The 144179-nt window shown below is 37.2% G+C and overlaps 6 protein-coding genes and 2 long non-coding RNA genes across 15 annotated transcripts; 4 read left to right on the top strand and 4 right to left on the bottom strand.

Annotated features, from left to right (window-relative positions):
• Window positions 1-45075: 45075 nt before the first annotated feature.
• On the top strand, window positions 45076-63161 carry TMED10 (transmembrane p24 trafficking protein 10). Its single transcript, XM_032231702.1, has 5 exons — window positions 45076-45372; window positions 50041-50161; window positions 56294-56367; window positions 60115-60241; window positions 62791-63161. Exons 1-5 carry the CDS (start codon window positions 45133-45135, stop codon window positions 62910-62912), a joined length of 684 nt encoding a protein of 227 aa, XP_032087593.1. The 5' UTR covers window positions 45076-45132; the 3' UTR covers window positions 62913-63161.
• Window positions 52422-56287, bottom strand: LOC116518376. Its single transcript, XR_004256546.1, has 2 exons — window positions 54481-56287; window positions 52422-52582 (listed from the first exon to the last, which is right to left on the bottom strand). It is a non-coding gene; the product is annotated as an uncharacterized LOC116518376 (long non-coding RNA).
• LOC116518379 lies at window positions 58041-67239 on the bottom strand. The gene is made up of 2 exons (XR_004256547.1): window positions 67164-67239; window positions 58041-58631 (listed from the first exon to the last, which is right to left on the bottom strand). It is a non-coding gene; the product is annotated as an uncharacterized LOC116518379 (long non-coding RNA).
• Window positions 67240-67597: 358 nt separating this feature from the next.
• Window positions 67598-103435, top strand: NEK9 (NIMA related kinase 9). The gene is made up of 22 exons (XM_032231691.1): window positions 67598-67889; window positions 73823-74000; window positions 74664-74719; window positions 76154-76224; window positions 79208-79313; window positions 80195-80326; window positions 80735-80845; window positions 82360-82424; window positions 85145-85195; window positions 86733-86925; window positions 88488-88632; window positions 89126-89326; window positions 89516-89562; window positions 91444-91599; window positions 91920-92028; window positions 94454-94615; window positions 95145-95315; window positions 95493-95555; window positions 97701-97891; window positions 99103-99267; window positions 99960-100169; window positions 101386-103435. The coding sequence occupies exons 1-22, from the start codon at window positions 67701-67703 to the stop codon at window positions 101506-101508; spliced, it is 2895 nt and encodes a 964-aa protein (XP_032087582.1). The 5' UTR covers window positions 67598-67700; the 3' UTR covers window positions 101509-103435.
• A 2391-nt stretch (window positions 103436-105826) lies between these two features.
• ZC2HC1C (zinc finger C2HC-type containing 1C) lies at window positions 105827-112332 on the bottom strand. Its single transcript, XM_032237653.1, has 3 exons — window positions 112269-112332; window positions 108501-109790; window positions 105827-107330 (listed from the first exon to the last, which is right to left on the bottom strand). Exons 2-3 carry the CDS (start codon window positions 109770-109772, stop codon window positions 107022-107024), a joined length of 1581 nt encoding a protein of 526 aa, XP_032093544.1. The 5' UTR covers window positions 109773-109790; window positions 112269-112332; the 3' UTR covers window positions 105827-107021.
• Window positions 112333-112500: 168 nt separating this feature from the next.
• On the top strand, window positions 112501-114323 carry ACYP1 (acylphosphatase 1). Of its 4 annotated transcripts, none has more exons than XM_032237632.1 (3): window positions 112501-112616; window positions 113016-113111; window positions 113964-114323. In XM_032237632.1, exons 2-3 carry the CDS (start codon window positions 113028-113030, stop codon window positions 114177-114179), a joined length of 300 nt encoding a protein of 99 aa, XP_032093523.1. In that variant the 5' UTR covers window positions 112501-112616; window positions 113016-113027; the 3' UTR covers window positions 114180-114323. The 4 variants fall into 4 exon arrangements, with proteins under 4 accessions (XP_032093523.1, XP_032093533.1, XP_032093515.1 ...); XM_032237624.1 differs by lacking the exon at window positions 112501-112616 and adding an exon at window positions 112676-112870; XM_032237642.1 differs by lacking the exons at window positions 112501-112616; window positions 113016-113111 and adding an exon at window positions 112670-112961.
• Window positions 114324-115940: 1617 nt separating this feature from the next.
• Window positions 115941-138860, top strand: MLH3 (mutL homolog 3). 5 transcript variants are annotated; one of them, XM_032231619.1, is made up of 14 exons: window positions 115941-116298; window positions 117045-120296; window positions 122243-122341; window positions 123258-123328; window positions 126572-126676; window positions 126893-126965; window positions 127625-127696; window positions 128419-128527; window positions 128854-129013; window positions 129426-129449; window positions 130354-130432; window positions 131535-131686; window positions 133925-134035; window positions 138820-138860. In XM_032231619.1, exons 2-13 carry the CDS (start codon window positions 117116-117118, stop codon window positions 134027-134029), a joined length of 4230 nt encoding a protein of 1409 aa, XP_032087510.1. In that variant the 5' UTR covers window positions 115941-116298; window positions 117045-117115; the 3' UTR covers window positions 134030-134035; window positions 138820-138860. The 5 variants fall into 5 exon arrangements, with proteins under 5 accessions (XP_032087510.1, XP_032087518.1, XP_032087501.1 ...); XM_032231627.1 differs by lacking the exon at window positions 138820-138860 and adding an exon at window positions 134654-135018; XM_032231610.1 differs by lacking the exon at window positions 138820-138860 and having other exon boundaries at window positions 133925-135018.
• Window positions 134881-143515, bottom strand: EIF2B2 (eukaryotic translation initiation factor 2B subunit beta). Its single transcript, XM_032231656.1, has 8 exons — window positions 143274-143515; window positions 140704-140824; window positions 140118-140266; window positions 137893-138056; window positions 137477-137572; window positions 136894-137031; window positions 136158-136224; window positions 134881-135137 (listed from the first exon to the last, which is right to left on the bottom strand). Exons 1-8 carry the CDS (start codon window positions 143437-143439, stop codon window positions 134980-134982), a joined length of 1059 nt encoding a protein of 352 aa, XP_032087547.1. The 5' UTR covers window positions 143440-143515; the 3' UTR covers window positions 134881-134979.
• Between the last annotated feature and the right edge of the window lie 664 nt (window positions 143516-144179).

Genomic DNA, 144179 nt, shown 5'->3' with positions numbered 1-144179 from the left:
GATACATTATAGAGAAGCACAACTTATGGGAAATTGATATTTAGAATTCTCTCCTGTGCATTTAAAAAAAATATCCAACATTACGAAGTTATCCATACCTATCAGAATACTATGCATCTTAAACTAAATACTTATGCTGAAAGCAGACTTTACAGTAGGCTTATCCTATTCAATAATAGACCTGATTGAATTATTTGATCTCAAAACTCAGCTGATGCTTGGACATGATGGGATTGTTTTGCTTTGGTCAGTAAAATTGGTATTTGATTAAAATATTGTAATCTCATTCTCTAGTGTGCAAAGAATTGGGAATGTACACAATAGTACATATGAAAGCTTATATTATAGTGTAGGAAGTTATCACCCAGTCCTCTCCCAGAAAAATGAAATATCCTAGGAAATATTGAAAAGGAAGAATATTTCTCTGGATGTGAAAAAGAAACATGTTTTAAAAGACAGAATAGCTGCCTGCAGCTTCCTGCCCATCCCCCTTTGTCAATGAGCCATTAGTGAGCTAGTCTGACAACCAATCAAAACACAAGTTCAAGATCAAAGGCCAGAGAGGGCATAAAACCAGGGACTCAGCTTCTCTTCCCCCCCTTTTTAAATTCTTTGTTTTAAATTCTTGTTTGTACCCCCCTTCCCTGGTTGAGTTGTAAGCCGCCCTGAGTCCCCTTCGGGGGGGGGGGAAGGGCGGCATATAAATAAAATCAATCAATCAATCAATCAAATCCTTCTCTTCTCCACCAATATTGAAGCATGTGATCACTTTTTCTATTCAGGACTCAAGCCATGTGGTCCTGTCCACCATTAAAATCATCTTTCCAAGCAGCCTCCATGTCTCCAGTGTCTTTTTCCCCACTTGGAGCCGAATCCAGAAGGACATTTCTTCCAACAATAGAAAGCAATTTATTTCAAATTAAGATGCCTATTAATCAGTGCAGAATCTTTGGGATACAATGAAGGCCTACACTAGAGGCTTGATAATAGATTATACAAGGAAAAGAAACATTAAGAAAAGACAAGCTTTAAAACATTAGAAGATGACTACAAGAGACTTGAAAAAGACCTACAGAAATTTCCACAAAAAAGGATATTAAATTAAAAATGGACACAATTAAACATAAAATGGAGTTAATGGAAAAAGAGGAATTAGCACAAAAAAATTAGAGGTGCTAAACAGAACTACTTTGAAGATGCAAATAAACCAGGTAGATGGTTAGTGTATAAACTGAAAAAAGAGAGAGAATCAAGAAAAATAATGCAACTAATAATAGATGATCAAGGGCAAATTTGCCATGGAAATAGAGAAAAGAAAAAGATTATACAATATTATTATGGAAAAATGTATGAACAAGAGAATGTAGATGAGGAAAGAGTTAAACAATACTTGCAGAAAACGAATTTACCCCAAATATCTAAAGAAATTGAAGTGATGCTAGAAGGGAATATAACGATGATGGAGTTAACTGAAGCACTTAAAAAACAAAATAATGGAAAGGCTTCAGGTTCCAAGGACTGTCAGTGGAATTCTATAAGACATTACAGGAATCATTGCGTCTTCCATTGCTAGAAGTTATGAATGAAGTCATATGAAAGATGAGGTTACCCAAAGCGTGGTCAGAAGCATACATTACATGTCAAAGGAGGAAGCTGACCTACAATAAATTAAGAACTATAGACCTATTTCCCTGCTAAATTCATAATTTTTGCTTCGATATTGGCGGAAAGACTTAAAAGATATTTAAATAACTTTATTCATCCTTATCAAAATGGATTTCTGCCAAAGAGACAAATTAAAGATAATATGAGAATAATTCTGGACACTTTAGAAAATTACGAGGCACATCCTGAAAAACAAATGGCCTTGATATTTCTAGATGCACAGAAAGCCTTTGACAACGTGAATTGGTGATTTGTGTTATTACAGTTGGAGCAGATGGACTTCGGTAAGAAATTTATTCAAGTCATAAAAGCTAGATATCATAAATAAACAGCAAAGGTAATGGAAATGGTAAACTGACAGAATCTATTGATATAAGGAAAGGAACAAGACAAGGCTGCCCACTGTCACCTCTGTTGTTTGTGCTATTAGAAGTCTTAAATAGAAATATTAGAGAAGAAAAAGATATAAAAGGAATGAAGATTAAAAAGGAAGAATACAAACTGCAAGCATTCGCAGATGACCTGGTTTTCATTTTAAAGGACCCATCAGAAAGAGCACTCAAATTGATATAAAAGATAGAGGAATACGTAAAAGTAGCAGGCTTGAAAGTAAACAAAGATAAAATAAAGATTTTGATAAAGAATATGTTAGTAAGACAAAAGGAAGAATTGGCGGAAGCTCTGAAGATACAGGTCACGAATAAGGTTAAGTATTTGGGGATATACAGTATTTGACAGCAAGATGCATTACACATAAAGAAAATAATTATCATAAACTTAAACAACAGATTGTGACAGACCTGGCGAAATGTGAAAAGTTACAATTATCACTAATAGGGAGAATATCAACAATCAAGATGAATATATTACCTAGGATTTTATACTTGTTCCAGACAATTCCAATTATATTAGGGAAAGACTACTTTGATGGTCTAAATAAAATAGTGTTAAAGTATATTTGGCAGGGGAAAAAAGCAAGAATAAAATTAAAACTGTTACAAGATGCTAGAACAAGAGGAGGATTTGGTCTGCCAAATTGGGAGTTATACTACCAGGCAATAAGTTTGATGTGGACTAAGGAATGGATAACTCTAAGAAATTCTAGATTATTGACATTAGAAGGACGTGATTTGTTGTTGGGATGGCATGCTTTCTTATGGTACAAGGGAACTAAAACACAGAGGTATTTCAGAAGACATTATATATGTGAGGCTTTGTTATTAAACTGATTAAAAAGCATCATTATTTAAAAATTTCAGTCTGGTTATCAACTATTGAAGCATTTTCATATCCAATAACATATAAAAATGAACTAACAGTTAGATATGGTGAAATATTGAATGCAAAGGGTGAACTTAAATCTATGCAAGAAGTGGAAGAACAAGGTATAAGGATGAATTGGTTTTCATATGTGCAAATACATTCTAGATATGCTAAAGATGTTAAAATAGAAGGTTTTTATGACAAATTGACTGATTTAGATAAAATCCTGACAGGCACTGATGAAAAGACAATTAAAAAACGATATGGATACTTACTAGACGTTAAGCTAGAGAGGAAAAACAAGTTAAAGAAACAAAGATTGCTTAGGGGGAAAACTTTGGACATGGGATTGATTTAGAGAAATGGCAAAAATTGTGGTCTCAAAATTATAAAATGACTATGTCAACAGCATATAAAGAAAATTTGTATAAGATGTTTTACAGGTGGCACCTACCCCTGACGAGAATAGCAAGAATGTTCAAGAATAAATCCGAAAAAATGTTGGAAATGTCATCAGATACCAGGTTCATATTACCATATGTGGTGGATGTATGCTGAAGCTAAAAGATACTGGACTAAAATTCATACATGGTTGGAAAAAATGACAGAAAAACATATAGACTTTAAACCAGAGATATTTTTATTGGGGATTGTACCGAAAATATATAGTAGAGAATTGAAATATTTGATTGTAAATGTGTTAACAGCAGCTAGAATTGTATTTGCAGAAAATTGGAAAAATGAGAAAATACTTACGCAGGAGGAAGTTATTCAGAAAATAATGGAATGTGCCTAAGTGAGCAAATTGATGTTTGAAATTAGAGAACAGGAAGATAAACAATTTTATAAGATATGGGACTTATTTTATCAATGGTTAGACAAAAAATATGGAAATGAAATCCTACAGAATTTAACAATACAAGAATAATGGAATGATACAGAATATAATATAAAGATGTACTATTACTGGATGGATTTAGGATGATGTAATGAAATGCCATAATATAAATTTATTCAAAATTTAGAATATCTCACATAAAATGAAGTAATAATAGTTATAGTCAAATAAATGTTTAACAATGATAATAATTGTATGTATGTATGTATGTATATATCTATATATCTATATATCTATATGTGTGTATATCTATATCTATATCTATATCTATATCTATATCTATATCTATATCTATATCTATCTATATCTATATCTATATCTATATCTATATCGATCTATCATCTATCTATCGATCTATCATCTTCCCCCCCCCCTCTCTCTCTCTCTCTCTCTCTCTCTCTCTCTCTCTCTCTATATATATATATATATATATATATATATATATATATATATATACATACATACATACATACATACATACATACATACACATACATACATACATACATACACACACACACACACAGCAGATTGATAATATGAGATTCTATATAAATTGTAAGTGAAGACTATAGAGAGGATGCACAAAAGTTTTGTAACCAATCGACACACTGTATGTAACTGGAAGATGGTTTTTATGTTTTATGATTGTCTGTGTTTGTTTGTTTTAAAAAAATTCTTTAAAAAAAGATGCCTATTAAAGTAAAAGTTGGCTGGTGATTTGAAACAATACACTCAAATATTATTCTGCCTTGATACCCACTTTAAAGCAATGAATACAGATAGAGTAGCAATAAGCATTAACTTTTCAGTGTTTAAGAAGTTGCTTTCCTAGTTGGACTAAGAAAGAAAATATTTCTATTCACAATGATATGTCCAAATTTATATCTCATAGAAGAATTACATTTTCAGGCCTTTTTGAAATATATTCCTAGCTAGAAGCTTTCTGGATACATGGCCACTTCATTTTAGATGCAAATATTGTGGAGTTGTGTTTTCCTCATAACACTGGTGAACTCATAGATATATATTACATCTGTGTACAACAAGCAAAAAAAGAAGTATTAGTATTATATTGTCAAATGAAAAAGAATACTGCAACTGTGAGCTGCACCCATATTTGCTTCTTGAAGCATTGCAAACACTCAAATATATGATCTTTTAGTATAGATTAGCAAGTGTTTCCTACTGGAAATAATACAAGGTCTAGTCTACTGTGTTTGCTAAATACAATAGGAGACTTGCCTTGGTACACAGACCAAACAGAATTGCTAGATAATAAATGTGATGAAGAAAATAAAAGTTGTGGAGTTGGAGTAACATACAGGCTTTGGATATAATGGTATTCCTTGGTCCAGAATGAAGGTAACTGCTCTGATGGCTGAGACATGCACATTCCTTTTTGTTTCCAATATTGGAGAGTGGACATACAAGATATGCAAACTTGATGCTTCCCAAATCTCTAGCTGAATTTTAGTCCAGGAAAAATTAGGCATGAGCATACATAAATCTATTATTCTTCTTTTACTGCCACTTGAACATGATTTATAAGCCTGTAGTTGATAAATGTTACCTCCTGCATTAATATCAAACAATAAAGTGGAACTATGATCTCTAGTCATTTAGGCGTTGCAATGGATAGATTAATATGATAAAACTTGTTTCAAAGTGTTTGCAGAAGATACAGACACCAAAAGTCACGAAGTTGTTAAAATTATGTCTACATTAATCTGTGGCTTGGCCTGGAAGCTCTCCAGAATCAGATTGTCTTTACAGAACAATCTAGATGCATGACATGATACAAAATTAAGATTGATAATGAAGGTAGAGATGATGAGTAAAGGCTTTAAGAACATAGGTTTCCATATAAAAATGTCACTCATTAGTAATATACATGTTTCAATATACAAACGTTACTCATTAGTAGTACAAATATTTCAGTTGTTCACCAATTCTTAGCCATTACTTAGGAGTAAAGTAACCTCTGTGGGTTGCAGGTTAGCAAGCCCACATTCGAGATCTGAGTGCTGCTGTGGGACTGGGTGAGTTCTTGTCCTTCGCTCCTCCTTCTGCTGGGACAAGACAGGAACCCCCAGCTGGGCATCCCCCCAAGTAACAGTGATGTCACTGGCTAATCCTTTCAACCCAGAAGCACCTCATTATCAATTACATCACGGTGCTTCTGACACAAGTGTGATGCCAGTCATTACTTATTGGTTTTGTAATTTTAAAGTGCATTTAGCATACGTCTGAATTATTAACTCACTGTTCACAATCAGAGGAATCAATTATCAACATAGTTGGGAAATAAAGCAAAACCATGTTTGGTAAAACCAGTTTTGGAAAGCTGGATTGGGCAATTTCTAGACTTGGAGACAAGTACAGGTCTCAACATGCCTGTCATATGGCTAGAAAATGAGATATTTTTACTTATCCATGTTCCAGAAAAAGAGAATCCAATGAAGATAATTGCCCGAGAATCCCACAAATCCTAATCACACTTGTCATGGGATTAATTTAAAGTAGTTACTAATTTATTTTGCCTTTGTAGACCTTTTTCCTTTTGTAGTAAATCTGAAGTTTTCAAACTCTCAAAAACATTTCAAAACTGAGTGGAAACCTTTAGAACAATTCAGTTTTATCATGCTCCTACACTACCGTTTTGCTTTTTCAGTATGTTCCTAATCTAGGAAATAAATAATATGCAAAGAAATTTCCAAGACTTTTATTGATTCATCAGATTAATTTGGCATGTCTTCCCACCAAGTGGAAATTAGTAAAGACTAAACTTTGCCTTAATATTTTCTAGCAAAGACTGAGAATATATGGCTCTCCTGTATCCATAATTGCATAGTGTCGGTCACATGACACTCATCCACAGTAGAAAAGCAGGATGTGGGCAGTCAAATTACAGTTAATACACTTCCTTATTACAGTAGGCAAGGAAAACTGAAGTGTGTGTTTACAGGTGACAGTCGTTCTATGCCAAACCTGTAGCTGTGGCAAACTTTATCACATAAAGGTCTGTTGAAACAAGCTCTGTGTAAAGATGTATATCTATCACTGTCATAGTAAGTAGCTTCCAACATATACTTCTAAAATTTATCAGGACATTTAACATAAAGTATTATGAGAGAATGACATACTGATTTTTGCATTGCTTTATATTAGGAGGTGCTTACATATTATAGTATTGGTAAGCCTTGATTTATGAACATTTGTTTAATGGCAGTTCAAAGTTACAACAGCATTGGGAAAAGTGATCTCAAAGTTACGACCATCACAAAAAGTATACACACTATACTAGGTCCAATTATGACAGAATTACTTTTACTGCTTTGTGCATTGCTTTACTTTATGAGTTCTTACATATTGTAGTACAGATAATCCTTGATTTATGAACATCTTTCTCATTTCTGTACCCTAAATATGTTTCTACCATTTCCATGATCTTTTCATAGATGGTATGCATCACCAGTAGTAAACTTGAAATACAAAAATCAGGAAGCAGTGAAATTAGATTACTTAAATAAATTAAAGCTGCAAATGTAACCCCACAGAACGTAAACAGAAAAAGTTGGATTGGATTCATGCTTATACTGTTAATCACATAACATCACTCATCAGGATTAATCAAAAACACAAGAGTTCAATGATAGTCTCAAACCACTATTCAAAGGCATTCAACATACTTTATAGCATCAGCATTGTTCATTGCTCAATGTTCCACTATTTGGAAATCCTTATCTCATAACGGAAAAATCTATCCAACTTCTCTTGATATAGTTGCAGCACTGTAAGTATGGAATCCCTGTTACTTACTAACATACTTTCTAGTTACTTCAATTTGGTTTATAAAAGAATAGACATTTCTGAATCAGCAAATCATTTTTAAGTATGTGTCACTGATAGGAACAGTAAAACTATAAATATAAGAAGTTGGACAAGTTCAAACTTTAAATTTTATGTCCTTTTTATGTCCCAATCTCCTTTTTAAAGCAGTGATATTAGATTTCTTATGTTGAAACTTTTCACTCTCTTCTTGGCTCAGTGTCTGAACCTTCTCATTGGAAAGCCAGCTGAGTGACCTGCAGAAATTGTACTAATTCTGCTTTATTCTCCATTCCTTGTAAACATTTTTGAAATACCAATAAAACAGGAAGGTCTTTACCTTCCATTATTAAAATACATAGCTTGTACACTTGTACTTGGATATTGTTTATACATAACCCAAGTCCTGGGTAGGTTTTGATCAAGTACATAGTAAATTTTGGGAAAGCATACATCTGTTTTTAATCTGATATACTATTAGCCTAATACAATACAATAGCTCTGTCCACACATAGGACATAGGAATATTTTAAGAATGAGCATAAAGACAGAGATAAAGACAACTTCTGTTCAAAATAAAAAGAAACAGATTGGAATGCAAGATACTGGCAGACTATGTAAACTGCTTAGAGAGGGCTATAGAGCACTATGGAACAGTGTATTAATCTAAGTGCTATTATGTAGCAGTGGTGGGATTCAATTTTTTTTTTACTACCGGTTCTGTGAGTGTGACTTGATGGGCATGGCTTGATGGGCATGGCAGGGGAAGAATACTGTAAAATCTCCATTCCCACCCCACTCCGGGGGAAGGTTACTGCAAAATCCCCATTCGCTCCCGATCAGCTCAGACTCGGGAGGCAGAGAATAGATGGGGGCGGGCTAGTCAGAGGTGATATTTACCGGTTCTCCGAAGTACTCAAAATTTCAGCTACTGGTTCTCCAGAACTGGTCAGAACCTACTGAATACTACCACTGCTATGTAGATAGTAAGTTATTTATTCTATCACATTTAGAATGGTTACCCACTCTATAAGACTCTGGGCATCTTAAAATGTTATTTATAAGGATAGATGTTATATCTGTAATAAAAGAGATATCCTTTGTCAGTTTGAATTATTCCCTGTAATGTTAATACTATTTGAATTCTGGAGACTCTTTTCAAGTCTGTACACTATTATTACATGAATATCAGCTGTATTCTTATTCTGATCTACTTTCCACAATCACATGATTTATAGTTTATACAGTAGTGCAAGAACCTGTGCTGGATTTATATTTAATATCAGCACATCCAAACTTTCTATTTAGCTAACTCAGCCTACTTTGTAGATAACAGAAATTACAGAATGAGGATATTTTGTAATTGCTTTGATTAGAAAAGTGAGCAAGCCATGAAATGCTAAAAATGTAGAATAGAAGCTTTTCTCATTTGGAATGAGTATATTTCATACTCATAATGAGTATAGAATATGATATAAGTGAACAAGATGAGAAGAATTTTGTCCATTCAGAAGTAAGTAGATTTATTCTTGGTTGTTTAAGCCTCAACATTCACACTGATTATTCCTAATACAGAATATAGAATTACATAACCTGCCAATCACCAATTGTATCCTTATAGTGTTTATTTCCTGTTTATTGGTTGTTCTTACAGATTACATTTAAAAAAATAAGCTCAATTATATGTTCCAATAATCCAAGTCTCGCACGCAAGGAAAGACGACAAACTTGCTGTGCAAGTTCACCTCCCTAACTGGCATCTAATCCTGGGAAAGCAGCCCAAGGCTCCACCTTTCCAGAGTGCTTACATGGGACTAAACTCTACTTTTACTCCACAAGAAAAAGAAAGCAATATGGAGATAAGGTTAGGAAAGGATTTTCCATGGTCAAGTAGCAATGATAGAGAAATATAGCAGTTGTCCTCAATATTTATTTACTTCTTTTAAAAAACAACAATATTTATTTCCTTGTTTTAAAAAACAACAAAACCAGAAAAAATATAAATGCTGATATTATTTGGCTGTGTCTCAACCCCTTTTCAAGCAAAGGGTATTTCCTCCTTTAGCTACGCAGCTGTGGTGCTAGTCATTAGCAAGTTTGCACTTGCTAATACTGGCCGTGTGTCTGTTGACAATCACTAACGATCTGACTTACTGATTCTAAATTCCCTTGCAAATAACTGTAAATCCACAGTTGAACAATTTTCTCTTAACTATGCCAAGTTTATATGATTTTGAAGAGAGAACTGGACACATTAATGGATAACTGAGCTTATCAGTGGGTATTGAAAATGCTTCCAGAGGAACAGGCAAGCTATAGGAAATAGCAATCTATTAACCACTGCTCCATTTTTGCTAACTTCCTGAATGTATCTGTTTGGCCACTGTGGAATAGGTGTACATGTGCATTTATGAACAAAAACATGTACATCTGCCGTATTTGAGACTTCCTCCATAGCATTCTCTTTAAAGGACATTCCATCTGAACATCATCTATTTCTGTCTTTTTCTGCCTCAATCACTGATCTAGGTTCAAGGCTAGGTTGTTCCACCTGTTCAGACTTGAGCGAAATGCTCCCCTCCCTCTAACCTGGATCGGCCAATCCCGTTTCTGTTGCTGAGGCTTGGCTGTTTAACAGGCCGTTGCTCTGGAGACGAGCATTCAAAAACAGACTGACGTCAACGTGTAGCATCCACGGGAGTGAATCTCGCAACGTCACCATTCTTTCGCCCTTCCCCTTCAGCTATCACTGGCAACGTCAATCGCGGAGGGAAGGGAAAGGGGGAGGCCCCGGTTGCCATAGCAGCGCCGGGAAGTAGGGTTCGGTTGCCAAAGCAGCGAAGAAGGTAGGGCTCGGTTACCATGACAGAAAGAAAGACTGTTTTGTTTTGGGGTGGAACTGTAATTAGCGCAGGCTTAGGGCAGCGAGCGGTGTTCCAGGTATAGAGGTTTCATACAGAGTGGAAAAAGACTTGATTGCTAAGCTCTCGGGCTGGGGTTTCAAATTGACGCCCCAGAAATAGCCTTGGAAATAGGGGGGGTGATGGGAATTGTGACGTTTCCTTCCAGGCGTTTGAATAGTATCTTCTCCCATTTTTGGAATATGTGCAATTTGCACATATCTGCTGCGGGAGGAGGCGGACTGTTTTATATATATCCCCCCCCCCCCCCCCAGAGGAACCTGAGGAAACCCACAGGCGTGCGCAGAAAAGGGAAATCCATGTCTGACGTATTAAAATAAACACCTCAGGCGAATTAACTCAATTTTGCCCTTTGTTAAGGCAACGCAAAAGATTGGGAGCTTTTTTTTTTCTTTTTTTTTATTTCCAAAATAAAGAAGCAGAATTTTAACCAAGAGAGGGGAATGTGTAAAATAGTCTGTGATCAAGAGTTTACATAATAGCCCTTTGTATGAGGAAAAAAATATTGGTGTTGATTAAAAAAAAAACTAACAGATTTTATTTCATATTTGTTTCATTTAAATTGACCCGTATGTGTTAGTCCATTACCATGAATGATTCAAAAGGCAGGTCAACAAGGACAAGTGTTATTAAATTATCCTTTAAAAATGCTGAATATACATTGCTTGTGGGTCTTTACACAACATTTCCTTTTTGTGATACATGCAAACTTGCATAGAGCAATTTTAGAACTCTTGAAGGAAAAGCCACAAGTGTTTTTTTATTTAAAATCAGTAACCTAATTAGAGATTTATTAATTGTTCAAATAGTATAGTTAGTTACTCTTTTCCTGGCCTTGGGGGTATATTGAAAATTTTTGAGTTTGGAAAATCCTGATTCAGTTATTGTTAGAGCTATTTTAAAGTCAACAGATAATTACCAATTCCTCGATAAAAGAATAAAATACTAGTTTCTAAGCATATGTCAAATGCAGTACTCAGACTGAATAATACTTAATGGGCCAATTAATATTAACTCAGAGCCAGTTTGGCATAGGTAGTCCTTGACTTACAACAGTTCATCTAATGAACAGTTCATCGTTTGAAGTTACAATAATACAGAAAAAAAGTGACTTACAACCATTTTTCACACTTATGACTTACATCCCCATGGTCCCATGATCCAAATTCAGATGCTTGGTAATAGACTCATATTTGCAGTGTCCCAGGATCATGTGATCACCTTTTGTGACCTTCTGACAAGCAAAGTCAATGGGGAAATCAGATTCATTTAACAATTATATTACTAATTTAACACTGCAATGATTCACTTAACTGTGGCAAGAAAGGTCGTAAACTGGGGCAAAAATCACTTAACAACTGTCTCACTTAGCAACAGAGATTTTGGGCTCAATTGTAGTCGTAAGTTGAGGACTACCTATATAGAGGTTTAAGCACCAGGCTAGAAACTGGGAGTTCATGAATTGTAGTCCACCAGAAACATGAAGGCAGTTGAATAACTTTGGGCAAGTCACTCTCTCTCAGCCACAGGAATAAGGAAATAAGAAACCATTTCCAAAAATTTTGCTAAGAAAACTGCCGGAACTTCTCTAACAGAAATCTATGTATGTATGTGTATACATATATCGATGAAACTCAAAAAATTAGAATATCATGCAAATGTTCATTTATTTCAGTAACGCAACTTAAAAGGTGAAACTAATATATGAGATAGACTCATTACATGCAAAGCAAGATAGTTCAAGCCATGATTTGTCATAATTGTGATGATCATGGCTTACAGCTCATGAAAACCCCAAATCCACAATCTCATAAAATTAGAATATTACATGCAATCAATAAAACAAGGATTGTACATAGAAGAATATCGGACCTCTGAAAAGTATAAGCATGCAAATGTACTCAGTACTTGGTTTGGGCCCCTTTTGCAGCAATTACTGCATCAATGAAGCGTGGCATAGAAGCTATCAGCCTGTGGCAATGTTGAGGTGTTATGGAACACCAGGATGCTTCAATAGCGGCCTTCAGCTCTTCTGCATTGTTCGGTCTCATGTCTCTCATCTTTCTCTTGGCAATGCCCCATAGATTCTCTATGGGGTTCAGGTCAGGCGGGTTTGATGGCCAATCAAATACAGTAACCAGGTTTTGGTGCTTTGGGCAGTGAGGGCAGGTGGCAAGTCCTGCTGGAAAATGAAGTCAGCATCCCCATAAAGCTCGTCTGTGGAAGGAAGCATGAAGTGCTCCAAAATCTCCTGGTAAATGTCTGCGTTGACCCTGGACTTAATGAAGCACAGTGGATCAACACCAGCAGATGACATGGCTCCCCAAATCAACACAGACTGTGGAAACTTCACACTGGACTTCAAGCATCTTGCATTCTTCCTCTCCATTGTGCCTCCCCATTCTTCCTCCATACTCTGGGTCTTTGGTTTCCAAATGAGATGCAAAAGTTGCTCTCGTCAGAAAAGAGGACTTTGGACCACTGAGCAACAGACCAGGTCTGTTTTTCTTTAGCCCAGGTAAGACACTTCTGATGTTGTTGTTCAGGAGCGGCTTGACAAGAGGAATACGACATTTGAAGTCCATGTCCAGGATCCGTCTATGTGTGGTGGCTGACTCCAGCCTCGGTCCACTCCTTGTGAAAATCCCCAATACTTTTGAATGGACTTTTCCTGACAATCCTCTCCAAGCTGCAGTCATCCCTGCTGCTTGTGCACCTTTTTCTTCCACACTTTCCCCTTCCATATAACTTTCTATTAATGTGCTTTGATACAGCACTTTGGGAACATCCAACTTCTTTTGCAATTACCTTTTGAGGCTTTCGCTCCTTATGGAGGGTGTCAATGATGGTTTTCTGCACAACTGTCAAGTCAGCAGTCTTTCCCATGATTGTGATTCCTACTGAACCAGACTAAGAAACCATTTAAAGGCTCAGGAGCCCTTTGCAGGTGTTAAGGCTTAATTAGCTGATTAGCGTGGGACACTTTGAGCCTAGAATATTGCACCTTTTCACAATATTCTAATGTTCTGAGATTATGGATTTGGGTTTTTCATGAGCTGTAAGCCATAATCATCACAATTATGACAAATCATGGCTTGAGCTATCTTGCTTTGCATGTAATGAATCTATCTCATATATTAGTTTCACCTTTTAAGTTGCATTACTGAAATAAATGAACTTTTGCACAATATTCTAATTTTTCAAGTTTCACCTGTAAGTTGTCACATAAACTAAAATTAGGACAGCCAGAAAGCTATTGCCAGAAAGCAGCTAGGTATTTAAAAAATATGGGAAATGCATAACATTTTAAAGATCCTATACATCCTAAAATCAGAATTAAAAACAATATTAGAATTTTTAGTTACAGCATATGCTTATCTAGCTTTCTATGCTTTTTTTTCTCTCTACATTAGGTGAAACTATATACTTTTGCCAAACACTGTAAATTGAATCAACAATATAAACTTTCCTCATCTAGATTGTATGTAGACTATTTGTTCTGCTATGGAACACAGTGTTAAAAGTCATGAGGTTACTCTTTCTTCTATTATTATCTTGCTGAAATCACACACCATTTTGTTAACATTTCTTCCTTTGGAATAGCTATAATTTCAGACTCAATAAATTTCCGATCCCAAAATGCTTCAGAATGACATAACAAAAAGGGTAAATAAACATGTGGTAAATAATATTAATAAAAATTCAACTTCTGTATGTGTAGAGCTGAGTCATATTATTTTAATTGGAGCTGACATCACTATTCCTATCTTCTAGACATATAGGGAAGTTTCTTTAGACATGTTAGGGAACATCTAAGTGCAGGTAATTCCCCAGATGACATTATAAAGTAGTGTTACAATGGCACTGAAAAGTGACTTACGACCATTTTTTACACTTATGACCATTACACCATGGTCATATGATTTCCATTCAGATGCTTGACAACTGAGTCACATTTATGACCGTTGCAGCGTCCTGGGGTCATGTGATCATCTTTTGTGACCTTCTGACAAGTAAAGTCAATGGATTCACTTAACAGTTTTACTAATTTAACAACTGCAGTGATTCACTTAACAAATGTGGCAAGAAAAGTCGTAAAATGGGACCAACTCACTTAACAAATGTTTTACTTACCAATTGTGATCGTAACGCAAGGACTACCTGTATAGTATAGTGTAGTGTGGTGTGGTATGTGGTATGGTGTGGTATAGTATAGATGCCAACTTGTAAAGTGTTGCCATGACTACTATCAAGTGGCATAGAGGAGAATTCCATGCATACTTTTGGCTAGAGTCAGGTCTCATATTCAACTGACATGTAAATGCGCAGGTCCATAAACTGCTGTAGCATCTTGTTGGTGAATGTGAGTTATGGCCAAGGAAGAGGGGAGGGGACAAAGGGGTAAGGTTCAGACGCCATTAAATGTAAATCAGTTTTGGCTCCGCAGAGCCAAAAGTACACGCCAGAATGTTTATCCTAATAAATGAATAGATTTCTTTTGAACTTTGTCTCAAGGCTTGTAAATTAATTAGGTCATCTTCTGGGAGCTTCACAGTAGTGTGTAGTGTAGTATTAGTATTTTTATAATATAATATAATGTTTTAATTAATTGATTTTATATCTATGTTGCTTTTCCTCCTAATGATGCCCAGAACAGCGAGAAAGAAAAGAAAATATAAAGAAAATTGTAATATTACATGCTTTACTATAGGCATGTGTATCACATTCAACATTGGAATGGTTGTATACATCCTTGATTTTATTACTATGACATTTTAGTGCTTGATGTGCTCAAAATTTTGAAAATGTCATGAATGCTTAATTATTGAGAAAATGAACTGTTGTTGAAACAGATGATTCCTAAATCAGTCAAATGTTTTTCTAATTGCTGTACCATACAGTCTAAATCTTTTACTCGCTATCACTCTCATTTGAGTAATACAAAATAAATGGGAATAAATAGATAATTGATAAAAAAAGAATGAATTTGTAGACTTTGAAGTAATAGCCTTGCTGTAATTTAAATATTCTTTACAATTTATACCTTTTTGAACTCTACAAACATATTTTTCCAGGATAATGTAATTATTTGACTGTTTCATTGGTTGGAAATAATTGAAATAACTGATAATACATATATTTTCTGCTTGCGTTTTTTCTCTGGATGGGAAACAACCTGATGTCTCCAGAAATATATTGGATCCTATTGTTTTTATCCATAATTGGTCAGTGATATTGGGAATTATAATCCAAAACTTCTGAAAAATTATGTTATTTTCCTCTAAGCAAGAGATGATACATATTTCCATGCTACTGAATGCTTCATCTCAAGCTGACAAGCTAGTTTTAAATGATAGAAACAAGGCTTTTTCTTTCCTGTATATCAACTCAGTTAATTACTTGTTTTAGAACAATGATAAAACAAAAGTAGCCAACTGAGTTGATACACAGGCAAAAAAAGAAGATATTATTAGGCATCCTTAATTCAGGATCTAATGACTACATTCATGCAGATCTTTTGTCAGCATTATTACTTACAGTTTATCACTAAGTAAAATTTGCTACATACAACATTCCAAATTATTTGAGGAGCTTTGTGTGCTTTGAAACTTTCCTTATTTTTCTAGTATATGCCTTTCCCATAGGGCAAGGAGGTAACAGTCTATCAGCATATGAGTTTATTTGATATTGTGCAGGGTTCTAACATGTTGATCTTGCTCATTACTGGTTTAAGTATGTCCTGAAGCAGAGAAGGAGAAGTGATTTGGATGACGCACAATATCATTGTGCCTTCTTGTGTAATAGCCAGTCTTGTTTCTAAACTTGCCCAACTTTTGGCAAAATCCAAACAAAATTGAGTTTTTGCTAGTTCATCAAGGTCATAAGAGGGGTGGTGGTGAAATCAATTCTTGTATAGATATTTCTTCCCTGCTTTAATTTCTTTACTTATTATCCAAGTTTTCAAAGATATATATATCTTTTGAAAAATCATATATGCTTGTTACTTTTGTAAATATGCAAATGTTTTATTTTAATTTTGCTTTTTCATTCAATCCATATTTGCTAAGCTTCCTTACCCTCTCCTTCCATACAGTTACAGATTTTGAATATATAAATTTTATTAAAATTTTTGATTTTTTTCAAAAGTGCAAGAAAAAAGGAAAAGGAAAAAAGAAAGCAATACGAGAAGAGAAAAACTATTGCCTCTCTTATTATAGAGAGAAAAACATGTAAAGAAGTGACTTCATCATGAGAAGGTATCAATCTTCATCACAAGAACTGTAAAAAAAATTAGTGACTTTTATTCCTCTCTAACATTGCAAACAATTATCTATTCATTCCATATTCTATCTCATATTTATAGGCAAATCCATAAAATATCATTTTTTTCAGTCCTGGTGTCAACAGAAAAGCTTTATCAGAAGTTACAGCATATCTTGTTTTAATGTTGATCAAATAAACCAAATTTATATTTCTTCTAATTCTTACAGTCTCAATCTTCATTTAAATATTGTCACAGAATTTATTTCTCTTCATTTCTTTATCCCATCACACAGAATTTTTTACATCTTTAATGTCTCTTTTATAAATCCAATAAGAAAAAGTTAGATCACTTTCTTGATTAATTGTTTGTATTTTCCTTTTGATTTTTAAAACATCAACCTTTTTAAATATATGCAATCAGACATTCTTTTCCAAGTCATTCATTTGGCCATTCATTTGTAGATCCACTTTTGGTGACATTTTGACTTGTCAACTAAAATATGCTCCATCTCTTATTTCTTCAATAACATCTTTTGAATATAGTCTATCCATGGTGACAACTATCATGACTGATATCGTTGAAATTATGGCTATTAATTTCAGTCTCCATTCCATGGTAAAAGTTTCTATATTCCAAATTTATCTGGACACTTTGTCCATTTTTAACTTTCTAAGATCAAAATCTTATTTAACTTTTTGATGTTCATTTCAGATCTTTATGTTCTGAAGTTTATGGTTAAATTTTTCTTTCACTATTGAGGGCAAACTCACCCAGCATTTTCAAACATGTTTAGATGTTCTCTAATAGCTTAAAAGTAGTTGTTAAGCAATTTCCAAAAGTGATTAGAAAGTGAGATTGGCAAATGTAGTGTCCTTTGAAAGGCATCAGTTGCAAGCCAGATTGTCATTTCCTAGCACTCACATTTGAGGAAGGCCTTGAAGGTGCTGCAGTCCATGGCCAATCTTCTGCCCTAACCATCAAATCACCAATTCTTTGCTGCAACCATTGGCTCCACTTTTGTGGAGATATCTTCAATCCACCATTCCTCCCCCTGGAGCCAGTTATAAATAGGTTATGTAGACTTTATAAGCATGTTTCCTTGTTTTTCTGATTTTTATTTTGCAAAGTGCACTAAGACATAACATGGCTTGTTTGCTTCTGTGAACTAGATTTGTAGTTCAGTAATAGTATGTTGAAGTGTATTTTACAATACATCTTTTTGTTTATTAGCATGCCAATGCCTCTGGGTTTTTAGGAAAGATTTTTCTTCAAGCCTTATTTAGTGCTTTATGTGACATAACTGGGAGAGCCTACTGTGAATATCCCAATAATGAACACCATCCGTATGAAGACATAGCTAAGGCTAATATTGTGCTATTGTGTAATTACACACCCACACATTAATTTTCAGTTAGTTATAATAAATAAAATTATGGTGGGCACGATGATAATATGAAAAAATGTCATCCTTTACTTGATCATGAACATAATTTTTAGCAGATTGATATCAGTAGGGCAGGAAAAAATAAATATATAAGAAGAACCATTTGGGGCTGGTGTCATTCAGTGTGCAATGGCAGTGGCAAAAAAGATCCATTTGATGAGTCAAATTAGCAGATGATGCAAAACTGGAAGGAATTATAAATGTGTTACCGTAGTGGTTAGGATAAGTGTAAACATTATGTTATTAAAAGGAAGAAATAAGTTAATGGCTTAATGAAATTCAGTGCCAGTGACTGGAAAAAATTAATGTATAAAAGGATTGTTTGAAGTGCAACCTCTGGCCAGGTTCCAGAACAGAGCCAATTTTTATTTCAGGAAGTCTAGGATGATCGGGCCATATATATTCTGAATGGTGACACGTTTACCAGGGAGAGGATTACGACTAACAGTATTAGATAAATAAACAGCCCCTAAACAGTTGATAGCAAAATATGATTTTAGAAGTGTTAATAAGCAGAAATAAAAGGTTTCGTTTTGTTCAAAAATTCTGCTATTGGGCATTTCTAAAGAATTTGTAAATGAGTGAATTGAAGCATTAATCCCAAGTAGATCTTTTACAAAAACAGATTGCCCTCATACCAACCTTTACTGTCCATTCAGACAAAGAGGGTGATATTCTAGGAGCTGCCCTTTTAAAAACGATCAGATGGTATTGAAACAGTTACAGGAACTGGGCATGTCTAGTGAAGAGAAGGGGAGACATGATAGCAGTGTTCTTATATTTGAGGGGCTGCCACAGAGAGAAATGGGTCAAGCTATTTTCTAAGGCATCTGAAGGCCAGACAAGGAATAATGGACGGAAACTGATCAAGGAGAGATTCAGCCTAGAAATAAGGAGAAATTTTCTGACAGTGAGAACAATCAACCAATGAAACAGCTTGTTTTCAGAAGTTGTGGGAGCTTCATCACTGGAGGCTTTCAAGAAGAGATTGGTCTACCATTTGACAGAAATGGTATAGGGTCTTCTGCTTGGGGGGGGGGGGGTTGGACTAGATGACCTACAAGGTTCCTTCCAACTCTGTTAATCTGTAAGTATATTGGCCATAAGTTACTTATACATACCAACAGCAAGTTTAAGGAATTGTGATATAAGCTTTAGAAATCATTTTTTGTTCAGTATGAGGTTATATACGAGGTTACCTATGAGGTTTAGTGTTGTTTTTGCTGACTGGCAGCAGCTCTCCAGTTGTTCATGTTGGACTCTTTCCTGGCATACCTGAAAATATCAAGGGCTGGGAGTGAAAAGAATATGACATCATCCATTCCTTCACTCCAGGAAGCTATAAGCTAACAGAAAGTGTCAATCTGCCTAATGACCTCAGCACCTAAGGAGAAGGGAAAGAGGCAGAGTCTTAAACCAGATAAATCTGGCCCTGTGACTGAAGCAATTAACACCAGTATTGCTAAAGGCTCTGAATGTATTCATTGTGGGAGAGTACATACAGCACATAGAGGACAGAATGTACTGATATATATTGTTAGAAGGAAATTCTGTTTTGATCTGGGCCTGGTTCAAAGAAGCAAGGACAAAATAGTTTATTTGACAGGAAATAGGTAGTTTCGCTATTGAAGGTGACCAGAAGTTAAAAAGCAGGGACAGTAACATTTATAAGGCAGTCTATTCTTTGCCTGAGAAAGAACGTTGGTCTTACCTGAATGTCTGTTCTCTGTAGCGTAGGTGGGAGGGACTACAACCGGGTTTGTGACAGCCTGATTGGTCCAGAAACTGAGGGATTTTTCTTTATCATCTCCTCCTTTTCCTCCTGATTCCCAGTTTCACGAGGTCGAATGGGATATCTGATCACTTTATGTAAGGCAACTAACATTCCAATAAGACGATAGACAGAAAGAAAGAAAGGAAACACTGCACAAGTCCGACCGCCCTGACCCCTTGCTAACTATCTAGGGTGGGAATGTAGTCCCTCCCACCTACGCTACAGAGAACAGATGTTCAGGTAAGACCAACGTTATTTCCCCTGTAGCTCCAGTGGGAGGGACTACAACTGGGACATACCCAAGCTAGGTCCCCGGGCAGGAAGAAGATCCCGGGGGAGGGGAGGTCGCTACTTGTTGAAGCACTCTACGGCCAAAGGCCGCATCTGCCGAGGCAAATCAATCAAGATGGTAGTGTCGATAAAGGGGGAGGGGGAGGCCCAGGTAGCTGCCCGACAGATATCTTCCAGAGGAGCCCTAGTGGCCCAGGCAGCCATGGTGGCTGCACTCCTGGTCGAGTGGGCTGTGATGCCTTGAGGAGGCACCTGTTGGCTGGCCTGGTATGCCTCCTTGATGGCCTGCCTCACCCACCTGAGGACACCCTAGCCCCCAATGACCTCTCCTGAAAGGACAGGAACAAGGCCTCTGATCATCTAAACGAAGCCGTATGCCTGAGATAGATGCGTAGGGCACGGCGTATATCTAAACGATGCCAGAGGACCTTCCTCTCATGGGAAGGAGAGGGGCAGAAATTGGGAAGGGTAACTTCCTGGGATCTGTGGAAAAGGGTATTCACCTTCAGGAGGGGGTGGGGTCAAGCCTCAGGACCACCCTGTCTGGATGGAATTGACACAGATCCTTCTTGGACGATAGGGCGCCCAATTCGGAAATGCGTCTGGCGGACGTGACAGCTACCAGAAATATGACTTTCAAAATGAGGAACCTAAGATGGACTGTACTGAGAGGTTCAAAGGGAGCGCCCGTGAGAGCCCTAAGCACAAGGGAAAGGTCCCATGAAGGAAATCTATGAACTGGAGGGGGCAAAGGTTTGACGCCCTTTTCAGAAATCGCTTAACTAAGGGTGCCTGTGCTAACCCCTGCTAGGACCGAGGAGAGGGCAGCCATCTGTCTCCGCAAGGTATTATGAGACAGCCCACAGTCTAAACCGTGTTGCAAGAATTTGAGGACCTGGGCAACGGAAGCTGAGGTCAGAGAGATCTGAGACTGCTTGCACCAGGACGCAAACACCGACCACGTCGAGTTGTAGATTTGAGTGGTAGAAGGTCGTCTGGCAGCTTCAATTGTGGATATGACTTTGGCTGAGAGGTTTGCCTCCCTCAGCAGGTGCCGTTCAAGTGCCAGATGGTCAGCTGGAGCCACTGGGGCTCCTGACCCCCTGACACAAGGTGGATTCCTCCTGGGGAATTCTCCAGGGGGGGGAGATAAGGACAGCTGGATTATTGGCCATCTCGGCCAATAAGGAGCTACCAGAATGACAAAGGGCCCCCTCTAGCACTATCTTTCTCAGGGTCCCCTGGATTAGGGGAATGGGAGATAAGACATAGAGAAGACCGGGGGGCCACGGGCTCCGGAGAGTGTCCGTCCCCTCCGCATTGTGTGCCGGGAAGCGAGAGTAGAAACGTGGAAGCTGGGCATTGCTCGGGCTGGCAAATAGGTCCACCCATGGAGTGCCAAAGCGTAGGCAGATTCTGTGGAAGATCGCTGGATCCAGCTGCCATTCGCCGTGGTCTACCGTGGCTTGGCTTAGCCAGTCTGCTTGGTGATTGGCCACGCCCGAGATGTGTTCCAAGAGGATGGATGACAGTTTTCTCTCCGCCCATAGTCCCAGTCTGTGTGCCTCCAGCCTTAGGCTCCTGGAATGAGTCCCCCCTTGGCGGTTTATGTGGGCCTTGACTGCCACATTGTCCATCAATAGGAGGACATGTCTATTGCGGACGTAGTCCCAGAAATGTAGTAGGGCTAGACGGGCTGTCTTCAACTCCAGCCAATTTATATTGTGGCACAGGTCAGACTTTGACCAACGACCCTGCACCAGGCTGGACCCCATCACCGCCCCCCAACTGAACAGACTGGTGTCCGTTGTGCTGGAGATGTGTTCCGGCTCCCAGAACTCCCCCCCCCCCGGTTCAAGGACGAGGATAACCACCACTTCAGGGACCAGCAGAGCTCTGGAGGGAGGCAGATGGGAAATGGGGAATTGGTCATTCGTCGGCATTGGTACGGTATGAGAGCCCACTGGAGTGTCCTGCAGTGCAGGTGGGCCCACAGGACAATCCCTACGCAGGACACCATCTTCCCCAGTAGTTGTGCTAAAGTCAGGATGAAAGGTGACTGACTTGCGCGGACGTGCCGTGCCAATGTCTGTAGACTTGAGAGCCATTCTGGTGACAGGTGGACTAGTCCTGTGGTGGTCTATCACCGTGCCCAAGTGCAAAATCCTCATTGAGGGAGAGAGGTGGTTCTTGAGAAAGTTGATGGAGAACCCCAGGGACTGCAACGCTCTGATGGTGAACTGGATGTCCGAAACTGCCTGGGTGCGGGACTTGGCTAGGACGAGCACGTCGTCCAGGTAACAATGGAGTCTCACCAGATGAGAACGCAGGTGAGCCGCCATCACCGCCAGGACTTTCATAAACGTATGGGGAGCCGAGGCCAGACCAAAGGGAAGGGAAGTATTGGAAGTGCCACTTCCTGTGTGAGAATCGTAGAGATTTTTGATGGGATTGCTGAATTGGTATATGAAGATACGCTTCTGTTAAATCTATGGACACCATGAAGTCCCCCCGCCAGATCCCCAGCAGGATGGACTTTAGGGACGACATCTTGAAAAGCCTGTACACCAGGTAGGAATTCAGTCGTTTCAAGTCCAGTTCAATATCCATCCCCCGGAGCTCTTTGGAACTACAAATAGGTTCAAGTAGATCCCTAGTCCCCGTTCCTCCTTGGGAACCGGCTCGACCACCTGGATGTCCAACAGATGTTGAATTGCTAGGAGCATCAGGCGTCGCTTTTCCGGATCCCTGGAAGGAGAGAATGTTCGAAAGAGTATCGGGGGAGGGGAGAGGAACTCCAGCCGGAGTCTCTCCCTGACTGTTGATCTGACCCAGGCATCTGAGGTTACCTGGTCCCATTCCTATGGGAAGGCTCGGGTTCGAGTCACTTCCCTCTGCAGAAGGGACGGCCGCCCCTCCCCCCCGCAAAAGGGCCTCTTGGATTTGGCTGGTATCTATTCCTGTCCTGATAAAAAGGTCGTTGCTTCTGCTTATCGTATCTATATGGCTTATACCTGTGCTGATGGTACTCCTGGTTGGTACCTCTGAAAGAGGAGGAAGTCCTACGAAAGGAAGAGGAAGAACGGTTATCTGTCTTTTTGTTATTATCCCTGTTCTCCACTAGGATAAGGTCGAGGGATGCTCCGAAAAGATTGGGGCCCGAGAAGGGAGCTGCCGCTAGATTCCATTTGGACTTGTTGTCCATTTGCCAGTTGCGCAGCCATAGAAGCCTCCTGGCCGTCACAGAGGTTGACAGGGCTCTGGACGCAAACTTAATAGAATCTAGGGTAGCATCAGCAGAGAATTGGGGGCAGAAATAATTTTTGTGAGGTCTTGATGGAGATGGTCATCCTGGATTGGAATCCGATTGTGCAGCTGATGGAACCACATGACAGTCGTACGATTGAAGTACAACGCTGCTGCGGCCGCTTTAATGGCCCAGGCAGATGCGGTGAAATTTTTGTGCAAAGTGAGCTCTGCCCGCTTGTCTTCTGGTTTCAGCTTATCTGCCACATCTCCAGAAACCATAGTGGAGGTGTTGGCCAGCAAGGCGACAGGAGCATCTACTGTTGGAATTTGTAAGGCCTTGGCAAAGGCCTGCTCCATGTTATAGTATCTTTTGGCATTCCCCCCAGGGTTGGGCAGAGAAGATCGTTTTTCCCATAGGTTTTGCACAACCTCAAGAAAGAGGGGAGGGGCTGGCACCTCCTCCTTATCTGTATTGGGGTTGATGAACATGGCCAGATTAGGGTCCCTGTGTTGGGAAACAGGGGGAGCCCCCGTACCAATTTGAGTGGTCTTTTTGGCCTTATGCAGCATTGGTTTAAAGGCCTGAGGAGGAAAAAGCCCGGGAAAGGCCGGGGCCTCCGGGGGGGCCAGAATCTTCATCTTCCGAGAACCCTAGGTCAGGATGAGCCCCCTCGCCCAAGATGGAACCCTTGCTAACAACTGATGGAGAGGGAGGCCTAACCCTGTCCTGCCTGGTAGAAAGAGAAGGTCTCTATCTGGTCTCTGATGAAGGCCTATGGTCCCCATGATAGCTACCCTTCTGAGCCATGCCAGAAGAAATGCCCTTTTGAATTGCCAGAGATATCAGTCTCCTGATACTATCGGAAAGAAGGTCTAGCTCATCTAGTTCATTCACTGAAAGATCACGCAAGGACGGTTCTCTGGGAGGTAGTTGGGCAGTTGGAAGGAAGTCCCTAGTTCCTCCCTCCCCTGGATCCTCCAGCCCTTGCCTGTAGGCCCTAGAAGAAATGGAGGGGGAAGGGGAAGCCACCTCCCTCCAGTTCCTGGTTGGGGAAATTGAGGGAGATGAAGGGCTGAACCCCCTGACAGGGGAACCTGAATCCAGGGATCTGGTTTCTATAGGATATCTTGACCTGGTGGGAGATTCAGGTCTGCAGGCCTGGGCAAGTTTTTCCGCCCTGGCCACCTGTTTCTCCAAGGCCTTCTGCCTGCGTGACTCATCCTTGGCAGTGGCCCTGGAAGAGCGTTGTTCAGCTGTGGGCTTGGAGACCGCCACCCTGGGCCTGAGCCCACCCCGGGCCTCCTCCACCTGGGTAGGATTGGTAGATGCCATGCTTTATTCACGATCCTTGAGTGTCTTCCTGTCAGGAATGTGGGTCGGGAGTTGGGATTGTGTGGCCCTGATCTGCAGACTGTAGTGTTTGATGAGGAGGCCTATACTAGGCCGCTGTCAAACTGACTTCTCAAATGGCCGCCACGCCACGTGGAGCAGGCCTTAGCCTGTATAAGAAAGGCTCTGAGGGGGCTACCTTCACGGTGAGCCTGGGTCCTCAGACCCTCGTATGCCGGCACTCAGAGGCTTACTGTGTCTTCCACGGCCTGGTACTGTTCTCCAATAGTGCAGAAACCTTTTCTGAAGAAAAAAAACGGCAGCGTGGCTTTTACGTGCCGTCCACACTGCTGATCTGCTTGGCTAGCCGTTTGCACAAAAGAAGCCTCCTGAGTGAAGGAGCGGCGCCCAGAACGCTGCCAGTCGCCGCCGGACGCAAGTGCTGCTTTGGGAATATGTGTCTCGCTCCTGGCGGACTCCGTTGAGCGTGAAGGGAATGACCCCCCCCCTCTGGAGGCTGCGGAGCCGCTAAAGCGCGCCTCAGACTTCAGGAGCTCAAGCCTCCTTCCAGTCAGGATGTCGCAATGCTTGTATGACTTAGATTATTTTCGGATTTCCAATTAGCCAAATTTTCAGAATTCAGTCTATTGCAAATATCCAATTATTCTAAGAAACGAATTAATTACGCAAACCTTGTTTGGAGCCAACTGATTGGACCAAGAGACTGAGGGAAACTGGAAGCCAGGACGGAAAGGAGGAGATGATAAAGAAAAATCCCTCAGTTTCTGGACCAATCAGGCTGTCACAAATCCGGTTGTAGTCCCTCCCACCGGAGCTACAGGAGAAGCATGCAGGCATGTGTTTAGCCAATGTCACTATAGGGTTTTTATATAATATATTGTTTGTGGGTTCACTGTCAGATCAGAATGACAAGGATTTATGAGTGGAGTGGATGGAAAGTGTGGCACGTGGGCTTTTCTTTCTCATAGCATGGATGCCAGAAATATAAGAAAAAGGATCACTTTTGCTGTTGGCTGTCTATTTGCAAGATGAGAGGACTGTAAAAATTTGGTGGTATTTATGGGACCAATTGTATGAAATGATGACTTAGCTAATAATGGAAAGCATCTTGATAAGATTAATAACCATGCAACATACCAGTGACGTGCGGTGAGCTTCATGGCTGGTGAGGCAAGCACGAAAGCCCCGCCGAAGCCCCGGCGCCGCGTCCGCCATAGAGCGGGACCCTCACCGGCCATGAAGCTCACCGCACGTCACCCGGCAGTTCAAACTCTGCTCTGCAGCCCAAACTTTCTCCTCCCAGCAACTTGTCCTGTTGGACACAGTGGTGGCGGGGGTCAGGCGGAGCTCTCAGGTTGCCCAAAGGGCTTTGCAGGAAGAAATGCGGCTTGAGGCGCAATGACGGTCCTGGCTGTGGGGCGCACGCCCGGTAAAAGCCTCTCTTGGTTCCCTCCTCCTCCTCCTCCTTCCACAGTCTGCGCGACGCTGCCGCCATAGGCAGAGAGATGCCGCCGACGCTGCTGCACAGCTGAGAGAGGGAGAGCGCGAAAGCAGAGGCAGGGCGCCAAGCTTTGGTTAAGGCAGACAAGGGAAACCGTGAGCCGAAAGGAAGTCTTGCTGGGAAGACGCGGCAGAAGAGCTTTAAAGGGCTCCCCCATCCCCAGCCAGCCAGCCCACCCAGCCCATTCCTACCCCCGCCACCACTGTGTCCAACAGACCAGGCGTCTCGCGTTTATGGTGGACATAAACACGAGACACCTGGCTTGTTGGGACACAGCGGCGAGAACGTCCCTGCCGCCTCCACGCTCCGCCGCCTCGCCCCCCGCCTCCTCCGACCCCACCGCTGTGAAGAAAGAAACACACACACCTCACAATAAAAAAATTGCAAATTAAATTACAATAAATTTGAATCCCCCCCCTCCCTCCATCCGATCCACCTTTTCCAGCTGTGGAAACTCTCTCAACTCTCCTCTTGTCCGCCCAACATAAGCGTGCTCAACGTAAGCGTGCTCATAAGGCATGATTCGCTGCTCCCCGATCAGGAGGCGGGAGAATCAGTGCCTCTTTTGCATATGAAAGTTTTCACTTTTTAACTCCTCCTTAACCTTTAAAAGGCAAAAAATTCCTTAGGCAAAAGAGGCCCCGAGTTCTCTGGCCTCCTCCCATAGTTAACACTGGGAGCAGACACCAAGCCACTTTGCCTGTGAATCTGGTAGCAACTACCTTGGCTTTAATTATTTTAAAAAAATTATTTAAAATTCTTCCTTTCCCTCAGGAGACTGGTGAGGCCCCGCCTCCCCTGCCTCTAGTGACTGCATGTCCCTGCAACATACAGTATTTTAATACTATGTAGTATAGGAGCAGATGTAACTGTTTTCAGAATCATCCAAGTGGCTCTTTCAGATATGCCTGGTAGAATCTTAGTTTGTTTCCACTGACTATATTGTGGAATTTCTTTTGAAATATCTTTTAATTTCTGAAGTTTTTGATCCATTGAGATAGTGACATAGCTCATATCTGAAGATTCTTGAAACATAACATCTTTGGATAATGCCCTGTTTGGGAAATTTAGTCTTTTGACAGCAGTTGTAAATTAACTAAGAATTACATTGTGAAATGTGCTCTATTTCATTAGATTTTAATTGAATGTTTTTTACTCCATGTCTGTTTTATTTCTCACTTGTTTGAAACTATAATGATAAATGCTTATTTAGCCAGTAAAAAGTAATCTATACAGATTGTATCCAAATGTGCTTGGGAGAAAGGCGCTGTGTTTTTTAAAAGAGACAGTTTCAGTACTCTGGGCCTTGAAACCTTAACATATCCTTTTTCAGTGCTAGCCGCAAAAAATACTGTTAGCATTGGTGAGGAAAAAAATGAGGAAATGTATAATACTTTTAGCTGTATCTAAGCCAGAGAGAATACAAGGCTGCTCTAGAGCAATATGGGTCACGGCTGGATGCTTTATATAACCCAGAACCACAGAGAAAAACCAAAATAGCTTCCTCCCTGCTGCTCAGTTAAGTCTCTCCCATCAGACATGTATAAAATTAGAGCAGGTGGTGACGTGCATCTACGTCTACGTAAGGGCTCTAGGGAGAAAGAAAAAGCCAGGTTCGGGGCTTTGGCATATGCAGGAGAGGCTGCTGAGACTTCAGACAGAATCTGTTACTTAGGCAAATGTACTTGAACTCAGAAGGCTAGAAAGGGGAAAAGGACAAGTTCAGGATGTGGAGTCATTCCTGTTCTAGAGAAACACAGGAAATGGTGCTACTTACATCAAGCATGTACCAAAATATTGGCAAGTGCACACTGACCACACTGATTTTGAAATTATGGATTGGAATTTCTTTTATTAAATCTACATTAGAATTAATGCCATCTAATCTGTCCCTATAAAACAAGCCTGTTGGAATCTATGGCAAACATAATAGGGGTAGTCATGGCTAATTCTAATTAGGATACTCCTTGTGTTCCAGGATGAGGATCCCTGCAATGGATAAAGCTTTTAAGAAAGAGGCAAAAAGGCAAAGTGCATCATGTTGAAAAGAAGCAGGCAAATTCTGAATATATTGCAAAGGAAAATGAGGTAAAATGGCCCAGAGACAGTATTAAACACTCTGATTTATATTTAGGCATGTAAACGTGCTTAAGGCCAATTTCAGAGGTGCTGGCTATAATTCTTAATGCCTTTAGGTCTAAAATAATTGCTTTTGAAATTGTGGTCAAAACTTATTTAAGTGCCTATATATGTATCAAATGTCAAATTTGAATCTCAATGTTCCACCTTCAGCTTTACTTCAGACTGAAGAACAGGATAAAGATTACAGCTGGATTCTGTTGAGATGTGTTATTTCAAGGGAAATAAAACACCATTGTTCAGAACTGTATTGTGTGTTTTTATAGTGGATGAGGGAAAATTCTATCCGGAGAGATTCAAATGCAAAAAACCCTTAAAACTTAGTTTTGATTTGTCAATCAAACATAAATGTCAATTTAGATAGTGGTCAGAAGGCTTCAAAGACCAAATGAGGAGCAGAAAAATTCATCTCTTAGATGGTCTTTAACTAGGGGACAGAGTAGTTTCATTTTGTCTTTCTCTCTCTCTCTAATGGGATGAGGGAGCATTCCTTCTGGGACTGGCTAACTGCTAGGACAGAAAGTGCAATCCAAGAAAGCTGGATGGTGGATCTAGGAAATAATAAGTTGCATAATTAAAATCCTGATTTTGTTTATTGGACAATTATCTCAATTGTGTTCCATTGCCAGTCCAAGTTTGCCTTTATTTTGTTTTCCTATATCCTTCTGTGTGTTCCTGACTGGAGAGAAGAAGGATAAAACGAATCTCTTTGAATTAGTTGTCCAATTCTTCCTGAAACTATCTAAATTAAGTCATATTACTTAGAGTTTACCCTAAGACTCTAGTCTCTTCCTAAACATTTATCAATGTCAAGCATGGTATACAGAACTGAACATACTGCAATACTGTTTTGGTATTTGACCAACACAGAATAAAGTGAAAGATCACCACCTGTTATTTGCAAATTGTATTTCTGCCAATGACCTATGGTGGTCAATTCTCACTGACTTTTCAGCAGCTTTCAATATCATCAACCATGGTGTTGGAAGAAAAATCCGGTCCAGTTCCAAGCTGGGAGAAAGGCTGGAAATAAAATGGAGGTTGATTGGAAAGAAGGACTCTTTTTATTGATGAGCAGAACCAACCACAGCATATAGTTCTGGGACAGCTGACAAATTGTTTTGATGAGTGCATGGATTTTTATAGGGTTTTGAGATGCTGCTAGGGGGTTGTGTAATGTAGAGTTCCTGATACCTTTTCCTATTCTACCATAATGACGGTGGGTTAATCATATTATGTCCTAAAGGTCATGTCCTGTTCTTAAAATTTGGTGGGGGGGAAATGTAAATTTTAATCCCATTAACTGGAGCTGAAGGTGTTTCATTTGTGAATAGGCTGGCCTAGATTTCTTAATGGGCACAAAATATCCATCTCTAAAGACTTCAGGCATCTGCTGGAGGCTGTTGGGACTGCATTCTGCCTTTGTTAAAAAAAATTCTCCATTTCTCCTTTGGGGAAATATAATATTCTGCCTCTTTTAATATGCTCCAAAATATGTCATTCTCTGGATGAAGGCTTTTTACAATGTATCCTTCTAGACCAACTCCAGGGTTTGTAAATGGGAAGTATACTGTTACGTTGGTTTTCCTTTCTCTGCGAATGGTTTTAGTTGGTATTGGTGGGAGGGCAATAATCTAGCTATAAGTCTGTTTTCCCACTCTTTTTAATCTACACAAAACTTGCCATCTGTTGGGATGGGGTAAAATGTCAGCATGCTGATGATACTTGACTGTACCTCTAGGCTCTGGATCGACCAAGTTATGCTGTCAAAGTGTTCCATAAGTGTTTGAAAGCCACGAGGATGTGAATGAGGAGGATTAAGTTTTGACTCAATTCCAGCAAGACCAAGTGGTTATGCTTTTGGGTCCCTCTGATCTTGGGATGGAGATTTCCCAACACTGGCTCTGGAATGGGTTGTACTCTTCTGTCAGAATCAGTGTGTGATTTGGAAATTTTCCAGGAGTTACTGTAAGTAGGTGGCAGCTAATGAAGAGGGCATTTGTACTATTTTAGCTGGTATTCAGATTGTATCTGTTCCTGGTTTGTGAGGCTCTGCTTCCTATCATTCATTCCTTGGTGATTTCTTGGTAGGGCACTGCAATGCACTTTACACGGAGCTGCGGTTGAAAATCATTTGGAAGCTGCTATTGCTCCACAATGCAGAAGTGCAGGTAATTATGGGAATACCAGAGTACATTATGTACATCACCACTTCACAATCTGCACTGGCTCCTCATTGTCTTCTGGTTGCAACCCAAAGTTCTAGTTATCACCTATAAAACCTACATAGTACAGGATTGGGATTTTTTGCAGAATCATGTAGCACTGATTATATCTTTCTGTCTTACTTATTATTCTAGATTACATGCTGCAGATTATTATTTTTTGCATCAGTTGCATCCAGTTTGACCTAGGAAACAAGCCTTTTTTGTGGTTGCCTCTGTCCTCTGAAACGCTTCCCTGAAATGCTTCCCTCCACCCCAATATTTGATTGGCCCAAATTCTGCTGGTCTTTTGGAAAGCATTACAAACTTGCTTTCCCCCAGATTTTTAGGGTCAGGGTATTAGATGTATCTGTCTTGGGAATGATGTGGTAGCAAGCCAGAATGCATATATTAAAAACTTATTGATCATTATTTTTAATATTTTGCAAACTGTCTAGAGTTGCTTTGGCAAATGGATGGCCAAATAAATTGTCTAAATAAATAAAAACTGTATTTTCCACTTAACTAAAATATGCAAAAGTAGAAGCTCTACATTTCTAATATACTGATAAAAATATGCTAACCAAGCCTTATGATCTGAAGTGTTCAGCTGTATTTGCTGGCGGAAAAAGTAGCAAAGAGTCTTACTCATACAGTACCGCCTAATATAGCGGAGGGTCTTTCCAGACTGTGGTTTCCCTGGAGAGTGGGGGGGGGGAGGGGGAGGAAATCAACTACTAACATAGCTATCTGACAATATCACCATTTGATTTTTGTATTGTTATTGCTCTCATTCCATTCACTAGATACATAAATTCCTTTAAACATCTTTTCTTGTTCAATAAAGTATGATTTTGTTTATTTATTAGATCCCTGTGTTGCCCATCTTATCTAGAGGTGATTCTGGGTGGATATCACATTTGTTCTACTGCTGGTTTGTATAATTAAGACGAACAATCATGCTTACCTCATTTATTTAAATATTATCATAAATGTAGAAAGCTCTAATGCTCAAAGCTTCAATGTACATAAAATAGGAAAGTAACAATAGATAAAACCATCAAACATTTTGTCTTCATTTCTTTCAAATCTGCAGAAATATATTTCAAAAGGATGAAAAGACTTAGTCTATGTTGGATATGTATTTTTTCCAGATATTTTAAAGTTCTTCTTGAGTATTCATGTTAAAATTTCCTGAAGCCCAACACGCAACCCAACACGCAAACCGGAAGTTCGGGAACAGACTTCCAGTGGGTAAAAAACAGCCCTGGAGCTTGGGGAAGGTGAAAAATGGGTCCATCATGTGCCAAAAGTTGGGGAGGGTGGGAATCGCTTGCACATGTGCGGGGGTTTGCGCACATAGAACTATGGGTTTGGGCATGCCTGCGCATGACCCCCCCCTGTCCCCCCCCCCGCTTTTGGCATGCGATGGGAAAAAGGTTAGCCATCACTGTCCTAGGCAATAGAATGTTAAACTGGTATTTCCTGCAGCCTAATGTTTAAGCATAAATATTATTAAAAACCTGTTTATAACTCTTAGTTATAAATGTGGATTTCTCTGTGTACTTAGACAAGTCAGTGCCTAAAGACATGTGATTTGTCTTTAATATTGGGGGGGGGGTTGTTGTATCTGCAGCAAATAATATCTCCTCACGAGGAGAATATATCAAAGAGCTAGTGGCAGCTGTGGCTAGTGAGGGCCTTTGCTCATGATCACTCATGCCTTGGTCATTTCCTGTTTGAATTACTGCAATATTCTATATATGGGGGCTGCTCTTGAAGACCACCCAGAATTTACAGTGGTCCAGAATGCAGCAGTGCTTGCAGTGTATAGGTACACTTGTATTATACCACTACTGTGCAAGCTGTACTAGCTCCCACTTTCCTTCTGGGTGAAATTCAAGATGCTGGTTATAACCTTTACACTTGTATATGTCACAAGATCAGGTTATTTGTAGGAATGCCTCGTAGACGATCTCCACACTGTCGAGGACCTTGGAGTACTCATCTCAATTAATCTAAGTGTTAACCTAATCTTCCATAGCTTCTTCTCTGGTAATATTGAACTGCAAACTAGGGCATACAAAACTTTTGCTAGATCAGTTCTTAAATACAGCTCATCTGTCTGAAACCCGCACTGCATATCAGATATAGATACAATTGAACAAGTCCAAATATATTTCACGAGAAGAGTCCTCCACTCTTCTGCTCACAACAGAATACCTTATGCCACCAGACTTGAAATTTTGGGCTTAGACAATTTACCATCTTCGATCTGACCTAAGCATAGTACATAAAATTATCTGCTACAATGTCCTACCTGTCAATGAATACTTCAGCTTCAAACACAACAATACACTAGCACACAAAATACAAACTTATGGTAAACGGTTCCAAACTTGATTGCAGAAAATATGATTTCAGTACCAGAGTTGTCAGTGCCTAGAATGCACTACCTGACTCTGGTTTCTTCCCCATACCCCCAAAACTTTAACCTTAGACTGTCTATTGTCAACCTCATCCCATTCCTAAGAGGTCTTTAAGGAGGGTGCATAAGCGCACCAGCATGCCTACTGTCCCTGTCCTAATATTCCCTTGTATTCATATTCATTTCATGTATTCATAATCATGTATTCATAATCATGTCTATATTTATATCTGTTACCTAATTCATACTTGATGAAATAAATAAATACATAAAAATAAATAAATAAACCTTAAGACATCTGCCCATCCCACACCATTAGAAAGGGTGGACATGCACCTAGTCACTTTCCTTAAATGCTACTGTCTTACAGGATTTTTCCTTGTCAGCCCGTTCCTCCTGAGTTAAAAAACTTCTTCTAAATTTCCAAATAGCACTTAAGACTTTCTGCCCAAGTGCTGGGACATGGTGAGATTGGTAGCATCAGCTTGTGGCTGCCCAGAAAAAATGTGGTGCTGGGTCTTTTAGTTTTTAATGTTTTTTTTAAATTGTAGATAGATATTGTTCAATATTTTTGAGATGCCCAGAATTCAAGGTGGGTGGTATTATATAAATGTTTTTGGAACTTCTAAGAAAGAGAGGGAGCAATCTCTATCTGAAATACTGAATGAATTGTGCACCCCAATGAGCTAATTAGATCAACACTTTTGGTATAACCCAAATATATCATGTGGCTTAGTGAGCAATTGAAACCCATGGTCCAGTATCCTTATATTGAGAAAGAAGTGGTCCTTCCTCCAGATACTACAGTAAAAGCAAACTTCTTTCTCTTTTGATTCACCAATAATCTGATTTGTTTCTGATTGCTATGTGAATCTGTTGTGGTTTGTAAACAATGATTTTTGGTCTATTCTGTTATGATGATATAGATAACTATGGTCTGTTCAGTTAAGCTGTCACTCACTTAATATCTCAATCCAAATCTTTCAGCTTTACCTTTATATCTTGATAAATAGTGCCTATTCTAATTGAGCTGAGAGGAAAACAGATTTTTTTAAACAAAATGATTTCTCAAGCAATCAGTTCATCAATATGAATCAACTCCTTATATTTATTAATTTGTTTTATTTAAAATAATTATACAGCCACCCATCTTATATGGATAGGCAGCTCACAATCAACAATTAAAACAATACTAATAATATAACAATATATAAAATTGATTAAATACATAAATCTATTAAAATCATAAACATGAAAGTATGAATAACTGGCACCACAGTTAAACTTAATTAGGTCCACAAGTATTATCCCAAACATCCAGGAATCATGGGCCAATAGCATACTAACAGTACCTCCTTATCAGGGGTGGGTTTCTCGCCCCGTTCCAACCAGTTCGGTTGGAACGGGGCCAGCGGCGTCCTCGTGCACGTGCGCGGTGCACACATGCGTACTAGCGTCTGTGCGAGGCTCCAGCTGCTCCTGGAGGATCGCGCAGGCACTGTATGCGTCCTGCGAATGCGTGGAAGCGCAGAACTCATCAAAACCGGGTAAGGAGTGCGGGCGGGCGGGTGGGCCCTTCGCCGTTCCCGGAAGTTACTTACTTCCGGGTTTGCCAACCAACCGGTTCGCAGGGACCGCCGCGAACCGGTTGAAACCCACCCCTGCTCCTTATACAAGTCTACTCAGAAAAATTGTTCATCAAATGCAAGGTGGCCTACACTCAGCTCAATGTATAGGATAAGCATCACTATACAGGTAGCCCCTGACTGACGATCAAAATTTCTGTTGCTAAGTGAGACAGTTGTTAAGTGAATTTTGCTCCATTTTACGATCTTTCTTGTGACACTTGTTAAGTGAATCACTGCAGTTGTTAGGTTAGTAACACGGTTGTTACCGTAAGTGAATCAGGCTTCCCCCTCGACTTTACTTGTCAGAAGGTTGCAAAAAAGTGATCACATGACCCGAGGACACTGCAGCCATTATAAATATGAGTCAGTCGCCAAGCGTCTGAATTTTGATCTCATGACCATGAGAATGCTACACTGGTCATAAGTGTGAAAAATGATCAGAAGTCACTTTTTTCAGTGTCGTCATAATTTTGAACGCTCACTGAACGAACTGTTGTAAGTTGAGGACTAAAGGTATAGAAGAAAACAGTTTGTTGCATTGACAGTGAATAGGATTATGTACAAAATCTATATTATTGTGGAATTTACAGCATGAGGGGAATGTCTCTGTGGCTTTCATTGACAATAATGTTGTTTGCAATTATGTTAATCAAACTTTGTTGAGTCTCCTAACCCTTTTTTCCTCTGGGATCAAGAACATTTCAACAATTCATACAGAATGTCAACTTTTTTTTTTTAGTAGACAGTGACCTAAAGTTTTGATGATCCTTCTATATAAAGAGGAACTGGGTAGTGTGAATGCCTCATTCCTAAAATCTTCTGCACTGCACATAGCTCTTCACTATTTGGTCCTATTCCCTAAAATAGCTCCCAATGGCATCTGATGCTTCCTGCATAAAGAGGAAGAAGGGGCTTATTGCACGTTCAGACCAAACATTGGCCATCCAAGGGGCTTTTAGTGGTGATAATTCTTCTGGAAATCCCCACAGCCTCAGTGGTCTGGCTGACTCAGAGCAACTTGCAGAAATATTAGCAAAAATATGTCTGCACAATACCTGCACAGGGCATAAATTCCATTTCCCTATATTCTGCATTATTGGTCGTTTTTAATATTTCAAAACCTGAGCTTTTTTTTCTTTCTCCCATCTGCTAGCCACAATATTAAAGTTCAGATGAATGATTTCTCATAATACCTTTGTTGTAAACGTGGAATTCAATAAGGTATCTTGGATGTTCCCTGGAACTATTCTGATAATTTTTTAAATAGTTAATTAATAGACATTATCTGGACTTTTTCCAGTCAGGATTCAGGCCAGGCTGTAGTACTGAGGCATCATTGGTCACTCTTGTGGATGAACTTTGAATAGCTTGTGATGGGAATGTGGCTCTTCTAGATTTCTCAGTGGCTTTTGATAGTCTTGACCGTACTATCTTGTTGGACCAGTTCCAGAGATTGAGAATGGAGGACATTGTCTTGCAATGGTTCTTCCCCTTCCTCTGATACTAGGGCTAATGGGAAAGGAGAGATCCAGCCTTAGGCTATATTTTGTGGGATGCCTCAGATGCCGAGCTCTATTTCCTCCTGTTTAACTATATGAAACCACTGGAGAAGTCATCTGCTGACATGTTTGGTATCATCATATGCTGATGATATCTAATTACATCTCTATGAGAAGCAGTTGATGTTCAGGTGCTGTCTCAGTGCATAGAGGCTGTAAGTGCCTGGACGTAGAGAAACAGGCTTTGACTTAATCCTAGCAATACATACTGGTTGTAGGTTTGTGGCTCCCTAAGGTCAAGACACTTGACATCTTTGACTCGGGATGGGATAACACTCCTCCCCACAGATCTGGTGTGCAATTTGAGGGACCTCTTGGACTCATGGCTTCTGGTGAAAGAGTAGGTACCAGTGATGGGGGGGGGATTTATACACATCCATCTTGTGCATCGATTATGCCCATTGCTAGACCAAGAGACCTTGCTCACAGTCATCCAACCCTTTAGCCCTCCGATTTGGATTATTGCTATGCGGTGTATGCGCTTGAGTACCATCCAAAAGCTGCAACAGGTCCATAAATGCAGTGGCACATAGTTTGGCTGCATGAACTATTGTTGTGTGAGCTGCACTGACATCCTTTAGCTTTCTGTGCATAATTCAAGGTATTGGTTATCAACTTTAAAGCCATACATGCCACAGGTTTAAGTTACTTGCGGGACTGCCTTTCCTTGAAGCTTTATGCCTGCCCAACTAGGTTAGATAGAGTGTGCATGCTGCAGGTCCTCTCCCTTAAATATCATCTGACATCAGAGACATACCCTTTTAGAACAATCTTTCCTTTGGAACAGCCTTCTACCTACCAAAGAGATTCTTACACTTTTAGTCTGCCGACGGGCTGTCAAGATCTGGCTTTCCCAAAAGCTCTGGGATAGGAAGGAGGTTGAGGTTGAGTTGTGGGGGTGATTGGTCTGGTCTCTGTGGGGAGGAGTACATTTTTAAATTATATTTTTATGGATTATTATGAGTCACCTAGAGTCATTATATGAGATAGGTGGCCATTTAAGTCTTGTGAAAGAATGGTTGGATAGATGGATGGATAAATGAATTAATCATGAATGAATGAGTTTTGATGAGGTAGATCTAGTTTACCAGAGTGTCCATTTAAAAAAACACATTTCCTCACAAGTGACTTTTTAAAACAATTACAATAGTTCAAATGTGTTTATTCTTTTAGTTTAAATGGATTTAGTCCAAAGGCACAATACAAGTATTTTAGTGTTTAGTAAAGACATAAATATCTTCATAATGAATAAATTGAATGCTATAAAATAGCATCTAGTAGAAAAGCTATCATGAATGTGTGCTAAACATCAACAAGTTCAACCTTCAGATATCTTATTGCACATTTCAGAACCATATTTTTAAAGAGAGAAGACGGGAGTTTGCAATATTGTTTTGTTCCTTTTATAAATGCCAAGGTTTTCTTTATAGTTTGGTGAAAAGGAGGAGAATCACTAGAATAATTAATTCAATTATAAAATAATATGAATGCCCTAGAAAAATAATAAACAAAACCGGACAATTCACAGGAGATGCTGCTTACCCAAAGTCTACGGAGATTCTCAGCCATTCAGGTCATGGTTGTCCCAAAGGTGCTTTTTCAAGAGGCAACTGGACTTTCTGGTTTTTCTTTGAAGATGTTTCGCTTCTCATCCAAGAAACTTCTTCAGCTCTGACTGGATTACCCAAAGCTTTACTCCATCATAATTAAAAGGATCCTCACTAAGGCCTATCTATTCATTGAGAAGAGATTTGGACAGTTTTCCATTTCCTATTGCTTTGAGGATTAATTTAGAATTTTTTGATGAGAGACATTTTACTTTAACAGATATTTTTAGGAAGTTGTCAGGCCTATTTTGATGGAAAGCAAGAACACACATTTGGTCAGTGATACAAGCCAGGCATACCTCTGGAAAAAAAAGAAGAGGTGGGAGTGAGATAATCCAACATCCAGTAAATGCATAGTCTAAATGTGATGTGTAATAACTGCTGCAGAAGAATTGAACAGGAGTGCCTTATAACCTAAGAATTCAGACAGGGACAAGAAATGGGAAATTAATATTATTCTTTACCCTGAAATTTCTTCAAAAATTATGATGTGGCTAAAAAATAAGCTCTGTCTTCAATAGGGGTGGTCAACTTTTGATGGTTGGAGAAAGATATACATTTACTATTGCTGGGGAAAGTCATTGTGGGTTAGAATTCTGCTTCTTTTTGAATTTTTTAAATGAGCATTTTCCCTTTGTTTAAAACAACATTTTAAGGCTTCAACTCATTTTCATATATTTTATATATTGTTGTTGTTAGTTGTGAAGTTGTGTCCGACCTATCATGACTCCATGGACAACTTGCCTTTTGGTTCTGTCCATGGGGTTTTCATGGCAAAGATACTTGAGTGGGTTGCAATTTCCTTCTCCAGTAGATCACGTTTTGTCAGGGCTCTCTGCTCTGTCACCTGTCCGTCTTGGATGGCCCCGCAAGGCATAGCTCATAGCTTCATTGAGCTATGCAAGCCCCTTAGCCATGACAAGGCAGTAATCGATGAAGGGGATTTTGTATATTACCTACCACAAAATGGGTAGAAAATGCTCACAACAGATATAAGTATTAATGACGTGTTGCTTCAGAAGCCAGAAAAAAAGGTGGCTGGAGCTTGCATAATGTCCTTGCAATCCCAGGTGTATATTCTTCATCTAGAACAGAGCAATGATACGTATATGGAACTACTGGACAGGCTGGTAACATAATGTTCAGATCTGTGAGTATGGCAGTCCATAGGCAAGGTGACTGATCTTCTTTGGCTTCATAGTTTCATTGTACCTCCTGCCTGCAGGGGAACCATCCACCAACTTGGCTGTTGCCAAAGGATCATATTTGGAGTGCTACCTGAGGTCTCTACGAAATATTCTTTATCCTTCTCCCACATCCGATTTGGGTATCTGCCAAATTATGTGAATGAATAAGAAAGAAGCTGTATAGAAATAGCCCTAAAGGAGAGAAAGAGTACAGATTCTCACATAATTGTGCAACTGACTCATGCTCTAGATCAAGATTACTGAACGTGAAAATTGGTGGATAAAGTACAATCTTGTATCAAAGGAAGCAGGGGTATGTATATTTATATGAACAAATATAAATAAATTGGAAATATGTAACAAAATTCCAGTTTCTTATCTCTTTTTATATTTTGCATACAGAAATGAGAAAAGGGGACACTACTGCATTTACACGTAAGCATACATTTCGGAATACAATTAAAACAGAATAAAAATGCTTCTTGTTCTGAAAATAGAATAGTAGAGATCTTGTCATTATAGAATAATGTTAAAGGAAAATAGCACAAATGTGACCCTTCTTCTTCTCCAAATAAAAATAGTGGAGCTCTACTCTGCTCTGACAGCCTGGCAAGAAGTTGGTGTCAGAAATAAGGAAGTGGGGAGGTTATGACTATGAGAGGAACTCAAAACAAATGCTAAGAGAGAAGGCAAATACTGGGGGAGAAATGGCTACTGCAATGGCTGGAAGTGAAGAGACTCTTCAAACCAATTTTCAAAAAATTACATTGAAACAAACATTTCTTAGATTGACTTAAAAACTAACTATGATGAAACCATTTGTATTTTCTATAGGAGGAGATTCTATAAATGCGGACCTACATCAAACATGCCACATTCCTGAAACCTTTTAATTTAATATTGTTTACTAATGGCTTAATTCTTGCAAGTAAAAAAAAGTTTGCCTTGCTTTATGGTTGGTGTTTTTTTTGCAGTTTTAAACAAATTATGTTATTCTCTTCTGTCTCAGTCTGTGGAATATTTGTCACCCTAATCTCTAAAGAATGATTCAGGACTGGGGACTGGGGAGGAATGAGTGAGGACTTAAGGCAAATGACTTATGGCTACTATATTCTGACCTTGTGAAGATGACTGTATCTTTAAGTCAAACTTTAATTCAGAAGTGTACTTTTCATGTTACAAAGCTACAGTGCTATGGATGCCCTACAATATTTGTTTTCCATTAAATACTTAAATGTAGACAATCCTTTTCAAAAACATACTATTTCAGACTGATATAAACTTCTCCAGTCACATATTTTGGCTTAAACCATTTTAACACCAAGTTTGTGGATCTGGATTCTTTTAGCAATGTTCTTATAACCTGTGGTTTTCTTAACCATGCTTTACTCAACCTAATTTTTTGGGGGGGAGTGGGTTGTATGACCCACTGAAACATAATCATAGGAGCTGGATTCACACAATATGTGATGTTACAAATTAATAAATATTGAAGCAAAACGGTTCTATGTCAGCATAGACACTGTCTTCTCAGCTTCAGAAACCTTACAGTCTTGTTCCAGCAGGGACAATCAGTTCCTGTCCAAAAATATACAGACAGCTGCTTTTGCACATGTCTGAAATAGTGTGAATCCCTAGGTAGGGCTTACATGCTCGGTCAAGGTCAGCTTTGCACTCTTCAGTTTTGGTTCCAGAGCCAGAAGAAAAATGATCAGTAAGAACCTGAGCAAGGTGTTTCCTGCCCTTTCAGAAATATCTATGAACCCCATCTTGCTTGGGGCTCCTAAAATAGCATGGTTTTTGGGCTAGTGAGCAGCCTTAAGGCCCTTCCCCTGCTTTTTCATTAACTTTTAATTTTGAATTTTAATTATCTTTGCCTCTTATTGTTTATATACTGTTTTGAGGTTTCTAATATTTTATTTCTACACTATCCAAAGACCCTCTGCAAGGGAGATGGGCGGTTTCTAGATTTGATAAATTTAGAATGTAAATTACAATTGTATACAATGCAGTGTCATAGATACTTCTGGAGGCCCCTTGGCATCGCAATGCGAGATGCACAGGTTGCCAGTTTTGTTTTAAAAACCATTATGGGATGGGTCCAGAGTATCTGAGTCACCTCAATGGAACTATGGTAGTCTGCCTGACTTGTTCCAGTGGAAAGGACGTACTTTAGTCCTGTGTCGGGCAAAGACAGCTGGCAGGATCTAGGGGAAGAGGCTTTTCTGCTGTGGCCCCTGGCCTCTGGAATATTCCCTCATCTGATATGAGGTCTGCCCCCACACTCTTGGCTCTCTGGAAGAGCCTAAAAAATTGGCTCTGTTGCTTGGCCTGGGGTCCCAAGAGGTGCCTACTACATCAGGGGTGACTAACAGGATAGAGAAAATCCCCACCCCCACGCCACCCATTGTCTTGGTTTTTAGCTTTTAGTTTTTCTATTCAAATTTTCTAATGCTAATTGTTTACTTTTTTTGTATTGTAAATCACTCATAGTCTCTTATCAGTAAGATGATCAGCATAGATATTTAATAATTAAATAATAATAAATAGGAAAATAAATAATTAAAAAGACCCACAGAGAAACTAGCAGTTCATCTTGACTTCCACAATCTCCTTGATTGTAACATGGGGCCACCACTCAAAGATTTGAGACACAAGATTGTGTCACCTAAGCCATAATACTAGTTTAAGGCTAGTTTGATTTTTTTGCATGCCTCAGCCATGTAGCTTTAAGTTCCAACAGAGCTTTGTGAAATGTACGAACACTGTGTTAGTTGAGAAGCCACCATGTATAAAGCTTGAGTGAACGTAGTCATATGTGATTTAATCAACAAATTCACAAAAATTCTTCAACTTACTGAAGAAAAGCATTTTACACAAAAAGCTAATCAATCATAAGGCACCATTACAAGTGATGCTGTAGCACATCAGCAGAAGTTAATTTTGCAATTTCCCCCCTCGTTTGTACCCTATGTCCTCAAGGGCACTTGAACTCAGACCAGCCCAGCTAGTGAATCGGATCATCCTTACGGAACTTGAGAATGCAGAAGTACTCCTCCATCTGGTCTAAGTCACCCGTATTGTGGTCTGGATGAGACACTGTGCCTAGAGAAGTCTTCTTTTAGAAAAGATATTAATACTGTTTCACCCCATATGCAATTCTTTTTGTTGGTCAGGGTCTCTTCCTCTTGTGCCAGGAGAAAATGGGACTTTCTGGGTTCATTAATTGCTTCCCTTTCCTACCTTTTTGCACACTGGTCTCCACAAAATATGAATGTGCTCTGCTGACTCAGTTATTATCAAGCCAACTTCCCCCTTCCCTAGAAATATTGCCTGTTATCCTTGTCTCATGTTGCATTAGAAAATCTTCCAGACAAAAGAGATCTTCCAGATAAAATGCCTTAATTTGAATTAACTGTGAACAGGGACTATTTGTTCTACTTCTTTACATGAATCCCATAGCAGGAAAATATATGAAACAAACCATCATTTTTTGAGAAAGACAAATAAAGGGCCAAAAGTACCGGTATTTGTCATGGAAGATCTCAGTTGTGACCATTAACATATAATAGAAAAGTGGTCCTCTAGATCACTCGAAAAATGAAATCGAACCATAAGTGACGTTAAAAAAAAGGAAATCTGTTTCAAACAACAATTACCTTAAGAAGGATAAGAAAAATCTAACACATTTATACTGTATAACTTTAATTCTCATATTTTTGTGTGTGTTGTGCTCTTTAATATCTCAGTTGTTTATTATATTTCTGTAAGCCTGGATGTATGATTGATGCCTTTTGGTATTTTAGGATATCTGAACAGCCGATCCATGAATTCATCCCAAGCTTAAAGGTTCGTCTTTTTTTCTTTTGGGAAATCTTTTTTGAATTGCTGTGTTTTTAGCAGCCCATTATTTTTATCTCTTTTTTTGAATATATTACATGTCAATTTTTACATTGTATTGTATTTGTTTTAAATAAAGACTTTTTATGATTTGTGAGATTGATCTGTCTCTGGGAGAAGGAGAGTGATTTCCTTAGGCACATGCTTCATATTACAGGTCTAGGAAATAGTATTGTAGAACTGATTTATATTATTTCCTCTAGTTGCCAGAAAAAAAATACTGGCTGTGAGGGTCACACTTCTGTCATATGATTGGGTTCAGTGTGTGTGTGTGTTGTGAGAACGGCAAGCAAAGGCATCCTCCAAAAGGAAGATATTACTGTACACTTGCACAATGTGCTTCATTGCATTAAAAGTAACCTATGGTTTGGTGATAATACTTTCCATTGCTTGGTATTCCAGCCACCTTTAAGATGATTGGTCTGGTGACATTTCATTTTTAAATTTACATGATTTGGTATAAACCTCTAGTATACTGATCAGATGCACAGCCATTGCCCATGAAATGTGGAAAGATGGAGGTAACACCTGTTTCTATGGTATTTCTCTTAGACCACCTGCACATAGAAGGAAATTAAACAATAGAAGATGACAGTCCACCCATGTGGATTAAGGTGTTATATGACAAGATGGTTTAGGAATGAAAGAGGACAAACTGATTCAAATTTTGACTATAACCACAATTAAGATGCTGTCTAAGCTTGCATAACGTATTGAGCCTAACAAAATTACTATTGTGCAAGCCAGGTTATATAGGGCAATGCTCTTATACTGCACTTGTTAGAATTAATATCATTTGGTTTTGGTTTAGATAAACTTTTGTAGTTTAGATTCATGAGTTAGCAAATTTGGTGGAGCCAGCCAACAACTGTAATTTGTTTAAATACAGCTGGCTGTAAGTGCCAACTAGCTAACTAGCACTTAGCACCAAAAGTAAATCTCCCACTTTAATAGTGGATTTACTGTTCCCAGTTTCTGATATTCCAAGTACAAGGGGTTGCACTTAAACCTATGCAACATATGTACGCACTCTGAGACACAGGCAGTCCATAAATTAATGGTTATACTTTAGTATGAGAATTCAGTTTTTACTTACACATACATTTCTTATCAAAATTTTAATTTTTATTATTTATATTTGAGTGTCTTATTTGAAATATTTTAATTCCCCCCTAAAGAGCAGTTAAAAGTAAATTAGAAACAAATCAATATATACCATGATCAATGTTCTTTGAAAATGTTAGTCCAAAAGGATCAGTACATTTTTTGCTTATAATGCTCATACATTTTTATTTTTTTCCTTCATTTTTCTTGTTTTAAACATCCAGTAAGATAAAACAATAAGGCTTGGGACAAAGTGAGATAGATGATACCATATTAATCAAGATCACAGTTTTTGCCATCATGCTGTGGATGGTTTTTTTTTGTTCTTTTTTTTTTCAAAGTAGGAACTTGACTATAAGGCAACATAGAGCATTTCGATTATGAATTGGATTTTATTTAAATGCTAATAAAAAGCTGAAAATCCCGTCCGTTCCAGCTAAGCTCTGACTGTCCCAAAAGTGCTTTTTGAAAAGGCAGCCGACGTTCCGCTTCTCATCCAAGAAGCTTCTTCAATTCTGACTGGATTTTTATTCCTTATATTCAGGTAGTCGTTAGCACTCTTCCACCACTTAGTCAGAACTGAAAAAGCTTCTTGAACGAGAAGCGAAACGTCTTCAAGCAAAAACAAAGTCCAGATGTCTTTTGAAGAAGCGCTTTTGGGACAATCATGACCTGGATGGGTGAGAATCTCCACAAACGCTAAACTACGAGTCTTGGGAGACTCCGCGGACAAGCCGGCATTGAATTCCGCTCTCGACTTCCATTCCCATCAACCCGGTGAACTTTCTGGCCCTTCTAGCACAATGGATCTCGGTGGCTGCCCAGAGGAGCCTCGCTTCCCATCATGCAACGGGCGGCGCGGTCACGTGGTGGAGGTGGAGGCAGAAAGAAAATCCGGCCTTGTATCCCTCGGATCTGCCGCCATGCTGTCGCTTTCGCTGCTCCGTGGCCGCTTTCGGCAAAAGCCTCCTTTCCTGGCCTCCCTGCTTACGCTCCTTTTGCTCGTCCTGCTGCCGGGCCCCGCTCAGCCCATCTCTTTCCAATTGCCGGGCAAAGCCCGCAAATGCCTACGGGAGGAGATTCACCGCGACAAGCTGGTCACCGGCGAGTACGAGGTGGCTGCCCCGCCGGGCTCGTCTAGCGGCCCGTCAGCAAACCTCAAGGTGCAGGGCCGACGAGAGAGCAAGCGGGGCAGTTGGGCGGGAACGAGTAGGGCGGGTGTGTGTGTGTGTGTGTGACCGGGCAGATAGCCCTTAGAACAGCTGTCCCTAAAGGGATGCTTATCTTCCCTGCTCGCTACCTGGACCTCCTTGGGCCGGCGTGTTGCCAACCACATGCCTGTGTTCCCGTTCGTTCCGCATCGTGGGACACGTCAGCGCGCTCTGGGTCTCCTAAGAAGGCTGAATACGGAAGGAGGGGAAAAGCTCAGTTTTTGTGTACTCAGCTGGGAAGAATATCACGTTTAAGAACCTCACAATAGTTCCTTGGCCTCTCACTAGTCCGGGAGGCAAAAAGATGTTTTATCTGTTTACTTCCCTCGCTGAGTCTTATTTTCACATAATTAGAACTTACTCATTCCTGACTTTATAACTGACTTTTTTCTCTTGTGTCTCAACCATCCCTTGTTTTGGGAGTCCAAAACACAGTATTTGTAGGCTTTATTCCCTCGGTTCTCAGAATAATATGACACTAGGAAGAGAGAGGTATCCATATAAGGAATATGCCCGGGCAAGAATTGTGTGCCACATGGACTGGAGTATCTACCCCGGCGAGGGGAAAGGTAACGAGCATCAAGGTGTCAGGTGAAAGGTAGAGATAAAAACAAGCTACCAGGGGTGGAACTGGCATAGGTGATAAGAACATGAGGGTGAATGTACCAATGTAAGGGTGCGATCAAAGGCCTCTTAAAAAGCAAGTAGGGAGGGATGGTTCCGGGCTGTTGAGATGATCTTGAAGGTGTAACCAGTGGCCTCTTAAAAGGCAAATTGGGAGGAGTTACAATATATGTCCGTGAAATGCAGGACTGTATCTAGGAAGGAAGGATAGAGGATTTCATGGGCTGGGCTAGGGCATGGGACTCCATTTGTAACGGGATAGTCATGGTTACTAGGAATAGGTACCCTTACATATGAATGGAACATTAAAAAATGAGGTAGAACAGGTCAGTCTCAAATAGCAAAAGACTAGAAGGAGCTTTTTTTCTGCTTCACAGAGAAAGAGGAGAGAGATAAGGGCAGTCGTTTGTAGTCTTAAATTGGCTGCAGGGATGATGCTAGGAAGCCAAGACTAAGTCCATGCCCTGAAAATACCAAAATATTATGAAATTCCAATATTGTATATTAAAGCTTGCTTCATAGAATTTGGTTTTTTTACCTAAAGTGATAGGATTGTTTGAAGTAATCCCTACATTATCCCATATTTTTTGGGAGGGGGGATCTGTAGTGCTATGTAAATTGGAACAAATATGATTGAATCTGTCATTTTTATCATAAATACATTATTACTTCTCCAAGTAAAATTCTTCCCTCTGTGTGAAAATGCATTCATGAAAACTTTTTGGGATCTCATAGTAATATTTTTACAGCTATATTTTGAACCATCTTTATAAAACGGGTGTCAACCTGGCAGCCTGTGGGCTGGATGTGAGTTTGACCATCCTGTTATAAATCCTTCTGAACTAAGTGGAACTGTGTAAATGAAACCAAAATTGTTTGGGGCTTGGAAGCTTGTACATGTAGTCCTTGACTTACAACCATCTAATTACAAGTTAAAATGGCAGTGAAAAAAGTGATTTATGACTGTTTTTCAAACTTACAACCATTGAAACATTTTTGTAGTCACATAATCAAATTTTGAATGCTTGGCAAACTGACATGTTTGGGACATTTGCAATGTCCCAGGGTCACATGATCACTTTTTGTGACTATCTGACAAGCAAAGTTAATAGGAAAGCCAGATTCACTCAAACAACCGTGTTACTAATTTAACAACTGTGATGATTCACTTAACAACTGGGGCAAGAAAGGTCATAAAATGGGGCAAAACTGACAACTATCAGGCTTAGCAACGGAAATTCTGGACTCAATTGTTGCAAGCTGAGGACTATCCCTATAATCTCTAATTAACATCAGTGAGGCTGAACAGTGGAGACAAGAGGCAGGATGCAACAAAGTTTTTACTATGTATGTAAACTGTATGGAGTGCATTATCTGAGATGTTATATAATAAAACCAAATCCTCTTATCTAATTATGTGGAAGTCTAAAAGAATGCATATTTATATTTAAAAGCAAGATGTGATATGAATAATTTCTTGTTTAGGTATTTTGTTGAAGAGAAGTAAACAAATTAAAAACAAAGGAGCCCTTGATATCACATAGGAAACATAGTGTGCATGTAATTATTTTTTTGCAAACCAGTGTGTTGCCTGCACAGGAAACCCTTGACCACAATTGAGCCCAAAATTTATTTTGGTGAGCAAAACATTTGTTAAGTGAGTTTTGCCCCATTTTGCAATTTTTCTTGCCAAAGTTGTTAAATGAATCTAGCATGGTTGTTAAGTGATTCTGGCATCCTTATTAACTTTGCATGTCAGAAACTCGCAAAAGGTGATCACATGACCCCAGGACACTGCAACCATGATAAATATGAGCCAGTTGCCAAGTCGTTGAATTTTACATGACGATAAGGATGTTGTAATGGTTTACACTCTTACAAGTGTAAAATGGTCTAAAATCACTTTTTTCAGTGCTGTTGTAACTTCAAATGATCACGGAATGAATGGTTGTAAATAGAGAAGTACCTGTTCTTTGACTTTTTGTTATAATTGAGTAAAGAGAGTCAAGGTGAAAGTGCTCTTTTTGAATAAAAGAGAACTAACCCATCCCTTATTTCGGTTGGTGATCTTGGTTATTCCTGAACACGACTAGTAGGGTGAGACCAACAATTTCATGGCTTGTAAGTTTAAAAAAAAACATTACAGAGGAAAGACAGATACAACTGGTTGATATGTTGTTGCCAGGATACTGAATAGACGATTGAAGGAATCTTTTTCATTTTTCTTTTCATTTTTCTCTATTCAAAATAAAGTTAATGTTCTGTTAATTCTATCAGATTTTTTTTGCAGTTTAGGCAGTCATCTGTTTTTTATAATTTAGTATTTACTGTATTAATCTGAAGGTAGTTTTGTGTCTTGTAAGCAAGGCAGTTTATACTTAATTTTCAGAAGCATTTCATATTTTCTTTTTACATAATATATTGATTCAGATTGGACAAGTATTAGCACAGTTTTATTTTTGCTTTGACGGGAACACAGATGCTTATTTTGAATATGTTCAAATGATTACGTTCAAATTATAAAGATTCTTGAAAATGAAATATAGAATTAGAATTCTTTATTGACCAAGTGTGATTACACATGCAAGGAATTTTTCTCCAGTGCATAAGCTCTCAATTTTCAGTATTAAAACATTTTAACTACATATATTTAAGAAAAATAAGGCAATAAATATTTTCGATAGTTCTAAAAGATCTGTGTAGAGCATATTTCTTTTGGCTAATATTAGGGATCCTATGCTTATAAATTCTCAAAAAGTGTAAGTTTCTATTATATTCTACCCATTTTTTTTTACCTTGGTTTGAAGTCCTACTTTAGCATTTGCTATTTTCCCGAAGACTGTAATAGTGTACTGAGATTTTGTGCATCAGCCATTTGTATCCCAATTTGGGTGGTTCACCAGATAGTTTCAGAGCATAGGGTGTTTATTAGTTTTTTAAAAAGCTTTAGCACAGCTGATTGCATAAATTCTTTATTTGTCATTGTTGTTTTCCATTTACTAGTGATCAAACAATAATTTTCAGATTGCACAGTGAACAGTTTTGCATAGGAGAACATAGGTAAAGAACAGGACATTTTTAAATTACTATGATTGCTTTTCATTATGTCATTTTTGTTCAGGTTAATTCATTGTTATGTTTACATATTTATCAAGCAATCTCAACACAAACACATACATTTGATTCTGGAAGAATTAATCCAATGTAACAGAGAGGTTATTTAACCTCTTTGTCCCAACAGTGTGTAGGCACTATTGTTCAGGTTGACACTCTGTTTGTGTATGGAAGGAGTGGAGCTGGTGTAGTTACTGTGCATAAGCCTTTATGGAACATCTTTCATTCTTTGTTGTACCCCCATAGTTGTGTAGGTTGACTTTTAAGCAGTTTGTTCAGAGTTTTATAAGCAATATGTCTAATGGTATATAAGTAGTTGTCAATTGTTGCCAGCTTAATAGAATTGTAGATGCAGCTGGACATTGGGAAGATCAAGTTCAGAACATCGTGTGTGATTTAATTTTGTACAAAAAGAACCATATTTGAATTTTTACTGCACAAAATGAGACTTTAAATATATTTTAACATGTTCTAAGAATACAATTTAATATTTGATGTATTGCTATTTTGGCAGTTGGGAAAAGCATTCATGTTGTTTGTCCAAGTTAATTGTGTAGCTAAATGTACCTATCATTTGCCTTTCCCAGAACTACTGTTAATTTACTTTTAATTAATTGAATGTGGTCTCCCATTATATTGTGCCCTCTTCTGAGACACTGCATTTTTCATAGTGGATACTGTTATTCTAATATAAACTATTTAAGATGATAGAGGATCATCTTAAACATATCCCATGGCTTTTTTGATAATCACAATTCAATTACATTTAAATTTTCAGCAATGAAGATGACCAAAAGGAAAATAACAACTGCATGTTGGAAGATTTCACCTCTCCCAGTATTTAGCTATTTACCTGCTTGCTTTTTAATTTTTTTCTTACAGATTACTGACACAGCTGGACACATCCTTTATGTCAAGGATGATGCTACTAAGGGCAAATTTGCTTTCACCACAGAGGACTATGACGTGTTTGAGGCTTGCTTTGAAAGCAAACTCCCTGTGGGTGAGTATGAAAAACTGTTAGATGCTTTTGACAAGTTCCTCTTTACTTTCTTTGCAAAATTCACTTAAAAGATAACTTTGGGTATGAACCAGAGATATCTGCTTTGCCAAATGTTTTTGATGTTTTGGAATGAAATGTCTAAGATTACTTGACAATGACCTTTTAAAATTACTGATGAAGATCACTTTTTTTTCTAGAAAGGTTTTCAATTGACCGATAATGCAATTATAATATGCTGAATAGAAATACAATTTAATATATGAAATATAAGAACACCGTTATCAAGGAACTATGTGACAGATAAAATCTCACTCAGCTGCTACCATTGACTTGTAAATTGTGCTTAACAATAATGGTTTATCACTTATGTTAGGAAATGTTCTTACTGTTTGTAACCCATAATTTATGTTGGTGTTTTATGTGAATCAAGTAAGTTATTTCAATAACAAATTAGCTTAATTCAATCAAAAAAATCCCCATTCAAAATTAACAAAATATGGACACAACCAATGATTTTGATATTTCCAGCCAGAAAGTGCAGGAGAACAAGGAGATGGTATTGATTTTAATTGTTTTAATGGATAAATTATATTGAATATTTAGCTTTAATTTTGTACATTGTCCAGAGTCACATACATGTGAGAAAGGGGAGTTACATAAATTCAGTACATAAGATATTTACCACATTTTCTAACTCAGCACCCCCCAGCCTTTTGGGCACCATGGATCAGTTCCATGGAGAAATATTTTTCTGCAGAGCTGAGGGGGTGTAGTTTCGCATGCTACCTGTATCCCGCAGATGGGGCTTCGCTTTTTTTGTGTGGCCTAGTTTCTGGCCTGCCATAGACAGGTGATGGTCCACAGACCAAGCATTGGACACCTCAATTCTAACTTCTTCATGAAGTATTTTCTTTTTGTTCTCTAGTCTTGCTTTCACGTGTTTTACCACATAAGAGGTGTTGAAAGTTTCTGCCTGCTTTTTATTTTGTCTGTCTTTGCGTTGTAGGAATTCAGTATGGATATTTGATTGGATTTGGTGATACTAAAGCACTTTATAAACCTTGGTGATGGAATTTGATCTGTTTACTGTATATCTGCTAATATCCCTGGGCTAGGCAGGTAGACCTATTGTTGATATGTACATGATATGTAGTGGCAAAGGTTGAGAATCCCTTGCATTAGTGCTTTGTTTTGTTTCATGTGAGGTAAAAGACATTGGTTGTGTACCCAGATCTGATGGACAGTTTCCCAACAAGCCTTAGAGTTAATGGCTCTTTGAGAAGTGACGCATTTATCCCTCTTTCTGTCAAATTACAGGATCAGAGTTCAGCTGAAGTATTGCATACTCCTCTGTCATTTTCATACTGCTTCTGATCAGGAATAGATAGCCCTTGAAGAAGGTTTGCATTGGGCTTGAAGAAGCTTTTGACCTCACTGCCATAGATGAATTTTCTAAGTATTGTGTTTCCTATACTGCATTCTGAACTTATAAATGCTGTTCACTCAGCACTGAGGGAAACTGAGATTTTATTGAATTCTTGCTAGCCTATTTCTACTTTTTTGAAGAATGTTACCGAATTGCCTGTACCTTACAAAAAAGTATGTAAAGCTTCTTACTTGACAAGTATCAAGTTCTGTATCAACACAGCAGTCTAGGTAGAGTCTGTATAAAAGATAATAGCAGATACTTGATACGATTTGAGTATTATAGGTTATTAGGTATGTCAATTATTTTTTTACATGCTGTTCATAAAACAGATGGACATTCTTTGGCAGTTTAGGCAGCAGCATAATAATGTCTGCTTGGGGAAGTCAAAACTAAGATAACAGTTATTTGAGCTGTTGAGCCAGGTGGAGTTTAAGCAATTGGGATTTCTCAAGCCTGTAGCCACAAAAATGGGGAAGAGGAAGTGAAAGACAATTTTTTGTACCAATATCCCATAGAGGGAAGAGGTGGCCTGTAAGACTAATACAGATCCCACAGTATGGGCAGAATTTCTAACACAATATTTTTTTTCTTGCGTCATTTACTATGCTGTTCAAGCTGCAAAATTGCTCCTGTTTTTGCAGATATTCCTCCTATTTCTACCATATATTGAAGTTTGAGAATAATGACGTATGTACTAGTAACAGAGTATCAGATTAATTTTATTAATTATTATTATATGCCTTTCTGTGTCCTTCACTCAAGGATGCCTTTAAAAATAACACTTACACGGACATTCAATCATTATTTGATCAGATCTGAGACTTTTGTTATTGTTCTTCATTCTTTAATCTTGTTGTTCAAATTTTCTAAAAGGTTTCAAAGTGATTCTTTCCTCTGGATCTAGGGCCAGTGAACAGTTTGAAAGCATACTGTCTTTTCTCTGGCTTCCAGGATATTGGAGTCGGAGCTCCTGATAGGTGAAGAGAAAGCCCCTAATAAAAAGATAGAAGGGAAAGGAAATTAAAACAAGACTCTTCAGTACTGCACACTCTAGGACTGTTGTACTCCATATGCCTTAGGAAGGAACATTCATCTCTGCCCAATCTTTGTCTATAGAAAAGCTATATAGAGAAAATCAAAGCATTCCAATGACAATTAGTGTTATTGTATATCTAGTGCCAATTGAAAAGAAAGTGGATAAGAGTGGCACTGAACATAATTCAGTTGTATACTATATCTAAAAGTGTTATATGTGCTTTTTGAAAGCAACTTCTATACTTGTGTATTTGCTGAGACTTGAAAATGTTCTTAATCCTTCTGTGATTTACAGGGGAATAAGTGGCAATTAATTCTACCCATGGTCTACCAGTGAATGATGCACTGATCCCATTTTGATTTTTATAGGAGTCATGGATTAAGAAAAGATTTGTGGCAAAAATATTTGGCAAACAATTTTCACATGGATCCTGCCTTCCCATAGTTCTTTTTGCGATGACAAAAAAATTGTCAAAACAAGATTTCAGACATTCTGGTTTGCTTCAAGTGGAAAGAATCATTTGTTTATGTTGTAATTTTACCCATCAAATATACTGTGCTTCCTTATTTATACTTTTATTTTGAATACTATTTTAAGCTAAATAAACAAAGTAACATAATATCATAAAGTGATTTGTAAATGATATTTTGTAAACTTTTCATCAGCAATATGGATTTCTATTTTTGGAAGTCCAACATATTTTCTTTTATTCTAAGTATTTTTATATTTATCCATAAGATGTTGAAAATACTGTAGGTGTTCATTATCCTGATAGTTCCTACTAGTTAATTATTTGTCGTAATAGTTTCCAGATCTACTCTTGTACGTTTCTACTGTTGTAATCTAAGAACCGTAATTTGTTTCTTAAACAGGTCCAAATTGTTTATGTGGTTATAATCAGAATTCATTTTCATAGGAACAAGTAGCAATTGTGAGCTAGAAATTGGGGATTCATTTTTTTTATCCTGGACTATTCTGAAAGCTACATTTTGGTATATTAGAAATTATTATTTGTAGCAGCACCATTTCCATCAGCTGAAGGCGGGCATTTCTTTCTGTTAACCACACAAAATATTTCTTACTGTATTGTGCTGCCATCTATTTGTGAAATAGAGTAAAAACATACAATGTTTTTCCACCTTGAGAACAGAAATGTTGGCATACATTCTGTGAAACAACTACATCATATGAAACTCTTAAGAATTTATTATAAGCAAAGGAGGCAGACCAGAGAGATAAAATGTCCTTGCTTCCTCCACTAAATCCATAGCAGTTAACTTTGTGGCTCCCCCAGATGTATATGTAAAATGTAAGAGCTGAGGTGGCGCAGTGGGTAGAGTGCAGTACTGCAGGCCACTTCAGCTGACCGCTAGTTCAGCAGTTCAGCAGTTCAAATCTCACCGGCTCAGGGTTGACTCAGCCTTCCATCCTTCCAAGGTGGGTAAAATGAGGACCCAGATTGTGGGGGCGATATGCTGACTCTGTAAACTGCTTAGAGAGGGCTGAAAGCCCTATGAAGCGGTATATAAGTCTAACTGCTATTGCTATATGCAGCTGCTTCTACTTACTGCTCTGCTTGCTTGCTTGTTTCTCATTATAATACATCAGGCTTCATGGCAAAAAAGCCTTTGGCTACCACCAGCTTCTAGGTGTTCCAGAAATTGCTATTGCTGTATTATGGTACATTGCCATGCTGGTGCCTTCTCCTTGGGGAACACACATGCATGTTCTAGCCAGGATTTCAAAGCAGGATGTGAACCTCCTTCCCCATAAACTTGAAATTTATTTTTGTGTGCAAGGTAAAGAGTTCAGAATACAAAATCCTTTATTTGTAAGCATGAAAATCAAACTCACAGTTGGGTGATTGTTAGACCCCTTGTGATGGCGACTTCTTGTGTCCCATTTTCAAGATTCTTTTCAATAATAATGTCTGGCTTAACATATCCTTAGTTATTCTGCCATATAACTTCCATTTTGCAAGCTTCATTTCTTATATTTTCTACCTAAAAACTAAAATGTTGTTAGAAATAATGGATATTAAAAACATGATTTGAAATCCGAATAAGGCAGAAAATATCATTTCTTCCCCCAGAAATGAAAGACCAAAAGCAAAATAATTTCCTCTTCAAACTAACTGATGTTGTCTAAGCTGATGCATACAGCCGTATCCTATTCATGAATTTCTGGAAATAGAACCTTTTATTTTTTTCCAGAAGGTCTTTCTTCTAGATACATATGTATGTTAATGAAAGTGAGCCCTGTTAACTCTAGGGGACTTAGGTAAACATGCCATAATGTACATTCAAAGTATTGGTTAGATTTTAATTGAAGGTAGATTTTCCATTTTTCCTCCTTTTCTGATCTACCATCCTTTTTACAGAACTCAATACATAACCAATTTAATTCGCCTCCTTTGTTATTTTAAAAGAGGATGTCAATTCCATGCAGTATCAGAAAGGCAATCATAGCATCATTTTAAGATAGGGAAATTATGAACAGACTACAAGGCTTCATTTTTGCGGATAAATCAGTGTTACCGATAGTCATTGAATTAGAATCATAATGGAACCTGCCCATCATGGTTTAACTTGTGAAATCATAAAATCATTCTTTTAACTTTTCTGCCATGGTTGTTAAATAAATCTGTGGTCATTAAGCAAACCAGTGGTTTATTATGAATGTGGTTTTGCTGAAAGCTGGAAGTAAATGATGGTTTTCAGCAAAACTGTCATAAAATTCAGTCACATGGCTATGAAATACTGCAAGCAACTGTAAATAGGCCTGGTTGCCAAGAGCCCAAATATGGTTTTGTGACTGGAGGGACACCCAACTGTTGGAACTTCAAATTTGGATCATAAATATACCTCAGGTAGATCGGTCGGAACTTTGAACAGTCACTAAGAGACCAGTTGTAAGTTGAGGACTACCTATACTTTAGTGATTGAACAGCTACCTGCACTGTGTACAACAAAATAGAAAGCTTTGTACTTAAAAGATTAAAGCCTTAGGATGTGATTTTTATTACCTGGAGTTGAGTTGAAGATGTACTTTGTAAAAATACCTATGAGTTTATATTTCCAACGTTCACTGACAATTAATGACAAAGCTCTCTTTGCCAGGCAACTTACTTAAGGTTTATTTATGATGGTAATGGTAAATCTTGAATTTGTGGGGGGGGGAGGGGGAGAGACAGAGCAAGCTAGTATTTTTTAGCAATTTCCCAGATGATTTAGAAGTTGGCTAGGTGGTCCGCTTTTCAAAGTAATTTCATCTGTTCCATTTAATATACCATTTGGCTTTCTACTGTTTCCATTTGGATAGAATTGGTCTGTTAGTTCCAGCTAGCTAATCTGGTGTTATTAAATTGTACTTATATATTTTCCTACTCTTTGTGGGTGGACTGAAGGCCAAGAAATCAGAGTGCCTGCATTCTGCACTCTCCACATGCATATTTGCAACAGTTTCTTATATTATTTTTGGGAGTTCTTCCTTCAGAAGAACCCTGTCGACTTTTCTATGGTTATAATAATTTGGCTGCATCTTTAACTGTTCAGAGATTTCTGGAGAGAGCGCTATAAATCCCTCTATAATAGGGAAGGGAGCAGAGCTGAGAATTTCCTGGCAGCCAAAGTACTGCATACAATGAGTCCTTTCATTGCATTTCCAGGAACAGGGCGGATGCCAGACCAGCTTGTGACCTTGAATATGAAGCATGGAGTGGAAGCAAAAAACTATGAGGAGGTATGTCTCTGCTTTTTCCGCCTTTGCCTCTGCTTTCTTGCTAGCACTGATGTGATGCTATTGATGACTTGAGCTCAAAATGTTATGCTTCTTTTTGAACTATTTTGATGGTGTGCTCACCATCTAACTTCACTGGCTATTGCTTGTACATACTGAAGTTTTTTAAATTTGCTGAGGTCATTGAAACAGGTAAAATTGGATCATTATCTTTAAACTGTACTTGGGTAGAGATCATTTGGTCATTTCTTCAAAAGGTTTTATAATAATAAATCATTATTATTAATGTAAATTACATTAAAATCTTACTTTAAATAAGTTCCTGAATTATTTTACAACAGATTTTATTTAAGGCTATTATTCCAAAGACATTTAAGAACCACCCTATTGAATTAACTAGGATTTACTATATTTTTCAGAGTATAAGACGCACCAAGGTTTTGAAGAGGCAAATTAAAAACATTTTTGCACTCTGCAAACCTCCCCCAAAGGCCCGTTTTTCGCAAAAACGGCCCTGTTTTTTTTCTTAAAAGGACATGAATAGCCCTTAGGAGGCTTGTAGAATGCTCCGCGGGGGAGGATGAGCAAAAAATGGCCCATTTTTCACAAAAATGGGCCCATTTTTTGCCTCCCAAAAGGACATGGATAGCCTTTAGGAGCTTATAGAGTGCTCCTGGGGGCTAGGGGGGGCAAAATTGAGCAAAAAAGGCCCATTCTTTGCTCATTTTTGCCCTCCCCAGGCCCCAGGAGCTCTCTGAAAACCTCCTACATGCTATGCATTTTGGTGAAGGTGGCGGGGTTTCAGGAGGCCAAAAATGCTGTATTCAGTGTATAAGATGCACCCAGATTTTCAGCCTCTTTTTTGAGGGAAAAAGGTGCGTCTTATACTCTGAAAAATATGGTACTTGAAAGTAAATGCGCACAATGTTCTATAAGATAAAGGTAAAGATTCCCCTTGCACATATGTGCTAGTCGTTCCCGACTCCTGGAGGCGGTGTTCATCTCCATTTCAAAGTTGAAGAGCCAGTGTGTCCGAACATGTCTCTGGTTATGTGGCTGGCATGACTAAATGCTGAAGGGGCATGGAATGCTGTTACCTTCCCACCAAAAGTGATCCCTATTTTCCTACTTGCATTTTTTATGTGTTTTCCAACGGCTAGGTTGGCAGAAGCTGGCACAAGTAATGGGAGCTCATTCCATTATGTGGCGCTAGGGATTTGAACCAATGAACTGCCGACCTGATTGATAAGCCCAGCGTCTTAGCCACTGAGCCACTGTGTCCCTATAATGTTCTGTAATTTAGGCCTAAATTCTGCAGTTTATGATCCTTCATTCTTTTTTCCACAAGGCTTTCAGAAAGAGGAAAAAAAATTGATAAAGCATACCTACAGCTGGCTTACTAAAGTGTGGTTCCTATGAATGTTATGAATGGAGATTCCCAGGTTTATTTAATAATTACACATTTTCTTCAGCATGATCTATAAAACAACATTTTACTTATTTTCTTCATTTTAATGTAGATGAAGGCTACCATCATGTGTAGGGGTTGTTTTGCAACTATCATACCTGTCTGGAATCCTGTAATATAACTTTCTAGGCCCGTTTTTTGTTTTAGGTGAAATTCTGTAAAAAAGCTGCTATATTTGCAAACACCAAAGTTTGATTGCCCTCTTGTGGCCTTTCAATAAACTATTGATAGTAGTTTTAATCTATTGTAATACATTCAGTGCTCATCTATGTTACAGTGCTTGGTAGCAAAGTAACTAGAAGAAAATGTTCAGTAGGAAGTATATTTAGGATTACAGTCAAAATCCTCTTGCAATTAAACATAAAATTCCTAAAGCCACTTCTTCCATGAGGTATTTCTGGTCATGTGAGATTTCATTTCCATTTGAGAGACAAATGTATCTTAAAATTCCTCAATGTTATTAATAATTATTTAGATGTTTGGTAAAATCAGCTAGAACTCACTAAACTGTCATCAAGACAGAAAAATTAAAGGTTTGATTTGTAAGTGATGGAAGTCAAATTTTCTTCTGGGAATCTTTCTATGGGAATCATAGCAGCTGAAACATTTTTTAAAATTACTGTCAAAGAAGGAAAATACGGATATTTGCCTTGCTCATTAGTGCTATTTATAGGTGAAGTTGAGGGAAATGAATAGAAAATTACTCCCCTTTCAAGATTGGAGTCCATCTTTAATCCTCATTTATAATACAGTATCCCTGATGTTGCAGATTGCTGTTGTCATATAGCCAGATCACCATCTGTAAAGGATTATTAGGTGGAATGAGCCTGAATTTTTAATCTCCCCTTTTACCATGATTCCAACAAGCTGCTAGCTCTGCAGAAAGAATAGGCAGAATAGGCAGAAAATTAAGGTTTCTATATCTATCCCAATTGACTGAAATATTACACTGCTAATTAAAAAAGAAACAATAAGTAGTTTATACCAAATAAACCTACATTGGATCGTAATATGTTTTGTGGTTTCAGGGAGTTAGTTTGCTGTACCTTGTCCAATTTTCTGCCATCCTGTAGTGTTCAACCAGAGTTGTATACTGTATTATATAGGAAAAAGAAAGTGGTTTGGGCTTCAGGAAAGAATTGGTTGCTTAGCAATAGAATTATTTCCAGATATTAGAACTACTACTTGTGCCAATTTTATGCCTATGAACATTTGTGCCTGGTGATGAAGGATAGGAAATAGGATTTTAGAGATGTTGAAATTCTGCCCTTTATATTCTGGGTACATTCTTTATAATCTCATGATAGCCAAGCAATAATTGGACTGTTTATTGTGGTAAAAGATGGAGTATTGGCTGTGAGCTTCCTGGCATTAAAAAGAACTCAAGTGGCTGGATGTAGAGACACATGTCTGGTCAGAATAGACAATGCTGATCCAGATGTATCTATTGTCTGCTTTCAATTAGGGCAGTTTTGTCTTAAGGTTTAAAAAAATAACTGTATTTTGAGATCAGGAATCTTCATATTACTGATGAAGACATAGATGGGATTAGTACAAAAATGCTGAAAAATAATCTGAAATTAATTTGCTACACAATAGATGGTGGAGGAAATGTTTGTATCACATCTTCATAAATAAACATGCAATAATTCTCAGCTGCCCTTATTGCCCTAGAAATCTGCTGAAAGAGATGTAGAAAAGGCAGTCATTTACTGACTACTGGTGTTCAGTGACTGTTCAGTGAAGTTAGTGGTTCTGAAAAAAAGAGACTTAAAACCATAGTAGCATCACCACATTTATGTGATTGCAATTCAGGTGTTTGGCAATGAACGCACATTTATCACAATCACAATATCCTGTGGCCAAGTGATTGCCATCTGCAACCTTTACAGTTGGTGTCTTTACAGTTGGTGTCAAGGAAAGTCAATGGGGAAGCCAGCAGGAAATCGCAAGACATGCATACATGACATGCCACTTAACAACCTGCAGCGATTCGTTTAATAATCACAGCCAGAACCGACAAGAAGGCATATGTCAGGTGTGGTCATGTGACTTTACTTTATGACCATATTGCTTAGTGACACAATTGCCACTCAAAATTGTAGTCAATAAATGAGGGCTATCTGTACTCACAAAAAATATGTTAATAAAAAGCATCTCCTTAGGGGATGCCATGTTTTATTTGTTGGCATAGTGGACTGTGTTCCAGTAGAGATTCACATTTAAATGGGAATGGGTTGATACCTTCTGGATCATTGTCATATAATGTCCTCTTTTATCAGATTGCTAAAGTGGAAAAGCTGAAACCATTGGAGCTGGAGCTGCGACGACTGGAAGATCTTTCAGAATCTATTGTTAATGACTTTGCATACATGAAAAAGCGAGAAGAAGAGATGCGGGATACTAACGGTATGTACATGTGGGGTAACACTGTTACGTTTCTTTGCCTAAAGAATATGAATAATGTTTTTATACAAAACATGATAATTAAATATTCCATTATTCTATTGTTTTATTTAACTATTTAATAAGAATATAACTTCCTTTACAGTTGCATTTCAAAGTTTATAATAAAGTACAAGATAAAAACAATAAATTAATATCAAACAAAAAACAAGGTGAACTAGAAAAGAAAATATAAACACCTGACAGTCGTTTAGGGAAGAACTAAGCAAAGTTGTGTCTGAAAGCTGTAATAGTAGGTACCTGATGAATTTCAGTATACATTATCAGCATAGAGAAGGCTCATCCCACTAGTCATTAGTATAAACGTGATCAAGTGTTACATTCATCAAAGTTGAAGTTCTGCTGCATGTGCTAAAGCTGACGTTAGGGTCCTACACTCACTTATTCCCAATTTCCACAGAAAGGAAATTATACTGAAATAAAAAATTACCAAAGGTGACCTAATTATATCCCCCACTCCAAAACTCCAAGCACTCTTTTTATATCTTGAGGCTGAAATAGTTTGAAATACAGGTAATCCTCAACTTACAACCACAATTGAGCTCCAAATTTATGTTTTTAAGCGAGACAGTTGTTAAGTGAGTTTTGTCCCATTTTATGATCTTTCTTGCCGCAGTTGTTAATAACACTGTGGTTTAATGAATCTGGCTTTCTCATTGACTTTGCTTATCAGGTCACAAAGGGTGATTACATAATTTCGGGATATGCAACTCTTATAAATATAAGCCATTTGCCAAGCATTTGAATTTTGATTATGTGACCATGGAGATGCTGCAATGGCTGAATGAAAAATGGTCATAAGTCACTTTTTTTTAGTGACGTTGTAAGAGTGAATGCTCACTAAATAAACTGTTGTAAGTCAAGGTAACCCGTATTCACTACCTTAACATGTCAGACTCTTGTCTTGCCCTCATGTGCTTTGGAAAGTAGCAGGGGTGGGTTTCTCGCCCCGTTCCAACCGGATCGGTTGGAATGAGGCCGGCGGCGTCCTCACGCACGCGGCGGCGTCCTCACGCACGCGGCGGCGTCCTCGCGCACGCGGCGGCGTCCTCACGCACGCGGCGGCGTCCTCGCGCACGCGGCGGCGTCCTCGCGCACGCGGCGGCGTCCTCGCGCACGCGGCGGCGTCCTCGCGCACGCGGCGGCGTCCTCACGCACGCGGCGGCGTCCTCACGCACGCATGCGGCGTCCTCACGCACGCACGTGGCGCGCGCATGCGTACTAGCGTCTGCGCGATGCTCCAGCTGCTCCTGGAGGATCGCGCAGGCGTTCTGCGCATGCGTGGAAAGCGTGAAATTCGAAAAAAACCGGGTAAGGAGCGGGCGCGGGTGTGCGGGCGCGCGCGGGCGCGGGCGCGGGGCTTCGCCGTTCCCGGAAGTTACTTACTTCCGGGTTCGGCGACCAACCGGATCGCAGGGACCGGTGCGAACCGGTCGAAACCCAGCCCTGGAAAGTAGGTTAATCTGTGTAGGCTCTCAAATATTAGAAGACTGCTATCATGTCATCCCTAATCCATCTCTTCATTTGCCTTGTGATGGTGAACCTACGGGCACGCGTGCCCAAAGTGGCATGCAAAGCCATGTCGCCCGGCACATGTGGCCTTGCCTGTTTGTCTTCTGAGTTTTCTGGTGCCCATGCACGTACAATGATCAGTTGTCCTTCGTGTGCACAACAGTGCCGAAAACTGGCATTCATGTGGATACCAGCCAGTTAATTGTAGGGTGCACATGTGCGCTAGAATCTGAAAGTTTGGCTTTTTCAGAGCACGATCCCTTGGTGTGCGCAGCAGTGCGGAAAACCGACCTGCAGTTGCGCACCAGCTAGTTGATTGTTGGGTGCACACATTTGCGCTAGAACCTGGATGTTTGGCTTTTCCAGAGTGTGGCCCTGGCTAGCACTCGCGGGCGACGTTTCTGCATGACCTTTTTGGTACTCGATGGCGAAATGTTCGCCATCCTGGCCTAGATATTCTCAGTTCCTGCAACAAATTGTAAAATTTAGCCTCCATTCCTCTAATCATCTATGTTGCTCTCCTCTGCACTCTTTCTGAAGTCTCAACATCTTTTTTGTATAAGGGGGACCAAAACTGGATGCAGTATTGTAACGTATTCCACAGTATTCCAACTGTAGTCTTACCAAAGCCGTATAAAGTGATACTAACACTTCACGTGATCTTGATGCTGTTGATGCAGCCTAGGACTTTATGGCCTTTTGGCAGCTGCATACCTAAGTGACTGTCCACTAGGTCTTCTAAATCCCTCTCTGTTACTGCTGTTGCATCAGATACCACCTAGTCTATATCTGTGCATGTTTTTTTCTAATTTGAATTGTATTTGTTGAATAAAAACAGAACCTCTTTTAATTATATCTTGTCCATTGAGCCCAAATAGCTTTTTACTGAAAATATCAGCACTTCAAGTGAAGACATAATAGACTGTGGGATTCAAATTTTCTTGGCATTTTTTTTCTAACAATGGGCTTTTTTCTTTCAGAATCTACAAACATTCGAGTACTGTACTTCAGCATTTTCTCAATGTTCTGCCTCATTGGACTGGCAACTTGGCAAGTCTTTTATCTGCGGCATTTCTTCAAAGCTAAGAAATTGATTGAGTAGCAAGAAGGGCTAATTTTCCCTTGTTTTGAGATCCCAGGGAACAACACAGCAATGACTATTGAGAGCCATCTTGGAGTTGACTTGCAAAAATGAACTTTTTCTACAATTACCCACCAAAGGGATGGAGGGAGGGAAATACTGGCACAAAAACTGAGGAGGAAATTCAGGACTATTGAATAGATCTGGAAGAGATGATAATTTGATTTTGAGAATTTTTGGACACAAATAAATAAAATTGTCTCAAACCTATCTTTTTTTTGTTTATATAAACAGTTGAATGATGTTATCTTATATATCACAAAGTTGCTGGTATCTGCCACTTCAGTGCATAGCATCTGATGTATTTGAACCAATCTTATTATTACATGGAGTTGGGTGAGGGAATGGCAAGAAATACAGGTGATCCTTGGCTTGCAACAGTTCATTTAGTGACCGTTCAAAGTTACAGCGGAACTGAAAAAGGTGACTAATGACCATTTTTCAGAGTTACGACCTTTGCAACATCCCCATGATCATGTGATCAAAGTTCAGATGCTTGGCAACTGGATCATATTTATGACGGTTGCAGTGTCCCTAGTTCATGTGATCACCTTTTGCGACCTTCTGACAAGCAAACTCAACAGGAAAGCCAGGTTCACTTAACAACCAGGTTATTAACTTATCAACTGCAATGATTTACTTAACAACTGAGGCAAGAAAGATCGTAAAATGGCACAAAACCCGCTTTACAAATGTCTCATTTAACAATAGAAATATTGGGCTCAATTGTGTTCATAAGTTGAGGACTATCTGTACTTGGAGCAGAATTTCACAGAAACAGATTGCAAATGATCAGGAGCCACATTTCAGGAAGTGGGATAAATAAATTTGATATTTATTTTGTTATGTTACTTCCAACGGCCTAAGAGAAATGATGTCATTGTTTAAATTACAGAAGGACTTGAGGTATAGCTTCTTCAAATTTCCTGTCCCATACTCTGATATAATTTCTGCTAAACATCTATGGAGATTATCAGTCATCCAGTTCATTGTTGTCCCAAAGGTGTTTTTCAGAAGTTAACTGGACTTTCTTTGTTACCAACAAAGTACAGATGCCTTTTGAATAACAGCTTTGGGACAATTTCAAAACAGCTCTTGAAAAAGCACCTTGAGTACTGTAAGAGATTGTTTATTTAATCATAAGAAGCTTTTCCCTAACATAATTGAAATGCATGCTTTTTCATTTTCTTAACTTTTTCTTTACTTTCTGCTTTCGACAATAAAAATACTACTTAATCTGTATCAGACCGGCATAGGACAGATTTAAATCTGCTTATAGTTAAATGCTCATAGTCTTTTTTCCTGTATTGGGACATAATGTGTAGAACAATCAATTTGCATGATAAAACATAATCTGTACTTTTTCAAAGAGTTTGTATTTTTCCAACGCTTTACAAGATATACATCAGTGACAAAAATATATATTTTGACATAATAGTTCTAAATCCCATTTGTTGATTATATATGGCCAGCACACCTGTTTGTCCCGTATTCTTTTTTTTTTTTAAAGGTGGGGGTTAAACCTAAACAGTTTCTGTTTTCTATGCAGAAAACATCAGTTCCTTGAGAGCAGCTTATTTGAACAGTCACAAAGTCTTTTTCTAGTATAGCTACTTAAATCCCAGTGCTACTGTTTTAGAAAATATAATTACTAAATTGACAAATTGTCTTCTCCATAATAATTGTCAAATAGTTTGACTCCATTAACAAAAAGTTGCCTGTTGTGAACCCAGTTTGTCACTTCTGTCTCAAAATCCTACTTTGACAACAAAGCAAAAATAACTTGTTTTTTAAATATTCAAAATATAGTGCAAAATAAATCCTCAAGAAAACTATATAAAATGTAGGATATCAGCTATGAAAAGGTCTTAATTTTCTTCTTGGATTGATTTCTCTCTGCGTTGTGAGTTTTGCTTACAAGCTTTCATGGATTATTTTAGACACTTCTCTGGCAATCTCTGTAAATATTTGGAAGAAATTAAAACTGAGATGCAATGGAAAATATGCTTTAAAAGATAACTTACCTCACATGGGCTTTAATCCTAACCCTAACATTTAAAGAAAAAAATAAATTGGGAAATGGTATCCTCTTCTTTTATGACTTTTTAGCAAAACAGGATTAGCATCTTTTAGTAAGTGACATGATAATTTTGCCTTCATGTCATTTGTGTCATTGCTCCTAACTGGTATGGTATAAAAGTAAATAAAACAAGTTTAATTTTACCTGAAGTCTGATTGGATATTTTTGACATTCTCAATAAAATATTTTTCAGGAAATTATTCTTCAAAGTAGTGTGTCTGTAAATTGATCAAATGTTTACATTTCATTTAATTGGCTATTTCATTCCAAAGTTTGAACTTTTTTTGATTTGTTTTCATTTTTTACATTAGTACATTTTGGATCTCATCTTGTGGCCTCATGAACAGAGAATACAGTTTTACCAGTAAATTGAACCTGTATAAAGTACAACTAAATCAAAACATTGTACAAGTTGTAAACAAAATGCTACATACATACAATTGTTTAATTAGATAGCTTTTCGAGTCTACAAGTGTTTGACAGCTACTTTATTGGGAGATACACTATATTGCCAAAAGTATTTGCTCTCCCATCCACATAATCAGACTCAGTTGTGAGCGAATACTTTTGGCAATATAGTGTATTTGTTGAAAATAGTGTACATGCGCTGAAAGTATGTTATTAAAGGTAGTGGTGGGATTCAAATTTTTTAACAACTGGTTCTGTGGGCGTGGGTTGGTGGTCATGGCCAGGTAGTCATGTGACTGGGTGGGCATGGCCAATTCGACATCACTTCTTTGCCCTAAGGAGTTTCAAGTATAAAAAAGATATACCAAAAAGTAGTTTATTATTAATTTATTATAAATGAGGTACACAAACTAGATGGTTACAAGAGTTTTAAAATATTAAAGAAAAACTATTAAATACTTAACAAAAAACAATAAAACTTAAGGTATTGGCAAATCGCAGTTTTAATGGCATCCTCAATTGCCCCTTTTTTCACTTGCACGTGAGCATCAGCACTGTGATTTGCTCAACCATTTCTTAACTACATTAATAGGGTCCCATTCCTGTAGGAGTAGGCCAATTAAATTAATGGTCATTAAATTGGTTATATTAGGTGACTTCTGCTCTCTGAACATATGTTCATTTGGGCAAAAACCTTTCCGCTTCTGCTCAATTTACAGCAATTATTCTGACAATAGCTCTAGCTTTTTAAATACTGTCAGGAATTTAATTATTGATGAAGCCTCAACAATATCTTGCAAACCAGTTCTTATACTTTGCTTAAAAGTTAAGCAAAGTATAAGAACTGGTTTGCAAGATATTGTTGAGGCTTCGTCAATAATTAAACATAATTTGAGGGTTTTTTTCAGTAATTTTAGTAAATAATTGTTTTCTAATGACTTTTGCAATGAATAAATTATTTTCACTGCAGTTTTACATGAATGCAATCGTATTCCCAGGTCTACTCCATTTTTAATTTGTGATTGTATCTCACCTTCTACGTGACAAAATGGTTTTAATCTTTGGGCCAAGTCGTAAACTATATTGAATACTTGACAAGTACTACTAAGTTTCCAAAAAGCTATTTGAACACTTTTTTCTGCTCTGTCATATTTTTTTGCAATACTTGCAAATGTAAATGTAAATTTTAAACAGGATAAACCTTTAGTGAAATGTAGATTCACTTTAAGATATCAAATCAGATATTTAAGAAAATAAATTCCCAATATATTCAATCGCATTGAATAGACAAGCATATAAAAACTATAACTCTGACTACCTACTATCGGTAGTAACAATTTAAGTAAGGAATATATTTCAAATTCAATAGAATATGACTTCTCCCCCCCCCCCCGTCCGCCCCATTCCATAGAGTATGAATTCTTAATTTTTCCTAATCCTAATTTTTAATCCTAAAAAGGTTCGAAATTAAAATTGTTAACGCGAGAGCTGCGCTCCCAAGCTTCTTCCACGTCTCCCTCCCACCCTTTTCAGGTTCTACTTCAGAGGTATTTAAACTTGGCAACTTTAAAGACTTGTGGACTTCAACTCCCAGAATTCTCCAGCAAGCAACTGGCTGCAGAAATCTGGGAATTGAAGTCCACAAGTCTTAAAGTTGCCAAGTTTGGGGACCTCTTGAGTTGCTTCCTTTAGTTCGGCGGAATTTTTCCACCTCCTGCTCTTACTCGTCTGCCTCCTTAAGCATGTGCTTCGGGACATTTTCCTGCCGCATAACGAGCTCCAGAGCGGTCTCCTCCTCGTCCACGGAGAGTACCCGGGCGGAGGTCCCACACTCGCCTCTGACCATAGGAGACGGACGGTGCCCCCGGCTCCTTCTCCCAAGGCGTTCGCTCGCCTCGGCTATCCAACCGGCTCCCTTCGCGCTTTTCTAGCTGCCCTATTTCTCCACCGCGCGGCGAAGTCCTCGTGAAGAGACCTTCCGTCCCTGAGGCAGAAATGGTTCCGGGTCAGCGAAAGCGGTAGCCGACCTGTCGCGCTCGAGGGCTGCGGAGCTTTGGAGAAGCCGGCGAAAGGGACAGTCCGGGGAACTCTGGTGGCTCTCCCAGATTGAGGCCGGAGAAGGGGTGCGCGCATGCGCAGAGACGGGAGCTCTGGTGTTATTGGCGGCGGCAATAATAGCAGGAAGCCGCTCACCATCATCGCGTGACGGGCCGCCTGCGCTCTCCTTGCTTAGATCCTCGGGAGGCGGCAGCGGGGCAGCCATGTCTCTGAACCAATATGAGAGACATTATAACTCCATCAACTCCGACTTCGGGAGCGAGTCGTCCAGTGGGACCGGCCCCCGTCCTGGTTCGGGCTTGGGAGGCGAGCAAGAGGAATTGCATTATGCCCCTATACGGGTTTTGGGTCGGGGGGCGTTCGGCGAAGCCACCCTGTATCGCCGGACTGAGGTACGTCGTTGCCCTGGTAGTACAAGTTTTCTTCCTTGCATAAACCGAGGCCCCGAATTTTCCTCTAATCCCTCCTTCGCTTGTGTTTTTTTAATTATAATTTGCTTCTTTGCTTGATTGTTAAAATTCCTCATTTCTTTGAGGTGGCCCATTATCTTACATTTTGGAAGTTTAAATTGGGGTGGGAGGAAGGGCTGAAAAAAATTCCATTAAACTGTATTATGTTCGAAATATATGCAGGAAGATCTCTATTTTTTTGCAGCTCCAGTTGCCTGAGTTTTCAGAAAGGATACATTTAACTATTAGTTGAAGTATTACAAAATGTCTGAAGAATTTCACCAAAGGGGTGGAATGACTATTACAATAGCAAGTGCAATCCATTATTATTATTAATATTGTCATCATTATTAGTAAGTTCAATATAAATAGATAAATGCTTAGACAAATCTGAACTCACACATACAAATGGAATTTCACCTGATGGCAACTGTGTAGAAAAGGGGATTTCAACAGAAAATCAGTCCTTGATTGTTGCAAAAGGCACACATTCCAAGCTGAAATTACAAAAGGGAACAAAGTGTCTATTTTATAGTGTTTTCTGTTCAAACCTACAGTTTGACCACATTTGGAATCCTGTATATTGTAAAGCCAAAGGACAACAGAATAATAACTGAAGCCACTTCCTTTTGGGATACAAATGGTTGATATTCTTTAACTTAGAAAATAGCAAAATCTAAAAATGATAGAGGTGAATAAAACAGTGCAAAGTTGGAATATAGAGAAACTTTTCCATTTCAAAATGAATAATTCACTGATTCTATAGTTATTTCATTAAGAGCTGGGATATCTACAACAGATAAAAGGAAGCACTTTTTAAGGTTACTTATATTAACTTATGGCCATAGCCCATAGATTTATTTATTTATTTATTTATTTATTATTTATTTATTTATTTATTTATTTAATTAGTTTGTATGCCGCCCACTCTCTAGAGACTCAGGGCGGCTTCCAAGTAAAAAAGGGAAGGGGAAACATACAAAAACAAAACAACATTAAAAGGTCCACAACATTCACAACCTAGGATGGGGCTAGACAAAATCAACAGCCCCAGACCTGCCGGAACTTAGGTCTTAGTCGCTTTGTGGAAGGCCGGAAGGGTAGTAAGGGTCCGGATCTCAACGGGGAGATCGTTCCATAGGGCCAGAGCAGTTACAGAGAAGGCCCTCCCCCGGGGAGTCGCCAGCCGACATTGGCCAGCAGATGGAATCCGGAGGAGGCCTAGTCTGTGCGATCTTATGGGCCTCTGGGAGGTAACTGGCAGGAGGCGGTCTCTCAGGTAGCCAGGTCCGATACCATGTAGGGCTTTAAAAGTAGATCAAATACATAGTTTATATCCAAACTGTTTAGTCTTTGATTATGTGCCATCAAGTCAGCATCAACTTTTAGAGATCACATAGATTTTTTCCATGACAATCTGTCTCTAACTTGGTCCTTCAGGTCTTCACCCATTGCAGTTCTGGACCCATTGCTACTATAATTGAATCAATCCACGTTGCTTCTAGTCTTCATCTTCTCTTTCCTTTCACCTGTCCTAGGATTAGGGCCTTCTCCAGGGAGCTTGGTCTTCACATCTTATGTCTGAAGTAGGATAATTTGAGCCTGGTCATTTGTTCCACTAGTGAGAATGTGGGTTGATTTCAATAAGTGATCCACTTATTTGTTTTCTTGGCTATCCGTGAGATTCTTAGGAGTCCACTCCAAAGTTCAAAAATGTCAATACTCTTCCTGCCCTGCTTCTTTGAAGTCCAACTTTCACTTTCATGGAATGTCACAGGGAATACATAATTTGAAGTGGTGATCACTAATTAGGCAAATTCATATAAGATAAAACTATCAGTAGATAGTGATGGATCTATGTTGAAGGCAATCTAGTTCTCTTAATTCAATTGCTAGGAATGACTTGGAAATTATACCACAATGGGTATTGGTTCTCCTTTGACATTTAGTTTGCCATTGTGCAAGCAGAATACAAGATTATATTGTCCTTTGGTCTGATCTAATATAGCTCTACTGGCTATTCCACAATATGTACTCTGCAAACATTTCTGTTTGCTTTTCTTTTATTGGTTTGATAGATTTTCATCCAGCTTTTCCTGTTGTATATAGGAAATTTTGTACTTTTCACAAATACTTTATGAAATATATAATCTATAATCCCTAATTCTTCTTCCATATTCTCTAGCAGTGATGGTGGCGAACCTATGGCACGTGTGCCACAGGTGGCACGCAGAGCCATTTGTCAGGGCATGCGAGACGCTGCCCTATTCACCTTTTTTAAAAGCCATTTTTCGCCCTCCCCAGGCTTCAGAGGCTTTATAGGAGCCTGGGGAGGGCGAAAAGAGCTTCTCCCCCGGGAGGCCCTCCAGAGGCTTCATGAGCTTCCCTGAAGCCTCCAGAGTGCAAAAACCCGACCCTACGGGCAAACCGGAAGTTCGGGAACTGACTTCCAGTTTGCTTGTAGGGTCATTCTGACTGCTCCGGAGGCTTCAGGAAAGCCTCTTGAAGGTCCCTGAAGCCTTTGGAGCGCTTAAAACGGCCCTCTGAGCAAACTGGAAGTGACTTCCGGTTTGCTTGGAGAGTCATTTTGACTGCTCTGGAGGCTTCAGGGAAGCCTACTGAAGGTCCCTGAAGCCTTCGGAGGGCTTCCTGGGGGAGCGGGGGGGGGCTGTTTTCACCCTCCCCAGGCTCCTATAAAGGCTCTGGAGCCTGGAGAGGGCGAAAAAAGCATGCAAAAAATGGGGGTCGTGCCTGTAGTGCGCACATGCGCACTGGGGGGGTCGCGCATTGCATTATGGATGTGGCACGCCTGCACACGACCCCCCCCTGCGCTCCCCCCACTTATGGCACGCGAGCCAAAAAAGATTTGCCATTGCTGTTCTATAGTCTTCATTTTTTTACTTTTCTCAATTTTTATAAACAACTTATTGTGAAGCTAAACTTAAGGCCCTAAAGTAAAAGCTATAAGTACAGTACTTAGTAGTCCCCTTCTTTTCTAAATCACCTTCCTTCTACATATTAGGCAGGTATTAATAGTAGAGGTCTAATTTATGCATATCTAAAGATCATGTCTGTACATGGTGTCTTTTTGTGTCACATAGCAAAAATAGCAGCTTCTAAAACAAAACCTTGACTCGCCTGGCCCAGATTCAATTTACCATTTCCAATAGTGTATTAAAATAATTTTAGATATTTATTATATATCTTATTGAGCCTCAAAATCATGTTGCTAAGCCCAAAAATCATGTTGCTAAGCAAGGCAGTTATTAAATAAGTTGCTAAGTGAATTTGGCTTTCCCATTGACTGTCCGAAGATTGGAAAGAGGATCACTTGACCTCAGGACAGTGCAACTGTCATAAACATGAATTTATGACCAATTGCCAAGACATGTTGCCTGGCACGCACAGCATCACCCATTCCTCTTCCAAGTTTCTGACCTTTGTGCATGCAGCAGTGCAAGAAACTGGAAGCATCTCAATTTTGATTATGTGACCATAGTGATGGTACAGTCGTCATAAGTGTGAAAAATGGTCATCAGGCACTTTTTTCAAAAGTGTTGTAACTGAACAGTCACTAAATGAACTGTTGTAAGTCGAGGACTATCTGTACTGTCTAATGCAGTGATGGCGAGCCTTTTTGGCACTGAGTGCTAAAAAGGGAGTATGTGTGTGCACACTCATCAGGGCCGCAACCCGGAAGAGGAGCTGCCCAGGGGTCTTCCGGTTACTGGCGTGCCGATCAGCTGGCCGGTGCACATGCTCATGCCGGAAAATGGAAGGCCAGCTCTTCCAGTTTCTTGCACTGCTGCATGCACAAAGGTCAGAAACTTGGAAGAGGAATGGGTGATGCTGTGCGTGCCAGGCAACATGTCTTTGTGTGCCACTTCGGGCACGCATGCCATAGTTTTGCCATCATGGGGTCTAATGCCTATATATATTTACCCATTTTGTATGGATGTAATATTACTATTATCCTTCTTACCTTCTTTACTACCCACTCTTATTGGTAATACTATGATTATTATTACTCTGTTGTTTGCATGTACCCAGAGACAAATTCCTTGTGTGTCTAATCACACTTGGCCTAATTATTCTATCCTATCCTATTCTATTCATAATTTAAGTAGTTTAAAACCCTGTCAAATAGGATCAAACAGTAAAGCACAAAATTCAGCAACACAAAGGTTTTAATGAACAAATATTTCTTCAGATGACATAGAAAGTGAATAAGGATGGAATTATACATTTGCAAAATTTATTTTAAAAATGTTCTCTCTCTGCATAATGAATCCTTGTCCCCTCACTATTTCTTAAAAACAATTTATGGCCACCCAACTTGAATAATGCGACTCTGGGTGGCAATATATTTATTTACATTTATTCTTTTATTGTACTGGGTTCCCAAAGTTTGCCCCAGAACTTGATATACAGGTTTTTTTTTTAGTTGATCATACACCATATGCTGTTTGGGGATGCATAAATGAAGTATAGATTCCTTCAAGGAATATGCATTCTCATATAAAGAAAGACATTTTAAATAAGATTTTTAAAGAATCCACATGATAGAGGCAGATAAATCACATGACACTTCATAACTATGTACATCATGTAGCAGATGTAACAACTCTTAATTGCAACAGAAGAAACAAAACTCTGAAATATTTTGACAATTCATGTATGTTTATTATGTCAGTTATGATATTAAAAATTGGACTGGATTCAGGATGTTTTTGCATATAAGGCTTCAAAAAATTTACCTAGATTAAATTCCTTTGAAATTAGTGTGACTGAATTGATTGTTTTAATTATAAAGGACAAAAAATAATATCTTGCTCAATGGAGTTGGGATTATGAAGATGATTTTTTTCAGTTGAAAATAATTGCTGCATGAGGAATTTGGATAACGGAGAAATAAATTTTGCTCTTATTCTGTATTGCCTGGCTAAATTGTTTCCCAAACTGCCATTTAGCATAGGAAAGAAATGTCATTAGCATATTCTTTTCTTTAACTTTGTTTTTAGAAAAGTAAAGAAGTGGGCATTTGAAAATAAAATATTGAAGATGCAGAAAATTTGCTTCCTTTCCAGCAGTTTCCTTTCCATGGCAAAAAAAAAATTAACAGTATAGAAGGGGGAAAAAAACTAGTGCTGCATTACATTTTAGCAAAGTCTAGGGCTAAACTACAAACTACATAACATTTAAGAAAGGCATTTTAAATAAGATTTTTAAAGAATCCACATGACAGAGGCAGATAAATTCTGATCTGAGTAAAGAGCATGAAATCTGATAAATTTGAGCTATATGGATTTGCCTACCAAGATATCTCTTTGGTTTTCTGAGAAAAAAAATTAAATATGTGTGAAGGCGGAAATGTTTTTTTATAGTGTGTGTTTTCAACTCATACAGTTCCAGGCAGGCCTTTGATTTCTATCTTTCATAACACAATTACAATTAATTATTTAACATCATTAACAAGTATATTTTCTAAACGTGGATAATTTTTGAATGCCACATCTAAAATATTTTTAATAGTTTATTAAAGACAAGTTGAAAATCCTTAACATAGTTTCAGGGGCTACCAGAATTAATACATTAACTAGATAAACTAGAATCTTATCACAAGAATTTGATATTGATACCAAATAGTGATATTCCTTATCAAATCACCATCTTGTTATCCACTGTAGATTATATGCCTGAAAAGCTGCAATATTAAATTATTACTGAAAAAGGTTAGTTCTTGGAATCAGAAATAAGAATGAGCATTTGAATCCCATATTTAATTTTTGGATGATTGAAGAAATAAATGCTATTTTTAAGATGTTTGTGAATTATCTGGCGTATACATCTAACTAAGCAGGCTTTTTAAATTGCAGGACGATTCACTTGTAGTATGGAAGGAAGTGGATCTTACCAGATTGTCAGAAAAAGAGCGGCGTGATGCTTTGAATGAGATCGTTATTCTTGCTCTGTTGCAACATGATAATATCATTGCTTATTACAATCATTTCATGGATAACACCACTTTGCTGATTGAACTGGAGTACTGTAATGGTGAGAACAATGTCTTGTAAAGAGCAAACTTCTCTTCCATCTTGAGCGATGGAACAGAGAGAATCTGTACTTTGTTTACAAATGTTAACTATAGGTAGATTGACAAATGCAAACAAACTTTACCTTGCAGGACTGCCATTTATGTTTCAGAGATATATATTCTGTAGTAGTTGCTGAATAAGAGACACTTAGAATCAGAACTACCTAAAAGAAAGATATGGTACTAAATACACACCCAAGTTGAGGAGATTCGAAGAATAAACAGAGTAAAGAAAATTAAAAGTACATGAGAAATAATCTTTTTAGTTTAAGCCATACACAGTGCTCCCTTCTCCTGTATTAAATATCTTGGATTACATTTTTCCTTCTTTGCAAAACTTTACAGTCTTACTTTCTAATTAATTTTGCAGATTATTAGCATCAAAGAAATCATTATTTATTTAAACTTAAATTTTATTATTTTCCCAAGTTTATTGAACCTTTATTTGTAACATCTTTTGAGGTTTGGATTGAAGGTGGCAGCAGTAGCAAAGAATAGAGCAGAAATGAGAATCCTTTTTTCCATGGAAAAAAATAGGAAAACATTAACATCCCCTGAGGGATTTTTATTACACAGAGAATATGTGAAATTTATAACTCAGTATTTTTCTTTCTTACTTCCAGGTGGAAATCTCTATGATAAGATCCTACGACAAAAAGACACATTGTTTGAAGAAGAGGTAATGAAAACATTGGGAGACAAAGGGAAGTCTGCTTCTCCTTTATTCACTTGATCAGCCTTTAATTTGGTTTTAAAATAGTCTTCCTCAACCAGATTACCTCCAGAAATGATGAACTATAGATATCATAATTTCCAGCCAGTATAGGAATTATTGAAACTGTATTCCAATACTTTCAAAAGGGTTCATCAAACTGTATAGCAGCAGGGAGCAAATAATCTCTACAATTAAAAACAGTTAAAATAACACAAACAGCACCAGATTATCATAATTTATGAGTTTTGTGAATACTGATATTTTGTGTATACTTATGCAGAAATGTGAATTCATAGGAGTTTTAAGGGAAATTTTTCATATTGAGGTCTTGTGAGATTTGATAATCTCAGGGATTTAAAAAAAATTAGGGACTCTGCAAATGCCATCAAGAGGCTTGTGAGTATATCATGCAAGCATTGTTGTGTCACCCTCCAGCAACTGCTGGAGAGTAAGCAAGTTATGTAGTGAAATGGAAATCCAATCTGATTATATGGAGGGCACCTTGCCTTTGCCATTGCCTTGCACTGAGACAGTGTAGGAAAGTATATGTAACAAGGATATTTGTATTATGTACATTTAAAATATTTGTCTGATACTATAGATTCCACACTTGATATGGCTTCCTAGGGGATTTATGAGTCTGTTTAATTACTGTGACATGACTATAGCCTAATAGTTTTAATAAAGAATTTGTTTATTACTGCCACAACTCTTAGAATTGTTTTCTTCTACATTTTATATTTAAAAGAATGGAACATTTTTTTTCTGTACTCCTAAAACTAATTACTAAGCAGAAAGATCCATGCGTTTGTTTTTATATATACAATTATTCGGCTATTGTTATATCAGTTTAAAATGTGATTACATATGTGGTATGTTCTCTGTGTCCAGTGAGGCATATTTTCTGTTCCAAAATATGTTTTGAATTGCAACTTTAGCACTTTAAAGCCTTCTTATTTTTAAAAGGCCATTTTATTAAAATAAGATGTTTTTCGTCTTCATGATAAAATTCCAGATTATATTCAATGGTTGCCCAATATTTTACATATCTGTAAAAGGGAGACAAGGAGAGAATACAGATGTTAAAAGAAATGTTTAAAGTATAGAGTGGTGGTGTGACAGCTGAAACTTCGAATTAAGGGGTGTAAAGACCACCATGATTTTTTTTTGAAATCTCAGTATGTTATTAAGTTATAAATTTTTTTAGCATCCATTATCCATTTGAAAACTATGAACTAATAATTTCAGGAAGGGAACTTTGTAGAAAAGTGCTCAATATTGAGTTGCTCTTAAATGATAAAATCTACTTTCTAAAGAAACGTTCAATTAGAATATTTGCTGTGCTGGTCTCCTAAAAAACTTTTTTTTTCCTTTGTGAACTTCTGGTTGTTTTTGCAGATGGTAGTGTGGTATCTCTTTCAAATTGCATCAGCAGTGAGCTGTATCCATAGAGAAGGAATTCTTCACAGGTACTTTAATTTAAGTGCAAAAGAAGGCAAAAATTCTGTCTGTTGACTCTGACAAATATAATTAAATGAGAGTTCCTCAAATTGCACACAACCAAATATATGAAAGACCATATTCTGCAGCATCATTTATCTGACAAGCATTTTCATAATATTAACTGAATTACAACTTATAGTTTCCATATGACATAAAAAGTTAATGGATACAGAGAGTTGTAGAAGGCTTAGATTCCTGTTCTACAGTGAAGCTCATTGAATGAATTTGGGTCAATCATCTTTGCCTAAGTGTCATCACAAGGTTGGTTGTGAGATTAAAATGGATTGGGAAGAAACCATGTGTATTATCTTGAGCTCCTTGTAGAAAAAGCATCATGTAAATGAAATACATAAATATATGTAACTGTAAAGCAAACTATTTAGATTGCCATATTATTTTCTGTAATTGTTTGACATTTTATAATTTTGCTTCATATTAACTTTTTAACCACTGGACCATAATAACATTAAACCTTGTTCACAATGATAAGTTATCCCATTCTGAAGCCATACTAAATTGACTTTACTTTCATTCTAACTGTCTCCTCTGAATTTCTTTGGTGATAACACTCTCAAGTAGCAGAATCTAGGAAAAAAACTAGTCTTCTTGGAGTAAAAATGATACAGTTAGAAATACAGGCTTCAGATACTCTTATGAATGCCCAAGAGGGTTATAGTTTGTTGAGTAAACTTTTTTTAAAAAAATTGTGGAAGTATTTGAACAATTTTGTTCTTTTACATGGATGCTTCATAAAAGTTTAAAAATGTTTTTTTTAATCAAGGATTACATTGAAATGCATTCTTCTAGTCCTCATAGATGAAGAAGCAACGCATTCTAGCTTTAACTATTCATTACTTTTAAACCATTAAGTCTTGAATAAGATTAAAGTGGTTTAGAAACAAACATATCTGTACAAAATGCAGATTTTTTTGCCCCTTTATTTCATTTTCTGCTTATAAAACTAGAATTAATTATTAAAAGGTTTATGAACCATTCTTCAGGATTGTCTGCATGGTATGGAAACTATTAGCTAGTGAAATAGCTTCTATCTTTATCTTAAAGGCCGTCTGCATAAAGACTCTTGTTCTGAGGTTACGCATTTGCTGTACTACATCTTTCGGTTATCTGATTTCTTTTCTTAACATCTTTTAATGCATTTTACTGCCTGGCATTTTTCATAATTAAGAATGATAATACATTAATAATAAAGGTGTGAGTTAAGCGGATGAAAAAATTTTGTGATCAAAAATTCTTAAAATAAAAATCATATTTTGTAATCTTGTATATTAATCAAAACTATACATATATACAATATATTCATATTGTATCACAATTGGTTTGTGTAATATCTAAATTTGTTTACTTAATAAAGAATGAAATCAACCATAAAGTGCTATATGCAATCCCTATTTTAAATGATACTCCAGTTGGGACTCCTGGTGATGAAATGACTGTTCAGATATAGACAGAAGCAACTGCTTCTGAGTGTAGTGAAATTGACACAGAATGAGTAGTTTTCTGTGTAATTTTTTGGCACTATAGAAACTTACAGAATACATTTTTGTTGTCCTTGTTTTTAAATCATTCATATGTAATTCAAATGCATATAAAGAGCAACAAAAATATCCAGAACAAAATTAATGCATTCAATAGCTTTTCTTGAAAACGAGAGTTATAATATCACATCCATAAAAACTAAAGTTTGATGCGGTCAGCTAACTCTTGGAAATCTAGTGGTCAAAAAGGATTTCCAACAGTTAACTGAAGCTGTCATATTCTTGAAAAGACAGATAGGTGTTAGAAGGAAATAGCAGGGCCTAGATAATCTCAGCTGATCTTGAAAGGAGCTAAGAGGATCAGATCTGATTAATTCTTGGATGGAAACCACTAGGAAATCCCAAGGCTATAGGTTAACCTGGGAAGAAGGCAATACTAACACTAATAATCGTTATTATTTATTAAGCATATGTGCCGCAATCTCTGAACATCTCTGGCAGCTAATAGCAAACAAAAGCAAATGCTTCTGGGTGGTTGTCAAAAAAACAACATGGGTGTTATCTAATCAGCAGTTAAAACAATTTGAGGGAAAGTTTACCTTTAGATACAAAAATATTACTTTTTAAAGTTAATCATAGTTTTCTATGGACATGCCAAATTGATCTTCTAGATACGAGCTTTGTAAACAACATTATTTTTTAACTTTGTCTATAAAACCCAAGGATTTACCTCATCTATTTTTCCTGCTTTATTATGTACTTCTATGCATATCTGTCTAGGTCCCATTGAGTTCTATGGGGTTCCCTCTCAGAAAGAATATAGGACTGCTTCCTCATTGCACTTCAACTTGAAATGAGTCTAGTATCTACTTTAACACACATTTAACTGAGAATACTAGATTAGCCTGCTTTAAAACTAAAAAAATAATAACAGCTTGCATCGCATGATAAAGTTTAGGACCTCTGCAAAAAAAGTAAGATTGTACACATGAAGAGGGTATTAATGCCTTCAGAATGCAGATAGTCCTCAATTTATGACCATAATTGAGCCCTAATTTTTTGTTGATTAGTGAAACATTTGTTAAGTGAATTTTGCCCTATTTTATGACTTTTTGTGCCACAGTTGTTAAGTGAATCTGGCTTCCCCATTGACTCTGCTTGTAAGAAGGTTACAAAAGGGGATCACATGATCCCAGGACACTGCAACAGTCATAAATATGAGTCAGTTACCAAGGATCCAGATTTTGATCATGTGATTATGTGGATGCTGCCATGGTCGTAAGTATGAAAAATAGTCATAAGCCACTTTTTTCATACCACTGTAACTTTGAATGGTCATTAAATGAACTGTTGTAAGTCAAGGATTACCTGTGTTAACAAAGTGAATATGTTATTTTTTAAAAACTTTCTGTGTGTTGATATAAATATTTATATCTCAATGTTTCTTTCCTAGAGATATAAAGACCTTGAATATCTTCCTCACCAAAGCAAATCTCATAAAACTGGGAGACTATGGCTTGGCAAAAAAACTGAACTCTGAGTATTCCATGGCTGAAACTGTAAGTGGCTGCAGGACGAATGTGATGATTATGATGATGTTTCAGCTATTTGGGACTTTATGCACGTCAAATAATACGATCAAGTGTTTATTTCTTACTTTTTCCTGTTCTGAATTATTTCTAACAAAAGTATCTAAATTTGCAATTCAGATATTTGAATTCTTTGAATTCACATCTAGATATTTTTCAGTAGATTTTTAAAATAAATATATGGCTGGCTCCTCCCTATAGCCCTTTAGGAAGGCATTTAAGGCCTGGCTCTTTCACTAGGCATTTGGGTCACAATAACCAGAGGCCCCATTGAATGAGTTATATCAAAGAGTTCTAATCACTGTTAGAACTATAACAACTATATTAGTTGTTTTTAATGCTCTGTGCTATTTCCTCCCTGTTTTGTATTTGTTGTTGTAACTTTTTGTATGCTGCTTAGAGTTACATTGCTTGAGTTGAGTGGCTATATAAATGGCTCTAAATAAATAAATATTCCCAAGACTGGGTTTGAAAGAAATAACAAACTGATCAAATGATACATCTAATGATAGAATGTGTATGTTGGCATTGGCAAATCTTTTTCTTTGTCCGTTTTGTTTAGTATAATTGTAGAATTGTTTGATATCTTTTTGTTTTGACTATTTGCTTCAGTTTGCTCTCTTTTAAAGATTCAAACTTTATATTAAGAAAAAGTAGATGCTCTAGTTATAAATAGGAGAATATGTATGTGATAAGATTCAATGATTACTTTTCTACAAATATGCTAAAGCAAATCTGAGCTTTTGGGAGGAAAGAAGATAAAAGGACAGCAAATTAGAACTTATTGTATTGTGTCTGCTTGATATGGAATAACTGATCTAATATCTCTAATATCTATTTTTGTTTTGTAGTTGGTAGGAACTCCATACTACATGTCTCCAGAGCTCTGCCAGGGAGTAAAATATAGTTTCAAGTCTGACATATGGGCAGTTGGCTGTGTTGCTTTTGAACTCCTTACCTTGAAGAGAACATTTGATGCAACAGTAAGTCACTCTATGGAACAACTTTGCTCATGATTAATACTGCATCACCTTTTTTATATTGCATTGTCCTATGGTGAGTGATTAAGAGAAAGTGACTCCAATTTTAGATACCATATGACAGTGAAAGTTCTAGGTGAACTATGAAATTCTCATATAGAGATCCCTTTGGCTTTCTATTGTTCTTCTGAAGTTGCTTGCTATCTTGCAATACAGATAAAACTGGAATTTATTCAGGGCTGAGACAATTAAAAATACAGTTTCACAGACCATCACCTCAGGAAATTTCTCCTTTTCCATTTAGACCCAGCATGACTGGCTGGGGAATTCTGGGAATTAAAATCCACATATCTTAAAAGTTGGCAAATTTGAGAAAGACTGGTTTAGATTATTTCGCTTTTTCTTTCTTAGAATCCCTTGAACCTCTGTGTGAAGATTGTGCAAGGAAACAGGGCAATGGAGGTTGATTCCAGCATATACTCTGTGGATCTCATCCAAATGGTGCATTCCTGCCTTCATCAGGTTGGTGAGCTACCTTCATTCTGTGATGGCGGTTTTTGGTTTGAGAGGGTGTGGAGAAGGAGCCCTTGAAACTTTTTACCAGCTGTCAGATACTAAAAACTCCTTATCAAGCTCACTTGCTTTCTCTAGAGTACAAAATTAAAAGAACTAATAGTGTGGCTTTTCAGTCTTTTTCTTTTTTCAATGTTGAATATTTTTCCATTTTTTAGATTGGATGGTGTACTATTGTTTCCCCTTTCCGTATCTTTTCTTAACTGCATTTAAAAATCATGTACTGTAAAGAGAGAAACCAAATAATGTTTATCTTCCTTTTTTTGTTGCCCCACATTCATTGTTCTTTTTTAACCATAAAGAAAGCAAAATATATAATATTTTCCAGAAATAAAAATGAAATGTACCTTCCCACCCCAAAGACATATAAAAACAGCTGACTTTTAGCAACCTCTCCCATTATGGTTTTTTTCTTTCATCTTTTATGCCCACTACCTTTCAGTATGAAAATTATGAAGTAGCCCAGAATCATGTTTGACCTTGAAGAACTTTTACTTTAAATAGGATTTTTTTTAAAAATCACAAGATGATATTATAAAAGAAATGAATAAAATGAGACTTACATCACACAGAGAAGTTCAATTTCAGTTTAAAGATGTCCTCTTTTTATTTTCAGCTTTCAGATTTTGAATGGGAGTCTGTCTCTGAAGTCATCAAATATTATGAGCTGAGTTGAGTCTGAGGGGATGGGTTTTCTCCGCAGATTAGTTGTACATTGAGACACCATAGTCTGCTTTTTTTTTCCTATAGAGATCTACTTTGGTTTTCTGAGTCAAGGTGGAAGGGAAATTTCTATGGTAAAACAGCAAAAGGAAAATTGCTACAGTAAATTAGCAAAACCATTCTATTTTTTTTCTTTTCTAGCAGATAAGTCAAATCCTGGGGTTATTCCTTCCACACACCCTGACAAACCCAGCCCCCAGCCTGGTATTGGTGTTAACTTTGAAGTCAGTATGAGGCCTTGTTGTTCTTGGCAAACTGGGTTGGCAAATATTTTAGAGGAATGGGTTGGAAGGGATTAGAGGAAATGTAGAAGTTATATCTCTTTTTCTCTCAGCAGAAAAACAAGTGTGACAGCCCACACTAGTTATAAATTCAGTGAGAGTAATTTTGGTTTCAATGCTAAAATAAAACACTTCATTTAAACACTAAACAGTTGCCATGCATTGTTTGGAAATCTGTAAGAAGAGAGGAAGAGCAGCAAATGAGATTTAGTTGGCTCCTTGCTCCTGCACTCAGGGTTCCACTTTTGTTGTCACTTAGCTTTATAGTTAAGTGTCCTCCTTAGATACTGCACTATTAAACTATCTGAGCATTCTGCTCATTTTATGGCGCTTTTGATTTGCCGTGTTTGGGGAAATGGAAATAGACCACAAAGATGTAACTTATTCATTGTCCTAGAGTTAAAGATTTGAAAAATGATCCCTCTTCTTAGGGAGTGATCTGTCACTCACCTCTTTTAGGATCCAGAGAAGAGGCCTACTGCTGATGAGCTACTTGAGAGTCCATTTATCAAGAAGCGCAGGAGGTAAATATTAGACATAAACAGGTTTTGTGTGTGTGCGCGTGGGGGTCTGTACATGTTAGAAGATACCATCCAACCTTGTATTGCCTGATCATACTGGTGCTTCATGTACACATAGACTATCTGTTGAGCCAATTGCTTTATTAAATGACACTCTTGAGTTCTTTGTGACACTGAGTTAAAAATAAGAATATTGAAAGCATAGATTATTTAACTTGGAAACTGTGCTATACATAGCGTTATACAAATTTATTTTTTTCAGTTTTACCTAGCTTATCTCAGACTTTGATTTAATGTATTAAATATATTGGATTATATTTAGAGAAATAAATGCATACTAAAAAAATTAGTAGACCAACATCCTCTGATTAGTTGTATTTATAAAATTATAATAGTAAAAAAGAGGAGGAGGAGGAGGAAGAGAAGTGCTTTCCTAACACATTTCATTAAAAGGCATAAACTTTTATGCAAGCTTATGCAAATCACAAAAACCTATGCCTTATAATAGAATTTGCTACTAGGAAAGCATGCTACAGATTCCTTCTGATTTTTGCTGCATAGATTTATACTGCTGTCCTCTTACAATGTTTATAGTAGTATGTAATCAGTTCAGTATTCATGATAGCAGTTTTCTATCTAATGTACACTCAAGTTCTGTAGTAGTCAGATATTGTTAAAACATTTGAAATATGCTTCTTATTTATTGCTTTTCAGTAATCATGTAGTAAATGCAGTTTGAACTTTCACAACAAACTAAGAAGGAATATTGTCATATATTCATAGGAACTATAATATTAATGTAGGATAGTAATTCTATTGGTTAGTGTAAATATCTAAGCCTTGTGTAGAGGAGACTTAACTTGCTAGAGGGATTAATCATTAGAGTAGACCTTTGCAATCCACATCTATCAAAAAGGATCCATTAGTTGGTGTGCTTATTCAAATGAAGGCAATTGTTATATTTGCAGTAGAGCTATCAAGATGGCTGATGAGATGCATACTGATAGCAGATGATCTAGATCAGGGGTAGTCAACCTTTTTATATCTACTGCCCACTTTTGTACCTCTGTTAGTAGTAAAGTTTTCTAACCACCCACCGGTTCCACAGTAATGGTGATTTATAAAGTAGGGAAGTAACTTTACTTTATAAAATTTATAAAGCAGAGTTACAGCAAACCCCTATCGCCCACCATGAAAGCTGGAACGCCCACTAGTGGGTGGTAGGGACCAGGTTGACTACCACTGATCTTGAAATAAAATATTATGGGGGTTAGCACAGTGACTTTGTATCTCTTAAATCCAAATTTTACAATGTCCCTATAAATCCCTCCCATCCCCCACCCCAGTTATCAGAATCCTTACCTATGCTATCTGACATGATATAGAAAATTTTCTTTCAAAAAGAATAACAGTCTTTCACTGTTAAGAGGGGAATAAAATAGGGAAACGTTTCTCAAACTTTCTGTCCATGGATCAGTATTGCTTGAGATTAATTTATTAGTTAAAGATGGTGAATAATATGTAATGCAGTGGAAGTTTTTAGATTACTGCAGCCTCTATTTTATTTCATTTGGAAAAAAATCAAAGATCACATATGAAGTATAAAATATTAAAATAGAAAAATTATCCTGACAAATTAGTTATGTGAAATGCTATATATTTTTAAGCAACAGCCTTGAAACAAGTTAAAATCTAAATTAGATTTATAATTATAGTGCGAGAAAATAAGCCAAATTGGCATAACTGAATTAACAACACAACTTATCAGTTAGATGTGAGGCAGCAAATTATTAGTCAATTATTTTGCTGCCATTATATTTCTAATTTCATGAATGGGGGAGGTCCCTGTGAGATATTCCATATCTTGTGCCTTCATATCAAAGCCAGTATTTGGCTGGCTTTGACTTGGGGAGGAGAATGGGTGGTCCATTGTCTGCTTAGCCTCAAGTGGCAAAATCACTTGGCTGGCTGGACTCTTCATTCCCTTGGCTTCTTTCAGATAATCCAACACTCCTTACAACCTTATTTGTATTACGGTTCTATGATTGTTTTGTGACCTAATTCTCAGGATTAGATTTTTGTTTTGTTTTTTCATATTCCAAGCCCTATACTAGTTTCACTTGTTTATCTTTCTTTGCCTCTAGGTGTAGAAATTCAATATCGGCCTCCAAATTAAACTGACAAATAAATTCTTAAGTTTGGTTTGGATTAGTGCCTCTAGAAACATAATATATCCCTTCCAGGGATATATTATGTTTCTGGAGGGAACACTTTTCCAGAAGAGAGTTTTTTTTTTAAATGCAGGATGGCAGCTTTTGTCAATTTCTTCTTTTCCCTACAGCTCTCAGGCAATAAAGTGTCCCACAATCCTTGGGAACAGATTTTTGAGAACATAGGGGCTGAGGAGAATGGCAACTTGACTTCCCCCATTTCCTGTTTATGAGAGCCCCCAATTTACATAGTTAACAATACAGCACTGAAGCATGTCCATTGTTTATACAGGCTATATTAATCTATGTGTGTTATGGATATTATGTATTTCAGGCATTGAGTAACACTGCTTATTATGTAGAAATTACAATATTTAATACAGACAGACACTGTCTGTAGCTTGCAATACAATTTTATGAAAAGGTTATTTGCAGTGTGATTAAATCATGTAATGATTCCTTTTGAAAAAGCTGTATTGATGCACCGTTCTTACTGTTTATTCTTCCTGACAGAGATATGGAGGAAAAAGTTGCACTTCTTAATGGCCCAAACAAACGCCCAAGGTAAAGGAATACGTGTTGAAGAATAGAACAGAAGAAAATAGTTGGTCTCTGCAAGTATCTTAGCATGAGCAAAACTCCTTTCCCAAAAGTGTTAAAATAGCTGTGTTCTTTGGAAGGCTCCCTCTGCTGCTCCAAAGACTATCCTAAGCTATCTCTGTGTGCATGTGTTTATACAGTGGAAGGGGACAATCTAGATAATAAAGTAGCGGGTAACTGAAGAGGTATTGCAGGGTGGGTAGGCAAAGCTAATATATCTGCCTTCTTTCTCTCTGCCTCCTCCTTTTCATGGCCTCAGCACTAGTCAGCATCATACTTGCCCTTACCTCTTTTAGCTGTTCCCATGCTTGAATTCCACTGCCTGCATCTTCAATTCAAGTGCAGCATAACTCAAACAGTCAGTTATCTTTTCTTCCAAGCTTCCCAGGGTCTTCTTTTATTTTCTTTTAGGTATTGAGCTGAGGTGGCACAGTGGTTAGAGTGCGGTACTGTAGGTTACTTCTGCTGCCTGCCTGCTGCCTGTAATTTGGCAGTTTGAATTTCACTAGGCTCAAGGTTGAATCAACCTTCCATCCTTCTGAGGTCGGTAAATGAGGACCCAGATTGTTGGAGGCAATATGCTGACTCTGTAAACTACTTAGAGAGTGGGCTGTAAAGCACTGGGAAGCGGTATCGAAGTCTATTGCTATTGCCATCAAATATTGCATCAGGAATGGTGTAATCCAACAGCTGTCTGCCCTATTTTCCTAGCACATTTCTACCCCTTTTAGTGCCACTAACAATGCCTTTGCCTTTCCTCCATTGTATCCAACCCTGGAATACTTATGTGCTGACGTGTGTGTTCTGGCTCTATGCCCAGGCATAGACCTCCAATACACATTGGAGGTCCTGGTGCTTTGGTTTGCGCACGGACCGCAGGCATGTCTTTTGGTCCAAGCATAGATCACCTGAAACTGACTATTCCTCACTGAATCTTTTGCATAACTTTTCTTGGTGGATAATTGCTATAAAAGAATGCTTTCTTTAAGACATTTTAACTGTAAAATATGCAAGTGTTAAACTATTGTAAGTTATATTTAATTTTACTTTTCTTGTTAACCATGCTCATCATTTACTTTAAATTTCCATTTACTTTACATCAGTCCCTACTTATAAATTGTGCTATATTACTGAATAATTTACCTATACAGCTAAAAATATTAATGGTTTAACTTATCAATGTATTTGTACACCCTTCTCATAAGTTTATTCATGTCGCTGCCTTTAAACATTCAAAAATTGTATATATGTCTCTTCAAATTGATTTCTGATTTTCTTACAACATGCTGCTTTCTTCCACGTTTCCATGCTGTCTGTCTGGCCTCTGAACCTAATGCATGCCAATGTATATTTATATATATGGAAAACTCTTAGCACTTATATGAAGTGTTTTTGCATGGAAACTGGAAATTAAAATTTTCCCATCTATCTTCTCTTTAGAGGCTTAGAAAAGCAGCTCATGGTAAACAGTGTATCCATACAGATCTCTTGTGATTTACAGAACAAGTACTATGAATGAAGCACCTATTGCAGTGGTGACTTCACGCACTAGTGAAGTATATGTATGGGGAGGTGGAAAGTCCACTCCTCAGAAGCTGGATGTTATTAAAAATGGCTGCAGTGCACGGCAGGTCTGTGCAGGAAACACTCACTTTGCAGTGGTAACAGTGGAGAAAGAGCTCTATACTTGGGTGGTAAGTGTCAAAAGAATTTTGGGAAGGTTGTGGGGGAGGAGGGATTCTACAAAACATTATTCTTTGGCATCTGCCATCAACGAAAGGATCAAGTGCTGCTAGGAATTTGCATCTTGTTCATTATGACAGATCACATTGGCTCTCCAATTGAGTAAAGAAACAGCAGTTACATTTAAATCCATTCATGTCCCAAATACATGAGCCTCCAAGTGGAACTACAAACTAAATAGCCTTTGGCCCAATTTATCAGCTGGAAGGAAATAAGTATTTCTAGAGATTAATATTTTATTTATATTAAGTGATTGATATGCCACCTATTTGTGGCAGCTGTAGATGGCTTAGTGGCGTAATAAGTGTAATACTGTATTAAGTCATAAACATTATTATAATCCTAAAATGATAACTCTTGTTATCTTCTTTTAAAATCTTTTTAAACCAAATGTCCTACAAAAGAAGACTGCTTTGACCAACTTACGTAAGACTGAAAAAATGGGGGCCACTTCAACCTCATGGGGCAAGTTGTTCCATGGGGAGGGTTCGCTACTAATAATAGTTCCCAATCTTCTCATGTCTCTCATGGGTGGGTAGCCATAGCATTTTTGTACACTATGTTGGATGGGCTGATTGTACCTGGAGAAGATTATGCCAGAAGTGCTAATAGACAAATCTGTAGAGGGCTTTCCAACCAGCACTTGAACTCAAGCAGAACAGATCTCATGCCAAATAGATATTAAAATAATGCTGGAAATAATATTCAGCCAGTATAAGTAGTATCTTGGGAAAAAAAGACATAAGAGACATATGTATGTGAAGACAATATAAAATGGAATGTAAATGTAAATATTAAATGTAAGTCATATTAAATGTTAGTCTATGTTAAGGAAGGGATTCCCAGTTTAATGTTCACTGTTGATATTTGATACTATTACATACTCTGTTTCCCTGAAAATAAGACAGGGTCTTGTTTTCTTTTCACTCCCCGAAATAAGCGCTTGGCCTTATTTTTGTGGGGGTCTTATTATTTTTGAGGCACAGGAGGCAGCAAGCGTGATCAGTTCATGGCTGCTGCTGTGTTGCAATATTTTCAAGAAGGGCTTATTTTCGAGGGAGGACTTATTTTAGTGCATGCACTCAAAAGCTCAATTTGGCTTATTATCCAGGGTGGTCTTATTTTCGGGAAAACAGGGTAATCAGACAATACACATGTCTATCTTTACTCTATCTGTACCTAAGTGGTATTCCGTCATTCATTGAATTTACTTACTATAAGCTAGGTTCCAAATATCAAGATGTTTTGTCTTTCTCCACATCCCACATCTTCCAAAAAGCATCCCAACATTTAGATGGTTATCTGGAGCAACATTCCATAGGACACCTACAAAAAAACCTATAATTATTATTTAGATGCTGAAACAAGAATAGGCCACTTCATCCTGTGGAAACAGAAAGGAATATAGAGGTGTTTCTGGTTCCTCAATACTCTATATTATTTATTTTACTTTCTTTTCATTAACAATATATCATGGCTCTTAAACCACTTTATCAAATGTATTTTTAAATAGAACATGCAGGGAGGCACTAAACTGCATGGGCAATTGGGACATGGAGATAAAGCTTCGTATCGGCAGCCTAAGCATGTGGAAAAATTGCAGGGCAAAGCTATTCGTCAAGTATCGTGTGGAGATGACTTTACAATCTGCATTACAGGTGAGAGACATAGGTAACATGGTAGCCCTTCAAATGCATCAAAAAGTTATGGAAGAACTGAAAAAGTATATTAACTAAAAGAGAAAATACCCCAAATATAAGAGAATATGTAATACTCCGGTATTGATAAATCTGGAAGACAGACAAACCTGCAGCTGCTGGAATTAGGACAACTTCCAAAAACCAACTTATATCTGCTTTGTGTTCTTTGAAATGCTAGTACATTGGCTTTTATATTACGTTTTGTGATTGAGTATATAAAATCATTAAAATGAAACAAAGATTAAAAATATATTGATTATGTGGCAGTCTATATAATTCAAATATGGTCCAGAGTGTAGGATACTGTAGTAAACTAAGCCACAATGGACTTGGCTTGATCAAAGTAATTAGATTGCATTGTAGTTAAATTCTCCCTGTATTAAAGAGGAAGAGAACCATTGGATTTTTAAGAACATCCTCTGTTGTTCATATATCCCTTGTTTTCATGCAGGTGAAGGTCAAGCCTTTGCCTTTGGTTCAGATTACTATGGCTGCATTGGTGTTGACAAGGCTTTTGGGTCTGAGGTCCTGGAGCCCCGGCAGATCAATTTTTTTTCCAGTAATCCGGTGGAACAAGTTTCCTGTGGAGATAATCATGTGGCAGTGCTGACACGAAATCGTGAGGTCTACACATGGGGCTGTGGAGAATATGGTAGGTTACTTATAGGCAGTTTTTAATCTTTGGAAAGATTAATGACTGATAGAAGTAAAGTTTATTGGAACACTATTATGATAGATCAGATTAAATGAGGATTTCTGCTTCTGGAAAGGTAGATGGTTGATTGACAGCTTTCTTTGAATCTTACCCGTACTCATCATTATTGTTTCTCCCCAAATATAGGCCGTTTGGGTTTGGATTCAGAAGAGGATCACTCCATCCCACAAAAGGTAAAACTGATTGAATTTGACTGCATTTTCTGGGTTTCTAGAATAATTCAGTCTTGAGACATTTTCTTTCCAATTCGGTATATTAAGAACAAGTTTCTATTAAGGTTTTATAAATTAATACAGATAAGGGAAAATAATTTTTGTTTGGGAGCCATGCAGAGTTAGTTAGAAGATGACCAAATATTTTGTACTTGAGATGGAAAAAATGAAATTTTGACTCTGGGTTTTATTAATTAGATACATTCATTGTTATAGGAATGGCTAGTACATATTAGTATGTAAAAGTAAAAAGTTGAGGTTGTAATGTTATTATTCTACTGTACCCAAAGAGTCAGAAGTCAATATTTTTTTCCTTTTTCTCCTTTACCCCTATATTTCTTTCTCTTCCCTTTTTACTTCCCCATTTTCCCCAATTTTAATTTTCTTTTGTACTTTATATCATGATAATAATTTTTTTAAAGGAATATGGGTAATTTTATAAATGTTTTAAATGAAAAGAGAACGAACTATATTCTGAATACAAATATTTCCATCTGACTTTATTTTATCTTCTCCTATATAAAACAGAATGATAGAAGAAGTATTGCTTTACATAACTAACCAGGCACATCTGCTCTGATTATCTCCATGGTTCTAGATAAAGATTTATCCTATCCTTGCTTTTCTTTTAAATTGAAAGTACTACCGTATTTTTCAGAGTATAAGACACACCCTTTTCCCTCAAAAAAGAGGGTGAAAATCTGGGTGCATCTTATACACTGAATACAACATTTTTGGCATCCCGAAACCCTGTCCCTTTACAAAAATGGCTGTGCATAGCCTTTAGGAGGCTTCTAGAGTGCTCCTGGGTGCTGGGGAGGGCAAAAATGAGCAAAAAATGGGCCTTTTTTGCTCATTTTTGCCCCCGCAGGCTCCAGGAGCAATGTATAAGCCTCCTAAAGGCTATGCATGCAATTTTTTTTTGACAAAAAAACGGGTCCATTTTTGGGAGGTCTGCAGAGTGCAAAAACTTTTTAAAAAATTTGCCTTTTCAAAATCTTGGTGCGTCTTATACTCCAGTATGTCTTATACTCTGAAAAATATGGTAATTTTTAAAGTGCCAAATTGATATGAGGTTTTCATTATATGTGTTTCAAGTATTACTTGTAAAAAAGATTTCCTTTTTCATTTAATATACTATATACAAGTAGCCCTTGATTTCTGACCACTTGCTTAACAACTGTTCATATTTATAATGTCCCCACCCTCCAAAAAAGCTACTTAATGACTTGTTTTCAAAATTATGATAGACATATACATATACATTTGCACTCTGCAGGCATGTGATCACATTTGGACGCTTGGTGCCAGCTCACCTTTATGGTCACTTGCTGGGTCACCTGATTTTTTACTTTTTTGCCAGTTTCCATTGTTAACTTCAATTTCTGGTAAAAACGTCCGTTGGAGAAAATTGACTTGCTTAATGATCACATCGTTTGCTTAATGTCTGTGGCATTCATTTATCGACTGCTGCAAAAAACTGGACCAGACATGTGATGCATCATCCTACAACTGCAATAACTTATGACTGTAATTCTAGACTCAATTATGGTTGTAAGTTGAAGATTAACTGTATGATTCTTATATTTCAAATTGCTGCAATGGACAACAGTTTGCCTTTATTTTGTAAATCATCATTAAATTCTGAATAGTGAGTTCTTGTTACCAAAGCCTTTTCTCTGTCATGTAGCAGACTAGAAGGAAGGGCTTTGATTCTTTCCACAACTGTTGTTTTTCCATTCCAGGTGTCAAGAAACTAGGATCTTCTATATAAAAAAAAACCCTGGCTCTCTGCAGCAACTGTGTTTAGTTGTTGAGGTATTTTACATATTTCTTTTTTAGGTAGAAATTCAAAAGACTTCCCATATTGTCTCAGTCCAGTGTGGCAGTGATGGAACCTTTCTCCTCACACAAGCTGGCAAGGTGTTAGCCTGTGGTCTGAATGAATTCAACAAGCTAGGCCTGAACCAATGCACTTCAGGGATCATTAATCATGATGTGAGTGGCCTTGTATGAAAATAGGGAAATAATGTTTTCATGACATGTACTTATAAATATAATTTTAAAAATTCATAACAAATATTTGTTAACAGATTAAAAAGAACCCAAGGGGGGCAGATGAATATGGTTTACAATTTCTAGAAATAATTTTATGCATGTTTGCAAAACCTATCAAAGAACCAATAAATTTTGCTTTTCTTACAAAGAGTCTTGTGATATTAAGAGATTCTCAAGCTTTGCATGCATCATTCTTGATTGAAGTGTGAGCACGTACAGAATCATGACATTGGTTTTATAAAATTGATGTCTTCTCATAGGCTTATCAAGAAATCCCATATGCTACAACTTTCACTTTGGCCAAGAAACTCTCTTTCTATAAGATTCGCACTATTGCCCCAGGAAAGACACATACTGCTGCCATCGATGGTAAGATTAAATTATTATCTTGTGATGTAGTATTATTACTAGATAAGGGTAAGCTAACCTACAACTTCAGTAGGTGGCAGCAAATTAATCTTAGCAGTGTCACTTTAGGGTTGTTATTCACTCATATAAGTAACAGCCTGGGAATCTTAAAGCTATTAAGTATAATTATAGAATAAAAACAAAATATTGGAAGAAGGTAATGCAAACCATCCCAGTAGCATTGACAGGTAACTGCATTGATGCAGCCATTAGGAGTTATAGAGTGATAACACTTAAAGATTAGAAAGGACCTTAGTGATCATCTAGTCCAGTGATGGCAAACCTTTTTTGGCTTGCGTGCCATAAGCGGGGGGACCGCAGGAGCTTCCCTGAAGCCTTCGGAGTGCAAAAAACCGGCCCTATGGGAAAACCAGAAGTTCAGGAACAGACTTCCGGTTTGCTTGTAGGGCCAGTTTAAGCTCTCCAGAGCCTTTAGGACCTTCAGGGGACTTCCCTGAAGCTCCGGAGGACTAAAAACAGCCCTACGAGCAAACCAGAAGTGACTTCCGGTTGTCCACTGGGTCGTTTTTTGTCCTCTGGAGCCTTCAGGGAAGCCTCTGGAAGGCCCTTGATGGCTCCAGAGGGCTTAAACCGGCCCTACAAGCAAACCAGAAGTCTGTTCCTGAACTTCTGGTTTGCCCGTAGGGCCAGTTTTTTGCACTCTAGAGGCTTCAGGGAAGCTCCTGAAGCCTCCGGAGGGCCTCTGGTGGGGGGAGGCTGTTTTTGCCCTCTCCAGGCTCCTTTAAAGCCTCTGGAGCCTGGAGAGGGCGGGAAAAAAAGCTGAACTCACGTGCCCTGATAAATCGCTCCGTGTGCCACCAGTTTGCTGGAACTGACAGAGCAACACCTTGCGAGCCCTCAGAAGTGGCTCCACATGCCACTTGTGGCATGCGTGTCGTAGGTTCGCCATCCCGGATCTAGTCCAATCTTCTGCTCAATTCAGGAAGCATTTAGTCGAGCATCTCTGAATGATGGCCATCTAATTTCTTTTTAAATACTTCCACCAAAGGAGAATTCATTATTCTCCAAGGCAATCTGCTCTATTAAACATCCTTTAGTAATATTTTCCAGATGCCTAATTTAAATTTAATTCTTTGTAATTTAAACTTTTGTTTCCTGTCTTGTTTTCTGAATTAACATGAACAGTTCAGTCCTATCTTCTACTTGGATGCTTTTCAGATACTTAAGATAGTTTCTACAATTCTCCCCTCTTCCAACTAAGCATACTTACTGTGTATTTGACTTTTTAACTATCTTCCTCTATCTGAAAGATGGAATTACAACTACAATTAATGCACACTTAAACTAATAATCCATATTAAACCTGTTACATTAGCTCCGTAAACTATTTCACACCACTGTAGTCAGCAGGGAAAAATAGTTTATTGGATTAAAAATAAAATCCTGAATGTTAACTCTGAAATTCCTAGCAGTGGGGAATTGAATGAGATGATATTATGAACCTACGATTTCTGTGGTTAGGTACACCAATTAGACAACACATGACCCTTTGGGTAATAGTTTCAGACCTATTTTCTTATCTATACAAAGAAACAGAATGACAATGGTCAACAAATCAGTGGGAGCAGGAGCAACTTACAACTTCCTGCCAGATTGACTGTGCTGATTGCCCTCTGGCAGCTGATGGTGAAACTAATTAACCCAGTCTCAAAAGGACTAAGATGAGACTGTTCTACTGAACCTGAGGGGGGGGGGGGCACAGTACTAAAATTAAATTACATTAATTTACATTAACTATACAATTACACCATTTATATCAAAATATCTGCAGCCTGGTTGTTATTTCAATAATTCTCCTGAAATAAATAAATATGTGTATTTGTTCATGTGTGCATGAACATGCTCCATATAGGCATTCTTTGACAAGAAAAACAAAATGATTGCAGATCCATTCCTATCTGGAAATATTTCTACCTGATAAGGAATGAGATAATCTGAAATTGTATATATAACATTATAAAAATTGTAGAGTGCCTCAGGATTTGCTCTAGTAAGATTGTATTCTACTGACCTTGGAGTCTTGTCATTTAATATACCTACACTGTCAATGGACCAGAGCCACTTTGTTTTCAAAATTTCAGATGGGCCTGTGTCTGACTTAAATTATCTTGACCATAATCAACACTAATAGAAACATATGATGTTGGTAAAGATATGGTGAAATGATGCCTATTACCTATTGGATATACTTAAGATGAATGTTTCTCTTGTCATGCTACCATGGAAAGGAAATCTATAACCTTAGAAGAAATAATGATGAAGTGGTCTAAATGACGTCTTGCATTACAGTTCGCAACATATTATTTGACTGTTTCTCAGCTTTCTGCATTATTATTTCCTAATGACATAATTGTTTTTATTTCAGAGCGGGGTCGTCTGCTTACTTTTGGCTCCAATAAGTGTGGACAGTTGGGTGTTGGGGATTATAAGAAGCACGTAGGCATTAATTTACTAGGAGGGCCCCTTGGGGGAAAACAGGTCATCAGAGTTTCCTGCGGTGATGAATTCACCATAGCTGCTACTGATGGTAAGTATAAGCATTAGTAGGTTGATCTGAATTTCTTTAAATTGAGTCTGTAAAGAATCAAAAATAGTTTGCTTAGAGATTATAATAAAAAAAATCCAAACTGACTGGGAGGCATAAAATACATGCAATATATTTCAAGTCATGAAGTACTTTTTTGCTTTTAATATACAGCCAAAGGACAAACCGAGGTGGATGCAAGCATTCCATATTGACTCATCAGTACTTACATTACAATAACACGGTTAAAATCAGCCTCAAATTGTAATGTAGGTACTGATGAGTCAATACGAAATGCTTGCATCCACCTCTGTTCGTCTTTTGGCTGTACTGTTTAAACTATTAAAAGGGACTAATTGTTTTAAATTTTAATATAAAACCTCACAAATCACCATATTCCTATAGGGCTCACAGTGGGTTTTTTTGTGTGCTGTTATTATATCCTTACATAAAACAAATATAATCATTTGAGAATCCTTCAAACCTAGAGTGGGGTTCTTGACTTTAAAATGATAAACTTTTTATTTTCCAGATAACCATATATTTGCATGGGGTAATGGAGGGAATGGCCGTTTAGCAATGACACCAACAGAGAGAGCTCACAGTTCTGATATTTGTACATCATGGCCTCGGCCCATCTTTGGCTCGTTGCATTATGTCCCAGATTTATCTTGCCGTGGATGGCATACCATAATAATTGTTGGTAAGTATAAAAATACTGGGTTCTTAAGGTAGATCATTATTTCATTTTTTTCTCTAACTGTAAGATACAACACATTACTTGGATTCATAGGTAAGAATGGGTGATTACTAAGCATACATCAGATTTCCCATATTCTTTCAATCTTGAGCTGAGAAAATGTTCTCTTTTTTTCTCCAGAAAAAGTTATAAATTCTAAAACCATCCTTCGCTCCAGTAGCAGTGGCCTGTCCGTTGGGACTGGTAAGTAATGCATAATTCTCTGTTGGAGTAGAAAATATTATAAGAATAATTCGGAAGAATAGCACATCTCTGCATAGAAATTATCAAGTTCAAGCTCTGGCATAGACAACTGAGTAAATTGTTGCTTTGAAAATCTATGTTATCACTGCAAGTCACAATTATCACAGTATAGATCCATGATGGCGAACCTATGGCACATGTGCCACAAGTGGCATGTGGAGCCATTTCTGAGGGCTTGCAAGGTGTTGCTCTGTCAGCTCCAGCAAACATGCATGCATGCTCTGGCCAGCTGATTTTCGGCTGTTTTTTTTCCTCTTGAGGGCGAAAAACCACCCAACGCGCAAACCGGAAGTTCGGGAAGGGAATTGATTTTTGGCCGTTTTTTTCCCTCCAGAGGTTCCCTGAAGCCTCCGGAGGGGAAAAAACGGCCCAACAGGCAACCCGGAAGTCCATTTCCAAACTTCTAGTTTGCTTGTTAGGCCCACCTGAAGTTCGGGAACGAACTTCCGGGTTGCCCATTGGGCCGTTATTCACCCTCTGGAGGCTTCAGGAGGCTTTCCTGAAGCCTGTGGAGGGCAAAAAATGGCCCAACGCAACTCCTGGAAGTCCGGAGGTGTTAGTGAGTCCTGCATGCATACGCAGGGGGGGGGGGGGTTGTGTACACATGCATGGGGGAAGGGCATTGTGTTATGGGGGAGGACCTGTGCGCATGCCCCCCCTTCCTCTCCCCCCCACTTTTGACACACCTCAATAAAAAGGTTAGCCATCAATGGTGTAGACTGTTATCAGCCAAGATATAACTGCTAGATCAGTGGTAGTTAACCTGGTCCCTACCGCCCACTAGTGGGCGTTCCAGTTTTCATGGTGGGCGGTAGGGGTTTGCTGTAACTCTGCTTTATAAATTGTATAAAGTAAAGTTACTTCCCTACTTTATAAATCATCATTACTGTGGAACTGGTGGGTGGTTAGAAAATTTTACTACTAACAAAGATACAAAAGTGGGTGGTAGGTATAAAAAGGTTGACTACCCCTGTGCTAGATAGACTAAAGACCTTATTTACAAGAAAGAGAATGTATTCTATAAATCAGTTTAGAGCTTGTTCATTAGAGAATAAATAAAATAATGAAGTTGTAGGGCCTTTCCTTGTTGACTTGTCTGATATAATAATATAATATGATGCTAAAACTCTGATCACATTAAGGTAAATTTAAGAAAGTCCAATTTGCCCGGGTGGAAAAGGAGCAGAATTGGGTAGCAGGCCATTATCTTGTGGAAGACAATTGACATTTTGAGAAACTAGCTACTACAATGTTATAGGTGTTTTCAGTCTTCTAGATTTCATTTAATTGCTAGAATGAAATTATGCTTTCTCTAACCAATGTACCTTGCTGAAACACTTCAGTTGCTTGGAATAAATTTTAAATATTTGTAGTCTCTTTCAGAACATTCTGGCACATATGAATTGTATGGAATCTTTGATCTTTTTGTTAATGCTCCCCCCCCCCTAAAATTAGCATAAAACAAGGAAACTGATTGAATATAATGTATACAATAATTACATTTATGAAAACAGATATAAAAAGAAATTGTTGGGCCAACTGAATACATGGAAAATATTCCACCAGTTAGAAATAATGACTGTAAGTACAATATATACATACAGGAAGTACATTTAAAAAGACATTCCTGCACCAAAAGACAGAGGGAGGGAGGGAGACAGATTTTCTCAGAGTTTTAATAGTTTCTAATATTCTGTTATGGAAAAATAAATTTTTTCTTCATGTTTACTGTGAGATAACATCATCGTATCATCATGGTGGCAGTTCCTCACTGAACTAATTGAGATTGGCAAACCTGTCGCTAAATGATGTAAAATGACATGTCTACTACAATAGCTGGAATTTCAAGGATCAGTAGTTATAAGTCCCTTTGTTCATTTGTAACTGAACGGTTGCTAAACAAATTATTAAGTGAGGACTGTATGGCTGAGTCAGTGGTTTTTTATTTTGTATTCCATCATAAGGATACTTTTATCTTTTTTATCAACTCCTTTCTGACAGTAGTATATGCATTTTCAAGACCATCAGATTTGTTTGAAATGAGCAAATATTTAAGATTTTTAATTCCCTACTCTTTTCTGTTAGTGGCCCAGAGTTCTACAGCTGAACCAAATGAGGAAGAAGAAACTGAACAGGATTCCGAGAGCCCTGATAATAGCAGAGGCTTCCGAAGAACTATGGAAGCAGATTGTGGAATGGGAGATCAGATCAGCAGCACAGAAGTAGCTGTAGATAGCAGTGCTGCTAGCAGCTCCTGTCCTAGTTGGCTGCGCAAGGTAACTCACTGTTGCTATGGTTAGAAAAAAGGAAAAATAAAACTTTTTCTAATAGTTGTCTTCGAATTTAATGGCTTTTTTTCAAAACCTGTACTTTAAAATGACCCTTTAAAATTAATATTGAAAGAGATACAAGCATTTTTTTAAAAAATAGAAAAAGCTGAAACAAGTTACCGTATTTTTCGGAGTATAAGACTCTCCAAAGTATAAGACGCACCTAGTTTTTGGGGTGGAAAACAAAGGAAAAATATCTGCCTCTGCTTCTCAGCAATTTGCCTCCTTGCAACGAACAGTACAGACAATATACACTGTAGTCTTATATTTCAGACTATACTTATACAGATGCTGTTAAAATTGATGTGCTTTCTGGAAGTATATTTATTCTCTGTTATTTAAAAGAATAGCACTTTTTAAAACAATAGCACAGGACCTCTTCAGATCAAGCATTTATTTTTAAAAGCTTCATTTTGTTAAGTTATCTAGAATAATAATAAAGCAGTTTTTAAAAAAATAAATGTAATAGTTTGAAAGTTCTATAGGCATTTATAGTTGTTGGACTTACCTCCTTGCAGCAAACAGTCTGATTAGTACAAGAAAAAAAAAAAGCCTCCCAGCAATTTGCCCCATATAGCAAACAGCAAGTTTCACTTTCAAGTTCTACCAATCACCAGCTGTTACAGGCTGCAGGGATTGCTATAGCTTATTGAAGCCTCTGCAAGCCCTGTTTTCTGCAAAAAGGTAAATTGCTGGGAGGCAGAGGCTGAAGGATTGGGGCCGGTGGATGTGTGGGGCTATATAAGACACACCCAAATTTTCACCCTCTTTTAAGGGGGGGCGGAAGGTGTGTCTTATACTCCGAAAAATACAGTAATACTATTCTATACAGTATTTCTTTGTGTAGATTTGATGAATTTATAATCCTGAAGAGCAGTTAGTTTCTCTTCAACAGTTCAAACAATTATTCATTGTAGGTAGTATTTCTTTTGTTAGGAATGGGATACTGAATTCCATTTCATTCAGAATATGTATGTACTTAGTGTGCTAATATATTTGATGCATCATCAGCAGTTAAAATTCACCATCGGAGTTAAAAGATAATGTTTACTTTAAAATAATTAATTGGTCTCTCATTCTTATTTCTTTTGTAACATCCAGTATAAGCATGTTGAATATCTTTATACTCTTATTTGCTTGCTCTCTTTGTGAAATAGGAGCTGGAGAATGCAGAATTCATCCCAATGCCCCAAACCCCTTCTCTTGAAAGCTTAGCCTCTTCCAGATCTGACAAAGAAACTTTTCCCTACAATGAACTAAAAGGACTCCATATGCCTTCGCCCACACCAGTTGACATTAACGAATCCAAATCAGAGTCTTGGGTAATGTAAACATCTATAAATATATGGAAATAGTTTCTGTACTTTGGGATCTGAGTTGGAGGAAGGAATAAGGTGCAAAATGAAAAGCGTACAAATGTTCATCTAAGAGATGAAGTAAAATACATGAAATAATTAGGGTAAGAGGATCTACATAACTGAGAAAAAAATATAATTCAAAGAGGTGTATGAGTGTGTAAGCTTTTAAGGTTGGATGACAGAAATTATTCCCCTCTATAAATAGAGGTTTCTGAGAATTGTATGAGGCCATTGCTAGTAAAGAACATTTCATTCTACATTTATCATAGTTTCACAAAATCTGGTTTTATCTTTTATGATTGTAAGCTGCCCAGAATTACCTTGAGGTAAGTTAGGTGGCCCATAAATTTTATAAATAAAAAAAACTGGGAAAACAAAAAATATGAAAACAGCACTAAAAGAAGCAGAAAGATTTGCAAAAATGATGAAATATTCCTCATTCCTAAAGGAATCTATATTTCAAATTTATAGCTAGAACATTGGCAGAGATTTGCTAATTAGCTAATTATTCTAGAATTATTTAGTATTTTGATCTGTTAGGCTTTTAGTAGTTCTAATCTCCCAGCTATGATTATCTATAGTAATTTAGAAAAACATATATTTTCAAAATTTTCTATAACACTTATTCATGAATGTACTTGATTTTCTTTTTACAGCAGCTAGTCTTGGATTCAGCAGAATCCTGTGATAGAGGAAAATTGCCTGTGGCATCATCTGAATGTAAATGCAGTTTTCTGCAAGCTGAAGTGGAACGTCTGAGTGGCTTAATATCAAAGTGCTTGGCAGATCAAGAAAAATTACAACAAGAAACTGCCCGTCTTAATGCCCAGCTGCAAGTTCTCTCTAGGAGACAAGGAACTCACCAGGTATTTTTTTTTCCTGGGAAAAGCTAACAATTACATTCTAGTCAACAATACCTACACCTCCAAGCAAATCTGATGGGGCCTCAGTCACCCTAATTAATTACAGCTTCTGAATGCGCTTCAAGGACAGCCCCATGTAAAGTACATTGCATTACCCCCAATTCAGGAGGCGATTAAGGTAAAGTACATTGCATTACCCCAATTCAGGAATAGCAATAGCAGTAGCAGTTAGACATATACCGCTTCATAGGGCTTTCAGGCTCATAGGCTCTTAAGTGATTAAGGTGTGTGCATGACTAGGAACAGATTGGTGCACAACACAAAGTTGTGCAAAACTGCTCTTGGCCATGGTGACTTGTTCCTCAGACAAGATTTGGGAATCCAGAAGGTCCTTCAAATTGCACACTGGTTCTGTTTGTGGTAGTACAAAAAATGTTCAGCACTATAGAATGGCTTCTTTAAAGGATAGTAAAACCACTCCCTAGGAAGCCTTAGCCAATCAATAGGGTCATGGATTTGAATATACAGTTGGCTAAGCTAGTAGTCCCTAGAACTCTTTCTTAGAACCCTAATTCATCAAGACTAATAGGATCAAATTCCACCCAGAAAACCACAAATTAAGCTGCATTCACCTTCACAGACCTACTTCAAAGTTGGAGTTCAATTTAGAACAAATCTGAGTTAATTTATCTGTTAAGTACCTGGCGTATTTGTTTGAGACTTTGCAAGTAATATTCTGAACCAGCTCTTCCCCAAATGGCCCCGGTTATTTAAAACAAGTTGTGGGTGCTTATTCAGCCTAATTGGAAACAGGTGTGACTTTATATCACTGTTCATTTATATTTCCCTGCTGAAACAACCACGAAGCTGATAAGATGATACTTAAGAAAACACACTGGCTTTTTCCCACTTTCTGTTCCTTTTCAGACCCTTAAAGAATAGATACTGTAGCCACCGTTAAGAGACAAACTAGTTCATAAATAAGTTCCAGCTGAGTTGGTTTATGGGATGTTTATGGGACGTTTCTATTTCAGCAGTGTTTCCTTGACAATCTGAGCAAACAGCTGTTAGGCCTTCCATGACCATTTTGTTCTTAGTACAGAGATCACAAAGCAATTGTGGTTAAATGAAATATTCAGTTGAATACATTTCACGTTGAACCATTTCCTGTAGATTTTTTTTTCCAATTGTGAATATGTTTTCTTTTTAATCTGAACAGCTGGAATCTCATTCCAAAGCTACACAAACATCCAAAGAAGAGATGGAATCCGATCCAAAGCCTGACTTGGATTCTGAGTCCTGGTGTCTCCTTGGAACTGACTCATGCCGCTTTAGCCTGTAGTCTTTAAATCCTGGAACCTATTCATTTTCACACAACATTAACTACATGCAGAGAACAGCTTTCCTAGATTCAGGTCCTTTGTGAGCAATGAAGTCAAGAGTCTCCATAGTCTCCACGTATGCAAGAGAGGAAGCACTGCCTTAAGCTATGAAACTAGGAGGGAATTTAGAGTGTGTGTGAACACTTAAATTCAAACCAGAGTCTGTGCAGGTATGACAATGGTGAGTTCTCTCAGTGTATTGTTGAGTCAGTAACACCATTCCCAGGAATGGTCCAGCAGCAGCACTTCGTTTATTTCCTAACTTTCAAAGAACAGCAATGAATCTGCAATAGTATTCACTTCATCTTCAAGCAATTCAAAGATGAAAAATTAATGAAAAGAGAAAGCCAGCAAACACCTACTTTGACAGTAAAATTGAATGCTCTTAATTATTGAGTTATTTTAGCTGATAAAGTTAAAGGAGAAGCATCTTAGCCTCTAAGAATGAAGTTTGAAGAAGGTGAAATATTTTTTAAAAAGCGGATGAAAGCATCCAACAGAAAAAAACAAGTTTCTATTTATATTCATTTCTAAACACATATACATGAGTCTGCAGATAACTTATTTATAGTTTTAGGGATGTTGGAGAAGGACATCAAGAACCTCTTTTTTTCACTGCCATTAGGCATTGTTCAAATGCAAAAGAATTGGCTGAACTCTTTCAGCTACTCTAAATCTCTAGCTCTAGAATTCCAACAACCGCTGTTTTTTATGTCAGACAGAGTGATTGGAATTTGAAATCAGACGCATTTATGACTTGACTCATATTAGTAATTGGCCTGAATTCCAGTAAGAACTATGGAAAACCTCTTTTTTGACCTAAATCAGTATTTTTGCTTCCTTTCAATAGTTAATGAAACTGGACTTAAATATTGCTTTTAACAAAGTATGTGCATCAAATATAGTGGTCACAATCAATTATCATGCATCACTTCTTCTCTAGTATTATTACTAAACTATGCATGAAAATTGTTTGAAGGTATGTTGCTTTATTTTTCACATTTAAAAATAAAATTGATATTGTTAATTGGACTACTTTACTATCTTACTCCTTTGGCATAGATATAATTTCTAAGAACTATTTCTGCATTTCTCTTTATAGTAGTATGGGGTTTTATTACAGCTTAACTATAACCTTTAGAAAAAGTTCTTTTGTATGCTTGCATCCATTATTTTATTTGCTAGACCCTTGATTTTAATCTCAACTTCTCGTATATCTCCATCTCTTATGTATTCTATAATTTTGCCAGATTGAGAAAAGGAGAAGGGGAAGAATGTTAAACCAAAATTTGCTCTGTTAAAATATTTAATAGGTCATTGTGCCATTTAGTTGATTTCTTGCCCTCCAAAAATTACTAAAGTTTTTTTCACCCCATATGAAAATACTGTTTTATCAACAGGTTGTCTTTTTATAAAAAACAATTATGTTGGGGCTACAGCTAGTAAAAAAAATAATGGAGCAGATGAGATTCACTATTTCACAGAGCACTGTTTTTATTTCAGTGCTCTACAATTGAATTGAGTACTAATTCACTGCACTGAGTGGTGATCACTCAGCAGTACATGTGTGCCTTTAAATATGACACTGTCCAAGTTGTGCCTGTTACAGATCCTGATATATGCCCCAGCCCTGCTATGCAACCAAAGCAGAGATTTTGCCCTGCCTAAAGGATGAAGGGAAAAGGCCAAAGTGCCTTTGAGAAGTCCATTTCCCTTCTCCCTTTTTCAGCAGTGCTAGTTCTTAGATGACGGTTACTTATTAGCATTGCTGTTGATCTATTATATTGATATTCAACGTATGAGAATTATTTTGTTGTAATCTGTTTTTCTAAAATGCAATAGTGGAATGGTTTGATGTTTTCTGTTTAAATAAATTTTGACACTCAATTGTTTCTGTCCTGATTAATTCTAATAGAAATTAAGATATTTCAAGGAAAACACATTTGAGGTTGCTTGATTCTACATTTATCATGATCAGACATGGTCCGCATTTTCACAGGCAATGTTTATCTTCCTCCTGCTACTGTTGTTTTTTGAATATTTTCAGTAATGTGCGCTGCTTTACTTTGTAAAAATTCTACTGCCAGATATGAAAATCTTACAACACTTAAAACCAGTCATTTTTCTGTATATGTTATGTTAATTATACTTTTTAGCCCCTTTAGTTTGTCATTATAGTTACAGATTTTTCTCACTTAACAACCATTCATGCTGCAATGACTTTGAATTTATGACAGGGCTAACAGGGCTTTAGAATGGATCCTCAAGTTCCAGCCATCCCAGAAACCCTATGTTAAATCTGATTGCTACTTGTGACCTTCATTGGCTTCCCACAGGCAAAGTCAATAGGGGAGCTGGCAAGGAAAGTCACAAGTCATTTAGTAAATCACTTGTAGTCTCCCCCATCTGGCAGCAGTTATCTCTAGTGCATTCATATTGCACCATGCAGATTATGCCCCACACCCCAACAACAGACACTCCCACCATTTGCACATCCTCTGCTCAGGAGCAACCACCCAGAGCCTTGCTGCCCTGTGCCAGCCACCTGTGTATCTTCTGTTCAGCAGCAGCCACTTACCTCCCTGCCAACTTGCCGGCAAGCTACCTGGGACTTACTTAACAACCTGTGATCCTTGCTTATACAGCAACAGTGCACACTCACATTTGCGAACCAGTAGGGAAGGTAAGTGAATCCTGCCATTACTCTATTAGCATGAGGATCCAACCTAGAACCCCTGGGCTTCTAACCTGGTGTCTTAACCACTAAACCAGATTGTGGTTTTTAAACTTTGTCTATTTTTGTATAGATGTTATGTTTTTTTTTTATTTTTAAACTGCCCTGAGACATTTAGATAGTGAGATGGGGTGTATAAATTTGATTAATAAATAAAAATAAAATAAGTGAGAATATGTAACAAATATTGCAATCGTATGATATATCATTTTAAAAGACATTTTGAGGTTTAGCTTAATCTTATACAAAAAAGGTCTTCATGCAGAAATCTTTTTCTTACTATACACATTAGACTTAGCCATATCGAATATAGGACAGCTTTTTAAAAGACAAGAACATAGTTCAAGGAAAATAAAGCGAATCACTGCCTTCTCCCCAACAGACATGAAGACAACAGTACAGAACTATAAACACCTCTGACCTATAATAAAAAAGCAATCATTGGTCCTCCCATTATTACAAGCAACTTCCATTTTACATGATATATTAATATAATACCTGTGCTTTGTATAAACAATTTTAGATTTGTAAAACAAACTGAATTTATTATCTCATTTGAATTTGAGCCACAAGCCAGAATCTGTTCTGAGATGGGCAGCTACATAAATTTTATATAAATAAAAATGTTTTTGTTTCTCAAAAATTAAAGAATAAGGAGCCGAGGTGGCACAGTGGTTAAATGCAGCACTACAGGCTACTTCAGCTGACTGCAGTTCTGCAGTTTGGCTGTTCAAATCTCACCGGCTCAGGGTTGACTCAGCCTTCCATCCTTCCGAGGTGGGTAAAATGAGGACCCGGATTGTTGTTGAGGGCAATATGCTGACTCTGTAAACCGCTTAGAGAGGGCTGAAAGCCCTATGAAGCGGTATATAAGTCTAACTGCTATTGCTATTGCGTATACAAGCACAATCATAGCAAACCAGGATTAATGACAAATTTTGTGTATTGTTCTTTGTGCAAGCATCTCCAAAAGTAAAATATAGGCACAGAATCCAGCAATAAGATTATCTTGTATTTTACCTCATCAACCTCTAATAAAATCTGATTTGATAAATAATATTAATGACTATTACTCAAGAGATGAAATCTGAGCTTGCTTTCATTTTGAAATAATTTAAATCTATGTATGGTGCAAAAGAGTTATTAAAAAGTTTTCTTTCTAAAGCTAGATAGAAAAATAAGAACAAGAAGTTGGTAAAAACCAAGATTCCTGCTTAAATCCATTTGACATTTTGTTAGTGAAACAGCATAAGAGAATAACAGATTGGAAAGGACCTTGGAGATCTAGTTCAGCCCCCTGCTCAAGCAGGAAATCCTATACCATTGGTTGTCCAATATCTTCTTGAAAATCTCAAGTGTTGTTCCATTGATTAATTGTTCTAACAGTCAGGAATGTCCTAGGTGGTTCTCTCCTTGATTACTTTCCATCCATTGCTTCTTGTTCTAGCTTCAGATGTTTTGGAGAATAGGTTGACTCCATTGCTTGTTTGTGGTAGCCCCTTAGATCCTGGAACTCTGCTATCATGCCACCCTTTATTCCTTCTTTTCATCAAACTAGACATACCCCAATTTCTGCAACCATTCTTCATACATTTTAGCTTCCGACAAATTTAGCAACATAGGCAACAATTATTTTTCACATCACATAATGAATTTTAAACCTATTATTGTAAAAGGAAGCTTTTTAAGTTAGCACCAGATCATTGAAAATTTGAGGCACAGATAAAACTAGCAATTCAATTTTTGGGAATCACATACTATACTTTGCTAACTGTGTTATGCAAAATTGGTATTTTCCAAACAAAGCATTAATCTATGTTTCCACATTCATTTGCCTTTGCAAGCAACTTACATTCTATATATTTTATGATAATTTGCTTACAGCTAATTTGCTTATATATATATTTATTCTATTTGTTTGCTGATTGTTCTGGTTGACCTATTCCCAGACATTTTAATCATTCATCTGTTAGCAAAGGCAGAGCTAAACAACTCCCCACTTCCAAATAACTATCTCAGTTTCCCTTCACTGATCTTAAAGTTGTAGAGAGTTGAAAATCAGGTACTACAATTATGCTATAAAGAACAATCCATCCAAATTTCTACTTTTTTTACAGCAATTTTTATAGATTAAAGTGAAAAACACTAACTATGTAATGGGGAAAAAACTGTTTAAAGCTTTTCCCAGCTAATGGAAATAGCAGTATGTAATACAATGACATAGCTCTTATTCTTCTCCAGCTATTATTCTAATATTTAAAATATGAATTTTCTAGAACATGGGTGCTTTTTGTTATGGTTCTCAGCACAGAAATGGGAATCATTTATCTCTGGCAGCTCATACAAGAAATAATTGATCTTGGATGCCATCAAAGAGTCACAAGTATAGAGCCATGATTTATAAGAACTTAGTATTTTCTTCCAATTTTTAATATGACTTTTTGCAGGGCCCTTCGTCTATGTTCTAAGAAACAGGCAAAAATTCCACTACAAAATATGCAAGGAATCTCAGGGAACCATTTTTACAGAATACAAAATTTCAAGATGATAAAAACAAAACCACTTTTTGTCTCTCTACCAATAGGTGCCTTGACCTGTAGTATAAAAATGACCATTTAAAATTAGTGGATTTCTCATTGGTTTTACACTGAAACTACTTCTCAATAGCATCAAACTGAGAAAAACTGCAAGAAACCTAAGTATGATTACACCAGTTGTAGATATCATCTTGTCCATTTACTAGCAACGCTTTTTTTGCTGTGGTGGTGGAGGCCTATTCTTAATGTTCTTGCACTTGGGAATATGTCTCTCAGCAACCTTAGGTGCAAACTGACGAGTACAATATGGACACAATTTGTAGTCTGGGTTTTCCATAGCTGGTGCTGGGGGAAGATCTGAGGCTTTTCCCCCTTGGGAGATAATGCGCTGCACTTCACGAGCCCTGCGCAAAGTCTTGATGAAAGAGTCATGCTTCTGTCTCCAATTGCTTTGTTTAGATGTAGTATTGCTTTGCTTGGGAGTCTCAGGACTTTGGCTAGAAGTTTTTTTCTGCAGCAAGAAGGGGAAGTCGAAAAATAATTTAAAACAATGCAACTTTGTTAGCTCATACTGTGCTCATTATTGTAGCTAATTTTTTTATGACAATATCAATAGCATTTAAGCTTATATAGCAATAATATAGCAATTTAGGCCTATGTAAAATCCCATAGAGCTTTACAGCATTCTCTAGGCACTTTACAATATAGAAGTATTATTTACATATTGCCCCCAAACAATCTGGGTCCTCTTTTTGCGATCCCAGAGGATGGAAAGCTGAGTCAACCTTGAACTGTAAGTTTTGGGCAGAGTTTGCCTACAGTACTGCACTTTAACCATTGAGTCACTAGGGGTGTCTATAAAAGTTCTTTATAGAAATTATATTGTCATATATAAGAGTAGGTTATTTCTAATGTCATACATTTTGAATTAAAAAATTCAAGATAACTAGGACTATGAAATGTATGTAAAGGGAAAATTTTATTAATGTTTAAAAGTCATTTCCACTTCTTTCTTAGGTCATTTCAAGCTAATAATATAACATTTTAAATCTATGCCATTATTAAAATATCTCAATAACATAATTGAATTGTGAATGAAACTTACTGCACTAGAATGTTATCAATTGGATAGTGTGAAGAAATAAATTTTGATTCTACTACATTATTTTCTTTCATCATCCTAACTATAAATGATTTCTTCATTTTATGGTTTTCCCTAAAACCAATTGTCAGTCTGTCTTCTTGTACTGACTTTTGAGCATTCATTACAGATTCTGTAATATAACAGTTTTAACCATTTGTTTTCACATTCTCATTGCCTCCTAGTTCATGAATAATAAAGGTTTTTTAAAAAAGTTAAACTTGCTCTGTATTTCTAGGCCAAGTACTAGTATCTTAAATAAACATTAATGAAGATTTTGCCTTAGTTTTGGGGGTCTTCTGAACATCATTTTCAGCATGTAAATGATGCAAATTAAAAACTAATTATGGACCATCAAGTGATATTAAAAACGAGATATGTTTTAAAGAAAGGTCGGAAGAAAAAGACCAAACTGTTATCTTAGCCAGATGCTGCTCAACAAGCTTAAGGCTGAAAAACATGAGTTGGAAAATGCATTACGTAACCCCATATTAAACCACAGAAGCGGGATACATTTAATAAATTAGTTATGAACATCACCTGTGAAATATATGTGCCCTTCAAGAGATGATAGGTCTCCAATTCAGTGCCCTTTGCTCTAGCCTTGCTTGAATCAAACACTTTTCTTTTGGATCCATAATGTTTGCTGCAAATATTCACATGTTTCTCCAACCTGGAAGAGTAAAGTCTCCGTCCACAAAAATTGCATTCTCCCCAATCTTCTATATCATTCTGGACCTCTATATAGGATGGTTCTGCTGCCATTGATTCTGCATGACTTACTGGGTTTCCTGTTGGAGAACAAGACTGGTTGTGTATAGATGCTGGTTCTAGGTTCTGAGTGGAAGAAATATTGGAGAAGTTATCTCTAATTTTATTGTTGCTAGCTATCAATTGTTGCTTTTTGAGCCTTTCCATATGAAGCGTCTGTGGAAGCAGGGCAGTCCCAATTGAAGCTATTACAGTCTCTGAAACAAGTATTTTTTTATCGTTATCATGTTGTGCAGTAGATTTGGAATCACAGTTTTGGGAAATAGCTGTCATTTTTTTCTCGGGCAACCATAATCCTCCTTGCTCTCTTTTTGCTTCTGCTTTAGTCTGCTGTCTTTTCCACTGGATTTTACGGAGCTCTTCTTCTGTTTTCCTTAGTTTCTCCCTAAGGAGAGCCTCCTTTCGCTGGATTTCCTCCTCCAAACTTCGTCCAGCAGCCTCCAGTTTTTGAATATAGCCTGACTCTGCTCTTTGTGAATGAGAAGTTGTTCTATTAGATTGTTGTACAGAAAAAGGAGAGTGGACCCCTATAGGCTGAGCCTTTACCGAATGTGACATTTTTGTTTTCTCTGAGCTAATCCCACAGGAAGTAATCTCTGTTGCTGGTGTATTTCCAACTTGCCAAGAACTTGGTAAGGGAACATTCCCAGATTTTGGGTGAAAAACCGGCTTAAGTGGATATGCTCTGTCAATACCTTCTCTCCGCTTCATTCTCCAGTGGGAAGGCACAGTGCTGGCCTGACCCTTGAAACACCAGTTATGGGGGCCAGCAGAATAAAAGCCTGCTTTATCTAAGACCAACTGACTACTTTCTGCAGGCTGAGTACAGGAAGAGCTCCGCTCTTTGAGAATATGAAGATCTTTCAATTTCTTATCTTTACAGCACACAAGTTGCTGCTGGATATTATTCCTCAGATGTTCTAACTGGGACTGTTCTTTAAGAACTTCAGGATGACATCTTTCCTGGCTTGTTGCAGGAAGACTGGAATTGGATGGTATTGGATCCATATGCGAACACACAGCCAGCTGCAACTGAGCCATTCAGCATTTCCACTAAATCTGAGGAAATGCAACAAATTATATACATGCTATAATTCCTGCTCTCATTCTAGAATCATATTCCTTTATTATGATTGAGAAAATATTTTCTGATCGCAAGTAACCTAAATGTTGTCCTCCAACGAAATCAATGTACAATTTCAGCCATGATCAATAAAAAGAACTGTGCAAATGAAATAATGTACTTTGGTAGTACTGCATTGCTTCTAATATAACTCACAATATCTGAATGTGGAAACCATATAAACCAACCACATCCATACCTATCTTATTCTGGATAGTTATTAGATTGCCTAGAATGCAACTACATTTGTAGGTGAAAAAGTACCACACACAACCTAAAGGTCTTGCTATTTCATACCAGATCTGTTATACAGGATTTAATCTTGATTAAAGTGTTGCATGGGTATCATAGAAACATGGTTCACAGACGAAAAGGATGCACTCACATTTCCTAGCACTGTCCAGCTGGCTACTCCATAATACAGCAAATTGGATTATTCAGTGGTGCAATGGACCTGGTCTATATGAAATCCTTCGACTAACCCTAGGTGTAGCATTAGTCTACCAGTGCTGATCCAAAGGTATTTGTTTCAAAAGGCAACTGTATTTTTTTGTTTTTCCTTGAAGAAAAAACAAAGAAACTACAGTTGCCTTTTGAAAAAAATACCTTTGGGACAATTATGACCTGGATGACTGAGAATCTCCACAGGACTTCCAGTGCTGAATTCATGCTGCTACCATAGGGACAACATGAAGATAATATTATTAGTGTACCATCTTCCCTGATGCTTCTCTTCCTGTAGATGTCCTCAGTGCAATCTTAGAATATCCTTATCTCTATATCCATGGAATTTCAATTCAGAAGGATGGAAGGCTGAGTCAACCTTGAGCCGGTGAGGGCTTAAACTACTGGCAGTCAGCAGAATTAGCCTACAATACTGCATTCTGACCACTACGCCACCACAGCTCTTTATCTGAAAATGGGAAGCCTTTCTGTTATGTAAGTCATTGAGAGATCATTACCTACTCAATTTCAAACTGATGGTTAGTATAAACCAGCAGCAAGGAAGACCAGTTAAAATGATGAGGATTATAGTCTAATGGTTTCCTGAGTGTACTTGGAGGAATTTTCTGCTTTGTCTGTCAGCTATAATGGTGATAGACTGGATAATCTACAGAATACGGAAATAGTTTTAGTGGGTAGGATGACAGCCCTTGAGACAAATGACCCTTAAGTTTACTATGGAACTGAGAAAAATGCATAGGAGAAACGAGAACTGGAAGACAAGTTCATCTTACATTGAGATCAGACAGGTTCTTTATAAGGTCACCTGCACAACACTGGAAGAAACAAAGTTGTTCACTTTCCTATCTCGACGGATCAAAAAAAAAATGATAGTCACAATGGACTGAAACTCCATCTATTTTTTAAGTGTGGGATGTGTACAATACTTATAAAAATGAACTGATTTAATAATACTATTATGATTGCATTATGACATTTTGATCACACCATGCAGAATCTCCATTTGCCTTCACTGCATTTCCAAATAAGTCAGCATTTATATTCTATACTCTGCAACACCTTGTTTGCCAAGATTTTGCGGTAGAGGGTAGAAGACTTCACATAATTTTTGCATACAATCAGATCTATTTCAGTGTGGAATACTGGGTGTATCATAACACTATAATCCTGACAATTTTTTTCTGATTTTGTATTTTCAATTTGTAGATTTCTATAATGTGAACAGGTTGTACAGAGCTAGACTTAACACCTGATAATTTTATCCTTCCTCTACCTTGTTTATTAAATCAACCACAACTGGTCTCATATTTAAGCAATGCTTCCTTGCAGATGGGATATTATTTATTGCCTAAAGGTGGCAGGTGTAAGGTCTCAGTTACAAATAAGTCCATTGATTATGGATGCTTATGTGATTATAGACCAATAACAAACTCACATTTCAGTTCATTTGCCTATCTCTGTAGGTAAAATACCCTTCTTTAAATTTCTTGGCAACAATTTAAAACGGTTTACCATTCCTTTTCTCTAGGTTCTTCAGAGAAAAACCAGAAAGTCCAGCTGCCTCTTGAAAAAAAGCACCTTTGGAACCTTTTCTCTATTATTTTTTAACTTTCTGATCTAGCCTACACTCCGGGGGTTTCTAGTTGTCTCCCCTCCAACGCCGCTTAGCTTTCCAGTATCAGCCGAGATAAGCCAAAGATTGTTACTGCTTGTGAATGATTTTGCTGTTAGGGTTCACTTCTGTAGGAAAGAGGACTGAAGGGAGTGCCTTTATTTTCCCCCAAAGGCGGCCGCTACAAGCTTACACAGCATTAAACTAGCGCTGGTCTCCATTAATGATTTTACACTGTAATGGGACCCGAACTGCCGGCTCGAAATTTGACAAAACTCAGGTAAGAGGATACCGACGGAGGCACGGTCGTTGCTACAACTTCAATTCACGCACCTACCAAAGTAGCCTGCCCGACGGCTCCAGATACACAACCGCCGCGCACGCGACGCCGCGCCCGCCTGTCTGTTTTCTCGTAACGGCACCACCAGACCTTCACGCGGCGGTTTAGTGCCGTTGCGTAGCAACCGCAGCGCGCCCCCGTTACATCCGATTCCACCTCAGCGGCTTCCGGTGGGTGAGAGAGAGAGACCTTAGGAACCGTGCCGGCTTTTTCCTAATTATGTGTTGTTAGTTATAGCCCAAGGTGCCCACCGTTTAGCCACAAAAAGCAGCGCCGCTCGACTATTAGTCGTTTAATCAATTCCACTTCGGTTCCGCCGTACTGAACAAAGCCTGTCTCGGCGAGGTGTGTTCGTCGTAAGCGGCCGTTGGTGCGCCGCTCGTGCCCGCTCGGTTCTAGGGGGCGGGTCACTCTTGACAGCCATCTGCGAAGCTGGCAAGAGAAACCTTCGCGTTGCCCGGGCGAAACCTGACCCGCCAGATCTCAGGCGCTTTTACCTTCTCTATCCAACGGGGTGGAAATAAGGGAAGGGCCTGTCGGAGCGAGGCCTTTCCCTCCAACTTCCCCTGCGAGACGTAGGGGAGGGAAACGAGAATCAGGTTAACTTAGTTATCCTGCGTAGGCACCGGAGAGAGGCTCGCTTTGACAATGCACTATGTGGAGGCTGCTCGAGGGACGGTCTCTCTGCAGGTATGGCACCTGCATCTCTCTTTCTGCCTAATTGCTGTTTTGTTTTCCGTACAGGCACCCCCGACTATGGCTGAGGGAAGCGACCTCGCTTCGGTGGACTATGAGGTGTTTGGGAAGGTGCAAAGGGTATTTTTCCGCAAACATACCCAGGTGAGTGGGCTCCATCTGCAATTCCCCCGAGGTAAGAGATTGTACTGTACTGGCAATTTTTGTCACTCCCCGCCCCCATTTCTCTCCTGCACTTGGTTCCAAATGGGTGAACATTCTGGAGGTGGTTAGCTAATAAATTAGAAGGTTCTACTTCCATCCAGTTTATATATTGGTCCATTTTATCTAGTTCTTTGTTAATTTTTAATGTTTTGATTTTTAATGCTGAACGTTATCATTTTATAGTGTGTTTTTATGTTGTAAGCTGCCAAGAGTTGCTTGACAGTGAAATGGGTGACATATGAATATAATAAATACATATAATTATGAGAATTTTGGAGACTTAGCTTAGGCAGCTTGATTACCATTGGGAACAAGAATGTCTGTTATTAAGCAAAGTAGTTGTTAAATGAGTCATACCCCAATTTTGTAACCTTTTTTACCAATGTTATTAAGTGAATCATTGCAGTTGTTAAATTAATCATGTGCTTGTTAACTGAATCCGGCTTCTCGTATTGACTTTGGTTATCAGAAGCTGACAGAGAAAATCATAAATGGTGAACACATGATCCCAGGATGCTGCAACAATCAAATACATTCTGGTTGTCAAGCTTGTTGTCAATGACAAGATGCCATTGTCTTTTATATTAGCTCTTTTTAACAACAAATAATACATTTCCAATTAATCTTTGTTTATCTTTGAATGGCATAGCAGAAGTTTGGATTATACAATAATTTAGTGGAGTTATAATAATTCTCTACAGAGGAATTTTAAAGGTTTTTATATAATTCAGATTAATTGTATTTGTGTTTGTGTGATTTTTTAAATATCTACATGTATATTGTTCTTTTTAGGCACAAGGAAAAAAGTTGGGTCTAGTTGGCTGGGTCCAAAATACTAATTATGGCACTGTGCAAGGACAAATCCAAGGACCTCTTGTCAAAGTCCGCCAACTTCAGGAATGGCTTCAGAAAACTGGAAGTCCCAAATCTCACATCGACAGAGCGGAATTCCACAATGAAAAGAAAATTGCTCATTTGGAGCATAGTGACTTTTGTATAATCAAATAAGAGGCTTAGGAACTGGATTTATAAAGTCAACTATGGACTTGTCTAGAAGAAAGTCATTCGTTTCTTTTAATTGATTAAATGCATTATTTCTGTTGTAATTATTTATTATATGAAGCTTCTATTAAAAGTTTTAAGACAAACATTTCCTGAATTGAGTGATGCCCCAATATTTTGACTGTTAATAAAGACACATTTGCTGCATAATATCCAGAGTTATGTATAAAAATGAAATGTACATATTGAAAGATTGCAATTATATAGAGAATATAAATTACAGAATTTCATTGCAAACTTATTAATTTTTTGTTTTTGAAGCTTCATAAATTATAAAATAACTTGATATGGAGGGTACATATACACTAAGAAAAGGAACTCTATTTTAAATAAATATAAATGACTTTTCCTGATCAAGATTTACTCTATGCTATGCAAAGTATAAAAATATTTTTATTCTTCTGCATTTCAGTATAACCTAGTTACAAACCATGCTATAACTATGAAGATAAACAGATGTGAAGATAATAACCATATTGGGGGAGGGGGGTTGGCAGGGCTGTGGTGTTCACACAACTCCTATGGGCTAATTAAAGACTGATTCTTTTTCACTGATAACCTACCTATACACAAGCAAAAGTATTGTCTCAAAGATGCTTTTTCAGGAGGCAACTGAACTTTTTTGCTTTTTCTTTTGAAGACATTTTTCTTCTCATCTAAGCAGCTCTTTCAGCTCTGACAGGATAGTGGGGAATGGAAGAGCTGAAGAAGCTTCTTCAATGAGAAGCGAAAAGTCTTCAAAAGAAAAAACAAAGTCCAGTTGCTTCCTGAAAAAGCACATTTGGGACAACCATAACCTGGATGACTGAAAATCTCTACAGACAATAAAAGTATCTCATCTGCACTGCTGGATATTGAAGCTAAACATGAAATAAATAAATAAATGTGCAAAATCTCAGCTTTATTAAACAACATATCTTTCTCAATATTCAAATATTGTCTCTCATAGCACATATGCCTTGGAATATGATAAGAGTTCATCAAGCCAGAGCTGCACAGCTGCAGTGTTAAATGTGTTTCTAACTTACTTCTCAGAACCTGCCCAACTACTGCTTAAATCATGTTTCAGCAACAATATTCCTTTTAGCTCCTCGGCAATCTGAAATACTGTATTCCTATAAGGTGTTTTTTCTGTATTTTATCTTTGCTGATAAAAAATGAATATGTGAAAAAAAATGGACAACCATTTAAAAATATTAGGCCCTTTTCTGGCACTCATTTTATGTGACTGTCATATTTTGATTATATAATTTTTATTTCTCCTCCCTAAATGCAATGATTTATATTTAAGCTCTTGAGGGACAACTTTGAAAGAGTGCTGTGTATCAAAATGATAAAAATTCATAAAAAATTCCAGTGCGTCAAAGAGCATCTAATTGGACATTTACAATGTCCACAGTTATTATAGCTCAAACTTTCATTTAAGCCGAAAATATGTATCCACCTACATTTAAACATTTTTTCTGCATTACTTGTTCCCTTGCTCAAGATTTTTTTATTCTGCAGCTGTTTAATTGCGGCAAGATTCTACAGGAATAGTTGATTATAGGAGGTCTAGCGCGGATCAGAAGCAAGTTCAGATTTATATTATACAGTGAGTTGGAGGTGCTAACAGAAAACTTCGATTCGTCTTGTAAATAAAGATCACAAAAAACACCACAACTCCCAGAATGCATTGCAATATTTCGGTGTACGCTGGGACTTGAAGTTCTAACAAGGCGTTTGAGAAGGCCCAATTTCTTCCTCAGCACCGACCTGCTTTCCGGTGATTGACAATAAAGCTAACTAAGGGGCGGAAGATGAGAGTTGGGTCGAGTCCCACTGAGGTGATTTTGTCCGGCGGGGGAAAAAAAAACACTCGGAAGAGAAACGGGGCTGCTCTGACTACACCTGGGATGAAAGAAAGGAGGCAGATCTTGTAGTTACTTCAGCGGAGAGGCGGTGGGAAGAAAACGGAATTAACGACAGAAATTGCTTGATGTGAACGACGCTGCCTTCCTCCCTCTTTCTCGCATGTCATCAGTCATCTTGAAGCCAAAAGTTCCTCCTTAAATCTGGCAGAAAGGTGGGACTTCTTCCTATTTCATTATTGTCCATTGCTAAAATAGTCTCGGCAGTGCAAGCATTATCGAAATGTACATTATAAAACCCTTTTACTTGTTTTACATTTTACCGTACTTTCCACTCGTCCAAGCTTCCAAACTATTAGCGTACGTGGAAGGGATTTAGCACATTTTTATCTTCACAACAGTCCTGTGAGAGCGCTTAGATCAGTGTATGACAGGCTAAATATAGAAGCCAAAAATGAGTGGTGTTAATGAATGTAAGAGTGTTAACTATTTCAAACTGACTTGTAAATATAATATCATCACAGCAAAAATTACAATTCCATTAATCAAAGAACGCCAAGTTAGCTCACAAGTCATTTTTTCTGATATTTTCCATGCTATAGTTTAGAAATATATTGTCCAGATTCTCCTCTACTCAGCGAATCAGTTCTTAACTGATTAAGAGAATTAACTGAGAATTAGGATTTAACTGAAAAAAACCATTTTAGGGGGCTATCACAGGGAGAGCAATGTCAACATCCCTGCTAATAGCTCCTGCATGCAATTTTAATTAAAAGCAATCTTAGCTAAACATATCTAGGTTGAACTTAAATGAAAGATTTTTTTTTTCTAAATTGAACTGGATTTTGTTAATTAAAACACAAAATAAGCATGGGAAACACTCTGGAAAATATTAAGGGATTTGTGAAATATCTGGCTAAAAAATTAAAATATTATTGGATTCTCTGTTTTTTTTTAACAGGACAGTTACAGAAAAGGCAGGTGTCAATGCATAACCAATAGACCGAGATTTCGACATTTTTTTCTCTTACAATGATCAGATGCTTGCCTGAAGAAGTACAAACCAGTTTGCGCTCTGGAGTGGCCATTAATTCAGTCGGACATTGTGTTGAGGAGCTTATCCTTAATAGCATAGATGCAAAGGCTACATGTATTGCTATTAGAGTGGATTTGGAAACCTTTAAGGTCCAGGTGGTGGACAATGGCTGTGGGATGGGAAGAGAAGATCTCAACAATGTAGGCAATAGATACTTTACTAGTAAATGTTATTCATTGGAAGACTTAGAAAATCTGAAGTTTTATGGCTTCCGTGGAGAGGCTTTGGCAAGTATTGCAAGTATGGCCAGTATATTGGAAATATTATCCAGGACAAGTAGGACAGCAAAAACATTCTTGAAACTGTTTCACAATGGAAAAGGTCTTGAAGTCTCAGAAGCAGAACTGAATAGGCCAAGTCTTGGAACAACAGTGACTGTATACAATTTGTACCACCAGTTACCTGTGAGGAGAAAGTGCATGAATTTCACACTGGAATTTGAGAGGCTGAGACATAAAGTAGAAGCTCTTTCACTTGTTCATCCATCAGTTTCTTTTTCTTTACGGAATGAAGCTTTCTGTTCAATGGTGCTTCAGCTACCCAAAACAAAAGATATGTGCACACGTTTTTCTCAGATTTATGGTCTAGGTAAATCTCAGAAATTACGGGAAATAAATTACAGGTCTGCAGGATTTGAAATAATGGGCTTTATCAGTTCAGAAGGACATTACAATAAGAATATTCAGTTTTTGTATGTAAATAATAGATTGATATTAAAAACAAAATTACATAAGCTTATTGCTTTTCTGTTGAGGAAACAGAGTGTTATATGTAAAACAAAAACTGGATCTTTGCTCTCAAGTCCTGTCCGCCATCGTTCTGGCTCAGAACTCCATGGTGTGTTTATTATCAATGTGAAGTGTCAGCATGATGAATATGATATATGTTTGGAACCTGCAAAAACTTTAATAGAATTTCGCAGATGGAATGCTCTTCTAACCTGCCTTGAAGAAGGAGTAAAGGCATTTTTAAAACAAGAACATCTATTTATTGAGTTGTGTGGTGAAGATATTACAGACTTTAATGAAAATAATGATTTTTGTTTGGGTAATCCAACAGCTTTACAATCTTCTCTCCCCAAAGAGAAGAATATTCAGGAGACCTTTAAATCAGCATGTGATAATATTGTAGAATCTTACGAAACTTTTAATCTGCAGTCAAAATCTGTTAGAAGGAAAGCAACTCTGACAAAGAAGATACAAGATGATATACAACCTATTAACAATGTGAAAGAAGTAGGTGTTTACTCAGATGTAACTGGTTTTGAATCTGTTCATGAATTGAGAAGTAATAAAGATAAGTATCTTTTGCCCAATAAAAAAGACATTAATTCTGATTTTCTAAAATTCAGTAAATTCCCCGAAGAGTCAGAATTACACATTGATGTTATGAGTTCCAAATGGCCAGAAGAACTTGGCATCCAAGACAAGATTTTGGAAACAGACCAGCATTCTGATACTTTGCTTTGTACTGAGAACCATGGGAAGAAAGATGCAAATAGTCAACAAGATACAGTGATCCAGGAAAGAAGCCCTGATTTGGACAATATGGGATGTAATGAAAATGAAAAACATGATGAATGTAAAAGTAAATATATTTTTGGACATAGCATGATGGGAAAATGCAAATTGGGAAAAAAGGGCAGAGAATCCTTTACTGACTTAAATATTGCTAGAGGATTGATGGTAGAACAAGATCCTTTGAAACTGGGTTCTGAAAACATTACAGCATATTTACTTCAAAATCAGCCATCATATAAAACAATAGAATCTAGTAATTTATTAAACAGACAGGCTAAACTGGGTCCAGTAACTGCCAAGGATATCTTTGAAAAACAGCTAGAATTTTCAGAGCAGATTCCAAGTTCTCTAGAAAATATGACAAAAACCAATATCATACATATAGGAAATACAAAGGAATGGCTAAAGAAAAAGAGTATATCAGCCTCACTTCCTGCAGATAGTACTACGCATTCTGTAATATCACATGTGAAAGAATATATGCCTGTGGTGCCTGCAGATTCAGTTATCCATCTAGATGATATAAACAGCAGGAGGCAAATAAATGACATTTCTGTTAGGGCTCAATATTGTGATTCAACAAAATTAAGTTGCCATTCAAAACTTGGATCACTAGATAGGTTCAGAAAATATTATGGGAATTTAAAAAGGAATGCATCAATAAAAGATACAGAAATAAGAAATAGTGATGAAGCAGCAGTCTGTTCTGGATCTATGGCTGGTGATAGAACAGATCTACAGAATATTTGTGAAACTCCAACAAAAGAATATATTGAATCTAATAATAATAATGGCTGTAATAGCCTCCTTCCCTTAGAAAAGTCTCAACATTCCCCAGAAGAAAATCTATCAATCAGAAAAGCTTTTAGTTCAAATACCATTACAGAATATTCTCAAAAAGTAAGGAAATCTCTATCTGGATCTAATTGCACAAGGACACTCGCCTCTAAAGTGTCAAGAATGAAAGAATGTGATAAGGATGTTATAAGAATGCAACCCATAGATAAATCTTCAGCTCAAACTGAAGTGTGTTCAGACCCCACAGATAAAAATATACAGCATCTCACATCTATAACTCATTTGCAAAATACCTATAAAAAATCTCAACATTGTCCTTCCATAAGAGAGGAGGAGGAAGAAAGTAATTGTTTTGCTTCAGCCTCTGATAAACAAGGTAATTCCATGGGTGCAAGAGCAGATATGGAAGGAACTGTCAGTCATTGTTTCATTGACACTGATGGAGAATACACAATCTCCCAAAATAGACACTCAGTTCTGTATAACAAAGTGGATACTGACAGTTCTTGTGAAGATGCAAGCATTGAGGGTGAATTTACAAAGCAAGCTTCGAAATGTAATGAGCTCCAAAGTATAAACGTGCCTGGAAATATGGAAAAGAACACAGAAGATTCATGTATGAGTGAGAAACCAAAATTCAGTCCCTCTAAGTGGTTTTATAAGTTTGATGTATCATTGGGCAGAATGGTATTCATCAACAAAATGAGTGGGCTGAGTTCCTATATAGCTCCTCCTGAAGAAACTTCGGTAGCTTGTACTCAGGATCTAAGCACAATAGCTGTAAATGTCATAGAGAAAGGTAAGTATATGGTGTACTGTACAACTGTTTCATTGCATTATGGAGAGAATGGTTCTATCAGGAGTTAAATCTTAATAATTCAGAGTAATAGCTTCTCCAATACACTGTGAGAGATTGGAAAGGCTAGGAAAGGAACACAGGAAAGAGCAGACATAAACAATTAAATTAAGAGAGACAGCAGTTAAGTCAATTGATAGTTTATTTCATAAATGGCAGATTAGCCTAGGACTAGGTGAAAAATATGAGAAGCATTGAAGAAGAAATCCTATGTAGTGTGGTGTCATGTTTATATATTTATTTTTACTAGTCTTGTTGATATATTATTAATGGGTTTTCAGATTTATTAGTAGTAATTTTAAATGTACTATGAATGTTTTAATAATTTATTATATTGTGTAAACTATTGAATGCTGGCAGATTGCAGTGGAATAGATGTGCAAATCAATCAATCAACCAATCAATCCAAGAGACTACATCATATTTAACTCAATATAAATGAGGGTGAAGAATTCCTCTTATTGTTTCTAAGATTATATATTTAGCCCAAATAGCTAAATATATTCCTGAATTCTATAGCAACTGCCACTTTAATCTTGCTCAGCTCTTTGTCACTTAACATACAGTACATATATATATTCTCAATTTAACACAATGAAGTCCCAAATTTTTTGTGCTAAGCAGAACAGTTGTTAAGTGAGTCTTGTCCCATTTTTACAACTTTCCTTGCCACCACTGTTAAGTGAATCACTGCAGTTGTTAAGTTAGTCCCACAGTTGTTAAACCTGGCTTCCCCATTGACTTTGCTTGTCAGAAGGTCTCAAAAAGTGATCACATGACCCTGGAGCACCACATCCATCATAAATACATGACAGTTACCAAGCATCCAAATTTTGATCACATGATCATGGGGATGCTGCAACAGTCGTGAATATGAAAGATGTCACTTTTTCAGTACTGTTGCAACTTTGAACAGTTATTTATAGAACTCTTGTAAATTTGATTGCTCAATTAGCAATGAAGACAATGATTTTCTCTTGAATCATCTGGCTTCATTCTGTACTTAAGAATTGTTTAAAACAGGGGTGTCAAACTCACGGCGTCACGGCAGCATTATCTGACATATCAGGACTTTCCCCCCTTCACTAAATTGGGTGTGGGCATTGCCAGCATGTGAAACATCTGGCCCCTCGGGGCTGCAACTTTGACAGCCCTGGTTTAGAACAATGTTTCCAGAAAGTTGATTTGTCATTTCTTCTTCAATAAACAGTACAGATTACTTTATCAAAAAATTATGGTTATTGTTACAGAAGATAGTCCAATTACCTGCATAATTAGAAGTGTACATAAATGGAACTTCTGCATATAGTAGTTATGTGTAGGTTAAACAACACAGAATTCAATGCAGTTTTGGTAATTAAATTATTGCAGCATTTCTCAAACTGCTTGAATCCTAGTTCTTTTTAAAATGTATACTATCTTTCTGACTGTTGTATTTGCATGCAGCTGCATGGAGTCTAAATGTAAGGCTCAGTAGTAGCATAAGAAGTAGACTGATAGTGGGCCCCAAAGCCTCACATTTCTGCTTCAGTGTATACTTTCAAGTAGAACATATCTGCTATTGAAATAAAAGTATCTGGCTGTACTTGTTTAGGATATTTTCTTTCCTGACATGTTCACTAGGTTTCTAGTGCTGTATTGTGAAAGTCTATAACACTGTTTGAGAATCACATCATTACTAACCTTACTAATGTCTAAAAGTATATATCACATACTTCCCATATTTGTTTATTTGAAGATACTGATCAAGATGTAATTCTGCTTAGGTTTATAGTATGACTTCCCTGTGAATTTATAAAATGGGATGTCTGGGGATTGTAATAACATGCAGAAGCATATACAGAAGTAATTATAAGAATACCTATTGAAGTAACCTATTAAATATTTAGGGTTTCAGTGCAGGTGCCATCCCTTTCGAAGTGAAGTTATTGTGCCCTTCCTTCCAAAAGCACAGAAAGAGAGGAGTTTGGAAAGTCAGGATTATAGAGGTAGGCCGAGATTACCAGGGCATAAAATACTAATTCTGCAACTGTTCCAACAGAAACGTGGTGCAATTTGAGCTCTATTAACACTTAAATTTGTATGAATCACCTGATGTGTAGAACTGGAAATAGCTTTTCTAGATTCAAAATCACCTGAAGTATTGTGTCTGTAGAGATTCTCAGCCATCCAGGTCATGTTTGTCCCGAAGGTGTTTTTTCAGGAGGCAACTGGACTTTCTTGTTTTTTCTTTGACCTGGATGACTGAGAATCTCTACAGACTTTTAGCTATGCAATTTGGGATGAACACCCTTCCAATGGTGTGGGAGTATGGATTTCCAGAAAATTTGCAGACTACAGGAACCATTAGCACTACTCAGGTGACCCTGAAGACACAAATAAACCTCCAAGTGCTTCAACAGCCCTCTAAAAGGATGCAAATGACCAACTGTCTGCAAGCAATATGAATCCTTTCATTCCCCACCATCCAGTCAGAGCTGAAAAAATTTATTGGATGAGAAGTGAAATGTCTTCAAAGAAAAAACAAAAAAGTCTCCTGAAAAAGCACCTATGGGACTACAGCATTGTGGGTAATATGAAATGTTCAGTTCTGCGTAAACAGTGTCAGTGGTTGGAAAAAGAATGATCCAGCCTGCTTTAATTGTTTTGTTCTAGGTTAAATTTTTCAGATCTTTATCAGCTACAAAATATTAAACAATTGTTCTTCTACTTTATTAGTATTTTTCCAGTTGAAATAGAGGAGGCAATGATTTCTAACATTTTTAATAACAAGTACATGTATTGTATACTAAAATATACACTAGATTGGAAGATTCAGAATCTGTTTAGTACAAAATGTAAGGTTTTTGTAAAAAAAAAAGTCATATTGTACCTGATCCCATTATGACATACCTTTTTCCTTAGATGCACAAGGAGAATCTCTTCAGGGCTTACTTTCAGAGTGGGCCAATCCTGTGTTTGCTCAATGTCCAGAGGTAGGTAGTATTATGTAGCATTTATGTATTTATGTATTTATTTGTTTGTTTATTTAAATTTATTGGCAACCCATCTTACCACAAAGTAACACTGGGTAGCTTACAGTATTAAAAGGACAAAACTATACAAAACCTATATACAATACAAATAAAATGCTACAAAAATATAAATACTTGGAGAAGGAGGATCCACATCGCGATGTCACAACGAGCGGTCTCAATACTCCGAGACCGCCATTGATACTTTTGCCGCTGGACGGTCCATTGAGACCTAAACTATCCCGTAGAGATGGTGATCAGGAAGACAAAGACTTGCTGGTCTCAAGGACATCGCAAAGTCCCTGATCGACCCAAGGGAAGTGCTTCAAGCCGGCGGTAAACAGGCAGCCCCCAGGCTGATGAAATCGGGACTTTCCGGAAGGAAGGAAGTGAAAAGAGAAAGTGAGTCCATCTGGTGAGGTATTTTTTCTATTTTGCTAAAGACTGCCCAAAGAATTTTTTCTTTAAAGCCAAATTAGATCCTTAAGCAAAAGAACTGAGCGGCGAAAATAACCCAAATTGGATTGTTGTAGAAAGTTTTTTTTTCTTTGTAACTATTCTTTGTAGATTGACGTACTCGCAACGTTTTTCATAAAGAACTTTGTTTCCTATAAGCCAGAGATAAATATTAGAAGGTGAAAAATTAGCACACTGCCACTCGGAGTCAGAGGCTGGGTTTTTTTGAAACAGTGTATCTCTTTTCTTTCCTTATTTGACTTCACTAACTTTGTAGCTGAAGGGTTTGCAACTTGTTTACAGAAACTGATAAAGGGCCAAGGGCACGAATTGTTTTCACAGGTGCCTTTGAGAGCTATTTTGGCAGGGGAAAGAAAAAGGGGGGGAACAGAACCCTTCTCCTTTGAAGAGCATAAAAGAACTTGTGTTCAAGTCAATCTAAAATAAAAAATAAAACAGGCCTGGAAGGCTAGAGTGGCAGTGGCTGTTAGTTTTTTTTTTTCTTTTTCTTTCTTTCTTCTGTTTTGGAAACATAGATCAATATTCAGATGAGGAAACCTTAAAATTCCAAAATATTTTGGCTGGAATTCAAAATCTATTAGAAGGATATGGGAGAATTGAGAAGAAGTTGGAAAGACTAGTCTTCCTCACAACAAAAGATGATGGGGTTGGCGCCCCAAAAATTAAAGGGGAGAATGAAGATATAGAAGATAAAGATAAGACAATAGATGAATTTATTAATGGAGCAAATGTGGGTGAAAATGGAAAGAAGGGGATATGGAAAAGGGAATTCGACGAGTTCCACCCCATATTCCAGGACACAGAAGAAAAAAAAATACTAATGATGATAGACATAAAAGAGAAATTTTTTAAGAAGCAAGATTGACAACCAAAGACAAGGTAATTTTAATAGCAACTGGTGGGCAACGAGATTATCTGAGAGACCCTTCAAGCAACAAAGTGCGGAGAGAAGCCTATAAAAACCTTATAAAAGAGATAAAAAAAAGACTGACACCAGAATTGGCAAGAGATAAGATTGTTTTGTTACTGGAAAGATACAGGTTGACAATGAAAGTTGATAATAAAAAATTAGTTGATTTTGGTGATTAATAAGTAAGAATTTTGTAACTCTTAGATTGTTTTAGATTGTTATCAAATGTTAATCAAATTAATTAACTATAATAACAATAAGGAAGTGATAATTGATACAGCTTACTGTTATATACATGTATGGTAATCTAGTAAAAGAAATTTGGATATAAATTGCAAATTGTGACTTGGGAAAAAGACCTATACAATTTTATTAACAAATTTTTATTTAGATCTTGTTATAAAGGTGTAAGGTTTTTTGGGAGGAGGGGGGTCTGATGAGAGGAGATGGGACATAAATAGTAAATGATTTTTAGCCAATTGTAATAATAACAAGGAAATGTTTAACAATATATACATGCTATGGTATTGGCAAAAGTAACTTGGATATAAATTCTAAACAGTGAGTTGGAAAAAAGGGGAGGAAAGGTTTAGAAAGGTTCTTAATTGACTTTTATTTAAAAGATGCTATAAAGGTGTAATGTTATTGGAGGATTTTTTGAAATAGCTAATGAATGCCATTATGTGGTTGTGTCTTTAAGTATTAATGATTTGAGGTAAAAGCATGTTCAAATAATTGTAGTCAAGTGAGAATTATGATATATTAAGATATACAAAGATTTTTGATTTAAAGTGTATAATCTAATATGAACTATAAGTAATGACTGTGGAAGAAATGCATGAAAGTTATCTGTAACCAATCGACACGCTTTCTACAAGATGTAATGAAGGATGATTCTTTTTTTGTGTTTTTGTTCAATTAAAATAAAATAATTATTTTCAAAAAAAATATAAATACTCAACACTAACTAAAAGATAAGGAGGAAATAGAATGAGCGGAGGGGGAGGGGGGAGTGAGATCTGCTATTAATTTATTGATCAATCTAAAATTCTGTAAGACTACGCACATGTTGTAGATATATTACTTCCTGGCTGAACTTGGCTGAGTTAAAAAAAGGTCTGCATTTAAATGGGAGACCCACAGGCTCAACTGGGGATTCAAGGGAAAAAATATCCTGAAAGAATGCAGTGGCAAAGCATTTTCATATCATTTGCAAGTAAATTGTGACTTTTGGGAAGGCATGGTGAACTGAAGATAACTCTGTGAAAGTGGAGTCAATGACTGTGGCAAAGACCAAGGAACCAGTGACTAGACCTGCTCCATGGAATCTCTCCCGATTGTGCATGACTAATTAAGGGATTTAATTGTTGAGCACCCACAAGGGAAAAAGAGAGGCTTAGCAAAATTGTAGCGGCTGAATTCCAACCAGCTTTGCATTAAAAAAAGGAAACATTTACTTCTAAGAGGGAAGTTATTTTTTAAATTGTTACAAGAAGAATATTCCCAGCAAGAGTGGACCTTGTTTCCCAAATCAGACTCTAGAACCAGGAACCAATAAATTGTGATCATCACCATTGACTTGACCCCAAATAATTGGATTATTATTCAGGATAATCAATTCTGACTCTCAAAAGCAGTTGAGAATCTCTGCAATCTGTTTGTAGAATGATACCTAATTACAACATAGTCTACTATAGTTTTATTCATTCTTTATATCCATATCAGACATGCTGATACTAAAGTGGGGATGTGATTTTTTTTAGTCTGCCATTTGCTTATCTAGTAACAATTCTAAGAAGTGGTTATTTCTCTTACAGGTTGCTCTGGATGTTAGCAGTGGGCAGGCAGATACCCTTGCTGTTAAAATACATAACATCCTCTATCCTTATCGGTTCACTAAAAAGATGATTGATTCTCTGCAGGTAAGTAGCAGCACTACAACTATCACTTGCAAGAGAACACATGTATATTTATTCTGGGTTGTAACAATCTATGGTAAAATAGTGCTACTGTTAGCAAATAATAATTTATAGATCCATGTTAACAATGTCAAAAACTAATGAAATCACATCTTTTCATTTACGTTCTAGAATTATTCTGTTTTTTAAAAACTGTTATCATTTTTGAATAATTTATAGGTCCTTAATCAAGTGGACAATAAATTTATTGCATGTTTAATCAACACTAGGGAAGATGAGAGTGAACATGCAGGTAAAAATGCAATTTCTTCTTATAAAAACTTTCTGTAAAATGTAAAACTTTTTGTAAAACTTATTTATACATGAGATAATTCTATAACTACAAGAAAAAAATTAATTGAACAAAATTGTGTGTGTTGTTTCTTAACCATTTTAAATCATCCCAAATTGCTCGTTGAATAGTTTTTTTAAAAAACCTGGAACATCTAATAATAATGCTTTACTAAATGATTATTCTGCCTAACTGGTAGCAACTCTTATACAGATTCTACTATTGAATTGCTAACACCTATATGTATGTGTATCTTTTTAGTACAATATTAACTGAAAAATAACTACATATAGTGGCTTATGATGAAATGCAGAACAATATTGATTATTCGACTTCATTGGTAATATTGATTCAAGGGTTCAGTCTTACTTGAAATAATATAATTAGGTAAGCTCCAAAACATTTTCTTGCAACTGTTCTGTTCCCTCAAGGGAAGAAAGAAGTTGAACGGAAAGATTTCTAATTCAATTTTTTATTTGTTTGAAAAGCTTTTCATATAAGCTTGATCAAATTGCTGTCCTACATTCTAACCTACCTCACAAGCTGAGGATAAAGTGAGGTTAAATTTAGAACCGGCATTATGTGCTAAGATGATGAAGACACTGTTTTTATGGCTCTAGATGGGAATCTTCTTGTACTTGTGGATCAGCATGCAGCCCATGAACGTGTCCGTCTTGAGCAACTTATCACAGGTATAGCTTCAGATGGTCAAAGAAAATAATTTTATAGCTGATAAAATAAACTAGAAGCTGAAAAATCAAATTTATTGAGGTACACATATACATTAATAATTAAGAATGAATGTATGGTGTTAATTTAATTATAATTGATGATTAGGAATTCCTATATAGATCTTATTGGAGGTTCTGTAAGTGTTTTAGTAGAATATGAATAATGTCCATTTTATCTATTATGGAGAATGACATTTTTGAGCTTTACAGAATATGCTCATAGTCATAAAAGATAACAGCAATTCTTGTAATTTAGAATAGTTCATTGATCTCCAGATCAACAACAGCTATGAATTTCTTAAAGTGAAGAGTCCAAGAGAAAACTTGCTGGCTCTGTCCTGGCAGCAATAATTGGCCAAGAATGTGAAAAACTCTCTAGGTTGTAAGAAATGTATATTATAAGTTTTAAATGGAGTCGTTTATAATTATGATAGTTTGCTCTATTATTTCAGGGCTGATAATTTGTTGATAAAATGTTATAATAATTGATGTCTCTTAGGATTGCCTTGGTTAATATTGGCAGTTACAATGTAACATTAACAAGACTGCTGCCAAGGATAAATAATATTTCTTCTGTAGTATAGGTTGCCCATCAGCTGGTGTGTAGAATAATATAAGTTTCTTTGTGAATATATACTGTCTTCAAAATATCATGAACAATGGTTTTGTTGCTCTATTATTAGATTCCTATGACAAGCAACATGAAGCACTGGGCAAGAAGAAATTATTGGCTTCCACTTTGTGTCCCCCATTGGAGATTGAAGTAACAGAGGATCAGAGAAGACTCTTATGGTTGGTACTACTCAGAGCGTCCAACATATTGATTGTTCCTTTAAAAATAATAATAAGGGGCTTTCAGATTAGACTTTTATTGTGAAATCATTATATTAATACATATTCTTTATATTAAATATAATCTGGATTGGATAAGATCCTAAAAAATAAATAACAAACTTTTATTGCTGAGCTGATCAATGAGTAAACAGTCTATAATAGATTGTCCACAAACTTTGACTCAATAAGTGATTGGTCTTTATTAATTGTCACATCTGTTTCAACATTGGAAGAGAACTAGAATATCTGAGGCTGCACTTTAGAATTTTTGTTTAACTTTACAGGTGCTGTCATAAAAATCTGGAGAATTTAGGTCTTGAATTGCTGTTTCCCAAAAACAATCTCTCTCAGATTCTTGTTGGGAAAGTGCCACTGTGTTTTGTGGAGAAAGAAGCTAATGAATTGCGTCGTGGAAGGCATACCGTGACTAAGAGAATTGTGCAGGTGAGATATGAATGTAGGTATTATATGATGCTTGCCCTAATTCACTGTTCAGCACAAGGTTTGGAATTTCTACATAAAAAATTATCTGCCAGTTATTTAATATTTTCCTTTGTATCCAATAAAGAAGCGAGCTATGACCTATTTTTTCCTTCCAGCTGGTTTATGTGTATATTGGCAAACAATTACTGTACTGTGCTTGCTTTGGAAAAATAATATACTCAGTTTGTCATAATAGTGGCTTTACAAAAAAATCACCGAGAACGTGTACTTTTTGAAATATAAAGTATATATCATTGTATTCTGATACTTTTGTTATTATTATTTCATAATCTTTTTTTAGAGGATAACATTTCTTTGTGAACACAAAACAGAAATTGAACTCTGACATCATATTTTTTTTATTTTTTTTCAGGAGCTTATTCAAGAACAAATTGAGGTAAGATTTTTGGAAGCTAATATGTGTATGTATTTTGAAGAATGCTATGAAATGGAAATGTTTTGCTAATTACATTTAAAATAAGATGTTCTAAATTTGATTTTCTATCTATAAATTTTAAAGTTTTGGTAGATTCCTGTTTTTATCAGTAGCCAAAATAGGTAGTGAAGTACATTATGTTGCTTAGTATAAAAATATATTTTAAACATTATCTTTTAAAACAGCATATTCAAAGAGCAAGATTTTCCAGAATAGATTAATAAAATTATTTAACTAGGGAATCCATCTTTATTTGCCCTGAAAGGCAATTTCTATAAGTGACTTGAAAAACCATGACATGGATTATTTTGTTGTGAGGCTTCAGAAATGGACTTGCATTTATATATACCCTCACTAAAAAAGTAATCACTGAATCCGTTTGTGCAGTTGATTCTCATTTTATAATATGAATAATTATAGGGGGAAAACTATAGCAGAACCATAATTAGGAATAAAAAGTTTACTCAAATTCAGCTGTTTGCTGATGTCAAACATGACTCCAGAACAATGACTTTAATACACATGTGCAACCTTTTTTTACCTCAAGGGTTTCTGAATAAGTTGCTAGAAATAAGTTGATAGATTTGAACAAACTTCATAAATTTAATTTAATTATATTAAAATTATACATGTTATTAAACTCAAATTAAATACAATTAAGTACAGTTTAATTAAATACTTCCCATATTATTTTCTTCTTCTATCATATGAAAAAATAAAATAGAGCAGCAGCTTTTGGCCCTATAACTAAGGTTTTCAAAGGCTACAGGTTGTAATTTGTACATCTCGTTATATCTAACTACTAGTACTTTTCATTCTTCATTCAACATTTTTAGATAATCAACCAATATACTCCTATTTTCAGTTACTTCAGACAACTGGTGGGGCACAAGCAACATTACCATTAACCATTCTGAAAGTGCTAGCTTCCCAGGCCTGCCATGGTAAGAAAAAGATTGTTTCATGCCTTTTTGTTCTGAAGCAAACATGCTATCACTGAAAACTCAGCAGTAAAAGAGAACAGCAGGGATCCATTATTTTTCTTGCTGAAGAATTTGGGACATAATTTTCACATTGGCTATGCTTTAGATGTATGTCAATTATCCAGTATGCACTATATGTCCATATCTTTCTCTATATCACTGCTTATCACAAATCTCCCTTCAAAATAATTTCAGAATTATCAGTTAAAGCTTGTTCTATAACTTCATTACAACATCTGTTCATCTTATCAAGAAGTTTGTCTATGTGCTCAAAAAAATGTTCAATAGCTTTTGTTATAGAATTCTGCTCCATTGTTTTCTTTATCTTCTAGTTGTGTCTAGCGTCCAGCTTTCAAAGGCCCCTTAATATACAATCCCAAAACAAAACACTATTTTCTTGTGACAAAATTAATTCTAATTAAATCAAAGCTAAAATTCCAAATGAATCTGGACCTATAATTCATCATTAACAATTTGAAATCCATATTGTAAGCACCCTTTTCCTTTATTATCCACAACCCACCCCCTTTTGCCCCCATACAGGTAGTCCTCAATTTACAATCATAATTAGGATTGGAATGCCCATCACTAAGCAGGTAATCATGTCTTGATTTTACAACTTTTTTGGCCATGATCTTTAAGTGACAGATGGCCAATAAGCAAATTAGGTTTCCTCCATTGACTTTGCTTGTCAGAAGCCCCCTATAATTATAACAAATGACAATTACATGACTCTGGGATTCTGCAACCATCGTACATATGTACCAGTTGCCAAGCAACTGAATTTTGATCATGTGACTACAGAGATGCTGCAATGCTTGTAAACTCAAGGGTCATAGTACCATTGTAACTTTGAAAAGTTGTTGAATGAATGTTCATAACTATCTGATTTGTTTTGGGGAAAAAGCAGGAAAAGAGAAACAAAAACCAAAAAAGAGGAAAATCAGTTATTTTGAAAAAAAGAAGGAATACTTTTTTTGGAAATAAGTTGTTTTGGAAAATAAACTAAAAAGAGGAAATAAATATTTTAACACAAAACTCTCCTACTCGTTTTTCTTTTCAGGCGCTATTAAATTCAACGACAGCTTGACGTTTGATGAAAGTTGCCATCTTATGGCTTCTTTGTCATGTTGTCAACTGCCTTTCCAGTGTGCTCATGGGAGACCTTCCATGTTGCCTCTTGCAGATGTGGATCATTTGCAGCAGGAAAATAAGGTAAGCACAGAGCACATAAGGTACACATTGTGTTGACTGTTACTCTGCTACTTGTGTGTCAGTTTAATTTACAACAGGCCTAAAATAGAATCATAGCTGTGAGATGGGTGCCTCTATAAATTGTTTAAATAAATAAAGGAATAAAATCCCTTGTTGCAGTTGAATGTTCTAAGATATTTAGTGTCAGTTGAAGAACTTTGTCCTATTCTTTTAATTTGAAAGAACTGAAAGAATGTCAAAATATGATATTGCCCAAAGTTCTTGTGTCCTGACTCCTGACAAATTATATCCATAGGAAAGAAAATGTACTTCATGTCTATATCTATATATCTATATCTATATATCCTTATCTTTTTAATTGTGTACGTGAAACAGTCAAGATTAATTTCATAATAAAACTTTCAGCTGGATATGGGTATGTCCAGAAATGAAAAGCTAATTCACTGAGTAGTGTTTTGTACACTAGATGCCTATCCTATGCAGACTATAAAATGGGACTATTGTGCACTAATATTCAGGCTTTGCATGCAAAATCAACTAAGGAAAATGCCCATAAAAGTACAGTTTTGGCAGTCTCATAATTAAGAACTGAGCTACTTAGTTCACAATAGTGCAGAACAAAAGAAAATAAGAATAATAGTGAAAGTACTATGGCCTCATTTGAGAATTGGGACAATGGTTATTACTTTTGAAGGTATTTATATGGGACTATACTGCTTCTTTTTGTATAATCCCTGCAAAGGAATGAAAACTAAGTGGACAAGGAACAAACACATTATTCATAATAATTGGTGTTCACTGCCAGCAAGCAACAAGACGATAAGCATAGCAAAAGAATACTTTTGTTACTTTCTTTTTTTATCATCTTTTGTTATCAGGCATGTCTGTAGCAGTGGTCAAAAGAATTAAAATGATGAGTGCAAATAATGACCAACTCCCCCCTTTTTCACATCATATCTGCCATTTTGATGCTATTGAAACCCCTGAAGACAATCCTATGATCATAATTATTGACATCACTAATATGCTGAATATATATTAAGGGAGCTGGATTGAGGGGGGAAATGAATATGGTATTAAAATTGCAGGGAAAACCATAAATAATCTGCATTATGCTGATGACCCTTCTCGGACAATTGAAAATATGTAGGATCTCCAGGCTCTAGTAATAAAAGTCAAGGAACACAGTAAAAATGGGACTAAAATTATATATAAAGAAGACCAAATTAGGTACAATAACTTAAAATTGATAGTGAAGATGTTGAAGAAAGCTTTTGCATTTTATGATCAACTATAAATGAACAGCAGCCAAAAAATATGCTGCAGACTAGCGTTTAGTAGAGCAGCAATGAATTCCTTGGAAAAGTTATTCAGATGATGGGATTGCCTACATCTACAAAGAGCAGAATAATTCGAATAATGGCATTCCGTGCAACTTCTTTTAGAAACAAAAATTGGATTTTGAAAAAGCAGCATCATTGAACAAATGAATCCAGAGTTCTCACTTGAGGCACAAATGACCAGGCTGAAATTATTCTGCTTCAAACACATTATATATAGTCCTTGTTCTCTAGAGACGTCTCTTAATGCTGAGAAAGCTGGAAGGAAAGAAAACAGGGTAACCAACATCCAGATGGATAGACTTAGTTATAGCAACAATGGGTGTGCCATTCCTGAAGGACAGATAGTCATAGAATTATTAAGAATCAGCACTGACTTAATGGCACATAATCTATCAATATTGGTACCGTTATTGCCACTAACTACTGTCATTAGCAACAGAACATATTTTAAAATAATCTAAATTGGATATGTCTATTTCTCTATCTATCTGCCCAGCAGTTATTGTTACAGAATAGATATACAGAATAGATATTGTTAAAGGGCAAGATTTTCAAAGGATATTTTTTTTTAGTTTGAGGGAATTAATTTTTTGGAGAAGATTCCTTTATAGTTTCTCAAACTGCACAGTTGTTTACCATCAAAATTCAGCAGCAAACTGCATTATGGACCCTGCAGGCTAGGCAGAAATTTAAGGGTAAATTCTGGAGAAATTACACATAGGCTTAGGAAGGGCATACACAGCCTGCAAGTTTTTGATCCCTGATGTATTTAATGCCAAATAATATGCAACAAATTTGAGAATGTGTTAATTCGAATGCCAACTAGTAAGAGTATTGTCTGGATTATTGTCTTAATTAATTATTGTCAATGAGTCATTGGCATTTTTTCCTACAGCCAAAACCTAATCTCGCCAAATTAAGAAAAATGGTTAAAGCCTGGAAGCTCTTTGGAAAAGAAAAAGAATCTACTGTGAATGTTGAAGCCTCAGCAGTTCTATGAATACAGGTACTATTTAAACACTAGTTTTTGTACTATGAACCCCCTTGTATTATGGAAGATGAAAATTCAGTATTTGGAAAGGAGTCTAATACTTTGGAGCATCGATATGGTAGTAAGAATCAAAGATTTTGTTCCCTTGGGAAACATGGAGTAATTTCATTTGACCTGGAACTGTTTGGCAATTTTGGAAAAAAAAGTTTTTTTTTTTAAAATTGAATCCTTGCCTCTTTTTACCAAAATAGTTTTACATATTTGCAAAACTCTGACTTAAACAATATTTCTGGTGTTTTGTATACATTCATAAAGGGAGCTAAATTTAGATTCTGATTGTACTTTTTAATGAATTGCTATTAAAAAACAGTCTTCCATCTTTTTGCTATTGCTAACATGCAGCATTGATTACTTTAACTTTCTTAAAGTATATATTACTTTTAGTTGAAAGCAAAGTGAGAACAGGTTAAAAAGCAATGTAACTTCCATTTTATATTTAGTTTTCTATTCTATCTACTTTTTGAAACTTTTTCTATGTATCATAGAAAACATTTCTCAACAATTTAAGAGCAATGCCTTCTTTCATGAGATCAAAAATAAGCAATTCTGATATCCAAATGTTTTAAATTACAGTTCTCACAATTCCTTATCATTGACCATAAAGGCAGAGGTGGGAACCGAAATCCAATGTACCTGGAGGACATTAAGTTGGCTAGTCCTGAATTAGTATGGCAATGGCTTATGAAGACTTCAGAATTTTGTGGGATATTACTAATAGATGTTGAAACATACCTAGAACACAAGGAGGTCTCATGCCAACAGAGAAAGCACAGCTAAAAAAATGCTTTTGAAAATAGCACTTTCATTTTCCGTACTTTATTTATTTCCCCAATGAAAATATTGGTATTTGTTATATCATTCATTTATTCTGGAATAAATTAAGCCCATAGCGCAAAGTTTCAAAGTTCACGATCATCGGGATGATAAAGTTCACTCATAAGACGATAGATATAAGAAGGAGCATTGCCTCCAATGTTTGAAATGAAGAGCGTGATAAGTTCTGGAGGGACGTAGTCAAAAACTGGACAGTAAACATTGACCTTTGATAGAATCTCTCCTGAAAGAAAAAGATTTACATGATAGAAAAATGACCAGTAACACAAAAAGACGGATGGGATGACCAGAGATATGTCTACCCAGAGCAAAAAACAATGTAGTCTCATATTATTTAGAACAAATTATTTGCACTTAGGTCAGTTGAAACCACTGAAAAATAGTTATAACTCATTAAAGACCTACCAATTTCAGTGTAAATGCATTCAACTAACTGAGAACTTAGTTACATGCATAAATCTATGTGCACTGGTATTCTGTCTTAAAACAAGGCATTGCTAGGGGGAGGGGAGATTTCCACTTGTGGCTCTGGGACTAGATGAAATATCACAAAGAAGAGGGAATCCAACTATTCTCCAAGGCACCTGAGGGTAGAACAAGAAGCAATGGGTGGAAACTAATTGAGAGAAGCAACTTAGAACTGAGGAGAAATTTCATGACAGTTAGAACAATTAATCAGTGGAACAGCTTGCCTCCAGAGGTTGTGAATGCCCCAACACTGGAAGTCTTTAAGAAGATGTTGGATAGCCATTTGTCTGGAACAGTATAGGGTTTCCTGCCGAGGCAGGGGGTTGGACTAGAAGACCTCCAAGGTCCCTTCCAACTCTGCTATAGTATTGTATTGTATTATCTACCAGCCCATCAGATTTAGCACAGGTATTTTTCCATCCACTGATTTACAGCAGGAAACAAGTGTTGGGAGCATAAACACCATTGAAAACATGGTCACTGGTGGTTCCACCTAGCTACTTTGTTCATGTAGTACAGTAGTCCAGCTGCCAGAGTGGTTCAGAGTGATGAAAATTTCCATTAGAAAAGGTTGGATGCTACATATCCTAAATTAATCATTCAAAAGTCCAAGTTGTAAGCAAGTGCCTCTAGCTTGAAGCTGACTAATTTTGCACAACATGCTGAAGATCACGCTTGGAAAAATTGAACAGGGCAAGGATCCACATTTGTATGGGCTCTTAAGTGATAAAATTAACTCATTTCTCCATACCCCTTAATTAACAAAAGTATTTACCTTCTGTAAAAGGCAGTACTTCCTGTGGAGAGACAAACTTGTGGAATGAATCCTCTTCGTTAAGAAACTGAAAGTGAGAAGAGCAAGAGACAGAGATGGATTAGACATAATCTCAACTACGGTGCTCAATATTCCCTTGCTTTGTAACACACGTTAGAGGACCTCAAATTTCATTACACCACAATCCCATGAAATGAGAAATAATTCTCTATAATCCTTTTGTAAATAAAAAGAATAAAATAAGTTAATTCAAAAACCTATTTTGATTGCCCACAATTTTGATCAATGGTTAGAGCCAAAGATTTAGCCATTCCTCAGAACTCACCCAAGGTTTTGTTCCTCACTTTAACTGAAGAAGCACTCTGTCAATTTGCACAGCTGAACCTGAAGAAAGTTTTGATAGCACTCCTACTTTGCCCCCACAGGACTGACTAGCCTTTTAAAGGTAGCAGTCCCGCCTTGTAAATTGCTATCCACCTGTGAGGATGGGGTGGGGGATGGGGAGATCACAACCACTATTTGAGAATCCCTGCTGTGTGCCATAAATTTTGTTAGAAAAATGCATTACAGGGCTCAGTGACAAAAGAACAGATTCTCTGAAAGGTACCCTGCTTGCTTGCAGACCACTAGCAGGATTACATTTTTCCAGGACATTCTTATTCATTTTTATATTGCCACAGTAGCACTTTTGCATTTCTCTCAACCAAAGATACAGTTGAAAAATCACTGCACTTGCCTGGGGTGTGAGTTTGAACATGGGTGCACAGACAATGAGAGGGGTAGAATGGTGTTTGGCTGCTAGCGCCAGAGTGTGAGTTCCACTGACTGCTATTAATGCACCATTGGCCAAAATGGTTTTTGTTCCGATGATAACCTGCAAAAATACAAGTGAGCAATGAAAACTGTTTGTCATAACAAATTAATCTACATAAGATTAATAAATATTCTCTTTCTACATCACAATCTAAATGTTGGTTGCCAGAAAAAAAACATGGTAAATTGTGGTCACATGACTGTGGGATACTGCAGTAATAAATGTGAGTTGGTTGACAAGAGCCGCAAATGCAATCACATGAGTATGGGGTAGGTATGTGTGGCCATCGAAACTCTGAATGGTTGCTAAGCAACTGGTCAGAAGTCAAAGACTACCGTAAAAAGAAAATGGGTAAAGATACAATTGGTATGATACTGTATCACCAATATCAATACAACAGTGCAAGAATATACAATGTGGTTTTTGTTCTTCCTCTATGAAAATCTATGATTTTACCAGTAATAAGAAAACATCAATTCTGAAGAGACAAAGCCAAAAAACCCACCTTGTTGACTCGAGACATAACAGCAAAGATGGCTGCATCACTCATGACGGTGGTTTCTATATTCTCTTTAGACAAACTGACAGCCATTTCATGGCCCTGCAAGAAAAAAAAGATGTGGGAAGATTAATATTTGGAGAGATACAACAAGTAAACATTGTGAGCTATGCATTTTAAAGCTGCTTGAATGTATATTATCAATCTAGGCCACACAAACAATTCCAATAAATTCAGAAGAAGAAAGAACATGCAGTGAGATATCTGGCTGGGTAATTTTTAATTGGGTAAGCAAGATTGCATTTCCCCTTCACAAAGTCTACACATTTTATCATAATTTTTTTATTTATTTAAAATGATGTGTCATGTTAAGCATCAACACCAAACGATTGCAAAGAAGTGCTCACATAACAAACCCTTACCTGGCAAAAGGGTGCACATTCAGCCACAATGACATGGAATTTCCTTTTACGTGCTGCCTCTTTCAGAAAAGCCTCCACTGTGCGTGAATAACCAATAGTCATAATCACCTCATTGGAGTGGATGTGTTCCAAAGCCTGGGTGGAAATATTTTCCGTAGTGCTCTCTGCAAAAAAAAAAAAGAAAACTAGTCATGAGTAAAGAGACAGAAAAATTTGCCTGAAAGACATTGTTCAATGTTTTTCATAATTTTGTGTACATAAATCTCTAAGTTGACTTTAATTGATTTTAACTGACATGGTTATAAAGATTTATTTAACAGAGTATCCTAATAAGTCTACATTTTCTAGAATTCCCAATTGACAGAATTAGTACTCATGAATAACTGGAATATAGTAATAAAAATTGGTTGAAAAAGCCTAAAGTAGAACATTGCAAAGATATTTTTAAAAGATCACCTAACTATTTGCTGACAGAATGCATAGGGCAGGTATAGTTGTATACTTAAGAAAAGACATTAAGGCTGAACTAATTGAAGCAGATCCCTTTGGAAGATATATCGCGTTAGACCTAATCTTAGAAGGGAAAAAGACATTACTTTGGGGAATTTATGCTCCTAATCAACAGCAAGATGGATTCTATAGAAATCTTCATGCTAAATTAGTACAGTGGGACTATAAGTCTTGTATACTATTGGGTGACTGGAACGGCGTGATTGACACTAAAAGAGATAAGAAGACCTCTCGTCCAAATACTAAAATGCGAGCTAAGCTACCCAAACCTTTTTTTGACATGATGGACGACTTTGAATTGAGAGATATTTGGCGAGAAAGAAACACAGAGGAATATGATTTCACCTTCTTTTCCGATAGACATCAATCTTTTTCAAGGATTGATTTTATACTAATCACTAATGATTTACTTTCTAGGGTGAAGAAGACAAAGATTGCGGCGAGGGTCCTTTCGGATCATAACCCAGTTTGGATGGAATTGGGAAGGATAGTGCAGGCAAGAAGGTCTTGGAGGCTGAATGAAAACTTATTCAGATATGAAAAGTACATTAATGATTGTAAAAAATTGTTATCTGAATACTTTGTTCTGAATATGAATAAGGGTACACCTATGGATTTTGTATGGGATGCAAGCAAAGCGTATATGAGAGGAGTACTGATGAATATAAACAAAATACATAGACATAAACAAGGGCTAAAACGAAAAGAATTGGAAGAGGAAATTAAAGGGAAAGAGTTGGAGTTAACATTGAATCCAGGCAATACAAAGGTTAAGGAAGCAATTACCATATTAAAATCCCAATTTGATATGTTGATCTCTGACCAGGTAGCCACTAGTTTATTATATGCAAAACACAACACTTTTTGTAACGCAAATAAACCGGGCAGATGGTTAGCTTATCAGATTAGGAAAAAAAGGAAAATTCGAAATGTACGGTAAGCAAATTGATTTATAGAGGGAAGGAGGTCTTTCAACAGGAGGAGATTCAGAATGCATAGGGCAGGAATAGGTCATTTTTGACACTTTTAAAAGAATAGTTGTTGGGTGTGTTGCACATTTTAAAAATTCATTTGATTGGGCATGGCCAATCCTAAAACATATTGTGATATGCAAACTATGCATAACATCTTAATACTCACTCATCCTACCTTTGGATTGTTCTATATCAGTATATTTCAATCTCAGCAACTTTAAGCTGTATGAATTTCAACTCCCAGAATTCCCAACTGGCAGGAATTCCATAATTTATTTTCTAAGACTATCTGGAACTCATAAGCATTCTTGGAAATGATGTACATTTTGAATGCTAGTATTTTGTTTTACACTATGCCAACATCTTATTTAAAATCAAGTGAGAGTGTGCTGATTTTTAACAGATTCATGCACATTACATTGCACAACTTAATTTGTCTTTGCAATTATAATTGGAGGAAAGGTTATTATGTACAACCTGCTTAATTTCTTCAAATTACATAGGCAAAATATTTACTGTAAGTGTTGTTCCATACAAGGCAATTTTTTCTTAGCATTGTCCAGTTTACAGTTCAGGCTACACTGCTTCTGCATTGAAGTCTTTCTATAATATTCCCATTTAAATGGAAGAGATCTTTCTGCTGATTGGATGCTGCAATTTGGGATGTAAATTGAAAAATCTTATTTTACCAGGAATTATCTAATTTCCAATTCCTTCTATTCTACCATTAGCTTCTCTTACCAAGTTCAAGTAACAGCTCTCTAATAGCATCGATAATATTGGCCCTTAATGGCTGATAGCAGATTTTGAAATCTTCGCTGAGACCTCCTGAGGTCAGAAGTTTGTGGAGAGATTCTTGCTGGTCACTCTCTTCACTACGTCCTCGGAGCCTGTGGAACAATATCCAGGGAAAGTGAGAAAATGTAATGGAAGTCTGTACTATTTACTGTCAGAGTAATATGGTCCCATCAAAAGATTAAAGAACTTTAAAAGTCATATCTCTGGAAGGAACATTGTTCAAACTAAACAGTAAGAATATTGAGCAAACAAAATGGACTTAAGAAAACAGCTTTAGTACAGTAAGAACCATATGGAAGTAGTGCATTCTTAAGTAATTTGGCGGTTTAACAGCTTACAAGCACACACATAGCAAAAGTATTCCTATAAAGAAATGTGGATGGTTCCGCTTTGTACAATCAAAGTTAAAAATATTAGGAAACATAAACGAGATGTTTGATTTTGATTCTTCAAAATTAATGTTACACAGTAAATATCTTCTCAGGGGATGCCAAAATAGTGAAAATAAGACAAGCTAAAGCAAACTTACCTGCTGTATTCTTCGCGAATTATCTTCAACACTCGTCTCACCATATTACCTACAGTGGTCTCAGATGGTTGGGCTGCACTCATTCTCTTTCCTTCCTTACGAATCAAGTTCATTAACTCTCCTGAAATGAGAGGGAGATACATCTGGTAATTCATTATATATCTGCAGTTCAATCTACTTCTTCCCTTAATTCCCGGTACTTTCTTAATTTACATTCTGTATCTTCTCAGTTAACTGGACCTTTTATCATTAACCTTTAACCCCTGACTTTTGGAGAATTACATGACGTTATGTCTATGCAATTATTTAAATAAGAGTTTCCATGTCTCAATTGTTTAAACCAGACACTATTCTTGCTAATTTTAATCAACCAATGAAAGTCGAGATTATACATTATGGGGCATAATGAGATATCAGGCTGATTCCATCTCTGTTAAACTTTTGAAAGTCACTCAAAAGACTTAGCTATGTGGCTTGGGAGACCCAAGGCTATGGTGAGTTTTTGAGATAACGCCACTATTGTTAATAACTGTCATTCTCTCCTTGCCTTTTTAAAAACTTTTTTTTTTAATTGTTGATTTTCTTTCATATTACTTTTTAAAAACTTTTATTATTGTGCGCTGTCCAGCCACATTTTTGTGAGATGGGCAGCTATCTAGATGTGACGGATGAATGATGCAGTGGAAGACTGAACTTTTGTGCCTGCCAACTTTCATATCGTTTCTCTGTTACAATATCACTACAAGCAATATTTTTAAAATATTTATAATACATTAATTAAAAACGAAAATAAAACTTTATAAATGACAGTCTTAACACCTTTTGTACAAACTACAAGTCAATACAATCATAGCACTGAAAATATTACTCGTATATGAGTAAAAGCAACACATCTTTCAAAGAGCTTTCTCCTGCAGATTTTAATAACCAGAGATTAATAATTAATATCTTCATTGATTCAATGTAACAAATGGTTTGTTAAATACTGAACCATAATCTTGAATGGAGCCAAGGAGACAAATGAAAGAATGTTAATATTCAGGTAATATGTTGTAGTAACTGAAAAAATCCCTATTCTTTTCAAGAGTAGCCCTATGTAGAGTTTGTACTGTGGTATTTTACATGCAGTACTTTACATACAGTAATCTACTTAGAATTGCTGCTAAATCCAATTGTATCTACGGTGTTCAATGTAATCATGAGCATGCAGTCCTTCCCACTGGAGCATTCCATGCTATAAGGCTATCTTTAAGTGAAAGCAGGACTACGTTCAGATTAAACTGAATTTTAATATCCAAACCAGTTTTCTGCTTATCAATAACTTCTTCATCTTGCCTGGCAGGATCTATCTCGATGCTTCTCAGTAAGTTTTATTTCATTTTGACAAACTTCCATATCCATATTTTTTTCTTTTAACATAAGATAACATTAATGATTCCTAACTATGAACAATCTCCTAGAAACTTCATGGAGATCAGCTGTGTTTGCAGGAAATGTCAAAAGGCTGAAAATATTTTTAAAACAAATTTTAAGCAGATTTATTCTATGCGGTCATTACGATGGTAAAAAAATAAGCTGACTTTTTTATCTTCACTGTCTGGGAATAATAGCATTCTACTAAATTCAATATACTTTGCTTTGAGATTTTACCATTTCTTTCATTACCTTTTCCTAGCTTTCCTCTTAAACTAAAATGGAAAGGGTATTTGGAGCGTACTATATTCACAGAATATCTTTAAAATTAAATTAGCCAGCTCATTATAGTTAACCTAGCTCAGCTTATATTAGTTTATAGTTCAGTGTATAATAAATATCCAAGCAACTAGATTATTTTGGTAATCCATAGTTAAGAACACCATCTCTTCCATGCTTCAATAAAGATGGAAGAAAACTTTGCAAGCTCATTCAAAAAAACATAGGGATCAGATGCCTGGCCTCCTCTCTGCAAAAATAAATAAATAAATAAATGATGTTATTGGCACATAGTTTGAAACTCTTTAGAAACGGATGTGTCCATGCCAATGAAGTCACCTATAACTCTTCCATCTTCAGCACTTCAGTTCCAAAATACCTGAGAATATTTTGACAGGTACATTTTGTCATCTAGGAATTGGAGAAACAAAACGCTGGGATTTTACAATTAGCCTTTCTCCAGAGCAGACTTCTGTCGCAATTGGATATTCTAGACCAGTGTTTCTCAACCTTGACAACTTTAAGATGTCTGGACTTCAATTCCCAGAATTCCCCAGCCAGTGGGGAATTCTGGGAGTTGAAGTCCGGACATCTTCAAGTTGCCAAGGTTGAGAAACACTGTTCTAGATGGGGGAAAAAATTATATGAAATATGTTGTGTAGTAGGCTTAAACAATAGTGTGCTTCACTGATGAAACCTATTACGGAGGGGAATGAAACAAAGCGACTGATTTAAGACTTAAGGAGTTTTTTAATTTTTCCTGTCTTGGAAAGTAATTAGCCGCCCTTTCTGTTTTATGCCGAGCCGAATCGAGGCAAAGAGGCTGAATCCAGCCCGCGAAGCCATATGATTAACCTGTGCCTATCCCGCTTCCTCACCAGCATTGTCCCAGCGCCCATTCGCCACGATCTTCCGCAGCAGTCCCACCGTCCGTCGGGCCACCTCCCCTGAACGCGGCAGCTTTCCGCCTCTTTTCAGAAGCATCACGAAGTCTTCGATCTGGCCGGAAAGTTCGGACTCCTTCTTGGTGGTCTGGACCGACATTACGGCGATCGAACCTGAAAACAGTAACGATCTTAGCGCGGAACGGGGGAAAAAGGGCTTTGGTTTCAGACCGGACCTTCGCAGAGCATCAGACGCCTTTCCGGGGAGCTGGACTACCATTGGACAGAAAAGGTGGTTGGTCCCGCCTTTTTATCTATACAGTAATTCATGTCCAATCGTGAATTATATGTTAGTTGGGGAAAAAAATCGGGGCGTTCCGATTTCGTGAGATCGTCCCCCAAAAGTTCTGATTGCGAGGTGGCTACTTTTTAAACCTCTTATGACCACAAAAGCGACTCTACTTGCTCCACAACGTTTAAACACGTAAAGAGCCAACCAAGCCATCGGTTCCAAGGCTGGGACGCCTCCACCTTTTCAAAACTTGGGAATCTGAAGAAATGTTAACATTTATATCTTGTCAAAATCTCTGTGAGAGATGATGAGAAAACTACAGTTGCGTGTTATCTCAACGTTCCCCATTAAACACAAACACACACACTTGACTTCCCACTCCTTCCTCGTTCTGATACAATTTACGTTGGACAACAAGGATGAATCAGTTTTTATATTGTTTTATTATTTATTCCATTTTATACAGCCACCCATCTCACGTGAGATGAGCCGCCCGCATCTTACACTCTGGGTCTCTCACAGTTAAGACATAAATGTTTCCTCCCAAAAAGTAAATAAACGAAACAACGGTACAAACAAAAGAAAATATTGAAAATAGTATTCCCCCT

The sequence above is a fragment of the Thamnophis elegans genome, chromosome 1 (genome assembly GCF_009769535.1).
Source record: "Thamnophis elegans isolate rThaEle1 chromosome 1, rThaEle1.pri, whole genome shotgun sequence".
Classification (NCBI taxonomy): Eukaryota; Metazoa; Chordata; class Lepidosauria; order Squamata; family Colubridae; genus Thamnophis; species Thamnophis elegans.
The sequence above is the reverse complement of the archived record's forward strand: the minus strand, read 5'-3'. Positions and strand labels throughout refer to the sequence as shown.

What these genes read in the sequence shown, in the direction of transcription:
- EIF2B2 (XM_032231656.1), bottom strand. Translation starts at nt 143,439, where the DNA reads ATGTCGGTCCAGACCACCAAGAAGGAGTCCGAACTTTCCGGCCAGATC. An exon ending in TGTTCAAACTCACACCCCAG is followed by an intron (nt 136,225 to 136,893) that starts GCAAGTGCAGTG and finishes TCTCACTTTCAG; the next exon opens with TTTCTTAACGAAGAGGATTC. An exon ending in AGTACTGCCTTTTACAGAAG is followed by an intron (nt 135,138 to 136,157) that starts GTAAATACTTTT and finishes TTTTTCTTTCAG; the next exon opens with GAGAGATTCTATCAAAGGTC.
- TMED10 (XM_032231702.1), top strand. Translation starts at nt 45,133, where the DNA reads ATGCTGTCGCTTTCGCTGCTCCGTGGCCGCTTTCGGCAAAAGCCTCCT. An exon ending in TGAAAGCAAACTCCCTGTGG is followed by an intron (nt 50,162 to 56,293) that starts GTGAGTATGAAA and finishes TTGCATTTCCAG; the next exon opens with GAACAGGGCGGATGCCAGAC. An exon ending in AGAGATGCGGGATACTAACG is followed by an intron (nt 60,242 to 62,790) that starts GTATGTACATGT and finishes TTTTTCTTTCAG; the next exon opens with AATCTACAAACATTCGAGTA.
- ACYP1 (XM_032237614.1), top strand. Translation starts at nt 112,920, where the DNA reads ATGCACTATGTGGAGGCTGCTCGAGGGACGGTCTCTCTGCAGGTATGG. An exon ending in TTTTCCGCAAACATACCCAG is followed by an intron (nt 113,112 to 113,963) that starts GTGAGTGGGCTC and finishes TGTTCTTTTTAG; the next exon opens with GCACAAGGAAAAAAGTTGGG.
- NEK9 (XM_032231691.1), top strand. Translation starts at nt 67,701, where the DNA reads ATGTCTCTGAACCAATATGAGAGACATTATAACTCCATCAACTCCGAC. An exon ending in AAGAGCTCTATACTTGGGTG is followed by an intron (nt 86,926 to 88,487) that starts GTAAGTGTCAAA and finishes ATTTTTAAATAG; the next exon opens with AACATGCAGGGAGGCACTAA. An exon ending in GGAGACAAGGAACTCACCAG is followed by an intron (nt 100,170 to 101,385) that starts GTATTTTTTTTT and finishes TAATCTGAACAG; the next exon opens with CTGGAATCTCATTCCAAAGC.
- MLH3 (XM_032231619.1), top strand. Translation starts at nt 117,116, where the DNA reads ATGATCAGATGCTTGCCTGAAGAAGTACAAACCAGTTTGCGCTCTGGA. An exon ending in TGTAAATGTCATAGAGAAAG is followed by an intron (nt 120,297 to 122,242) that starts GTAAGTATATGG and finishes TTAAATATTTAG; the next exon opens with GGTTTCAGTGCAGGTGCCAT. An exon ending in TCTTGAGCAACTTATCACAG is followed by an intron (nt 127,697 to 128,418) that starts GTATAGCTTCAG and finishes CTCTATTATTAG; the next exon opens with ATTCCTATGACAAGCAACAT.
- ZC2HC1C (XM_032237653.1), bottom strand. Translation starts at nt 109,772, where the DNA reads ATGGCTCAGTTGCAGCTGGCTGTGTGTTCGCATATGGATCCAATACCA. An exon ending in AGGGCACATATATTTCACAG is followed by an intron (nt 107,331 to 108,500) that starts GTGATGTTCATA and finishes TTCTTGCTGCAG; the next exon opens with AAAAAAACTTCTAGCCAAAG.